General features: G+C 49.1%; 1 protein-coding gene and 2 long non-coding RNA genes across 6 annotated transcripts; 2 read left to right on the forward strand and 1 right to left on the reverse strand.

The window, feature by feature from the left end:
* The first annotated feature begins 25,117 nt into the window (after nt 1–25,117).
* Nucleotides 25,118–59,407, forward strand: LOC123002018 (uncharacterized). 2 transcript variants are annotated; one of them, XR_006411479.3, is made up of 5 exons: nt 25,197–25,267; nt 52,332–52,463; nt 53,700–53,912; nt 54,732–55,334; nt 56,523–59,407. It is a non-coding gene; the product is annotated as an uncharacterized LOC123002018 (long non-coding RNA). The 2 variants fall into 2 exon arrangements; XR_007191392.2 differs by lacking the exons at nt 53,700–53,912; nt 54,732–55,334 and having other exon boundaries at nt 25,118–25,267.
* LOC130544297 (uncharacterized) lies at nt 55,246–58,353 on the reverse strand. Its single transcript, XR_008960472.1, has 4 exons — nt 58,268–58,353; nt 57,929–58,005; nt 55,883–55,975; nt 55,246–55,318 (listed from the first exon to the last, which is right to left on the reverse strand). It is a non-coding gene; the product is annotated as an uncharacterized LOC130544297 (long non-coding RNA).
* A 6,096-nt stretch (nt 59,408–65,503) lies between the features above and the next one.
* RXRG (retinoid X receptor gamma) lies at nt 65,504–110,420 on the forward strand. 3 transcript variants are annotated; one of them, XM_026517260.4, is made up of 11 exons: nt 65,530–65,856; nt 82,637–82,884; nt 91,346–91,490; nt 93,676–93,855; nt 100,099–100,259; nt 100,377–100,506; nt 102,420–102,552; nt 103,779–103,870; nt 105,116–105,221; nt 109,930–110,123; nt 110,240–110,420. In XM_026517260.4, exons 1-10 carry the CDS (start codon nt 65,808–65,810, stop codon nt 110,075–110,077), a joined length of 1,392 nt encoding a protein of 463 aa, XP_026373045.1. In that variant the 5' UTR covers nt 65,530–65,807; the 3' UTR covers nt 110,078–110,123; nt 110,240–110,420. The 3 variants fall into 3 exon arrangements, with proteins under 3 accessions (XP_026373044.1, XP_026373045.1, XP_026373046.1); XM_026517259.4 differs by having other exon boundaries at nt 65,504–65,856; nt 109,930–110,420; XM_026517261.4 differs by lacking the exons at nt 65,530–65,856; nt 82,637–82,884 and adding an exon at nt 85,725–85,983 and having other exon boundaries at nt 109,930–110,420.
* Nucleotides 110,421–129,994: the final 19,574 nt, after the last annotated feature.

Here is a 129,994-nt window from a genome sequence, read left to right on the forward strand (position 1 = left end):
AAGAGGTATGTAGTAGGTGATGGAAGGTATAACAAAGGAAGATGGAAAAGAGGAGCCCATAGCTTGAGACTTTATCCAAAGAAACATGTGGACTCTTGGATCTAGGGCTTTACGTACAAATATACTCTTCACTCAGTAGGCAGGATGACCCTTATGAATTAGAAATTTAAGATTTTTAATCTGATTATGTCACTCTCCTGCTTAAAAGCCTTCAATGTCTACTCTAAGAATAAATGGTTAATGTGTGTTACACAGGCTTCCGAAATGTATCCTCTGTCTGTCCAGCCTTATCTACTGTACCTTCCCATTCACCCTTTCCCCCTTGACTATAATGGTCTTTTTTATTTGCCTTAAATGTGAGGATCACTCATCTGTAGGCCATGAATCATGATATTTCTTCCATCTGTTCAGAATCTTCTTTTCTGAAACTCGCTTCTCCATCTTTCTTTTTTTGGCTGAGACCTACTCATTTGTCAGTTCTTAGCGTAAAAATTACACCCTCCGAACAACCAGAGATAGGTCCAAAATTAAGATACCAAACCACAGATCCAGGAAGCTCAGAGAACACCAAGCAGGATAAATCCCAAAACACACACACGCATCTACACATATTATTCAAACTGTTAAAAGCCAAGAGATATTCTTGGAGGCAGCTAAGAAAAAAGACACAATGCATTTAGCTATAACAGCTACAGTGGACTTCTCGTTAGAAACTATACAAGTCAGATGACAGTGGAGTCGCATTCTTAAATTGCTGAAAGAAAAAAATGTCAACCCAGAATTCCATACCCAGCAAAAACACCTTTTGAAAATGAGAGAGAAATAAAATCTTATCAGACAAACAAAAACTGAAAGATTTTACTTCCAGCAGACTTAGGAGTACAAGAAATGTTAAAGGAAGTTCTTCAGGCAAATGGAAATGGTATCAGACAGACTCTTGGATCTACACAAAGAAATGAAGAGCACTGAAAATGGAATAAATGAGGATAAGTTTAAATGCATTATTTCTTAAAATATTTTTTTGCTTTGTTTTCTCCTTCTGGGATTCCAAATACATGCATATTAGCCTGTTCAATATTGTCCCACAGTTCTTGGGTGCCCTATTTTTTTTTTTTTTAACTCTTTTCTCCTTTGGGTTTCAGTTTGGGTAATTTCTATTGACCTATCTTTAAATTTACTTATTCTTTCCCTGGCTATTTCAAGTCTACTGATGTGCCCATTGCAAGCATTCTTTATCTCTGTGGTTATGGTTTTCATTTCTAACATTTCCACTTGATTCTTTCTTTACAGTTTCCCTCTCTTGATGGAAGTCACCATGTATGTTTCCTATCTTTTCCACTAGAGCCTTTTAACAGAGTAATCATATTTATTTAAAATTCCCTGTTTGAGGGGTATCTGGGTGGCTGAGTCAGTTGAGCATCTGCCTTCAACTCAGGTCATGATCTCAAGGTCCTGGGATCAAATCCCAGTTCAGGCTCTCTGCTCCTCCCTCTCACTCTCCCTCTGTGCTCTCTCTCTCTCTCTCTCAAATAAGATCTTTAAAAAAATAAAAATAAAATAAAATTCCCGGTTTGATAGTTCTAACATCTGTGTCATCTCTGAGTCTGGTTCTGTTGATTGCTTTGCCTCTTTACTGTTTTTGTTGTTCTTATTTCCTCATATAACGTGTAATTTTTTTGATGAAAGCCAGACATCTTGTATAGGGTATCAGGGATCGAGTTAAGTAGTTGTTTACACCCGGAAGTGGGCATGTCTTTCCAATTCTTAGCACTTAGTTGGGGGGACTGAATCTGTCTACTTAGGAGTTGCACCAGTGTGGGACTTGTTGTTGCTATGGTTACTTTCAATAGAACACAGTTTGAAAATTCCTCAGGTGTTCAGGGTTGTAGCTGGTTTGCTGGGTATTTCCCCCCCAATGTCTGCTCTACCCTTGGGTGTAGATTTTCCCTTTGTACTGTGCTTCCATGGGGTCTCTCACCATGCTTTTGCACCTCTCTCAGCAGTAGAGTACTGTCACTAGTTACTAGATGCTTGTTAGCCTGGTGGTGGGGAAGCATTCTCTGAGGTTCTGATTTAAGTCTCACTTGTAGTCAGGCCTTGTGTCTCTGGATCTTGGGAACAGTGCTTTCACAGTGGTTGTCCTTTATCTTTCGCTATAGGTCTGGGTCCAGAACATATTCCTGCTTCTTCCCAAGGCTGTAGAGTTTGCCCCTCCACTCCCAGCTCCTTCCCCCCCGCGCCCCCCCCCCCCAGCTGCAGTAGCTTTTTCACCAGTGCCCTAAGAGTGACAGGGTTGTTGCCATTCCACCAACATTTCAAGGCTAAATTTCATAGGGGATAAGAATCCAGGTGGAATTTCATGCATTTCCCACAGTGGCTGCTGCTTCTTTTTCCCAGGCCTACAGCACGTAGGATGCTGCCTGAAGACTCATGTCCTGTTCCCCATCTTTTTGGTGTAGACTTAATGAGGTCTGTGGAGGAAAACCAGCAAGAGGCTGTGAATTTGCCTTTGTCTATGTCCCCAGGGGTTCTATAGTCTTTTACTGGCCTAGGCTCAGCCTTTAGCAATTTGTGAATTATTCTTATCTGGGTCTGGTGACATTGGCCCCAAATAATCAAGTGCTTATATTTATCTCTCTCTCGAGGTACCTGTAGTTCCCTTGGATTTAGCATTAGCTGGTTCCTTCAGTCCCAGCTCTCTGATGGGCTCAAAGAAAGTTTTTTGAATTTGCAGATTGTCCATCTTTTTTTGGCTGTAAGGGTAGGAGTGATGTTCTTCCCAGTTTTCTACATCCTAAGTGGGAAACTAACACATCATTCTTAAAACATTTGCTTATCAATTTTTCCATTTTACAAAAATGTAGGACAGTATTGATTATAGTGTCATTTCCAGACCATCTGTATCAGAATGGTAAGCTTATTAAAAATGCTGATTCTGAAGCCAATTCCAGGCTTATAAATTTGAAAATCTAAGGGGCATTCATTTTACCAAGCTTCCCAGGTGATTCTCACACATTTTGAAAATTGAGAATTGTTGAATTCAAAGTTAGCCATGAACATTTATTGGCACTTATAATGTGCAAGGCATGCTACAAAGATTATCTTCTTTAAATCTCACAAAAAAACCTATGATATAAGTACTTTTATCATCTTTATAGACTATGCAGCTGGGAATCAAAGAGATTAATTTGCTTGTCCAAGGTAACACAGCTGGGATGTGGCAGGGGCCAGATTTGAACTCAGATGTTCTGAATCCCAAGCCCAAGATCTTTTTAAAAATTGAGATATAACTCACATCTCCATCTTTTAAAGTGTACAATCAGTGGTTTTTATTATAATCACAAGATTATACAGTCATCACCACTATCTAATTCCACATTTTATTTTCATCACCCCACCCCTGCAAAAAGAAACTTGGTACCTGCTAGCAGTCACTGCCCATTCCCCACTCCCTCCAGCTCCCTGCAACCGTAATTTACTTTCTGTCTCTATGGATTTGTCTTTGCGGGACATTTCATGTCAATGCAATCATACAATATGGGGCCTTTTGCATCTGGCTTCTTTCATTTAGTAAAGCCAGAGATCTTAACCACTATGTCAGAAAATTAGAAATGGGATTGTATCTGCTTAGACAAAAAGGACTTACACCTGTCAGCTTGCTAGTCAGGAGGAGACAGGATACCCAGGAAACACAAAGACAAGAATTCCATTCAATTTAATGAAGACTAATAAAAACCACGTGTGTGCCCCAAGGGAGCGGTTTGGCGTGGGGAGCGGGGTATCTAGGTTGTGGTCTGGGTGTCCGGTTCCGGCTGCACCCACCACCCCGCCTCCCCCCTCAGGGCCCCAGACACCGGAGCAGCAGGGTAAGCCCGCGGGGGATGAGGAGGCGACGGGCTTTTGAGTTTTGTCCCCGCAGACGTGTCTGCAGAAACCCCGAGTCCGCGACCCTGGGAAGCCCGGCAGCAGTGCGCAGCTCGGGGCTGGGATGGAGTAGCGCCCCTCCCACCCCCACCCCCACCCCCACCCCCACCCCCACGCAAAGTCAAGTTCTCAGACCCTCAAGAAATGGTGGAAGGAGCTGCAGAGATGCCTTCGTCAGGAGGTTTGGTCAAAACTCTCCCTGCTTTGCAAAAGTTTGTGGGTTTGGTTTATTAGTAAAAGTTGAAATGAAGAATTGGCATTAACATAGAAAACAATTTGAGTACCTCTGGAGAGCAAAATCTAGAACGGGATATTCGGTATTGGTGCACACCAAAGTGACCTCTAGAGTATGATACAAATAGATTTCTGGGTTTCTCTTCCAGGAAATTCTGGTTTTGGGGTCTACACAGGGCCCGTGTCCTGGATGCTAGCAGGCCTTCTCAGGTGATGGTGATGTCACTGGCCGGGGACAAGCTGGCAAGCACAGCTGGAGGGTAATCATTCTCTACTTTTAATGTGCATGTGAATCATCTGAAGATCTTGTTCAAATTCAGAATCTAATTCATTCAGCAGGTCAGGGATGGGGCCAGAGAGTCTGCATTTCTAATCACCTCCCAGGTGCTGATTTGCTATTCCGGGGACCCCCTTTTGAGTGGCAAGGCTGTAGGGGATACCTGGTTAAAGACAGAAAGCCCTGGTTCTCACTTAAGGTGCATCAACAGCAGCGAGCCCTCATATAGCTGATTTTAAGCCAAGATGAAGTGGGCTGTCCCAGTAAAGACCCAAATCCGTTACAAATGGAGACACCCCTCTCCCCCTGGGCATCGTTGCATGTTCATAATGAGACATCCAGAAAAAGAAAATGGTGTATGTGATATTTGACAAACTGTTTAGCAAGATAGGAAAGGGTCCTACATCTTGGACACCGATTTCCATCCCGAACGGTTAATATCTTCAGAAAAAATATGGCAGCTAAAGAGGTAAGCCCTAATTTTCCAGAAAGTTCACTGATGTGGAAAACTTCATTTCCTGATAATGTGGGGTAAATCTGTGTTTTGTTGGGTGCTCCATATGTTGCTGGTGCTCATGAATTGTTCAGTTTTATTATCCTCATTAACAGGGATAATGCTTGCTTTTTAACAATCATGATCGCCATCTGGAGCCTGGAAAACCATAGTTTGAGGCTCAGGTAGAAAGAGGAGACTGTCCTGATTGGAGTCCTAGCTCACTTATTTCCCCACTGCCCCAGCCCTGTTTGCATCCAAAGGCTTGGCCGCCAGGTGCCCAGGAACCACACGGACAGATTTGATGTTAGTTCTGGTTCAAGAGAAAACAGAAAGAAAGCAAAACAGAGTGAAACTCAGAGAGCGCAGGGAACGTTTGGCTTTGACTTCACTGTTCAGTTTCATTCGAATCTTAACAAGTATTCATAAGGTGGCTTTCCCCGTGTGTTCCCCTCACAGCCCTGGTGACCTCTAACTATGCGGTGACATGGTGACAAGCTGGCTGAAAGATATAGCCAGCATTGCCCTCCCTACTCGGGGGCCGAATTGGATTTGAGCACCTGAGCGTCTTTGTGCTTCAAGAGGATTGTCTTGTAAGGAGGAGGTGGCTAGACCACCAAGTCCTGGTAACCATAGCAACCAGGCACACCTGCCCTTGTGGGTTCTTGAGGATGTCTCTCCAGACCTTTCCCAGACCTAGCTTTTCAAGCTTCCCCAAACTGTTAGCAGCATTCTGAGAGCTGCTCAGCCGTAACAACAGGAGTACTGACCTGTCTTTTCCTGGTACCTTAGACAGGGCCCCACAGGGAATGGGAGGAGCTGGAAGAACTGGGGAAGTGATGAGAACAACATGAGCAAAAGCTCGCCAAGGAAATAAAGCACCTGCTTTCAATCACCAAAAACAGAAGATAAAATGCTCACGGTAGAGAAGGCACTCAACCCACTGTAAGGAATTACGCCTGAAAGTTTCCTGGAGGGGTGGCAGGTAGATAGTTGAGTCAGAGATGGTTTTCTAGAGAAGTTGAGTTTCCAGCAGGTTTCAGGGGGGAGGCAGAAAGGGACAAAACTCATGGTGGTAAAAAAAGGAGGGGATGTTAGTAGTTCTTCTCTAGGGGCTGTGTGTTGTGATAGGGGCAGAGAGGGGGACGGGTACTGTGATGCTGAGCAAATGGAACAGGGTACCGCAGGCCATATGGCTGTGGTTTGCAGGCCTGATCCATCATCCTAAACAGCCAGCTCCAGAGTGGGCAGACAGTAAAAGAAATCAGGCCTCCCCCGGTTCTGTCCTCCCTCAACTTTCCAGCCTTTCTTCCCACCGTGAAGACTCCCCCACACCCCACTCCTCCCCAGCAGCCTCTTCCTTGCATGTGGCTTCGAAAGCATCAGTGCCATCCCATCAATTGGTACCAGATTGAGAAGAGCTTGAGAACAGATGTTGACACTGCACTGAAGCTTAGAACATTACTGGGGGTCAGCCAAGCCAACTCTTTGTGGTTTCTTGACCGTTTCTCTGCTGACATGTGGACATTCACTACGAATAGTGAATGTTTACGCCAAAGAAGTGGGAGGATGTGCATGCTAGCTGACCTTCACTTCACCTCCCCTGTCATCTCCTAGAAATGAGGGTTTATCATTGGAGATGGGGCCAACGGTTATGTCTTAAGCAGGAGGAATATTTCACCGCAGGGGGGTAAATAGTGATGTTTCCCATCAAAGTTACTATAGGACGGAGGGGTAGAAGGATGCAGTCTGATGAGCGCTGTTTGTCGTTGGGGGGGATGCACACCATATTAGACCTACCTCATGTTGCGTTCGGTACTGATTGCTGAGTTCACGATCCTGTTCTCTGTAGACAGAAGGTGACTTTGATACTTTCTCATGGATCCTATGTAACTGTCCTGTAACTTATTGGGAGACCTTGAACTTGGGTTCAATTGGGTGAACTTATTGGGTAACCTGCTTTCCTCAGCTCTCAAATGAGAGGAGTGGGGATAGTTAGACTAGATGATAATTAACATCCCTTCCAGGAATGCTCTATCCCTAACCTGTGACTTGCCTGGGTGCTAGGCAGCATTCAAATTCTCATCACAGAAATGCCTGTGAGCCCTTTCCATCACAGATGTTAGCTCCATCCTCTGTGGCTCTGGGTGAAAAGTGATACATTCTTGGTAGGGACCACAGGCACATGACCGGTTGCATACCTGGAACGTGCAAGGCTATGAAGTGTCCAGAACTAAGTATGAGAGGTAGTAGCGACGTTCACTGAGAGCAAGGATGATGTATACCAGGTAAGATTAAGTGCAGCTCTATCTAAAGGAAAACCTAAAATAACTGTCTTAAAGCAGTGATTCTCAAAGTGTGGTTCCTGGGCCAGCAACACCAGCATCACGTGAGAGCTTATTAGAAATGCAAGCTCTTGGGGCGCCTGGGTGGCTTAGCCATTAAGTGTCTGCCTTCAACTCAGGTCAGCTCCCTGCTCAGAGGGAAGCCTGCTTCTTCCTCTCCCACTCGCCCTGCTTGTGTTCCCTCTCTCGCTGTCTCTCTCTGTCAAATAAATAAATAAAATCTTATATAAAAAAAAAAAGAAATGCAAACTCTCAGGCCTCATTCATACCTGAAGAATCAGAACTTGGACCCAGCCATCTATGTTCTAACAAGCCCTCCATGTGGTTCTGATGTATGTTAAAGTTTGAGAACCACCAGCCTAAACACACAAAGATGATTCTATTATGGAAAAAGAGGTCTGGGGGAAGACCACCCTGGGCTGATAGAATGTCACCAGGAACCTAAACTCATATCCACCTGTTTTACCAGACCTGGTGCTGAATGACTTTGGCTTGCCTCGAAAGAGGAATTCCATTCTCCAAGCAAGAAGACCCAGTGGCTATTATAGGCACCCAATGTAATTTGGTTCATCTATTGAAAAGAATTCCCAAATGTGAATTCTAAAAAGACTTTGAGCAATGACACTTTTGTTGCACTATGTCCTTCCTAACTTCTCACAGGGGTGTATATATAGTCTTTGGTGTATTTGTTTAAAAATTAACCTCATTATTTCATGGTCCTCTGTCTTTTTGTTTTTAAACAACTCTTTATTTTTTTTAAAGATTTTATTTATTTATTTGACAGAGGGTGGGCGAGGGAGAGAGAGAGCAGAAGGAGGGGGAACAACAGAGGGAGAGGGAGAAGCAGGCTCCCCGCTGAGCAGGGAGCCCCATGTAGGGCTCGATCCCGGGACCCTGGGATCATGACGTTGAGCCAAAGGCAGACACTTTACCCACTGAGCCACCCAGGCACCACTCATGGTCCTCTATCTTAACAATACAGTAACATAAGGCCATATCTTGTGGTCCTTCTATATCCCCCTCATAACATAGTGCTGATCACTGAGTAAGCTTTCAATAAATAATGATTGGATTGAACTGATGACTTCGTAGAGAACAAGGCAACGCAAGATAAAATCAAGAATCAAATTCTGATCTGGATAGTTAAATCTGTGTAGACAGCAATGTAAAATGTTTCCAAATCTCAAATATTTGGTTCTCAATGGTAAATCTTTTTTTTTTCTTTTTCAATATTATTTTGGGTTGTATTGATTTGAGCAGTGGACCGAGAGCTGGGACCCAAATTGAAAGCTCCGCCTTCAGAATGAGGCAAGTTACTTACTCACTTTGCATCTTCTTTCCCTTCCCTATAGGCAAGGGTTTTTACAAATACGAGGGTTGGACAAGAGCTGGTCCGTGAGTCTGTCTTCTCCTGAGGGGATATGTATGCAGGGACTCCCCGTAGAGAGAAGGGGCACATTCTCAGCGGCCCCGTGGGTGCACACCAGGTACCTAGCCTCGAGTCCATACTCCTTCAGATGTGACTACTTTCCATCGCTCTGTGTGGGTCTGTGGGTGGGAGAATCAGGGGGTGAATTTGAGGACAGAATAACACAGTTTTCTTCTCTAACCTAACGGAGAAGCCTGGGTGGTTTAGAAAATTGAAATAACTTCCTTTCATTTTCACGTAGAGCTGTGGTTCCCAGGAGAAAATATCAATGTTTTTGACCTATTCCTAATTCACAAAGACTGGACAAACCATGCCCTATTTGCTTAGCCCCTGTGCCATGGGCCAGACTAGAGAATTGCCTGTTTATGCAAGCAGAAAGCAAAGTCGCTTCTAGATCAGCCGGCCGGGCTGCTGCTGATCAGATCAAATCAACAGCATTTAATGGGCTCCTCCCAGGGCCAGTGCAGGGTATGCCAGAAGACACGGGGCTGGCTGGGCTGACACTGCACGTTGTTTACCCAGCATTCGTTCCCTCTTATTCCCGACCAACAGAACTCCTGCATCATTGAGGACAGCAAGGTGCCCAGTTAAAAAGCTACATTTTTTTTTTTTTTTTTTTTTAGCTTCCCTTTCTCCTACCTGTAGCCTTGTGACCATGTTCTGGTCCTTGAAATCCAAATGTAACCTTCCCCTGGATCTCCAGGAAGGCTCTTTAAAGACTGCTGATTCAATCAGGAAGTGTGCCCGTGTTATTTCTTCTCTTTCTCCTTCCTGCTGCCTGGGATTGAAATGTGATATCTGGAACTTCAGCAGCCATCCTGGGTCATAAATGTGGAAGCCATGCACTGAGATTGGTGGAGCAGAAAGGGAGCAGGAATCTTAGTTCCTGTTTGATTTCATGTCGATCATAGATTGCCTCCCTGAGGACCTCTTTTACGTGGCAGAGTAACTTCTTTGTGTTTAGGCCTCCCTTGTTTTGGGCTTTCCAGTATGTGCGGTCGGATCTAATCCCAGCTGATTCAGGTGGTCCCTGCTCTCAAGGAGCTTCATGCCTGTGGGTGCTGCGTAGTCCGGCACATTCAGCGCATGCACATGGTCCCCGCTATAGACTGTGCTGCTCTTCAGTCAGGGTCTCCGAGGACTGCCGCTGATTGCAAGGGGACCGACTGCAAGGGCTCAGCAGGTGTCTCAATGGTGAGGAAAGCAGGCTTCCCAAGTACCCACAAGAGGGTCACAAGATGGTAGTGGTGACCCGGTTTAGTTCCTACTTCACCACCTGCCCTTCTCCATTTGGGGCCCAAGTTCATTATCTGGTACATGTGAAATAGAGAATTCGAACAATCACCAGCGGTTTCTGGGACCTAGAAGGAAACCTTGGACCACTGAATCAACAAGTCTGCTCGAAGCATGAAGCGTAGACAAGACTACATGGGTGATGATCTCTCTGAAGTGATTTCGTATGGTCTGGATTTCAGCTGCGGAATGCAGCCTCACGAGCTAGGTTCGGGCGTAGCTCTTTGAATCTGAGTGTTCTCTTTGCAGACACACAGGACTTTTTAAGTAGATAAACCAGTCTCAACTGAAGTTGACCATGGATCCCAGCTCATAGTTCCAACGAAGCGCATATTGGGTTTAAATTTACAATGCAGTGCAGTTCTCTGTTTTGGAGTGTAAAGTTCTGTAGATTTTAACACAGGCACCAAGTCTCACAACAACCGCCGCAAACAGAACACAGAACGATTCCAACACCTCAATGAATTTCCTTATGCTACCTGGTATTCTTTTAAAAAATAACTTTATTGAGGGGTGCCTGGGGGGCTCAGTCAGTTAAGCATCTGCCTTCGGCTCAGGTCATGATCTCACAGTCCTGGGATCACATTCCACATCGGGCTTGTTGCTCACTGGGGAGCCAGCTTCTCCCTCTCCCTCTGCCTGCTGCTCCCCCTGCTTGTGCTCACGCTCTCTCTGACAAGTAAATAAATAAAATCTTAAAAAATTACTTTATTGAGTTATAATCACATGCCATATATTCTACCCACTTAAAGTGTGCAATTTAATGGCTTTTAATATATTCACAGATAATGTACAACCATCAGTAGTCAATTTTACAACATTTTCATCAATGCGGAGAGAAGCCTCTTACCCATTAGCCATCCAACGATCCTTCCATCCTCGCCCAGTCCGAAGCAACCGCTAATCTACTTTCTTTGTTTTTTCAAATACTTTATTTATTTATTTTGGGGGGAGTGAGGAGCAGAGGGAGAGGAAAAGCAGACTCTGTACTGAACGTGGGGCCCTACATGGGGCTCGATTTCAGGACCCCAAGATCATGACCTAAGCCAAAATCAAGAGTCAGATGCTCAACTGACTGAGCCACCCAGGCGCCCCTCCACTCATCTACTTTCTTTCTCTATAGATTTACGTGTTCTGGACATTTCATATAAATCGAATTATGTAGTAGGTGGTCTTTTGTCGCTTCTGTCTCTTAGCATTACCGTTTTCAAGGCTTCTCCGTGCTGTGGCATGGATCACAACTTCATTCCCTTTTATGGCCAAACTACATTCCGTTGCATGGAGATGCCACGTGTTCTTTATCAATTCCTTCATTAGTTAATAGACATTTGGATTGTTCCCACCGTTTGGTGACTGTGAACAGTGCGACTATGAACACTTGGGTATAAGGTTTTGCTTGAACAACCTGTTTTTGGTGCTTTGGTGCATGTAAGTAGGAGTGGAATTATTGGGTCATGTGGTACTTTCATGTTTAATTTTTTGAGGAATCACCAAATTGATTTCCTACATTGACTGAGCCATTTTATATTCCCACTGGCAATATATGAGGCTCCTAATTTCTCTGCATCTTTACTAGTATTTGTTTTTTTCTGTTTTTGCTTATAGCCATCATAGTGGGTGTGAAGTTACATGGTCATTTTTTGGGTGGTAATATTCTCACACTCTGGGTGAAAATGTGGAGATTTTGGTCCTGTTTTTTGCCTTCAGCTGGTTGAGACTTAGCAAGACATAGACTTTCAGAATGAGAGCTATGAAGGGGGGTTGGCAGAGAAAAAAGTGAATAAAAAGGAATTGTCTAATAAACACAATATGAGGAAGAGCAAAGTGTTATATGAAAACCATGGGTCCAGGGGGCATCTGGGTGGCTCAGTCAGTTGAGCGTCCAACTCTTGGTTTGGCCCAGGTCATGATCTCGGGGTCCTGAAATCGAGCCCCATGTAGGGCTCCACTGTGGGATGGAGCCCTGCAGTGGGGTCTATGCTCAGCATGGAAAATTCTCTCCCTCTGCCCCTCTCCCTACTCACATGCACCCACACTTGTGCTCTCTCTCTCTAAAATAAGTAAATAAATCTTTTAAAAAAGTCATGGGTCCAATGTACACTTTAGTCAGTACATGTTATTTGTTTTTACTATATGTCAGGCTCTGTGCTAGGCACTAGGGTCTTAAAACTAGTTAAACAGGAACAGAGCCTTTAAAATGTTTATTGTATGGAGGGGGCTCTTAGAAGAAGGGCCCTTCACATAATCTAGGTATCAGGAAGGCTTCCTGGAGGTGGAGAGATGAAAAGTAAAGAAATTCTCATCAGAAAATAAGGGTAGCTAGAAGTATTTGAGGGGGAGAAACCCATGCTGGAACATTTGGGAAATACCCTCTGGATGGCCTTTTTTTCTTTTCTTTTCTTTTCTTTTTTTTTTTTTTTTTTGGCCTTTAGGCCACAATCTTGATTAGAGTCTGATTTCTTTCATTTCCCAATCTGCAATGGGTGGGTATAATTCTTTCCCGAGGAAAATAAATCATAACTAAGACTTTTGTAAATATTGCTAGCTTTTGATTATTTGCGCTAATTAAAGGAGAACATATAATTCAGGATGGCAACAATGTAAACAGGGCTTATATGGACTTTGGAAGATGTTTTTTTCTGTTGGTTCCCAGATGTTGCTGTGTCAGATGTTCTCAGAACACACAGACCCACCTACAGCACGACGCTCTAGGAAATGGAGTCTATCAAGGACGACGCGTTGGCCTAAGCAGAAAGATGTTCTCTAGACAATGCCTGTGGTTCACACCTTTCCTGTGGTGAGAGTTAATTGTTTGGGTTTCAGGCTTCCTCCCTCCTGATTTTTGCTAAAGAAGAAGAAGAATTCTGAAATCTTTTGTTCTATTTTAGAGGGACAAAAATCCCCAGAGATGACCCATGCTGCCCATTCTTTCTTGGTACCATAAAACCTTTCCGCCAAATGCAAGGGACGAAAGGCAATTCTTTCGATATGATAAAATTCTTTTGATGAGTCTCTGTGGCTTTTTAAATAAGCACAAATAACTTAGTTATTCATGTCCCATGTAGCACACTAGACATTGTCATAGAATATACACAAACATACAATGGGCCAGATTTTCGATGACTTCTGAGTGGTCACCAATGGAGAACAAACTCTAATTCCAAATAAATAATATTACCAATTGGTCAAAGTAAGAAACAGATCATATATGCACAATAAAACCTGAAACCCATTTGGGCTACATGTAGAGAATTAGCATTAAGTCTTTATTAAAATTTTTTAAAAGTTTTGGAAAAGAAATCCTTGAGTATCTGGTTCAAATGAATGATAGAAAGTAATTTGTAATTAGCATATCAGTTGTATTTTTGTTATCTATTGCTACCTAGCAAATCATCCCAAAACTTAATGGCTTAACATAACCATAAATATTTATTATCTCGGGTAGTTTCTGGAAATGGATTAGCTGAGTGCTTCTGGCGCAGGGACTGTCACAAGACTGCAGGCAAGCTGTCAGCTGAGTCTGCAGTCATTTGAAGGCCAGCCTGGGGCTGGAGGACCTGATTCCAAGATGGCGCACCCACCTAGAAGACTGGTACCTCACTCCCCTTTCTAGTGAAACTTGCTATAAGGCTGTTTGAGTATCCTTACAGCATGACAGCTAGCTTCTCCCAGAATAAGACCTGAGGGGGCAAGGCAGAAACAGCAATGTTTTTCATGACCTAGCATAGGTCACACATCATCACTTATGCCATATTTTATTGACCACACCAAGAAACCCTGACACCGTGTGGGAAAGACTGCACAAGGGTGTGCATACCAGGAGATGGGGATCACTTGGTGTCGTCTTGGAGGCTGACCACCAAAAGTTATTAGTACATAAATTGGAAATGAGTCATTCACAAAAAAAATTGTATTAAATACTTTTCTTTTTTTTTAAGGCATTTTTTTAAAAGATTTTATTTATTCATTTGACAGAGAGAGAGACAGCCAGCGAGAGAGGGAACACAAGCAGGGGGAGTAGGAGAGGAAGAAGCAGGCTCCCTGCGGAAGAGCCCGACGTGGGGCTCGATCCCAGAACTCCAGGATCACGCCCTGAGCCAAAGGCAGACGCTTAATGGCTGAGCCACCAGGTGCCCCTGGATTAAATACTTCTCTACTCTGTCAATCAGCATCTGACTACTGCTGTTATATAAAAAAAAAAAAAAAATTCCAAATGAGTGAAGCCAAATTATGAATTTGAGCTCTTTTAGGATGAGAGATTTATGATCAGCGTCGAGATGGCTCATTAGCTCAGGGTTATGGGAGACCAGGTGTAATTAGCTGGATTCTGGTCTTTGCCATTGTGAGCATAGAGCCCTTAAGTGTTGGTACCCTACCTAGATTCTCTGAACTACGTAACAGGCCATCAGCTGTGACTGACGCCAGGTCTTCTGCCCTCTCCAGGATGCTGCCCCGCTTGCTCGGACCCAGTGGGGGTTTCCAGCCATTTCTCCCTGTAGTGAGGAGATGGAACTCTCTCATGGGCAACCCTCAGATTCCGTGCATTTCCCAGACCACTAGGTGTTACCCCATTTTTTCCTTTCTAATTCAAGAAACACATTAGAATATCAGTGAATGTTAGAGGGGTTATCTTAGGGATCAACTCCACCCTGTTCTAATTTATTTAAGAGAAGCACGTGTATAAATAAGAAAGACATTTGCAAACATTCGTGCATTAACTATCAGTAGTAACAAATCTCTTTCAAGACATTAGTGTCTTCAGCCTGAGATTGAGGGCCTCAGTAAGGAGAGTGGTGTGGTGTGTTCAAATCTGAAATGTGGGCTGGCCTGTTAGTACTTCTGTATTTCCTGGTAGCTCGCAAGCATCTGCCGCTGATTGTAAGGTAAGCGGAGTGAGAGGATCTGTGTGACGGCCTCCTGTCCATTTCAACAGACTTGGCTGCCCCCAGCAAATGGACTGAGAGGTATGGAAAGCAGAGCTGTGGACATCGGCTTGCTACCGCCGGGGTGTTTTCAGACTGTCTCCTGTCTTCCCACATCAACTCTTTGTTTTTGTCTTTATGTCCCTTATTCTCCAACCCTGTTTTCTTTGTACCTTGGCTTTGGTATCTACCAGCTCTCCGGGCTCCAATGGCCGGTGTAGATGTGTTTGTTGAATTCACTCTCTGGATCGGAGCAACCTTTGCTGAGCTGTGCTGAAGCGCTCCTCCCCTCTCACTAGCCCTTGGCGTGAGTCTGTCTCTGTCCCCCTACAGCCCCAGTGGCCACGGGTGGGGAGCACACACCTGTTCTTCCACGGAAATGCATCACTACCTCTGGGGGAAAAAAGTCAGTGACCATTAGTTAGGATCGTTATCATAATTATAATCCACCAAATGAATTTTCTTTTTTTTTTTTTTTTTAAGATTTTATTTATCCATTCGACAGAGACAGACAGCCAGCGAGAGAGGGAACACAAGCAGGGGGAGTGGGAGAGGAAGAAGCAGGCTCATAGTGGAGGAGCCTGATGTGGGGCTCGATCCCGTAACCCCGGGATCACGCCCCGAGCCGAAGACAGACGCCCAACCACTGTGCCACCCAGGCACCCCCACCAAATAAATTTTCACTTATTATAATTCAATTAAAATTCAGATATGTGTTCCTTAAGGCTTTTTTATTCCTGTCTTAATACATGAGAATATTTTGGGGTGAGTTTTTTTTCCTTCCATTTTGCACCTGAGAAAACCAAGATCAAAGGAAGGTAAGCCACACAGCCACTAAGTTACAGGGACAGGATTAGAATCTCAGCCTTCTGACACTCGGTCTCAGTGATTTTCATAATGCTATAAATGGTACTGAAAAATGTCAGGATGGAAAGTGTCATAGACTAAGATTAATTAGTGGATTACTTGATGGGAGTGCTTAACGATGAATCTTTTAAGAATGATCTTTTAAGGAAACTGGACTTTATTTTTTTTGAAGAAAATGTGCAATAACTTTCGCCCTTACAATGTAGTAATTGTCTTCAAGCATTAGAAAATTAAATTAGACTTAGTTAAGTTGGATAGAAGGGCAGTGGCAAGGAGCACCTGGCTGGCTCAGTCTGTAGAGCATGAGACTCTTGATCTGAGGGCTGTGAGTTCAAGCCCCATGTTGGGTGTGGAGCCTACTTAAACACACACACAACTAAAAGTTAGAAGGGCGGTGGCAAAAGTATCAGAATTATGGGGTATTTGGAAAGAAATGCAGTTGTAGTTCTTCACAAATATACTTCAGTATAGATGGCGAAGAGCCAAACTACTCAAAGTGTTTTTAATTTTCAAGTATTGATTGCAAAGCTGCTATGGATAAGGCATTGACCTTGACATGGGAGACCTGTGGGGTCTGTGGTTTGTGGAATATTATAACCCCAAGTATCCTTTGAGGGCTATTCTAATAAATGCTCTGTGAAACGTTTCCGTATTTTGCGTGGGGTGTTGGGAGGACATGGCGGGCCACCCGATGCTGTGTTCCTTCCTAAGGATGGGGAGATCTTTTGGATCTCAGCGTGTGCAAGAGCTTCTCAAACACCCCAAGTCTCAGAACCTACTGGGTTTCCTTCTTTGAGTTTGTCTTGTAGGTCGTGTTTCTGTGCACTAGCTTTGCCCCAGCTTTCTCTCAGAGAATTGCTTGGTGTTTATTTTCTCTTTGCTCTGCTCTCCTCCCCTATGCATGTGTATTCCGTTGTCCTGTATGCTCTGCAGTGATTCCGAATGTGGACATACTTCTGCATTGACTTGGAGAGAGATCACTTTCCAAACATCTGCGGAGGAAGTTTTAACAAACGGGTGAGATTCGTTTCAGTTTGGTAATACTCATGGCTCAGAAGCAATTGTTATCAACAAAGGAGTGAGTAGAGAGAGAGAAGAGAGTACAGGCTGTCCAGTCCTCTTCTGCAGGCTGCACGTCCCAGCAGTGGTCCAGAGAAGCTCTACTGAGAAGGCTGTGATTTTGCTTCTGGCATCCCCCCAAGTTTGACTTAGAACGGTGCAGTCTGAGAAATTGTCAAGGCCACCCAAATCACTGGCTGGTGGATTGATCTCATGAGATAACTTAGTATAGCTAATGCTTTCATTGAGCTTTTTTTTTTTTCCCCTCTGGATTGGAGGAGTACATGGGGATGAAGAGAGGGTTCTAGCAAGAGTTTTCTCCAGGGGCCAAAAGCATAACCAGTGGTTCTTGATGTGTGGTCCAGCATCATCACCATTACTGGAGAATGTGCTGGAAATGTAAGTCTTCAGGCCTCACGCAGAGCTACTGAATCAGAAACTCTGGGTGTGTGGCCTAGAAATCTGTATTTTCATAAGCCCTCCAGTTGATTGTTCACGCTCAGGTGTGAGAGCTGCTGGGAGATAGAAGTTAATGGGGCGCCTGGGGGGCTCAGTCGTTGAGTGTCTGCCTTCAGCTCAGGGTCCTGGGACTGAGCCCCGCATCAGGCTTCCTGCTCAGTGGGAAGCCTGCTTCTCCCCCTCCCACTCCCCCTGCTTATGTTCCCTCTCTCACTGTGTCTCTCTGTCAAATAAATAAAATCTTAAAAAAAAAAAAAAGAAGTTAAGAGCAGGAACTCTGGACTCTCACTTCCTTTGCTAGAATCCTGGCACAACCACATGTTCGCTGTGTGAGTCTGGGAAAATTGCTTGATCTCTCTGTGCTTTAGTTTTTCCATCTGTAAGTTTCTGGAGAGAATTATGGCACCACCTTCAGAAAGTTGTTAGAGGATTAAATTTGTGAATATACTTAAAGTAGTACCTGGCACATAATAAGAGCTCAATAAATGTTAGCTGGTATTCTCAGAAGACATTTTGTCATGGAAGAATGGGAGAATTTCTCTCTCTGGCCCCTCTTTCCATAAGAACCCCTGAAGTTCTCTCGTGCAGTTTTCTCTGAAGAGCAGCTAGAGGCTGGAGTTGTGGCGAGAGAGAAGAATACAGGATGTGTTCAAAGCACTGTCTACACCTAGCATGTATGTTGCCGTAGCGATAGCCCTGAATTATGAAAAACTCCATACCCCCCTCAGCATCGGTAAGATCAATTTTTGGGCTGTGGGACAGAGAAACGATTCCTTGATTGGTTTTTTGGGAGAAATCCTAAGTGTCTGAGGGAACACAAAGGTATTGCAAAATTTGCCCCAAAAATCTGAAAGTAAAATCACTTAAAATTAACTTTATTTTTATTTTTTAAAGATTTTTATGTATTTCTTTGAAAAGAGAGAGCATGAGCAGGGGGAGGGGCAGAGGGACAAGCAGGCTCCCTGCGAGCCTGACACAGGGCTCGATCCCAGGACCCTGAGATCATGACCTGAGCCACAGGTAGACGCTTAACTGATGGAGCTACCCAGGTGCCCCCTGAAATTAACTTTAAATATTTTAAAAGAAATTCTAACTTCTCCAGATTTTCTGAAACTATGCATTGGGTGGTGGGGGGGAGGGGAGAGAGTCCAGAAAGAACCAAATGGCTATTTGATGTTATTACCTCTCTCCAAAGACTGAGGATTACTGTTGCAAACGTTTAAATGAGTTATTTTCAAAAGTTGCTACGGACACACTCATCCACATGGCCTCAGGACCCACTTTCCAGTTGCGATAGGTGGCATTGTGATTCCCCTTCTCCTGAGGTTTGAAGTTTTGCCAAGATGAAGTGCAGCTTGACTGAATTAAGTTCTTGTCAATAAGATGAAAAACACCAGATCAATTGGGGTTTCTCTCTTGGCAGCCCCCACAGCCACGCTGGCTCATCTGTATGGCGGATTCACTCAATCATGCAAAAGTAGTTGCTGACATGACCAGAAAAAAGTGATCTGTTTGGGAAAAATGGTTGGAATTGGAAAGAGCTGGGATTAAACGCAGGCGCTCAGAGGTTCCGTGTTCTGCCGAAGCAGCTGAAGGGCTCAGGCAGCCTCTTTGTCGCTTTCCGGTGGCGTCACTAAGTAGGAGGAGAGGACACAGACCAGCTTGGGTCAAGGGCTTTGGATGAAGGTGCACGGGTAGTCCACAATGTGCAAACAAGCATCCTGGAGATTCTCGCACCTCTCTCTCTTTCTCCTGTTCCAGACCTGAGGACCTGTTGGAGCCAAAGGGCACGATTTCTAAAGTTCAGTCCCAGGTCCACCGAGGCATAGCCCGGTATTCTGGTAATGTGTTCTACGAGGACCAAGTGCTTCTCTTATCTCAGTACATTTTTCTCCTAGCCCATCCCTCCCACCTCACCATCTCTCCTCCTCAAACTTCCCAGTGAATGAGGCTGTTGCTTTGACAACAGCTGGGAAGGGGTGGGGGATGGTGAAGTGGAAGTCTGGAAGGTACCACATCGCTCTGTGGCAGAACCGCTGATGAGACCCAGGAAGGAGCCAGAATGAGATGTTAGCCTGAGGATTGCGAACAGCAATGGAGGATGATTTACCCCGGGCTGGAGAGGCTCCTCTGACTCCTCCTGCCCCCCGGGAAGCCTCTAGGACTCTGAAAATAATGGATTTATCTCATGGGACAGAGCTGGTGTGTTGCCAAGAGAAAAGCATACCGATAGCAAGTCGAAGCCTCACGTTGTGGCAGAATTTACGATGGGGTTTATCAGCCCGGGAGAGAGGCAGCGTGGGCAGGCCTGGGCGGTGTCTCTCCCCGCAGGAATGTTCTGCTTGATCCTTTTGCTACATGAAAAATGAAGTGTGGTGGGCTAGTGGGGAGACCTCGTAAAGCTTGGATGATCACACAGACTTAGATACAGAGGCTGGCTTCAGAGCCTAAGAAATACCCAGGCAACACCAGCTAAAGGGTGTGGGGATAAATAATGGACAACTCCCATAAAAAAGGTCGAACATCAGACTTCAAATAACATGTGTTTTTTCCTGAGCCGAGTCGCCTAGAGCTGAACGAGGGTCAGAGCTACATCCCCATCTCTCCTTAACTCAGCTCTTAACTTCCAGATTTTTCTCCCCAGGGTGTATTAAAAACAGAGCTGCCTCACGTGAAGGCGATGGTTTCCATTCGGAACCCTGTCCCGGCTTTGTCTTTTCTCTGTCATCCTGAAGGGAGAAATATCTTCCATAGCTCCAAGGTCAGTGGTGAGCTCCTCGGGTTTGGCAATGGAATGAGACCCTTGGAAAGCTCATCTCTTCACGCATACTTTGCTGATGTTAGTAAGGCTCTGGCATTCTCAGCCTGGGGTCAGGGGTCAGGGGTCAGGGGTCAGGCAGCCATAAACCTGGCCCAGGGAATTTTGTTCAGGAGGGCGGAACTACTTTCTCTTTCTTTCTTCCTCTTTTGCTATGGAAAGAAAGGATTTTTGAAAAAAACTGTTTGCTTTTGTGTTGTTTTGTGTTTGTGGCTTTTTAGAGCTAATCTTCTGGCTTGCAAAAGCAGCTGAGAATAAATGTGTCAGTGTCAATGGCCTGCCCCTCCCCACCCCGCTCCTTTATGTTTCGGACTCAGCAGCTGGAGTCCCCCACTCCCCAGACCTAGTGTTAACCCTAAGCTTTGGGTTTGATTTTATTCCTGGCTGAGGATCGTTAAGGAGACCAAGTTCAGAGGTGGGCCGAGTTGGAACCCAGTTTCTCTTGAGGCTATCTGATCACGTTCTGGCCTGTGTCTTCAGTCCCAACCTGGGCCCTGGGCCCAATGAGCTGCACCAGCCTTCCTCCCATTTGTCCTCTGTAGCACTGGTCCTCCTGGTCATCACCTATCCCTCCCTTGGTTTCCAGGCAACCATTGTCTCCTGGTTCTCTCCCAAACCCTCTTGAATCTTCGCGACCTCCTTGGCACGCTCTCCTCTGCGACCCCCCTGAAATGTTGACATTTCTTAGGGCTCTGTCATCTATCATGTTCTCTTCTGACTAATCTTATTTACACCTGTGACCTTAATCACTAAGTCTAGGCTACTGGCTCCCAACCCTCGAGACTAAGCTCCGGACATGTTTCCAGGACTTTCTGGCCACATCTACTCACAATGCCCCGTAGGAGCCAAAACTTAACACGTCCCAATCTGAACTCATTATCTTCCCCCTCAAGCAAAACTTGTTCTGGTCTTACTTTTGGTGGATGGATTACCAACCACCCAGTCCCTGGAGTAAAAAGGTCTTGGAATCATCCTTGACTTTTCTCCCGCATTCCCCATGTTCTGATGTTTTCACTTCGGACAATTTTCTCCAGTCCTGCCTCTCATTTCCATCTTCCAGGTTCGCTGCTATTCGTTTGGCCCAAACACTCATCCTCCTTCACCTGTAAAAATATAATATTATAATTCTTGAACAAGCATCAGCTCAGCAGATATTACTTGAAAGAATGGATAACCTCTCTAGACCCAGACAGACTATTGGGAGGGTTATAGGAGATCCTTTACGGAGAACATCCTTAGCACCATGATTGGCTCATAGTAGGAGCTCAGTAAACATGAGTGGTTATGTATTATATATAAGAACTGTTTGAAAGCATAGACGTTTGGCCCCAGGCTGCCTGGTTTCAAACTCCAGTTCCATCATATACATTTCTTGTGTATATGATGTCTGTGTCTCCATTTTTTTTCCTCTGTACAATGCAGATGATTATCATACAGCTGTTGAGGATTCAATGATTTAATTTATGTAAAGCTTTCGAACCGTGCCTAGCATATGGTGAGTGCCCAGTATGTGTGTTAGTGCTGTTATTATTATTTATGTTTCCTGCTTCCTGGCTTTCATGGTCAACATGTTGGGCTTTATTCGAGGAAATGTGCACTATGAATCCTTGTGTATGGCCCCCTAAACTTACATGGAGGAAGAATCGTCGCCTCATTTTCACCAAGTATTATCTGAGCCTCCTATGAACTTGATAAATCTGAATCACAGTCTTTTTGCAGCATTTTATAATAGCTCTTTAGGGTGACCAGCTGTCCTGATTTGCCCGGGTCTGAGGGGCTTTCCAAGATGGGGGAATTTTCGTGTTAAAACTAAGATAGTCCTGGGCCAACCAGGACCGTTGGACATCCTGTCCTTTATCTTGAGTATCTTGAGCTCTTCTGCTGAAGCTCAGCTTCCACACATAATTCCCCAGGCACATTTCAGAGGCAAAAAAAAAAAAAAAGGCATAAGTCAAGGTGATGGGCTTTCATAGCACTTTGGGAACATAATCTGGGAGACCTCATGTGCCATCTCCTGTTCTTATTCATCAAAATGCCCATGTTCTGGGAATTTCTGGGACAGATGAAGGCCTGTTTCTTACGGGGGGGGGGGGGGGTAAGAATGGCTTCTGATTTCTGGCTCTGTCCTTAAACATGACAGCTCTTTCCAGCCAAGTCTCTTCACTGAAGTGCAAACTGAGGTCCCCTTCCTCATTCCCCAGGCCTTCTCTCCAGATGGACCATGGGGGCCACAGGATCCTGGTGGCACCTGACCAGCTCTGAGCACAGCCATTTCATTGGAAGGCTGTTTGCAGTGGAGTGGGTGGGGGTTCTGCTTCCCACCAAATAATGAGCAGTTTTCCCCCGCTGCACTCCTGAGGCGTCTCCTCCCGGGTTTCTAAATTGCAGTCTCTATCTTCCCCTATTGGCACCAGACTTATCTTCATAGGAAAGAAATCAATTCACATCATTTCCCAGCCCAGATCTGTTGGTTCTGGAGACCCACAGCATCTGTGCCAAATCCTTGGCTTGCTCTTTGGTTCCGTCACAGTCTGGCCTCCAGCAATCTCTCCAAACCCTTCTCCTGATATGCCTTGGCTGATTTCTCCTTTCATAATCCAGAGGTCACCACCATTGCTCAAAGACCACCATGCCTTGTGGATTAGTCTGCTCAGACTGCTGGAACAAAATACCATAGACAGGGTGGCTTAAGCAACATTTATTTCTCATACTTCTGGAGGCCAGAAGTCCAAGGTCAAGGTGCCAGCCAGTTTGGTTTCAGGTGAGGGCTCTCTTCTTGGCCCATGATGGCTGCCTTCTCAAGCTATGTCCCCTCACATGGCAGAGAAAGCGAGCACTGGTGTCTATTCCTTTCTTAACAGGGCACTAATCCCATCAGGAGGGCTCCACCCACATCCAGAGCTCATCTGATCCTCATCGTCTCCCAAAGGTCCCGCCTCCAAATACTATCGCACGGTAGATACGGCTTCAACATATGAATCAGGGGGCAGCGGTGGGGAACACAACTCAGTCCTAACACCTTTTGATTAACTCAGGCTTCCAAATATGCTGTTTGCTCTGTCTTGCATACCGTTTCCCTTTGCCAGACCAATTCCTCTTCATTTCTTAAAACCCATATAAAACATCCTCTGTGAAGCCTTCCTTAGCTCCCCTCCGGGTCCCTGTAGCATTTTGTCCAGATCTCAGTTAGAGAAGTTGCCACTTTGTATGAGAACGTGTTTACATGTCCATCTCTCCCTGGAGTCTTTGAGTGTGTTGAGGGACTGGAGTTGTGGAGTGTTCTTCTCGGAAGGCCCCCCACCCCGTGTCTAGCACAGATGTGGTCCAGTCATTGAGAAAATAAAAGCAGCACCAAAGAGGCAGCCACGACAGCAGCAGTTAACCTTGACCAGGAGCACTCACGGGGTCCCGAGGTGCTCTGCTAAATGCATTGCAGGCCCCAGCTCAGTCCTTGGAGGAAGGTGGAGGCACTATCCCCACTTCACGTGAAGGTGACTGTTGATCGGGTCAGTAGCTGGAGTACATCTTTATTCCATTTAGGTAAAGAACTTCAGAGGTGTAGATATATCATCAACAGAGTGGTTTTTTTTTTTTTTTTAAAGATTTTATTTATTTATTTGACAGAGATAGAGACAGCCAGCAAGAGAGGGAGCAAAAGCAGGGGCAGTGGGAGAGGAAGAAGCAGGCTCCCAGGGGAGGAGCCTGATGTGGGGCTCGATCCCATAACGCCGGGATCATGCCCTGAGCCGAAGGCAGACGCTTAACCGCTGTGCCACCCAGGCGCCCCCAACAGAGTGTTTTTTAAAAGCTTTAAAATACTGTGTACGTTTCTCAAGTCATTCTAACATGCTGGAAGCCCTCAGGTTTTGTTTTGTTTTTTTTTAAGATTTTATTTATTTATTTGCGAGAGAGCAAGAACAGGTTAGAGGGGTGGGACAAAGGAAGAGGGAGAGAAAGGGAGAAGCAGACTCCCTGCTGAGCACAGAACCTGACGCGGAGCCGGATCCCAAGACCCTGGGATCATGACCTGAGCCAAAGGCAGACGCTTAACCAACTGAGCCACCCAGGCGCCCCAGCGCTCATGTGTTAAGAATTCATGCGCTAATCACAAGTTCAATGTAACTCCTAACACAACCTCTGAAAGACGATTATATGCCGTTTCCTTAACCCGATGTCACTTTTAATTTCTATCTGGAAGTTATAAGACTGGTTTTCTTTTAAAATATCCTTAGTGAGGATGTTTTCTAGAGCCACGTTGGCCTTGCCCTTGCTGGTAGGAATCAGGCTTCTGTGCCATTGGAGGCTGCGTCTCTCACTTGTTTTCCGGGCAATTTCCAAGTTAGCTTTAGCTGATGCCCCATCTTTGTCCCACACACCCACTTTGGTGTATAACTTGAGGTGCAAAAATCGCTCAGTGAAAAAAAAATCAAGTCAGTACACAATCATTTCTGTTAGCGGGACAGGTTTGATTACAACTGCATTATTCTAGGCACCCATAAAGGTTAATAAAAATAACTCTAATTTTTTGACTGCCTTTTGTGTTTAAGCATTCACACTGCCTCAGTCCTCACAATCGTCCTATCAAGTAAGTGGACTTTCTTCATTTTATAAAGGAAGATACCGAGGATCAGAAAGTCATATAACTTGCTCAAGGTCTCCCTCGAGAGAACAGAGGCCTTGGGAACCGGACCAAGGTTAGTCTGACACCAAACCCCACCCTTTTCACCAGTGAGCTACACAGTCGGACGGTGCCAAGACCATGGTGTCTGCAGGCACCCAACATTCCAATCTGGGGTGTGACTGTCACCAGCCTGTGTTCCCCAAATGGGACCACGTGCCCATTCCTGGCCTCAAAAGCTCTAGGTGGCATTCCACATCCTGGGTCACCTGGGTGGCCTATTCTGGAAGTAATACTTGCTCACTGATCTGTACGGTTGGAGATTCCTTTGGACATCTTCCCTGGACAGAGGACGGGTGGGGCCAGGGTAAGGATATAGTGGGTGACAGCTGGCCTCGTAGCTTGATAGCAGGGACATGGGCTGATTTGCTTAGTGAGACATGTTTAAATCTGTCCCTGACCTTTCCCCAGGCATTCTGCCTCCATCTTGTCTCTACTTCTGGTGTGAAGGATCTGGACGAATTTAATGGTGAGTAATGACAAAACCCAAGACATGTCCTTATTAAGTAGGATTTTTATCTTGAAAATGGGGAGTTCTATGGGCAAATCGAAACTCCAGGCAACTCCCAAATAAAGACCTGGGTGGCCCTCCTCATTCTTTCCCACACTGAGACAATTTTGATGGAAACTGCAATTTTATAAGCCTAGAGCAACTTGAAAATAGTTCTCCAGGCTACAAAATTCACCCCACAGAACCCAATCTCATCTCTTGAGCCAAAGATGAAAATTTCTGCCAGATGTTGTTTCTGCTTTCAGGTGGGAAAGTAATTGTTTAGAAGTTTTAATATACAGGAGCTCTGTCTCCATAGCCAAAAAGAGGGGTCAGTCAAAGCAATGAACTGGACAATTCAGTCTAGAAACCTGGAGATTTACTGGCCGGTGTCTGGACAGAACTATGTCTATCCTGATTTTAACTGTGTAGTTTACCAGTGTCCAGAAGTTTGGTTTGGTTCAGAACTTCTACTTAGCTACTTGCTTTTTGGAATCTGGCCTTGAATGAGTGCCTCCTTGGATTTTTTTTTTTTTTTTTTTTTTGGTTTGTTCTCCACAGTTGGACTCAGGGAGTAGATAGTGTGAAATGAAGTGTTGGAGAGCCACCTACCATGGGCTTCCAGGATGGCGCCCTGGCTGTGGGAGCACTGTGACCCTGGGAGGCTGACATAGACTTTGTTCTCTTGACATGACATTGGCTGGAGGAACTCCGGCTCTGGAATTTTATATTTTTCCATGCTGGTGGTTCAGCCAGCACATGGGAAATCAGACTTGGGTGGGGCCAACTGGCAACAGATCCAAATTGAAGTGGGAATCAGTCCTTGAAGGCCAACTGTGAAAATGTACATGGGGCCCCAGCCCAAATGCCTGAAGGATGCTGGGAAGGGTGGAAGTGGGACCTAGAACACTTTCAGTGGCACAGAGAAGATACCACTTATCCATCCTGGCAGTGCTTTATTTCTTTATGTGCACTGAGGTTGGGCAATGGGAAGGACCACTGAACGTCTTCTCAGACCCGTGAGAAATGGCAGAGGCAGGGCATATGGAGGAAACTATTTCAAAGATGTTGTAGATTTTTTTGCTTGGTTGATAAATACATTACTTAAAAAAAGAATGGTAGCCTCCTTATGAAGCAAAGTAGCTAGCTTTGAGTGGGTTTCTGGGATGTATCAATCATTGATTACTTACATCTTCTTATCGCTCACATACTTCTGGAAGCTAGACCTCCTCCCTCCCGGCGCGGGGCAGGGGGGGGAAGGCTGGGGCTGAAGAGGGAGGGCCAGGAACATCCATTGCCATGGTCCCACACTGGAATCCCCTGGGGATCTTATAGAAATACTGATGCCTGGGCTGCATTCTGGGCAAATCAAAGCAGAATGTCTGCCCCCCCATCATGTGTCTTAACACCCTCCCCAGGCATTCTGCTGTACAGCCAAGGCCAAGAAGCACCACACTAGTCGAATCTGACATAGGAGGAAATTAAGTGTCCAGACTCTCACTTAGCCCCTCTTCTGCCACGTTAAATAGCTTCTCTCTCTCTCTCTCTCTCTTTTTTTTTTGTAGTTTTGCCATAAATTAAAAGCACACTTCAAAATGTAGGTTTACCAAGTACCTTTAAGAAATGGATTTCCTTTTAAGGCAAACGTTGATTTAGTAACCACTGCGCCGATGCATTTCCACGTGAGCCTCTGACGGGTGTGAATTTGTGTCTGGGGCCAGCAGTGTCCAGTGTGGGCTCCTTTGCGTCTTCTCCATTGCGGGCCCGGCAGGCGGGCCCTCTGTTTCTCCTCCAGAAACCTCGCACACTCCTTTGATTCACGTTGTTGATGGAAAACACTCTCCACGAACCTCTAGCTGTTGGTACATAGATCTACCAGAGACACGTTGTTTTTTTTTTATAATGATTTTTTATTATATTATGTTAGTCACCATACAGTACATCCCCGGTTTTCGATGTAAGGCTCGATGATTCATTAGTTGTGTATAACACCCTGTGCACCATGCAATATGTGCCCTCCTTACTACCCATCACCAGTCTATCCCATTCCCCCACCCCCCTCCCCTCTGTAGCCCTCAGTTTGTTTCTCATAGTCCATAGTCTCTCATGTTTCATTCCCCCTTCTGATTACCCCCCCTTTCTTTATCCCTTTCTTCCCCTACTGATCGTTCTAGTTCTTATGTTCCATAGATGAGAGAAATCATATGATAGTTGTCTTTCTCTGCTTGACTTATTTCACTAAGCATTATCCCCTCCAGTGCCGTCCATGTTGTAGCAAATGTTGAGAACTCGTTCTTTCTGATTGCTGAGTAATATTCCATTGTATATATGGACCACAACTTCTTAATCCAGTCATCTGTTGCAGGGCATCTCGGCTCCTTCCACGATTTAGCTATTGTGGACATTGCTGCTATGAACATTGGGGTGCATATGGCCCTTCTCTTCACTACGCAGAGACACGTTTTTCACAGAACTCACTTCATCTGGGGACCACGTGTCTAGGAGAGCTGTGGTTTTTTGGTAAAGGCACATCCAGACACCTGTGCCAGCATTACCCTATGGACATCTGGTTACCAACGAAATGACAGCCGGCCGGGTAGACTTCCTGTTTTTTGTGCAGAGCACACTGTATTGGCCACATTGCACCTAAAATTCTTAGCTGGACTTACCAAAAACATCACTTACACACATTTAAACAGGATTCCATGGTGTTCTGGTCTCTGAAAAAAATCTGAATTTCTTTTTGTGTTATAAGAATGGACAAGTTGGGGCGCTTGGGTGGCTGTTGAGCGTCTGACTCTTGATTTTGGCTCAGGTCATGATCTCAGGGTCGTGAGATGGAGCCCCGCATTGGGCTCCACACTCAGCATGGAGTCTGCTTGAGATTCTTTCTCTTCCTCTCCCCCACCCCCTGCTTGTGTGCTCTCTTTCTCTAAATAAATGAATAAAATCTTAAAAAAAAAAAAAAAAGAATGGACAAATCTATGATGTAATTTTTTAGGCATTAGCCTAATGGTCTTTCACTTAAGCCACATTAGACTCACCTGGGGGATTTAAAAAAAAAATACTGTCACCTGGGCCCCACCTCAGAGATTCTGATACAATTGGTCTGGAATGGGGCAAGAGCATGAACACTTCTGAATCTCCTTACTGACTCTCGTGGGCAGCCTGGGTGGACCCTAAAACAGGGCTCCGAGCTCTGGGTTTTTCACTGTGAGCTTAGTGCTATGGCAATTTCATTCATTTTAGTTATTCAACATATTTATGTTTAAGAGGGAAAATATTTTTGAAATACTTCCCTCGGTATCTTTTCCTCCAGTCATCCATATAGTTTTTTCTTCACCTTTGCAACCTCATTATGGCTAAAGCAGAGATTTATCACCCCTGGGAAGGAGAAGGTGGGTACTGCCAAGAAAGGTAATTTGCAACCCTAGATGCCCTTTAGAACCACTTGGGAAGCTTTAAAAAATTGCTGGTGTCTGGGATCCACTCCAGACTAATTAAATCAGAATTGGGGGATGGGCCCAGGGATTATTATAACAGTACTCCACGCATAATACTTTTTTGTTATGCAGCCAAGGTGGAGAGTGATGGGTCTAGCAAGAAATGGGTAGCTTACCAACTTACAATGAGATTCTTCTTTATTAAAATCTTGCATATTCTCACCCTAACTTTGAGGGGAAATTATCTAGGTACTTGTCATTGGAAAAGATGAAAGTTAGTTATATTATTGATACGGTTTTATGATTTAATCTAATATATATTTATTGAACAACTACGATATGCAAGGAAACCGTGGTTAGAAACACCTCCTGGGGACTTTTTGCTGGTTTACTTTGGGTCAGAAAGGAGACCAGTGTGGATATATGGGTCCGGATTCCTGCAGGAACGAGATGGCACGCTGCCCACACTGGGCGCAGGATTTCATAAAGGGGTTGTTTCTCATGATTCAGGCAGCATTTAGGAAACCAACCGGGAAAGGTGCGGCTTGTAGGGACTGGCTAGTAACACGGGGAGCCGCGAGCATCCCTGGGCTGGGGGCCTGGCAGACTAGCTGTGTGTGGGGGGGCGCCTGACAGAAACCGTGAACTTCTTGAGAAGGATACAGCGTCACACGGGGACCCTTTCTGTATAAGAAAATTCCAGCTGAGTTCTGGTTGCATGCAGCCAACTGATCCTAGGGGCTGGTGTTCCAGTGCTTTAATAACCACAGCCTGGTCTCGTGGGACTCTGCTAGCAGCAGCAGAGACGATCTCAGCACGTCGTTCATTCATTTGTACATTTACTCGTTCTCTTACAATTGAGAAACACTTAAGTGAATGGCTACCACGTACCAGGCACTCTTCTAGGACACCGCATGTGGCTTCTTGCAACAGGGCCTAGAGCTGCAATGGAGAAGCAGCCATGGAGCCTGTGTTCGGGTCAGCTGGCCCCAAACAGTGGCTGTTCACACCTGTCAGAGGATCACGTAGAAAAGCATGGGTGTGGTGGTGATTAGATCACCGCTTGCCTTAAAATAAAATCCATTTCTTAAAGGTGTTTGTAAACTTATATTTTGCATTGTGTTTTTTAAAAAAATTTTTAAATTTTGAGGGGGAACAATTGGGGAGGAGGGTCAGAGAAAGAGGGAGAAGCAGACTCTCTGTTGAGCAGGGAGCTCAACGAGGGGCTCGACTCCAGGACCCTGGGACCATGGCCTGAGCCAAAGGCAGACGCTTGACCAACTGAACCACCCACGTGTCCCTGTATTCTGCTTTTAATTCGTGGTAAAACCACAATAGAGAAAAGCGACTTGGTGTGGAATAGCAGTGCTGAATGAGAAGTTGGCTTTGACGTTAACTAGCCACATAGCGTTCCACTGTTGTTTTGGAAATTGCTGTTTTCATTTTCCTAGATGTAGGGATGTGACTTGGGCCCTGGGGGTGGGAAATGCCACTAGAGAAATTTAGGAGACGAAGGAGGCCTTTCCTCATAGCTAGAGATGGTCTCCAGAATAGGGAGTGATTTTAATTCATTCACAAGCACATTTTTTTGGAGGACTATCATGTGTGGACACAGGGCCGGGTGGCAGGGATCCCCAGATCATGACAGAACCCTTGCCTTGAAGGAGCCCGTGGTTTCATGGCAATTCAAGTGGGCATAACATTGTTTACCTGCAGTTTTGTGGGGTTGTCTTTGAGGAATCTCTTGAAAATGGCTCAGTCATTTTAAAAAGAAGCATTTGACCACCTGCCAAATTCTAGCTGAGTATTTGTGACCTGCGTGCTGTGTGTGTGTGCGCACGTGCGAGCACGTGTACTTGCCTGCTCACACAATCTTCATGTAGGAAGAATTCTCTACTGGGATGAGGTGGGGAAGGAGGGAGGGAAACCCAGCACAGGCTGCAAAGGTGGGAGAATTCAGGTCTACACGATTTGTTCTCTTTTGACTCAAAACGAGGTGACATCAGCAGGATGTTGGGATTTCAGGACAAGTCCTAGGGTCCAGTAAAATGGCTCCACTTCATGATTCCTTAGAACAGGGACCTGCTTTCCTGTGAGTCCCCCAACATCTCTGGTGGGGGCGGGGTTGCGCCTTCCAACAAATGGACTTGCAGTTGAGGGTTTCCTGTTAGGTTGGCCTTGCTTTGCTAATATCTGGGACTTTTGCCAAAATCTTTGACCACCAGAAGTGAAAGCAAAGCCCAGAAGGAGGCAAGTGTCAGAACATGCGGAAGGCCATGAGGTTATTGTGCTCCTCTGTGTCCCTGTCATAACGTGCCTGCTTTTGGTCCTGACCTTGAGCAAGTGACCTTTAGGGTCTGTCACTCTTACATTTGAAGCTATGGAGATTCGTCCGGAACGGAGCAACCGTTAGAGTTTCAAGGAGCAGGCTGGTTGGCCAATGCTAGTATTGGCCAAGGGAGACAAGTACACCAGTAGGGGTATCTTATCATCGTTCAACCTCAATGAGAGCCCAAGACTGGGCTGGGTCCCAGGAGCAGCACGGGAGAGGACTGACGTGTTGCTGAGATTTATTTAGGGATGTCACAGAGGTGCCTTTTGAAGAGATAGGAAAGGAGTAAGGATGGATCCCTTTATAACCTGGGGTTTTGGCATTTTCTCAGTTCCCGAAGACACAAGGGTATCTCATTATTGTGGGTGGATGCCACTTGAGTGACACAAACTTTCTGGATGTACCCAGGGTGCCTTTGGGGTGTTAATGTGGTCCCATAGGCAAGGGGAGAGGAAGAGTGGCCACCCCCTGCAAGGTCATGCTAGTATCACCCACCCTGCTGTTGTCGAGCCTCTGACCTCATTCACTTCTGATGTGTATCCTGAACTGCAGGTGACCTATATTTAGATTATGTAAAAAGGATAGAAAGTGAATGGCCTTTTTGCGCTAAGGTCAGAGTTCAGCTGTGCTTGATAATGCCGCTTTGATCTCTAGGACCCTGTCTGTCGAGATCTATGGTGTCTGTCAACCAACTTCGCCCTGCACTTGACCTTTTGCTCGCCTGGACCTGTAGTTACTGCCAAGACTCTAATCCCTCAGCATGTCCCTTCTGGAGAAGAAAAAAAAAATCCCAAAGCCTAAGATTCAGACATTCTAGATTCTGCTCTGGCCCCTCACAAAAGCATTCAATAGAGAGGCTTTTTGAAATTAAAAAAACAAGAGGGCAAAGAAGTGGTCTTAAGAGGAAATTTCAAACAAATTATAGGATCAGTGATGCAGAACTCAGCAACAGCAGTTTGCTTGGCCAGAGTCTTCCAGAAGGCGCTCGGAATCCTAAGTGGATTCTAATAGCGCTGGCGGGGATGGAGAGAGTCTTTGCTGCAGCTCCCCGTTTGGGGGCAGGTGACCCGTCAGCGATCGAAGACAGATGCTTATCTCCTGTCCGTCCGAGGACTTCTCAGCGTGCTCTCCTTTGATTGGCTCATGTTGATATTTTATCACCCTGGCAGCTAAACAATTGTTTCCTTATGTCCAGCTGGAATCTTTGCTACTCAATTTACACATCGATTTTCCGTCCCTTGTCAATGTGGGCTATTTTTTTGTGGATCCTTTCCAGATGTGCACGTGGTTTTCGCAATGTGGTGGACCCACTCGGACGTGGTGCTCTCAGAGGTCTGATGGCTACACGGGACTCTGGAAGAGCCTAGTCCTTGACCTGGGACAGGTCGCTTTCCCTGTCCGGGCATCACATCCCTCCTCTCTGAGGGGAGGGAATCCATCACACCATCTCTAAGATTTCTTCCAGGTTTGATGAGTGTGTGATTTTGCTAAGAACGTGGTATCTGAACAGCGAATCCGTGCTTGGCATGCAATAGAGACCCAGTGAGGATTTGTCAAGCAGGGTCCCATCCTAGGGATGGCCACCGGAGGGTCCTTTCCGCACGGACTAAACCTTTCAGCCGATGCCCTTGGCCCTCCCAGGAGTGACCTGTCCCTTGTGGAAGTAGGCACGGGCGTGCGGTGGTGAGACGCCTTTGTTCACCGCGTGCAGCAAGCACCTGGCCCAGGAGCAGGCGGGACCTGCTTCTAGTCCCTTCTTGGCTGTCAAACCCAATCTATTAAAACGCCTCTGTGATTCCGCAAGGAAAACAAGTGCCCGTGAAGAAGAGGTTATAAATACATCCAATTATAAATATATCCCATTAAAAATAGATATTGACAAGCAGCTCCAGACTGTGTTGGGATTGGCAGACTTGGCCGAGGAGAAAAAAGTAGCCGAGTGTCCAGAAAGCAACACATTTGACCGTTGAATAACATGGGTTTGAACTGCGTGTGTCCACTAAATATGTGGATTTGTTTTGATAGATACAGCACAGGACTATAAATGTATTTCCACTTATGATTGTCTTAATTACGTTTTCTTTTTTCTAACTTTATTGTAAGAATACAGCGTAGAGTACATAAAAATACGAAATATGTATTAGTTGACTGTTTATGTGATTGGTAAGACTTCCAGTCACTAGTAGGCTGTTAGTGGTTGAATTTCTGGGGGATCAAAACTTCTATGTGGATTTTCAAACTGTGCGGGGCAAGGGGGTGGTCAGCTCCCCTCACCCCTACACGGAACAGGGTCCACTGTAATATTTTCGTGAATGATTCCTTGGTAATATCTTTGGGCTTGTAGATGGCTCTTAATTAGCTACTAAATCGTGCAGGGTGGTCAGAGAAGGGTTTGGTTTAGAAAGTTCAGTAAAAATAGAATTAGGACTTAATAAATATTTCTCTTCTCTATGTCACAGGACTTGCACAGAAACCCCAGTGAAGGGTTCCGGGACTTTGGAAAGAGAGAGTGGCACGCAGTCCCTGACATCCCTGGTCTTTAAAAGCTCCAGGGAGCCCCTTGTAGGCATGGCCGAGGGAACGATGCCCCCGGAATCAGAGGGCCTGGGCTTCCACCCGGGGTCCAGCGGGTCCTAGTTGCGTGACCTTAGGGAAACCCGTTCACTCCTTTAAGCCCCAGGTATATGGTAACAGTTACGTGAGGTAATAGGTAAGAAGAAACCTAGCATAGTATCTGACACGTGGGAAAACTCGAGCACTAGTTTCTCGCGGTGACCGTCTGGGGTCAGGCCTGCTGGAGGGACCACAGTGCAATGGCAGATGGACATATGCCACAGCCGAGAAGCTCCCAGGACCCCCTCAGGCCACGTGATGAGCTCCTCTCCTCACTATGGTTTGCAAGGGCTGCCATGACAGAATACCACAGACTGGGTGATTCAAACAGCAGGAATCGATTTTCTCTCGGTCCTGGAGTCTGGAGTCTAAGATCGAGGTGCTGACAGGGTTGGTTTCCTCGGAGGACTCTGCTGGGCTCGCAGATGGCTGCCCCCTTGCTGCCTCTACTTGTGGCCATCCCTCTGTGCACACCCAGGGGTCTCTCCACGTGTCCTACTCTCCTCCTCTTATAAGGACATGGGTCAGATTGGATTCTGGCCCCCCTACCACTCTCATGTCAACGTCATCATTTCTTTAAAGGCCGCATCTGCACAGTCGCATTCTGAGGTACTAGGGTTAGGACTTCAATATAGGAACTTGCAGGGAGGGAGTCAGAATTCAGGCCCCAAGGCCCAGGTACTCACTGAGCCTGTGTGTGGCACGAAGACCTCAGGGCTATGGAGGGCTTTGCAATCCAGCTCCCATCTGAAAGTCGATGCTCAGAGTCAATCCTTCCTGCCCCTCCCCCTTCCTTCCTCTTCTGAGGAAGACTCAAGCTCACACCTCCATTTTGACACATGAATACCACTCCTTTTTAAGAGATTCTTGACCTGTGGTTGCTCAGGTTTATGAACAAGGACACTGAAGTCACTGGGTTCTGGGGTAGACCCTGGGCATCTAGGCGGACTCTTATAACCACCCCATAAAATGGCTTCTGAGTCCTGAAGGCTGTGCTCTTGGCTGGCCCGTGTGAGGCCATGAGACAGAACAGACAGAACGCCAGAGCCACACCCCGAGGGGACTGAAGGGGGTTCCCATCTCCTGTGCCTTCCTCTTTTCTTCCCTCAGCACCCCTCCTACATGGTGAGTCATCCAAAACTCCATACACCCAGCCAGCTGTTTGGAACAGAAGAAACAACACAGCCAGAGGCGTCTTGGGCCCAAACTCACACCCTGTCTCCTCCTCCCTCTCTCCTCTCCCCTCTCCCCTCTCCCTCTGTCTGTCTCCATTTTATTGCTCCTTTTCCAAGTTCCTCTCCCTGCCCTCCCCCTTTCCATTCTTATCCCTTTCAAGGCTTAATTAGGTTATCTGGAGACATTGGGTCTCGGCCAGCCAATGTCTGATCTATGAAAAAATTAGTATTTCCCAAACTTACAGTTATATCAAAGCCCTTAAGCCCTGTTTCTTCCTTAAGCACAATCAGTTTTCTCATAATTCTTACATAGAGTACTAACTTCTCACGAACAGGGGCCATATTGTACCCTCCACGACCCCCAGTGCAATGCCCTCCGCACAGAAATACTCAAAAACACTATTTGAAGAAAGCAGTGGGACTTTCAAGAATAATCATACACTCCGAGAAGCTCAGGCCTGCAGTTAGCGCTAAGGAAACTCTGTAAGCCCCTCAGGGACCCAGACCTGGAGTTGCAGGGAGCTACCAGCGTGGGGTTTCCTCACGCCCGGTGACACAGCTTGAACCACGGGGCTTGGCCATCGATACCACTGGATTGTTTACTTAAAGAACAAGCAACAAATATGACTTTTGACAGTAAAATAGAAGGCAGAGAATCATTTTGTTTTCGTAGACATAAATGCCTGGATAAAATGCATCCCCTTATTAATGGAAAACAATTTTGTCACGTTTATCTGCTTAAAAAAAATTATCTTCCCCTCTTTTGGCTTCTGAGTTACAAATTCCCTCATAGGTGCTTATTCTAGTAAGATGGGGGCAGCGGCCTCTGAACCTGGTCCAATCTGATTTCCGTCCCTCACTCCGCCAGGGGTGGTAGAGGGGTTACTGAGGACATTGAATGAATGACTTTTGATCTCCCATCTCTGACCTCACCTCCACTTAGTAGAAATAAGAAACAAGGACTGGGCACAAGTGTGAAACCTCTACTTGGTCATTCATCTATTTATTCAACAATTACTTGTGCCAGATGTTCTGCCAGGTCCAGGTGCTACAGAGATGAGAAAGTCACAGTCCCTGCCTGCAAGAAGCTCACAGTCTACTGGGGAGTAGAAGTGCTACCCAATCGTTCCTGTATACCACGCTACTAGAAATAGGTATGAAACACTATGGGAGTACCGAAGAGGGGTGTTTCTCTTCGCATGAACAGAAGGAAGGTTAGGGACCTCAGAACAAGGCCCTGAAGACAAGCACAGTTTTACTAGATGGTGTGGAGTGGTAAGGACCGCCTAGTACTATGGTATCCAATATGGTAGCCACTAGCCACATGTGGCTGTTTGGATGTATATTACTTAAAATTAAACAAAATAAAAAAACTTAGTTTCTCAGTTGTGGCCACATTTCAAGTGCTCAAAAGCCACAGCTGGCGAGTGGCTATCACATTGGACTGGGAAGATACAGAACATTTCCATCACTGTAGAAAGTTCTATTGGACAGAGCTGTTCTAGACAGAGAGGAAAGCAGGCTGATTTCCCAGACACCATTAGCTTTGGTCTGTAAATGCTTCCCTGAGGCTGCTTTCTGTGCCATGAGCCTCAGAGCCTTCAGAGCTGTCCTGTGGTTAGAGAGTGGTCCACGGGGGCAAGGCCTGGAAAGTGATGACAGCACGAGGCTTGTGGGTAAGCCCTCCTCATGGGCCATCGACTCTGGGGACTGGGCCGTAGATGTCAATACTGGTTCTGAGCCTGGTCAGTCATCAGCGAGGATACGGTAGCTAGCCTCTGCATCTCCATTGGATGTCCAGTGGACAGCCAAACCTGAACCCCTCGTCCCCACACCTGCCTGCTCCCCTGTGGTCCTGCCCCTCTCCGTCAATGGCGTTTCCATTCTTCCAGGTGTTCAGGCCCAGACCCTGCGAGTTGCCTTACCTCGTCTTCTTCTCATTGCCCTATCCCTCCACCTTACGTCTCCACAAGTCCTGCTGGCTCTACCTTTCCAACATGGCTGCTGCTGACCACTTCTTACCACCTCCATTGCTGCCCCCGGTTTGAAACTCTGTTATCTCTCACCTCGATTTCTGCAGCAGCCTCCTAACTGGTCTCCCAGCTGTCTCCCTCGGCCCCTCCCATACCTTCTGTCCCCAGTAGAGCAGCCCCCGTAATGCTGCTAAAAGTTAGGTCATTTCGGTCCTCTGCTTAAGAGTCTCCAGATGCCCCATTTTACTCCGAGTAAAAGTTAGAATCCTTACAATGTCCTATCAAACCCTTTGTGACCATAGGACCTGGCCCCATTCCCTCTGTGACTTCATCTCCTACAATTCTCCCCCTCGAGTCCTCTGCTCCAGCTACGCTGGCCTCCTCCCTGTTCCCGAGGGCCTTTGCTCTGGCTGTCCCCTCTGCATGGAAAGCCTTTTCTCCAGATATCCACATGCCAACTCCCCCATTCCTTTGGATCTTTGCTTAAATGTCAACTTCTCAACAAAGCCTATGACAATCTTATTTAAAATAGTAACCTGCACGCCTCCCTGTCTTTCCCCAGCATGCTCCATCCACGTTACCCTATGATACTGTTTTCTCAAGAGCACATGGCACCTAGCCTGCCTCTTCATTTACTGATTGATGATGCTCATTTTTGCTTGTCTGTCTCCCCTCAGGTGAAGGCAGGGGACATCGTCAGTTGCATTCCGCGAGGTACCCTATGTGCCTAGAACGCACACTGGTTCGTGGGAAGTATTCCTCTGTTGTTCTCATCCTTAGCGGCTCTCTGCCGCTGGGGGGAAGGTCTCCTGCACATAGGAGCCAATCGGCAGCCTGGGTTGGCAGCCCTAGCTTCTCCTTAGGATTGCCAAGTTAGGCTCCAGGAGGGGACTGACTTACGGAAATTCTCCAGCTAAAGTTGGAGGCTCAACCCTCAGGTGAGCTGACTCCAAAGGAGCCTTCTGCTTTTCTGAGGGTCCCACGTTGAGAGAGGGCTGGAGGGCGTGATTGGAGCTGTAAGGAAGGGTTCCAGGGCAGGGTGGTGGGGTAGCGACCCCCGATTGTATGGTGGAAAGTTTAGCCCACTCGCGGGATGCGTCCAAGGCAGCTGTCTCTTTTCAAAACTGTTCCATCATGCCCTCCAGTTGTAAGAGCCTCACGTGAGCATCTCCGATGATTCAGAAGCTGAATGGGATGGGGGAGGATTTCAGGCGTCAGAGCGGAGCTTATCAATGGGTGGATGTGGACTCTTGAGCACAGAGTGAGGGGAGGGTGCTGCGGGCAGGGATTTGGGAGCTCTGGCCCCCCCCAACCCCCACCTCTAAGCCACAGATTTTTCATCTGTTCAAAGGGAACAGTAAAGCCTGCCTGTCTCCCTTTCGGCGTTCTGAGGATCAAGTGAAATAATGTATATGAAAATGTTCCAAAAAGAATAAAGAGCTTTGCCAGGATAAAAAATTGCTTTTATTCCAAATGATAAGTCAAGGGTGAGATTTCTAAGAAGTCATTTGTGTGGGCTGTTATTTCAAATCCTGTTTGTTTAAAAAAAAAATAGAAAACGAGTTCAAGCCTGCCTTACTCAAGGAAGAGCAGCAGTGTGCTAGACGGTTTCTCCAATCTGGAGTCTAGCCATTGCCCCCATGGTGGCTCATTCTTAGATGTGCATGCGCTGCTTGTCTGAGGACCCTCCAGCTGAGGGGACCCCCTCCTTGGCTTGGGATGGGGCTGTGGCCTCATGGAAAGGGGACCCACGATGCTTGGTCATGGGGATGGAAGCACCTGCTTCGAGCTTCACAAGCATCCCTCAGGGATGGAGGGGAGTAGGGTTAATAACTCGGTTTGTTCAGGACCTGAGTGGGGAGCAGTAAAGAAAGAGGAGGAACACTCGTATCTGTAGGACATCTGTGCTGCGCTGGGGCCGTCATTCCCATACACCTCACAACACACCTGCGTCTCTCTAAGGTATGATTATTCTTATTTTAAAAATGAGAAAACTGAGGCTCAGCAAGGTTAATAATCTGTCCTGGGCCACACAGCTTACTGGTAGCTGGCAGAACTGGCATTGCACTCAGGTCTGTCTGGAGGCAAAAGCCATACCCTCACCATGGTACTGTGCTCTTGGCTTCCACGGGTCAGGGGATAGGGCTCCAGTTTGGGCTCCTTCCCTCAGAAATGACAGGCAGTCATTTACACGTCTCTCACCCCTTTCCTCCGCTCTGGAAGGAAGGGCTCACTCTGTCCCTCATTGGCTGTTTGTGAGCGTCCCGTGAAATAATGTATGTGGAGCGATCTGAATATTGCAACATGTTGCATGCAAGTGAGGAATGACTATTATAATTTTGAAAGTGTTGCTTTTATCCTGTGACTGCCTTGCTCAAGAACTTTCCATGAGTCACTCTTCCCTGACCTGATGGAGTCTGGCCTCCCAAGTTCCATGCCTGTGCTCTCACGGACTGTCCTCCACCTAGCCTTCCTCTGTATTCTGGTAAATGGCACGTCTGTTACCACCTCTCTGCCAACATGGCACTCTCCCCACCTCTCAAACCTGACACACGTATGGTCTCCCTCCTCCCGGAAGCCCTCACTCACAGCCTTACTGGTCTGTGCCATGGGGCTTCCCGTGTGCTGCCTGGTGGCTGGGTGCAAGCTCTCTAGTTGTTCCACACACTTGAGTACGTCTCTGCAAGGAGGGTTCCGAGTCCTGCAGGTTGAGGTCATGGTTCTGTGCTCTTTCAATGTCCTCACCGTGCCTCACCCAGTACGCAGGACTCGTAAGTGAAACACTCAGCAATGGCAACCGATGGACTGATTCAGAGCCTTGCACCCATGTTTCCACTTTCTCATGCTGTGGCGGGTCATGGAGAGTTCTGGCAGCTTTTCCAGGCAGGCTCCTGCACCCCTCGGTCTCTTCCGGAAGAGGCAGCTTCCTGCCTGAGCTCACACGGCGCCTGGCTTGAGCCTGCCCCCTCCTGTCTGCCTGGCCAGACCACTCTGTCCGGGTGGAGCCAGCTCACAGCAGAGCTCCCTGTGTAAGAACTCTGACCCGAGCCCTCTCCCTACTCTGCGCTCCTTGCACGTGCCATGCCTGGCCTGGGGCGATGCCCTGGCTTGTCTTCCAAGAACCTCGAGAAAAGAGAGCACATGGTAGGTGCTCCGCACTCACACTGCACCAGGACTGGACCTCGATCGCGATGAGGCTCAGGGAAAATCTGCAGACCCAGACTCCAAAGCTGACCAGGGGCTTCGTATGATTGGGAATGAAGGTATGTGTACCCCAAGGGAGGGGACAGAACAGAGAAAGTGTGGCTTTGGTGTCCGTCACATTGGTTTGCGCCCTGCTACTGGGCATGTGACTCTGTCTCTCAGGGCCTCAGCGTCCTGGTGTGGAAATTGTGGATGACAGCGACACAGCCATCACAGTGTTGTTGCGAGCGTGGCTTTACACTGCATCTCGGATTCTGCGTGCAAGCCCCGTGTTCAGGGCTCAGCTTAGGTGTCACCTTCTAAGAGAGACATCCCCCCACCCTAAGGAAGTCCCTGGCGTTGTCATGAATGTAGCGCCCTGTTAATCCTTCCCAACGCTTCTTACAATCGGTAGTTATTATATTCGTGTCCATGCGTGTTGTTTCCCTGCTAGAATGTAAGCCCTGTGACGGCAGGGAACACGTCAGTCTTACGGTTGTATCTCTGACTTCTTTTTTTTTTTTTTTTAAAGATTTTATTTATTCATTCGACAGAGAGAGAGACAGCCAGTGAGAGAGGGAACACAAGCAGGGGGAGTGGGAGAGGAAGAAGCAGGCTCCCAGCGGAGGAGCCTGATGTGGGGCTCGATCCCATAACGCCGGGATCACGCCCTGAGCCGAAGGCAGACGCTTAACCGCTGTGCCACCAGGCGCCCGTATCTCTGACTTCTAGAATAATGCCTGGCACTCAGTAGGTGCTCAGTATATTTTGGTTCCCTTTCCTTCCCTTCCGCAGTAAATGGCGTGTGGTCAGTCTCAGTATCAGGAAGACCAGGTTTACCAGCAGCTTCTAGACCGGCTCCTGCAAGGACAGCAAAGGTCCAAGCATGCGCACATCGAAGAGACTCCAGGAGGAGACGGACCAGTGGAGGACAGGGAGGGACAGGTGCTGGGGACCTCTTAATCTGAAGCAGCAGAGTGGATGCCCCATGTCTATCTAATGAACTGGTTGGGGGGTGTCCTCGGCCTCAGCAGCCAGACCCCCAGAATCCTCCAGGCCACGGGAATCATGTAGGCCTCTCCCACCTGACCACCTGGAGAGCTGCAGGGCCAAGGGCATTTCTGGGGACGGCACCCACCCTACCTCCCAGTGCTTCACGAGCACCGGACATTTCCCGCATGTGGCGGTACACTGCCCCAGGGCCGCTGAGGACACTATGGAAGCTGTGACCTTTCTCACTTCACAAGTGCGCCGGGAAGGTGGCCATGAGTGTGTGTAGCGGGAGGGGGTGTGTTCGCTTAAACTTCTTTTGAGAGAAGAGAAATGAAAGAACACAAGGGACAGGGAAAAGCAGTGGGGAGGAGGGAGGGAAGGTGAAGAGGGTAGAGAGAGAAATGTTGGAACAAAGGACTTTTTTCTTTAATCTTAGAAAGGTTTGAATTGGCGGGAAGGAGCCAGTTGACAGGGAGAGTTTGAAAATGCAGGAACGCGGGCTGAGGAAGGGCTAATCACTGGACAGAGTCTAGGGTGCCCATCTCCCCGGTTTGCCCCGGACTAAGGGGCTTCCCAGGAGGTGGGAAGAGGGACGCAGGGAATTCTCCATGGATGTCCAGTGGGACGCCCTGGCCCAGCCGAGCTGGCCAGGCATGGGCACCGGTGTGACTTTGGCGGAGAGGGAGGACAGGTGACAGGGTACACGGTTATATGCCTTCTGAGGCCTTCCGGGGATCGACCTCACCTCACCTCCACCCCCACAAAAGCACGTTCCCTGGGCAGCCACGTGACGCTGGAAGCCCACCTAATCTTACCAGGCCTCATATTCCTCAGACGTAAAAGAAGAGAGGGTTGGATGACGTCTGAGGTACTTTCCAGCCGCTGTGGAGCTGTGGCGAGTCAACAGTCGAGGTTGTTCGTGATGGGTTTAGTGGCCCTGGCGGATCGCAGCAGACAGCGTCAGAGGTCTCCAGGGGGACCATCGTCATGCAGCGATGCTTCTGGCTCCCCTGGAAGCCTCTCGCCAATCCCGCTTCAGAGGCATGGCTTTGGGACCGTGGGGAGGCATGCGAGTGGGTGCGTACAGGCTTGTCCACCCTCGGGAAACCCTGCTGCCTGAGTTGGGTCTGGGGGAGCGGGGCACTGCACGGTGACATCAGTCTGCGAGGGGAGACATGATTTCAGCAACACATGTGGGATGTGTAGAAGTGACAACAGCAGGAAATTGGCGGGGTGGGGAGGGGTTGCTGGTGAGCTGATCGGGTTTCTCAAATATTTCTTTACACGAACCGGTTTGGGCTGAGCCAGCACCTGGGGCTCTCTGGTTTTGCAGGGAGGAGGTCCCAGGAGAGATGCTACTGGCCGCCCTTCAGTTTGGTCCGGGGGTCCGGGTGCTAGTGATGAACACACATATAAAAAACAGGACGATTTTCCAAGCCGGTGGAGCAGGTCATGCCGATTATATTTGAAAAGAAGCAAAGCAAACAACAAAAATATACTACGTCCGGGTCCGTAATAGTGTTCATGTGTGTTGTATGTTGGGGGGAGGGGGCTGAAATCCCAAATCAATAAGGTCATCGAGTTATCTCCGTCGAGTGTTTAAGGCTATTACTTTAAGTGAACACAGGGCAGTTGGCTGTGTTTGCTGTAATCAGCTTTGGGCTCATTGGGCATATTGATCTCTTCCAGCGCTAGCTGGTGTTCTGGAAACATCAGCGAGGTCTCACCCCCACCCCTCCTCCTCCTTCCTCCTCTTCTTCCCGAGGCTTCTGAAAAGCAAAAACACAATTCTCTCTGCTGGCTGGGCTGCAAGTTTTCCACTTCACATCATCATCATTCGTTCTAAAAGCAAAATGCAATTTTCTGCGACTCTTTACACTTCTCTGTGTGTGTGTGTGTGTGTGCGCGCACACACACAGCCTCTGTGCTCAACAATGTGCTTTTTAATATAGGGAAGGAGCAAAGACAACAGGTCCACTATAGTCCTGCAATATCCCAGGGCAGGGAAGCCATTCCCAGTCCAGCAAGAAACATTGTGCCCATTGAGGCTGCTCTCGAGCTCTGGGCGGCTCACAATCCCAACCTTTGTGACCACCAAAGAATCATGGCCTGTACCCGTCCCCTCGGACTCCACCCTGCTGGCCCCCAAAGGTCACTGACAGTGATGTCACGGAAAAGCATGTGGTCACAGAGCCTGTCCTCAGAAGAAGCACTGGAAACCGTCGGTGGATCCCTGCACGCTGGCGGAGTTCCCCGCTCCCTGCCATCTAAACCCCAGCCCCGAGCCCTGGAGAATCTCTTAGGTTCCCCCAGCTTCCAGGTAGCACAGCAGGGGAAGGACTCCACCCCGGCCTGAGTGCTTTGAGTGAGACTGTGAGCCAAGAAGGTGTGGCAGCCTGCCATGTCCACCCTCCATGGCACCCATCGCAGTCAGTGAGGACTGAGCCTTAGACCTCCTGCTGCTTATCTGCTTTAACCCCATTCTTGCTGCGTTTGGTTCCATGCCTTGCGTTCATTTGCCTTTTCGATCTCTCTGTCTCCCCCTTTACCCTCTGCAGACCTGACAGACACAGATGTACCTGTATACACACGCACACACACGCACACACACCCCACTGTCCCCGTTAATCCGCTCTGAGAGAGTCAGCCTCATCCGACTCAGGCCAGAGAACCCAGGGAAGCCCCGCTGGAGAGGGAGAAGGGCCGTTAGCTGGAGCCTGCACGCACCTGCCCACGCGTGGGGACACAGAGCTCCTGGATGCTGTGGGGCAATAGGGAGAGAATCACATAGAAAACAGCAACGTTTACAGTAAAACTGCGTTGACTGAGCACTTGTCCACGTGTCCGAAGTGTTCCACATTCATCATTTCCCATGCTCTCTTGGAAGGAAGTGTCTCTGTTGCATTTTAGCGCTAAACAAGGTGAGTCTCCACGGCGAGGGCAAACAGGTGGTAGACTTGAAACCAGCTCTGACTCCAATCTGAGACCCTCTCTACTCCCCTGAGGCTTAGAAATGACAACAGGTGGCTAGGATTATTTGCACTCTAGAAGGGAAGACGTGTGCTGATACATGTGTATGCATGGGGGCTGGGGTGGTCGGTTTAAGGAATTTGGAGCCCTGGTAAGGGGGTAAGATGATGCCATGCTGTACTTTCCTTAGTGTCATCCTCCCTGATACTTGTCTCCTCTTTTCTTGGGTTCAGGGCCTTTCAACTTAACTCTGCCCAAGACCTCCCCCGTGACCCACCACCCAGCAACCCACCGCCGCCTGGAGAGTCCCGGCTCCCATTCTGATAGCTCTTCTCTGCTCCCCTCCCCCCTCAGGCCACTCTGCCTCACTTGCTGTGCCTCAGACCTCCCTGTACTTCTGACCACCAGCCTCTGCGTTGGCTGTGCCTTTTCTGAACACGTCTTCATCTCCTCACTCTTTTTGGTGACCTCCTACGATCTTCCGAGTCCCAACTCGTGCCATTGCACCTAATCCTCATCCCCACTGGCTTCCCCTAACACCGCACACCTGACCTTGTACTCCAAGTATGATCGGAGCTGTATTCTAGAAAGATCACTGTATCGGTGGTGTAGACATTGGCCGGATGAGATGCTAAGGGCCAGGAGAACATGTGGAGTCCGTTGCGATCATTCTGGGGGAAGGGAACCAGGGCAGGGGATGGAAAGAAGGGTTCTTGGCTGGGGGTGGGGGCAGGTGCTGAGGCTGAGACTCCCAGACATGGGACTGAGTTTGACCCTCAGGGTCAGACTAAAGGAGGCTAACACCTGTCCAAGATGGGTTTCGGGAAAGTTTTGCCTCTCGGCAGGGGACTTCCTGAGAAGACCTTTGGAAGACCCTTTCAACCCTTTAACTGATTCTGTTATAACTGTGGCATCCTCCGGGTTGCTCAGAAGGCAGGAGCTCTAAAAATAGAAAGCCTTATTATTACCGATTAAATTTCTTTCCACCTACGGAATTTTCTGAAAGTAATAAGAAGAGGAAGCCTGAGTCTGTGCTGAAGTGTTCAGGGAGCAGAGATGTATTGAGAGGTGATGAGAGAGAGAGAGGGCACAGAGAACATGAGGCCAGGCAGGTAAGAAGGGGTTAGGGGAAAAACCACTGATCAAACACACTGATGGGTAAAGGGACCTTCCAGAAGGTGTGGAGCCTCCAAGGGCAGTGCATGTGAATATTAAAACCATAGAGTTCCCACTGAGACGAATGCCTGAGCCGAGGGAGGACAGCGGCCTCCGGGTGAACCCCCTCCCCCCGTCTCTGCCTCAGGGTGATGCATGAATGCTCCCCATCACTGTGATAGGTACGCAGCTCACTCCCCCACTCTCCTGCCTCCTGATGCATTTCATGCTCATGAAGACCCACCTGCAAAGCCCACTACAGCCTTGCAGTTTCTGAGGACAGCATCCACGGCAGCTAAGGATCTGTAAAGCCATAGGAAGAGATGAATCTGGAGAAGAGAAGAAATGGAAAATACTCTATTTTTATATATTTTATATATTTATATATTTAAAAAAAGTGATCCCCCAAAGTGAATCAGTGTCAGGTATTACAAACCTGGATTCACCCTATAGCTCTGCCTTAGAATAATTTAGAATGATTGGAAGGCCTCTTCCTTATGACATGAGTAAGTCCAAGTCACTTTCCATTGTCTCCTGTATGTTCTCCTCTCGCATATGGCTTAGATCCTTGGTTTGGGTGCTGTCCCCGGCGTTCCTGCTGGAGTGGTCTTATCGCTGTGGACTATATTGGGATTTTGCAGTCAGGCATGAAACCTCGCTCTTCTAAAAACTGGCTTGGGCTCTTAAATGGAATTATTCCGAATTGCCATTTGTTCATAAGTTAAAGGTGATTGGATAACAGCATTGTCACATGGCTTGACATAGTAATTCCTCCAAGTTTCCTTTTCTGCCAAATGGAGATCAGAAAGGTGTTGTAGTTTAATGGGTAGAGAGTTTCAGTTTTGCAAGATGAAAAGAGTTCTTGGAGATTGGTTGCACGGCAATGTGAATGTACAATGTGAAAATTTAACTGAGTGGATTTTAAAGATCTTGGTTTTTTAGTGATGGATGAATCAGGCGTCACCCAATCCAGCAGCTAGGAAGGCACTATGAAATGAAAGACTTTTGTAGTTGGAAGTGACCAGGAACAAGGAGTTACACTAGGTGATTAGAAGGTTACTTTCCCTTTAGGGGATGGCAGGGGTTTTGTAAGGCAGATCACCGATCCAATGCTGGTCAGGAGATTCCTGATTGGCTGGTTTACAGTTCCATCTCTGGTAGAGCACAAACTGTATTGAGTTGACTGAGTTTGGTGACGTGGGGTTTAGCATACGCAACTCCATTTTGAGCCTGTCATCTTGTTTTTAACAGTACTCAACACTACTGGACTCTGCACTTAAAAACAAATAGTTAATGTGCTAAGTTTTGTTATGTTTTACCACCATTAAAAAAACAGAGATAATAGGGATGTTTGGGGGGCTCAGTCAGTTAAGTGTCTGCCTTTGGCTCAGGTCATAATCCCAGGATCCTGGGATCAAGTCCTGCATGGGGCTCCTTGCTTGGTGGGGACCTGCTTCTCCTTCTGCCTGCCGCTTCCCCTGCGTGTGTGTGCGCGCTCTCTCTCTCTGACAAATACATAAATCTTAAAAAAAAAAAAAATAGACATAATAAAGTCTGTCTCACCTCATGGTGAAGATGGGCTAAGAAGTGTGTAACTTTGCACAGTTGCCGGCTCATGGTAAACACGCAGCTCAATAAATGTTAACTTATTTCTTTTTTAAAAGTAGGCTCCTGGCATTGAGCCCAACACGGCACTTGAACTCACAACCCTGAGATCAAGACCTGAGCTGAAACCAAGAGTTTGACATTTAACCCACTGAGCCACCCAGGGACCACCAGATAAACATTAACTTTTATCAGTAGCATTAGTCTTGATAGTTTCTTGTTCCCCAAATTGGCATTCTATTTCCCAAGGCTAAAATCAAGTTACTTCTCCAGGGCCGGGAAAAGCTATAGGGGATCATCACCTAGAGGAATCCCCAAAACACTCATCGTGGACATTAGGTTCTCCCTGAGGCTAGAATCTGCATGGCTTTATAACAACAACAGCAAACGCTCATCTGAAAGCAAACGAGCTCACTTAAGCCCCGCAAAACCCCAGGGAATGGGTCTAATTATTTTCATCGCTTGTCTTAAGTCACATAGCTAGTAAGTGACAGTCCAGATAAGGCCATTTCTTCCAGAGCCTACTATGTTGACCGCTATGTCATGGCTTCCACCCAGCCCACCATTGCTTTAGAATCTCTAGCTTACGGCCACTTTCAGCAATGGATCTCTCTTCAGCTGTGGCCAATGGAACTGCTTAGGCCTTATTCTCCTGTAATGCCAGCCATCATTTGCAGGACATGTGTATTTCAGATGTAAGGAGGGCACAGCTGGGGCGTGCTCACGTCAGGAGAACTCTGGAATGGCTCTAGAGGTCACTGGTTACTCGTAAGACTGCTCGGTTCCAACATGTCTCCCCTCGGAGCTCTGCGGTGGACTCCCTTCACCCAGAAGTTCTGTTTATTAGCTTTGCATGTTCTTTAATCACTAATTAATTAAAGTTATGTTCTTTACTCACTAATTAATGAAAGTAATATAGGCACAGAATAAGAAATCCTCGAGCAATAAAGGACAACAAAAAATGAAAAGTAGAGATGTCCCTTCTCTTCCCTCCCCTGTGCCTAGCCTCTAGTTCTCCTGGAGGTGATTTCCAGACTTGAACCATCTAAATGCTTTATGCCTTTCTCTTGGTTTTTCAATTTTAAATAGTATTTATTGATTTCTCACCGTAAGAGAGGAAGGATATAACTCATTTGCAGTAACTGCAACCCTCCTTCTAATTTTGCTTTTTTTAAAAAAGATTTTTTTATTTATTTATTTGACAGACAGCCAGCGAGAGAGGGAACACAAGCAGAGGGAGTGGGAGAGGAAGAAGCAGGCTCCCATCAGCAGGAGCCTGATGTGGGGCTTGATCCCAAGATCCCGGGATCATGCCCTGAGTCGAAGGCAGATGCTTAACGACTGAGCCACCCAGGTGCCCCTAATTTTGCTTTTTTTGTCATTCTTCACCTGCGTAATTTTAAATAATATATTTAAATTTATATTTTCAAAAGATTATCTTTCTTGATATCTCAACTTCAGACAGTACTTTCTGATTTTGCACTGCAAAGTGAGGAATTCACCTCCCTCCATGTTCAGATGTCGATCAGCTGTTCTCTTACTTTTCCATCGCTCGTTTGAAATATTTACACTCTGTTTCATAACTATCATTAGGTCCTCTGTGTTTGGTGTAGATGCTGATTTTATAGATTAAAAATCAATGAGTATTTATGTTATGATTATTTAATTATTATCCTCCTCAAAACCAAGCAGTGTGATTAGACCAATAGAAAGATGTAATTCTCTCTTTTTTTAAAGATTTTATTTTTATTTGTTTATTTGAGAGAGAGAGAGAGCACGAATGGGTTGAGGGGCAGAGGGAGAAGCAGACTCCCCACTGAGCAGGGAGCCTGATGCAGGGCTCAATCCCAGGACCTGAGATCATGACCTGAGCTGAAGGCAGATGCTTAACTGATCAAGCCACCCAGACGCCCCAATACTATTCTTTTTAGATTATCCAGCTTCTCATTCCAATTTCTTGTTACAAGAAATTTCCTTGATTAAAAAAAAAATTTTAATTTTTTTCAGCACTGGACCGGAGCCAAAACATAACCGAACATGAAAGTTATGAACACCCCTAACCTAGGTGAAGACATCCAGGAAGCCAGCCAAAGTTGTTCCAGGTTTCCCAAATCCTAGAACCATGAAATTCCACGTGGCCTCTTGGAGAAGGAACTGGATCTGGGCTTCATGTTCTTTTTTTTTTTTTTTTTAAAGATTTTATTTATTTATTTGACAGAGATAGAGACAGCCAGCGAGAGAGGGAACACAAGCAGAGGGAGTGGGAGAGGAAGAAGCAGGCTCATAGCGTAGGAGCCTAATGTGGGGCTCGATCCCATAACGCTGGGATCACGCCCTGAGCCGAAGGCAGACGCTTAACCGCTGTGCCACCCAGGCGCCCCTGGGCTTCATGTTCTTATTTGCACACAGCGCTTAGTTTCTCTGCACCTCAGGATCGGCCTCCATAGATCAATGATGGCTATCGATTAATCGAGCGTGTATGAAGTGCTAAGACAGCATTCTAAGCACTGGATATACACTGTACATACTTGGTCCATCTCCAAGATACTCCACGAACTAGGGCCAATCATCATTGCAATTTCAGACACAAGGGGCTGAGATTTAGCAAGACTAAGCAATTTCTCAAGGTGGTGAGTCTCAGAGGCAAGGCTTGAACCCAGGTGGCCTGCCTCCAAAATCCACACTCTCCTCAGCTGTGTTCTGTTGTTTCTGTGAAAGAATTTCTCCGCTCCCTTTCCACAACCAACACATGCCAATGATCCTGTGAGCATTTATTCCATTAAGTATCGAGAGCAACCACCTTCAGAGCCATGAATTCTGAAGGAGGACCCTTGATTCTTGAAGATATTCTTCTCGAAGGGCTCTGTCCTCCTTTCCTAACATGCTTGCTTATTTTCTAGGTCCCCTAGAGAACTGTCACAATAGGATTTCAATGCATTTCACTTCCGTGTTACTTTTACTCTTTCTAAGCCCCATGTTCTCCTCTCTCAGATTTCTCTTTGTTTGGCTGGAGTATACTTTCAAATGATCATTATAAAAAGGTTGCAGTGGATGTCAAATTTCTGACCTTTAGCATATAGTCTGATACACATTGCTTTATAGATAACCACCTTTATTTTTTCTAGATGTTTAGGTTTTTATGTATCTTTGGCATTTCTAAGCTCTTACTGGGATATATTTGAGTGGTGGGCCTAATCTGTGTTTTTTGTAAGCTCCAGGCATTTATCCTCCTTTCTTTGTTTTATCATTGTCTCTGTTTTCACCTGCTCGAATACTCATTAGACAGGTGGCCCACTTACTGGGTTGATCCTCTAAGTCTCTTAACTTTTTGTCTGAAATTTTCCATCTCTTCGTCTTTACGGTCTATACGGTCTGGAGGTGTTTTTCCATTTGCCTTCCAGTTGCTCTATCAACCTTTTCTCTTTAGCCACTGTGTCTGTCATTTCCAATCTCTTGCTCTCTGAATGTTTTATTTCTATAGCAACTCTTTTTGTTTTATGAATGTACTATCTCCCTGAATCTTTCTGAGCACGGAAATTAGAATCATTTAAAAGCTCTCTTCTGTTTTGTTTTCTCAGGGGTGAGTGTTTTATTTGTTCATCTAGATTCTTCTCTGATGCTGATTTTTCTCAAATACCTACTAGTCCTTGGAATGCCACTTCTGTTTTTTTGAAAGAAGGAGAAAGTTTCTTAATCTCTGAAGCTAGCGTGAGTTTCCTTTGTGGATGTAGAGGCCTGTTTGTTTACCAGGTCTCTTTCCTCAGTGGAAGATGATTAAGGTCATAGACAAAATGTCTACACTCATGCTAGTTAAAGTCTTAGAGACGCAAACATCATATATATTATGGGATCGATAAATGTAAAATTTTGATAAGATTTGGCGAGAAATAGCAGGGCTTATGAAGGAGCGTAGTGAGGAGATCTCCAATTTAGATTGGAGTTTTAGGAAGGGCTTTGCTGAGGAGGTGGCATTTATACTGGGCCCTGGAAAATGGGTTGGAGTTGTATGCTAGCGTTGGTGTAAGAGCCTTCCAAAAAGCAAGGTTAACATGTTTAAAGGCCCTGGGGCAGGAAAGGGTGTGGCATGTTGTCGGCACTGAAAGGACAACTGGGCATCTATGACGCATTGATGGAGGGCAAGAGTATACGAGTTTAGGGTAAAGAAGTAGCCAGGGGCCAGGTCATGGGGATTGTAAAGATCAAGTTATGGTAAAGGAGGTTACTTTTCAGTTCAACTATAAATCATTAAAGGATTTCAAGCATAGGACTAATATGAGCAAGTCCACATTTTTTTTAAAAATTGGCTATTGTGTGGTTAATGGAATGGAGAGGGTAACAGTGGAAGTGGGGGGAAAAGGAGGTTTTTGTAGTAATCCAGGCAGAAGAAGATGGAGACCAAGCTGGGTACATTAACGATGAAGAGAAGAACTGACAAAATTGGTGGATGGTGGATGAAATAAAAGGAGCGAGGGGGAAAGTGGTTTCATGGATGACCTATATTTCTGGCTGGAGCAACATGGTGGCTAGAGATGTCATCTGGGGGTGGAAGACCCTGGATGAAAAGCAGATTTAGAGGGGATCCTGAGTTTAGTTAGGTTATGGCAGGTGTGAGATGGTTCAGAGACATCCAAGTATAGATGTCTAGAGGGCCTGTGAATACTTGGATCTGGAGAGGATTGTGCCAAGGAGGCCAAAGGATCATGCTTCAAGAAGGGAAGAGAGCAGTCAGTAGTGTTGAATGCTGTCCCATTGTCAAATAAACAGTAGCTAAAACGTAATAATTCAAATCTGAAGCAAAGAGGTTTTTGATGGCCTTGGAAAGAGTGGTCTTATTAGACTGGTGGCCATGGAGGCCAGACTGTGTGGACTGAGAAGCAAGTGGAAGGTGGGTGGGGGTGGGGATGTGGCAGGTGCTCAGACAACACTTTCAGGAAGGGGAGGAGAGAGCAGCAGCTAAAGGGAAGTGTAGCATAATACGATTTCCACATCAAAATTATTCACTAGATTATGAACTTGAGAAGGGCAGGAGACATTTCCTATACTTCATTCTGTCCCCTAGGCCAGCACAGTGTCTGGAATATGGGAGATGATCAAACCACGTTTACAGAATCTCCTGGAATATACAAAGCCTTGGAAAGAGAACTGTTCTAATGTTCCATGGCAGGTAGAGCTGGCTCAACACCTGGCCTGCAGTGCTGTTGCTGAGTTCCATCACAGGTCCAGATAATCACAGACTGTCTGGCAACAGTTGTGACTTGTGTGACTTGCCATTGTCAGCCTGACCTCTTGGGGTTAAGCCACTGAAGGTTCTACTTGAGAAGGAGCAAAAGCTCCAGTGGGCCTGCTGGTAAACCCCAGGCGCTGGTTGGAGAATTGAACAGTCCTCTTGAGGTCAAAACAGATGTTCTCTTACAATTAGTGAGTACCTACTAGAAACCCTGTGTTTTCACATGTTTTCTCATCTTTTCACAAATTTCTCATATTCCCAACTGTCATTCACATTTCACAAATGAGAGCATGAACGCACAGAGAAGGTAAGTGTATTTCCTAATGTGCTATACATAGAGTCAGGATTTGAACCCAGGTCTTCTGATTTCACAGGACACACACATTACTCCAGAAAGGCATATGGAGAATCAGCAGGATAGAAGAGGAGCAAGATGGGCTCTCACGGTCTAAGAATCTTGATAGCTCATTTTTTCAGTGACTTTCGAGGGACGTGAAAAGCAGATGGTAATTAAATGATCATGGGTGGGAGGACGTGGAGGAGAGGGGAGGGGAAGGATAGCTGAAGAGATTGATTCATTAATGGGATGAGATTCAGGTGGGTGGGCCCCTGAGCGACTGCGCCAAGGGGATGCTCGTAAAACCTTTGTTTTTGGCTCTAACCTATGGCTTTTTCAGGGAGGTGAGGATTCCAGGCTTTTTTGTTTGCTTGATTTGCTGTTCCTCAACTCTGTGCCTTATGAAATAAAATGTATGAAGGGAAGGGGCTGTGATGGCTGATGCACCAACGGCAGAAAACAAAGACGTTCAGAGGAATAGAGAATATTTTGTTTAAAAAATATTTTCATTATTTTTCTCAATGTAAACATAATTGGTAATAGGAAAAGGTAATAGGGAACTCATAAAATATTGAGAGTTTTGCAGAAGAAAATTCCATGACCTAGAGTCAATCGCTGTTTGAATTTTGCCGTATTCTGGTCTAAAGAATATTTTTGAAAAAATCCAAAGCTCCTTTGAATTCACATAAAATATTTAAAGGAATAAGAGACAGTCCCTCCTTTTTCCTGCAGGCAATCATGTTGATCTTACATGAACAGAGGAAGAGAAGAGTCTAGTTTTCCTTAAAAATCCCCAGAAAAGGAATATTCTTAGCCATTCATGCTATGACATTCCAGTGGACCCCACATCCTGGTAGCAGGGAAATCTCTCCGTTCCAAATATAAATCCTCCTCTTCGTTCGACCCACCTCTTCTAGTCCTGGCAATGGTAGAAACATCTATGAAGTCAATAAACACAAAAACAGCCACTCAATTTGCCCTGGAGGCAACTACTATTTTATAGAAGGAGACCAAGCCAAACGATGAGCTAAAGCCCAGAAGGAAACAGGCACTCTTCACCATGATGATTGTCTCAGGACCTCACTTATAACTGATGAACTAGCAGGAGGGAAGAAAAAGGAAACAAGGGTTACGGAGGAGACACTTAGGGACCACTGGAAGCGGAAGCTCTTCTAATAACAGAACCATAAAAATGTCTGTGAACAGATGTTCTTGTCTTTAAAAAAAAGCCAAAGATCTCACAGCTGGCTGGGGTCAGCTGGGCCCAGAACCCAAGATAGTAAGACTCCCTGGCAGAAGGTAATGTGGATGAAGCACCCGATCCAGCATCTGGGGCACGCAAGGACTCATCAGGCATGAGTCCCCTTCTTTGCTCCATCTAATGAGTTTTTCCTTGCCCTGGCAGCCTCCTGGGCTGTGCGGCGTGTCCTCGGATGGACAGACGATATTTTAAGAGAGTCATGAAGTTTGATGGTATGGAAATCAGCATTGGCATTGACCTTCCAGTCACGGCATACAGACCCTGGTTCTCCACATCGGTAGGACTCCTGGAGAACATCGTCAAGCCAGAGGCCACGCCAAACCGAGTTGCGAAAGTACTCCCTGAAGTCGTTCATCAGTGAGTGCAAATAAAACCCGTGTTTCTAGTTTTTTGGTAGATTCACAAGCTGCTTTTACCCACATTTTTGCACCTGCTTTTATCTTTAAAAAAACACCGGGGGCTACCAGGTGAAGTACCCAGGGGGATCCTCAATTGCAGTAGCAGCAGAAAATCTGGAGGTGCTCAAGATACAAGCCAGCTAGCAGGGCGCAGACGGGAGAGGCTACCCGGAGCGGCCAGCACCCCCAATACTGTTTGTTCGTTCCCTTCGGCTACCCGGAGCGGCCAGCACCCCCAATACTGTTTGTTCGTTCCCTTCGGTGCTTACTCTGCATCTATCCGTGTTTGCATTTCCTCCACCCCCATCCCGTGTGCATCCCCACCCCCCTTTTCCCATCTGCAGGCTCCCTATTCTTATCAAAAGCTGCTCTTCTCCAGATCATGTAATGCCCGTTACCATGGCACCCGGTGCTTCACGTTATTAAGACAATCTCTTTATTAGTAAGCCCGCTCCTCCCAGGATGCCAGGCGCCTCGGAGCCCATTTGACAAGATGATGAACCTGTGTCTTGGGAAGCTTAGGGACTGTCAGGGGTCAGGACAGACAGGCTCAGGGAGCGTGGACCTCACGCCCCACTCGTGGATCGTGCCTCACTGCTTAGAGGGTGACTGGGACTCACAGCCCTGTCTCCTTTCGTTGTCTTTTCTTTTCATCACGCACTCGTAATAATTATACACGTTATTACACTTCACGTTTTACAAAAGGCTTTCAAATACGTCCCTGCTTTCAATCCTCACCGTGTCCCTGTGAACTAAGAATTTTGTGCTCATTTTAAAGGCTGAAGAAACTGGAAGCTGACGTTCAGGGAATCTGACCTTTCAAGGTCATACAGACACTCAGTACCAATGGCAGAGCTGGGACTCAAACCAGCCCCTCTGCGGTCTCTACAGCCACCCTTCTTATTATCGACAGACAGATGGACGGGCGCACAGAGAGACAGACAAAACATTCTATGCCTTTTGGGGGCTCAATAATCATTTGTTGATTTATTGGACTAAATGTGTCTGCTTCTGAATCAATGCGATGTTACTGACTCACCGTCACTGGCTTTGGACTACTTTCCCAGGAGAGGATTAGATTCAACAACTTCTTTTTGTTTGTTTCTTTTCTTTTCTTTTGAGCACCTGCTCGGAACAAGGCACGATGGAAGTGCTGGGGAGTACAAAGAGTGTCCTCTATCCCCTGCATTCTTCGACGGCGAAGGATGGGGAAAACACGCACTGTGCACACAAAGCTATCTTCCAGCACAGAGTGTGATAAAAGCCAGTCCTCCATTCACCAACGAGTCATTGCCTACCAGCCGTGTCCCAGGATTCATTGATGAATAAAGGAGAAATGGGCCTTGCTCTCATGGAACTTTCTGCCTGTGGAAGGAGACAGGTGTTAAAGAGTTATACAACTGTGTAATTGTACTTGGGGCGTGTGCTGGCAAGGGAGAGTGGATGTACAACCAGACATAGAAGCAAAGGTCCCGACCTTTGCTGGGGGGCGGGGATGGGGGACGTGGCACGGAAAGCTTCCTAAGGAAAAGACTTCGATCCACAGAGGTGGGGTGATGTGTCTCACTGACCCCCCCCCAGTCCCCAAGGAAACTGAGGTCCCTGCCTCATCACAATTAGGCCAAGCCTTCAGTGGACATTGAGAAAAGAGCATGAATTTCAAAGGGCATGAAGGATGGGTTATAGTAGCAGCAAGTTCAATGATATTAGTCTGTGGATATGCTTCACGTTGAGAAATCCCAAAGGTCACAAGGCTAAGCTAGTTGTGGATCACAACAGGGAGGTACTCAATGCTGGGAGGCGGGGGTGGGAGTTTCAAGAGCAGGGAGAGACAAGGAGATACAGACAGCCACACAGAGAAGAGGGAGAGGGGGAGACGAGAGAGAGAGAGAGAGAGAGAGAGAGAGAGAGAGAGAGAGAGAAACCTACCTGGGAGGATCAGGAAGAGGTGACATGTAGGTGCCCAGAGAAGGACCAGCTGGGATTCAGCTAATGGGGATGAATAGTGGGGCAGACGATGTTCTGGAAGGATAAAGCAGCTTGAGTGAAAGCAGAGAACAAAGGAGAAGGAGTGTGCTAGGTGTGTTTGGGGAAGAGCACGCCGTGCACTTTTCTGGACTAGCGTGTGCTCAGCCAAGGAGAGGGGTGAAGGTTTGGAGAAGTGGAAGGGGACCCAGTGTAGATAACCTCTGTGGGCAGAGGGGGGGCCATGAAGAGTGTCTGCTCCCATCAGAGCTATGCATTAGGAGGATTAATCTGTCGGGAGTGCACAGGATGGATGCGGAGGGAGGGGCCCTTCCACCTCACTCTCACTGTCCTCCTGGCCTATCAGGGGCAAACTGATCAATAAATGGAAGTTTTAACACAGTCCTCTGCCTACTTTCCAATGGAAAAGGGGTGATGAATTTTTAGCCCTAATCATCGTTGCTTTTTTTCAATTGCCTGGCATGACTGGTCCTTCCCTGAAGGATAGAAAGGGTGTAGCCCTGCCCTGCAAACAGGTGGGGAAGTAATGGATGTTCAGGAACTATGGAGAGGATTAACCAACTTTTCTCCCTTCCTGCTTTAGTTTTTGGTGGCCTGAAGTCACTTGGGAGCTGTTTTCATCTGCCAGGATGTCAAGGGGAAGTCCTCTCTGCTGCCCCTGCCTTCTCCACCTTTGACTTCAGAGCCCTCCCAGTCTTGGCTGGCTGCAGCCCACGAAGGATCTGGACCAGCCGCATCTGTGCAGGACCGAGGTGGGAGGGGGCGGCATCAGTCTCAGACATAGGCTTTGATGAGGAGGCACAAAGGCTCCAGTCCTTAAATATCTGTGCCCAGCCTGCTGATGTGTCTGAAATTCCCCCTTAAGAGTCAGTGATGTTTGGGCAATTCCAGAAATAACGCTTCACACTAACAGCTGCCCAAGGTGACGTCACAGGCAGCCAGAAAAGCCTTCCTCTCCCCGTGGCCTTTGCACCCGGGAACCGCTTCTAGATCCGCCCCTCCCCCGCCGTCCTCCAGCTCCTGTAGCCCCGGCTCGGCTCTAACTGGGCATCCTCTGGGGCTCCTTTTGCCAGACCGTTCCTCTTCAGCCAGCCCTCTGTATCCCGAATGCTTCGAACTATTTCTCGTCTCTTGGGCCTACTTTCTCCCGGCTAAGTCTTCCCAAAACTTGTAGCTGCAGGCAGACACCACCTCACTCCTCCCTCACTCCTCCCTCACCCCCGACCTCAGCCCATTTTTCCAGAACCTTCATCTGACCAGAGCCTCAGCCTCCTGCTTGCCAGGGACAGAGGTTTGGACAGTTCAAGGATTGCACCTTCAAGGTGAAGGGTGGTAGAGAGAACACGTTATTTAGAGTCGAAAGAATTTCCCGAGCTTGACTCCACTACTTGTAATAACCATGACTTTAGGAGCTCAGGCTGTGAAAAGACATTAACGTTGGCTTTACAGAGTAACCAGGAGGCGCCAATGAGTAATCTCTAACACGCAACGTGGCCTGCATTCCCGGTTAAGGTTTGGCTTTCTCTAGATACCATTCCGTAAAGCTGTGATTCTTAAATTCTGCTGCCTATGGGAATCACCTGTGGGGCTTGTTAAAGACCCCCCACGCCCAGGCCCTCTCTAGCCCCAAAGATTCTAATTCAGAGGGTCCAGGCAGAGCCCAGAAGTCTCTGGGTTTGACAGGCCTCCCAGATGAGTCTCGTGCAGGTGGTCTATGGACCCTTTGAGCAACCCTACTGCAGGGGCAAATGTCTCAGGTCCCGACTTCCTCCGCTCATTCTCTTTGGTGTCCCATGGTTGGTACCAGCTAAATTGGGCTGAGCATCTCTTCCGAGGCTCCTCTAATACACCGAGTACCGAGATTTCTCAAACTCGCTCTGATGTTGCTAAACATCGACTTTAAGAGCTTCCACGTGCCACACCCCTGCCCTGATCAACTATCCCCCTGCCTTTACCTACTTCTGTTCGTGTTTGCTATTCGGCACTCACCTGAATGCTGGTGGTTAATGCAGCTCTCGCTCCATGCCTTCTGGAACAATGCTTTCTGGCCTTTCGGGATTAGCTGCCTGGAAATAGAGTTAGTTATACAGTGTTCAGCTTTTGGCAGTAAGAGAACTATGTCTTGGCTGAACACTAACTCAAAGGCCTTCCCCGTTACAGAGAAAATCATTACAGCAAGATAAATTCTCATGTCCTAACATCCAACATCCTTTCGGACTGCAGCCCCCTTGGATTGACTTTTAATAATATTTCATACCTGCTTATAAATAAGCTATAAAAGCATGCTGTAGACGATCGGGTATTATGCACAGGGGGAAATTTCATTACCATTGCTTATGTAATTGCAAGACCTCCCTCTGATGTGGATGCCTGAGAACAGAACAAGGTCAGTTTTGCCTACGTCCTCCTTTGTGGCATCTACACGCTCAGTGGCTCTTCCGACGGGACAAAATAGCGGTTTGGTTGCCATACAGAGCCCATGGCCAGGCGCTTATACATGGAAACCCCATCAAATATAACAGACACTTGCCCTTATGTAAATTTAGCTCTACAAGTGGTGGGGCCTTTGCGCTGTGCTGAGGGTAATGGTGAGGCTCCTGACGTCCCTGTCAGCCCCACCCTGCTCAGCTGCCAGCAATGATAATCTGCCTCCTGCAGTCACTGGAGGGTATATTTAGAGCCTCTTCCCCAAGAGTGAGCTGGATCTGAAAATAGATCGCTTGGCCTGTGTGCGATTGGGTTGCAGCCTCGAAATCTACACCTGAATATATGTAGCCAGTCGCCAGCCCGGTGCACGTCTGTTCAACCGAATATAAGCGCCAGCGGCCTGGTCTTGGGGGCTGGGCTCTACTCCAGGATTTCTTCTTCCCTCTCGGGATGTGAGCAGGCCTTCCTGAGGTCTGGTGCTGACATTCACCTCTTTGGCTGTGACTCCTTGGATCTGGACCCAGCCTGGATTAGAGTGTCCCATATTTGAACTGCTGGCCTCTCTCTAGAAGGGACCAGATGTTTCCCTCTGGTCGCAGCTCAGTGTGATCACAGTTGTTCTGTATCCCGAGAGCCCCCATGTGCTTTGCAGCTGTGGTCGAGTTGTTTATGACCGGGAGGGTTTTATGACCATCGCTTGACTGGGAACCAAGAAATGGAGGCATCTCTGTAACTGTTCTTTCCACCTTGAAAACGTTATAGCAACGTTATTTAGTTTGGAGTTAAGGGCGGTTGAAAGTTACCCTTCAACTTGTAGCTTATAGCGCCATGAGAGCAGGGGTAGAGTCCGTCTGGTTGATAGCTGTCATCTTTGCGTCCATGCAATAAGCATTTATTAAGCACTCACTGTGTACAAAGCAAAATGCTAGATTCTTTGATATTATAAAGATGAATAAGAAGTTGTCCCTGTATTCAAGAAGACGGTCCTAGTGTAACAAGTAATTATGATACGAAGGGAAATTAAACTGGTGCCGTAATAAATATTGAAGCAAGTGTTTTGGAGAACAGTGGGAGTACTAACCCTATGTAAGGGAAGACTGACGGAGGAGACAGCCTTTAGGGAGTGCCTTTAATGAACAAGATTCTGATGGGAGACGGGCTGCGATGTGACTGTGTCACACACAGTCCCAGCACACCTCAAGTCAGTATACACTAAGTCCACACAGCAGATGGCCTCAGCCACCATGCCTCCTGCTAAGCAAGAGTTTCTTGGGTTCATAAGTTCCAACCTCATGTCCTAGCAAATGGGCAAAGTGGATCTTCCTGGATCCTTGGAATTATCCCTGAAAGTGATTACTCATTTTTTGCTGATGGCTCCTTCTTAGCTTCCTGTTAAAGGAAGCTTCTCTTTCTTTAAATCAGTAGTTCCCAAACTCATCTAGCTGTGCCATAATCACTCGGGGTTCTTTCCGCAGTTCCCAAACCCAGAACACAACCCCAAACCAATTACATAATCTCTAGAGGTGGATAAAGGCTTCTGCAAAATTTTTAAGCTTCCCAGCTAATTGTAATGCCAAGTTTGGGAACCACTCCCTTAGGGGAAGTTTGACATGGCTTGTTTCACTAGCGACTGGAGCCATTGGCTACGATAAATATAGGACTGGTTCCTAAGCCATGGATGACACTTTGCAGATGAAGCATGTGTCTTTGAACACCTTTTAGGCCTTATGGAAATGGCCCAGTTTTTGGTGACAGCTGAGACAGTGTCCACTTAAAGCTAATCAGTGCTCTTTCTGAGTCAGGCACCTCATATCTGTCCTCAGAGGCTCTCAGTCACCAAGACGGACTCATGCCAGTATCAAGCCTGTCCACACGGGAGTGTATGGTTCCATGAGAAGGAGCCCATGAAAATAAAATTTGGGTTGTAAAAACTGTTGGAGCCTAGGAACACTCACCTCCTCGTGTCTAGTTCCCTGGGGCTGACCTCAGGAGCAGTTAACATAGTCAACAAAAGTTCGTTCATTCATTCATCGTGCATTATTGGATTTCTATTATGTGTTAGACACCATCATAAAGGCTGTTGGGGCCAAAAAAATGACTCAGACCCAGTTTCTAGTTACTTAGGGTTTCCTGCCTAGTTAGAGGGCTTTTCAGATGCGTTCGAGATAATCATACAAGAAGGAAGGTGATGAGTGACACAGGAATGGTCCCAACCACAGGCTGTGGGAATCCAGGAGAGAGTGGTTCCAACAGAGGGCCATCGAAAAGCACCCATGAGAACGGCCTTGGGGAATGGCGGTATTTGGACAGAGAACAGAAAGAGGGGAAGGCTCTTGTGAGCGGAGGGGCAGAAGGAACACACACACAAAGACGGATTAGTGGGGTGGCAGCCCTGGAAAACAGTGAGTTATCTGAATCTGACCAGCCTGTGAAGGGGAGACAAAGCCAGGAAGGGAGGGTTCCAGCAGTACACAGCTGACACGGCACGTCGAACACAGAATCAGGGGCGAGACAGTGCACCCGTGGAACTCTTGGAAGCCAGGTCATCTGAAGGGGAGACCCGAACATTGTACTCTCCAGCTTCTCGAATACACTGAGCTCATTCTCTCCTTGGGGCTGTTAGACTGACTGTTCCATCTGCCTGGTCCATCCTCCCCTCTCCTCTTCCTTTTCCCCCAACTGAATCTTCTTCTTTCTTTAAATCTGAGTATTACTGTCATTTCCTCAAAGAAGTCTCCCTGACCTTTCAATTTAAATTAGATTTCCCTGCTATAGTCTCTCATCTCATCCAATTATTTTCCTTCATAGCACTTATCATGGCTTCTAATGATATATTTATGTCTGTGACTATTTGTTCTCCAGCTCTTCCATCAGACTACATAAGCTCCATGAGGTCAGGGACTTGATCTTATTGTCTCTTAGTGCATCCCCAGTGACTGACAGGCCAAAAGCTCTCAGTAAGTGTTGGCTGAGTGATAAGCGAATGAATGCGTGACAGCGAAGAGAAAAAAAGCAATATGTAAGAATCTCCCGCCGCATAACACGCATAATAGAAAGACATCATGAATAAGAGAAGGGTCAAGGTCTGGTGAAGGATTGTTGACTGGGAGCCGGAGTTGGGGGCCTGGTTTTATATCCATTTCTGTCACTTCCAAGTTGTGAGACCACATCTGAAATCTGACTGGTTGGAGTGGCTCTCTTTCCTTCTCTGACTTCACAACCTTGGACTCAAATTCTTCATTTATAAAATAGGGTAATATGGTATGGTCTAATTCTAATATTTGGGAAAACACATCGGAACTTTATATACTATTAGGCAGGTGAAGTACTACACAAATATAAAAATATGAATCGATGTCATCAGTGTAGAGGTATTTGCCTCTACATTTTATACCTAATAAATGACTTCGGTTTTTTATTCGTGTTTACTGCAAAATATTATCTTCAATTGCCGTTGTTCAAAAGCGTGTGTGTGTGCGCACGCACACACACACACACACACAAACAGACCAGTGGTAAAGCTATATCCTTTTATTACCAGGGTGAACATAAGATATGCCGAGTCTGTGTCAAACATACTAGTGAAAACAGATGCCCTTTTCATTTACTCAAAGGCACTAATGGCTTTAATAAAAGCAGAACATATCACTTAAGAGGAATAGATAATTAGCCTTGACAAGAAGTGAGCTCAGAATTCTTATGAATGAATTAGCTAATTCCCACTATGGACACGAGCACTTGGTTTTTCATTTGACGTCCTAATGAGAATCCAGTAACAGCTGGAAGCAGTGGAGTGACTGAAGTCAGTGGGGTTGTCAGGCCAATGTCGTTGTATCAATAATGGTCTTAGACAAGACACCGTGGTACCAGCCAAAAATGTGGATCAGAGAGAAAAGCCACGTTTGTATTTCTTGTACCTACGACAAAGTTTATGGCTTGTTATGGGATGTTAAATCATATGGAAGGTATCACAAGGAAAGAACGCTAAGATATTTTGGTATAAGCATATCAAGCATTTTTTTAATGCAAAAATATGTATTGAGCACCTACTGTGTTCTAGCATTTACGTAGGAAAACAATTTATGTGGGGAAGCAGGTCGGGGAAGGTAAATGAACATGAACAATGAACCATAAGTTGGGGTGAACGTACTATGTTCCCACAGTGAGCAAAATGGCCAGACCAGAAGGGACCACTGGAGAAAGGGAAGAAAACAAACAGACAAACAAGGAGATATCACTGCCTTGTATTTGTATAGAACTTTGGTGTGTAAAACAAACAAAACCCCAAAACCAAACCAAAACACATGCGCTCCTCTCATCCCATTTGATTATGAAAAAAAAACAAAACCCAGAAACCTTAGTGAGGTGAGTGGTGTGAGTGTCCCCTCCCCCCCAGAGTAAATGAGCTTACTCAAGGTCACACGGCTGGAGAGCAGTGGGGCTGGAGGCACAGGGCCTTATGATTTCTATCCCAGAGCATTTTCCTCCCGATAGAGCTTAAAACGTAGGTTGAGACAAGACGGTGGGGCCTTTCCATGCCAGGCTAAGGCTTTTGGTCTTTACTCGGTGAGCAAACGTGGTCAAGGTACAGCTAAATTAAAGAAAGGGGGAGAGAGTAGAGTCTACCACAAAGTGCTGACAGATCATCTTGACATTGACCTTGAATAAGGCTCTAAGGAGAGCTTTTTAAGGATGGTTTTTGAGTACGTGGAAGAACCCTGGCCAGCACCGGTTCACCAAAAAGCCAGTTGTGCTGGAATAACTCATTTCTTTCTCGGATAGGTGTACCAAATGGTCGTTTATGCTTCTAGATACTTGCTTCAGACACTTCTGTGGAGGAAATGGGCAGTTATGGAATTGGGGGGTGGATCCATTTGCATTTAATTTTTAAGCTGCAGGGGATTTGGGAACTCATTTAGCCCTGTCCCACCATTTTACCAATGAGTAAAAAGAAACAAGGGGTGAAGGGACTCGCTCCAGTCACATCACCGTCATCATCAAAAGAGCTTGTACAGATTGAGCATTAGTATCTGGGATCTTTCAAGTGATTAACAAGTGCAGACTCGATCCTCATCACAAGCCTGCGTGGTCACGGAGGCCCAGGGAGAGTCAGTACCTTGCCGATATCGTGAGGCTGTAAGCAGTGGAACTGGGATTTGTACCCAGCAAGGCTGGCTTCTGACTTGCTTTCTCTGCAGACACGGACTCTTCCGGCCACACAAGGAATGTTGTATGAGTCACGTGTCCATGGTCTTCGTAAACCGATGGTACGCTGGTCTGCTGTAAGCCGTCCTTGCTATGTCTTTTTCAGTATTTTTGTCCCTAAGTTAGCTAAAATATGGGGAGCAGTGCGTCAGATCTTCGGAAGTCAAGAATTTGGGGAGAGGAATAACATACACTGGATGAAAGAAGCAGGAACCCCAGAAGATCTGGCGTGATGCGTGAACCCAAACGTTGCATTTCAGAGGCCTATAGGGTGATATTGCACGCTGTCCCCAAAGCCAATCGCCCAAGAAGAGGATGAAAAACGCGTATAATAGAGAATACAGCTGGGTGGGTGGGTCATTTGTCAAGTTAGTTTTACGCGAATCCACACGTGGGGCTGCCCAGGAGCCCACGCAGGGAGGCAAACAGTCCCCCTGTATTCTGCACGGCCCGCATCTGTGCCAGTTCTCAACCAAGCCTCTGAGGCCAGCCCCCCCGCCAAGGAAGTCTCGGCCATGCCACGCGTCCCCAGTGACAGCCTGCATCTTTCCTCCTCCTTCCTGGTCATCACCTTTGGCTCTGATCCCCATCTGGCCTCCTCCTCCCTCATCGTCTGGACTCTGTTCCTGTCCCTGGGCCTTTATTCTTAGTTTTTGTTCTGGGTTCTCTTAGCACTTGAGTCTTGAGTCTCCGTCCGTGTGCCATCCCGCATCAAGGGCAACCTCTCATCCTGTCTCAGCCTCTCAGGGCTCAGTCCATGACCCTGGTGCGTATGCTGACAGCACCTCCTCGCCCTGCCAACCCAAACACCAGGGGGAGGAGATCCGCATCATAGCTGAAGTACTGTATTCAGGTCCGGCCAACCCCCTTCCCCTCCCTGAGGGTCTCCAGAAATTGAAGTATATTCCTAGAAAAAGAATAGGTTGTATATAAACTCGAATGCTTGGTGATACATGGGATGGCTGAATGAGGCAAGAATGCCTGGAGAAGTAGATTATGGGCATGGGGTATTTATCTGTGAATTTGCAGAAGATCCCCACAAGCTCCTCTTGTGTGGCCACAGGGAGTACCCTAGAGCCTGTTGGCAGAAGCTACAGAGAAGAGGTAGATGTCAGTTTAATTAAAAACTTTCTTATGGTAAGAGCTACCCGGAAATGGAATGGGATAGTAGTGAGCCTCCCATTATTGGAGGTGTCCAAGTATAGGCCCAGCAGTGGCTTGTCAGGAAAGCTGTATGACAGATCCCGACATCAAAGGGATACGTAGACTTTGATTTGTGGCTGGGTTCCACCCAACAGAGTCTCTGGTTCAGCGAAGACTCAGTGGTGCCTTTTGAACAGCGGCTGGACCACAGCGGTCTCCAGGGTGAATGCTTCCCTCCGGTGAATGGCCACCACCACCTGGAGCCAACGCGGCCTCCCTGCTCACACGTTTTCCCTGTGAATGAGCTCTGGCTCCCACCTGCACCTGTCAGGCTTCTGTTAGAGGGCAGACAAGCACTTCTGGTCAGCAGAGCAGGGGAGGCCCACCCTGCACCCAAGGGAAGCTTTAGCTTAGTTTTCCATGGCTGGGGATGGAATCTCACACTTCTCCAAACCTGCGCTTACGAAGGGGCTCTCTTCTCTCCTGGCCCTCACCCCTGCCCCCTGCCACAGATCAAACACCAAGTGCATTAGACGGACGGGAGCCCAAGTGCGAAAATGCATTTTACTAAAACCCCACGGGCGTCTGTGGGTGCACGTCAAGGAGGAGGCCCCTCCGGAGTCTCAGGGCCCCTGCCACCTCCCCCCCTCCTCCGCCCTCGGCTCCTGACCTACGGGGGTGGGGGGGGAGGCGGCCACGCAGAGATCTGGGCTCGCCGACGCTGGGCCCGTGGCCGGCAGCGCCCCGGGGAGGCGCGGAGCCGGCGGAGCGCACGCGGCGGCCCAGCCCCGAGTGAATCAAAGCAGCAACAGGAGCCCGTGCGCGGCGGGGCGCGGCGGCGGCGGCGCTGTGCGTGGTTACTGACAGGCACCAGCTGCCGCGCCGCCCGGACGCGCTATGTGGCCGCTCCGAGCGAGGGGCAGATTCCAGACTAATCCCGGAGGGCTGGCCCAGCCGGAGCTGCCCGGGCTGCGAGGAAGCGATGACCACTCCTGTTAGCCCAAGTTGAAGGCAGCCCGGCTGCGCTCGGGAGCCCGGGAGGCCGTGCTCTCCGGAAGACGCGCGCGAGAGGAACATGAACTGAAGAGTAAACATGTATGGGAATTATTCTCACTTCATGAAGTTTCCCACAGGCTTTGGCGGTGAGTCCGGCGCTGGGGCTGCCCCGGGGGACCTGTCTGGAGGGGCCAGAGGGGATCGGGAAATGGGGACAGCCGGATGCCCGTGAATTAGGAAGAGGGCATGTATGTTTATATGCACTCGGAGTGTGTTTCTGCGGGAGTGTGTCTGTGCGTGCAGGAGAGAGGGAGGGAGAGGGGATGGTCGGAGGTGAGGATCTGTGCATATCAGCATGAGTGAGCAGAAGAGAGGGCATGCAAATATTCCAAGGAGCGTTCAAACCCACCTGCCTGAGACTGTATCTGAGACCCAGACAGAACAAGAGCATTGTTAGAACCCTGTGTGTTTGTGTGGGTGTGCAAAGTGGAAGAGTCAAAGGGAATCACTAAGACGTACCTATTATCCAACTTGTAATGAGAAAAATGTGATGAAAAAGGTTTTGCCTCTCTATGAAGAGTCCCTGAGATACTCGGTAACAAGGGCATGCTTGTTTTATTTAAAAGCAGATCTCCCTATAATTGGATTTTTAAAAAGAAACGGAGCACTTGAATTTGCCACCGTGTTTTCCTGCCTCTGTTGTCTTCCCTTTTGATTTGCTAATAGCCTCGCGCCCCCTCCCTGCTGATTTCCATCGCCAGGGTCTCCGTCAGCAGTTCTACTCTGAGGGTGGAGGGTCGGATCTGGGGGCGGAAGTCTGCGCTCCGAGAACCCGGGGCTGAAGGTCCAAGTCACCAAGCCAGGGAGGGCAGCCCCGGCTCACTTCCCAGGGGCTGCCTTACGTGCGTCCCGAGGCTCCCTCGATTCAGTGGCAGAAGCAGATCAGCCGTCCAGCTTTGAATAAATGGAACCAACAGCTGACCGACTGGCCGATCACTTGTCAGCTGGTGGCATGTAGCTCGTGTTCTTGGGAGCCAAAGAGGAGCTTTTGCCCTGTGGATGTTGGCAGACAGGACAAAGCGGAAATTCTTGCTAGGTCTTGAGAACTGAAAAGTCCCTGCTCTCCCGACCTCCTGAGTGGACAGATAGGCAATTCATCCGAGGGCTAGTGGGGTACAGCTTGCCCGCTTTGCCGGGCAGAGCCCTCTGTGAGGTGTGGAGGGACATTGCAAGGTGGATGAGGTCCCTGCCCGGGAAGTGTTGAGCCAGGGGGCTTGCTCGTTCATTCAGGGTGCCTGGGGGAGTTTCTGTGAGCCAAGCATGGTGTTAGGTTCTGGGAAGACAGATGTGAATGAGACACGGTCTCTGCCACTTGGACAGAGTCGGCTTATCACACAGACACATTGTAATATTTCGTGCTGTGTGCTCTTTGGGATGTGGGAGGAAGCTGTTTGTTGGGACACAAGAGTTGGGGGGCCACGGATGTGTTCCTGAAAGAGGGGATGTTGAAGTTATTGGGGCCAGTCTCATGATATGACCCAGTAAGAGTGGTGGCCAAAGCTGTGACCGGGACATCTGATCTCGTTTATAGTTGGGTCCTGGGTGTGAAAAGCCTTCTCAGCTCCCATCTTGGTCCCATTCAGAGCCGACACACATTTTCCTTTTCCCTCTGAATTCAGTTGTCTGAGATCTGAGGAAAGTGCTTGTCCTCGAGATTCTTGGGGCCCCCAAGGTCTGGGAGATCATGGCTTCATGAATGCCATGGAGACCCTCTGAGACATTTGGGGAGTGAATAACTGGGTTGAAGGTGGAAGGATCTAGGGAGAGAGCTAAGAGAAAGGCTGGATAAAGAAGGTCTAGCCCCAAATTCAACTGGGGCTGCCTGCTGGATTCTCGGAATATTAGTCTCCTCAGGGACCTCAAAGAGCATCTTAGACCTCTCATTTTATAAGTGGAAACGGAGACCTCAACGAGGTAGGGACCAATCTAAGGTTATGTGGGGTTGAATGGGAGAGACCTTCCAGAAAAGCCCCTGACTCAAACTTACAACAGTACTCCTTCAATCTGATACAGTGAAGGGAGCATGAAAGAGAGAGAGATCTTGCGAGAGAACTGAGTTGGGTTCACGTACTAGCTGTGTGACTTTAGGCAAGGTATTGAACCTCTCTGAACCTCAGTGCCTTCATCTCTAAAATGGAGTTGATAATCCCATCCTCACAGTATTGTTTTGAGAATTAAATGTGTGAACATTTGAAAAAGCAGCTATTTTACTGTTGTCCATGTATTTGGTACTTAATAAAAGTAAGTATTTTCATCCCTTCCATTTTGCTCAAACATTAACAGGCAGATTAATTTAAAATCAAACATCACTGGAGAATAATGAATTAGGAATCTGGGGGAAAAGTGAAATCTACAAGAGCGCACACACTTTGCTGGTTTAGAGTCTCACAATTGTGGGGGTCCCGGTATTTGGTGGGATTAGGTTTCAAATACAAGATGACGCACGAGGGCAGCCATGGTAAATACGATGATGTAACGTGGGCAGCGGGAGGGAAAAGGGCCATCAGGTTGTTTAAATGTCTCCCTCTGATGCGACTTTTCCTTGTTCCCTAGGGAGGAGGACAATTATTTTGTTTAGCTCTGTTGATGTTTTCCATTTTGTTTGCGTGCGCCAGTTAAGAGGCTGCTAAAACACTGAGCCAGAGGACATGCCTCCCCCCCCCCCACTTGCAGGGAGGTCTGTCTGAGAACTTGGAAGTGAGGGAGGACCCCCCCACCCCAGGCACAGAGAACATCTGAGGACTGGAGTGGCTGTCACCTGCAGCCTGGGCACAGAGTGGAACCACATTTATGCGATGATGTGGGGCATGCCCCCCCCGGCCTTTTTATATAGCAGCAAATGGAACCACAGGAGGCTCCTGGGATATGCTGTGAGGACCTCTAGGGACACAAAGTCACCCTTGGGAAATAACCCCTGGGGATGTGTCTGGGGCTGTGCTTCCCAGATGTGAGATCATCGTCCCATCAGTGAACGAGGGACGGGCTAGACTGGCCAAGGGGTGCTCACTACCTGGGTTGCAGGGGTCTCGCAGAGGTGCCCCGTCTCCCAGCTCCCGGCCCCGCTTGTGATGAGCAGAGAACCCTTCTCTCCTTCTCCGCCAAGTCCTGGCTTTGCCAGCTGCTCGGTGAGAGATTTCTTTGCCTGGAGGAGACAGTGGCTGCCTGTAAGAAGATGGCAAGACGAAGCCTGTAACTCCCACATCCAATTGTGCGGTAATCCTCAGGGTGAGGAGAGATCAGGAGAGGGGGCTCGCATTTCAGCTAACCAGGCTCGACCGCACTGACTCGGGGTCCGCTCCCCTGTGAGCACTTGGCACTGTGCGCTCGTGCCAGCCCTCCGAGGGGGCGCCAGGCCGATCCTGCTGCCTTTAGGGACGAGGAAGCTGAGGCACGCGCGGGCAAGGAACGTGCTGAAGGTCTCATGGCTCGAAGGTGGCGCTGGCCGGGATTTGAACCCGGGCAGTCTGGTTCCAGAATCCCCGCTCGGCTGAGCTGCTTCTCAGGACTTCGCGGGCCAGGCGCTTGCTCGGGGAGCAGCACACCCCTGGCTGGGGCGAGGAGCCCTAATCCCACCAGGCGCGGCCCAGGGGTTGCAGACACGTGGCCTGGCCACTGAGGAGTAGAACACGGGAGAGCTCAGCAGTCACTCTGCTAAGGGGCTCTGAAGCCTTAATTGGTGCTTCTCCTGGAGGCCTGACTCGCAAGAGTCCTGCCCGGCTGACCCTGACATTTGTGTGGGACACTCTGCTTTTCACTGAAGAGCAGCCTTCGAGGAGGGGTGGGTTAGAGGTACGTGTGCACACCCGCGTGTGCGTATGTGGGGGGGCAATATGAGGATGTGTGTGGATGTGGGAGCAGGGTGTGTGTGTGTGTGTGTGTGTGTGTGTGTCCGTGTGTGTGTGTATGTGTCAGTGTGCGTGTCTGTGTGTGTGTGTCTGTGTGTGTGTCTCTGTGTGTGTGTCTGTGTGTGTGTCTGTGTGTGCCTCTGTGTGTCTGTGTGTGTCTGTGTATGCCTATGTGTGTGTGTATGAATGTGTGTCTGTGTGTGTGTCTGTGTGTGCCTGTGTGTGTGCCTCTGTGTGTCTGTGTGTGTCTATGACTGTGTGTCTGTGTGTCTGTGTGTGTGTGTCTGTGTGTGCCTCTGTGTGTGTCTGTGTATGCCTGTGTGTGTGCCTCTGTGTGTCTGTGTGTGTCTGTGTATGCCTGTGTGTGTGTGTATGACTGTGTGTGTGTGTGTCTGTGTGTGTCTATGTGTGTCTGTGTATGCCTGTGTGTGTGTGTATGACTGTGTGTCTGTGTGTCTGTGTGTGTGTGTCTGTGTGTGTCTATGTGTGTCTGTGTATGCCTGTGTGTCTGTGTGTGTCTGTGTGTGTCTGTGTATGCCTGTGTGTGTCTGTGTGTGTGTCTGTGTGTCTGTGTGTGTCTGTGTGTGTGTCTGTGTGTCTGTGTGTGTCTGTGTGTGTCTCTGTGTGTCTGTTTGTGTCTGTGTATGCCTGTGTGTCTGTGTGTGTATGTCTGTGTGTGTGTCTGTGTGTGTATGTGTGTGTGTCTGTGTATGCCTGTGTGTCTATGTGTGTCTGTGTGTATCTATGTATGTCTATGTGTGTCTGTGTATGCCTGTGTGTCTATGTGTGTCTGTGTGTGTGTCTGTGTGTGTGTCTGTGTGTGTGTCTGTGTGTGTCTGTGTGTCTGTGTGTTTGTGTACACAGATGCGTGCGCCAGAACATATTTTCCCCTCCGCAAATGTGTGGGTGGCTAATTGGGACCTACCATGGACGTAAGTGGTTAGGGTTTATGTAGGAAGGAGTAACTGTTTATGAGATTTAGGAAGGAACATATTTAGTGTAAACTATTTTCTGAAACATTTACAATCTTACCAGGAGACAGGGAGCTGAATAGGAACTGGGGGAAGAAATTGTGCAAAGACTAATCTAAATTCCCCACCTCTTCCTTCCCCTCATTATGTTGCTTCTGTGTCTGCAGAGAACGTCGCCACCAGACTTGGGTGCCTGGGATGCCAGGGGCTCCCAGAGGAAGCTGCGATTTTCTCTTATTTGAAAGTGGAAGACCCAGAGGCCCAGGGAATGTAAACGTTTATTTTCTAGAATGCCTGGCTTTGGGTGGCTCTCCTGGGGTTGATCCGAGTTCTGGCTCAGCCATCGTCATGAAAGAGTGAAAATAGTAGCTCCTGGGTATTAGGCACCTACTGTGTGCCACACCCTCTTCCACGGGCATTGCAAGCCCCATCTCATTTAATATTCTCAAGGGCCGCTGGAAGGAAGGAAGGCAGGCGCTACGATTGTCACGATCCCCATTTTACGGATGGGAACGTAGAGCCACGGGGAGGGTCAGTAACCTGCGCAAAAGCACCCAGCTGGTAGAGAGCAGACCCAGGATCCAAATCCAGGCGGCTGCCAGGGCGGCTGTGTCGAAGCCCTTTGCTGCCCCTGCCTCGGGCTGGGGGGTAGAGTAGAGGGGGGGGGGGGGTGCAGGGGGTGGAGTCCCAGATCTGCCACAAGTGGCTGAATTACGTGTAAGAACAACAGCTAACATAGTCTCCGGGCTCGTCACCACTTTCTTAGGGATCATACTGCATTTTTTGGACATGTGTAATCGCAGCAAATGAATAGAGGGACTGGGGGTGGGGCAGGGCACCGGGCCCGTGAAGGTACTGAGAAAACAAAAATAAAAAAATTCTCCAGATGGACCCCACTTTAGTTTAATACACAGAGCCCGATTTTACGTTCTAGGGTGGGAATTGGCAAACTTCTCCTCTGAAGAACCAGAGAGTAAACCTTGGAGTCTTTGCTGGTTCTAGGGTTTCCCATTGCAACTGCTCGAGTCCGAATCCTATCATGGGGTGAGAGAAGCCGTAACGAAAGTAGCAGAAACTAAGGCCCAGGGACGCGCTGCGTGTCCCCCCATGCCTCCCCCCCCCCCCGCCGTGTATGTTTGCGGACCCCTAGGGGGTCATTCTGGAGAAGTTTCTAGGTGTTCTCCAGTTTGCTGTGGTTCCTGTCCCTAGCTCTGAACAGCCTCTTCCCCAGCTTCCCTGGCACAGAGCTGAGTGTTTGGCACTAGACTGAGGGGCTGCGGGTCATGGGGGTGACCCCTTCGTTACAGGTGAGGACATGTGGGGAAGCAGGTATGGCTCACCCAGGACCTGCAACGGCTTGTGGTCTTCAGACTGGGTTCCCCCGATGCCCCCTGAGGGGCCACCTGGGGTGGCAGGAGGGAAAGATTGAGGGGGGCGGGGAGGCCTCAGAGAGCCCTCTCCCCAACCTATGGTAAAATAACTCAGTACTACACACCACACAGGGTCAGTGTTAACCTTCTCCAGGGTAGGGATTAAATAAAATCAATCCTGCACCATTGTAAACACACGGTCAAAGATCTCCTTTCCCATTTCAGAAAATTTGGAGACTATAGTTCTAAATTCAGCTAGAACTTTGTGCCTAGATTTTTCTTAGGGGAGGTATGACTGTTCTTAAAGCATCAGACGGCACACCAGGAGGTGCTGACAAAGCAGAGTGAGCCGGGGATTCTGGGCCTATTACAGGAAGTTCTGTTTTAACACATCATTCTAGAGCAGGCACTCCTGAGATCTGGCAGAAAGAGAGCTGGGACCTGGGACCTCCAACCCCTCCAATCTTCAGGAGACCCTGGCTCCCCGGGGTGGGGCGGCGGGGGGCAGGAACTTTGATGAGTCACTGAACAACCTGGAGCCCCCTGCTGCCTTTATTAAATACTGTGATGGAGAAAGGGGGAGCGGGACAGGAAGTTTCTAGGTTCGAAATCAAGCTCAAATTCCTGATGGGATTTCAGGATCCAACATCTGAACTTAAAAAATGGAAAAGCTTGTGATCTTTAATTCAGAAAGCATTTACAAGAAGTCAGAGGAGCGGCCAAGAAAGTGCTTAACACATGTGTTGGGATGTTTCTTCTAGGCCGGTTTTCAAGGCTGTGACTCAGCATCTCCTTCGACTCCTTTGCTGGTCACTATTGTCATGGGGAAGCATCTCTTGGAGAGCTGGGGGCTCATGGTCCCTGTGATTCCTCAGCTCCAGCGATGAAGGGAGCAGAGCAAAGGTTAGAGATCATCAGCAGGGAGAGAATATTCTAGACCGTTCTGGGAATGCCAGTCGGTTGTTCAGCACACCTCGGCTAAGTATCTGGCTTGTGCACGAGTTGTGCAGGAGACCTAGGACCCATCCCCTGTCCTGAAGGAGTGATAGACTCGTTATAAGCTCTGCAGTCTGCATCTGCATAACATTTGAAGATGAGTTATTTCTAGAAATGTTTCTCGGGACTGGGGTTAAGTAAATGGGTCCTAGGAATCTAGGTATTTAGAACCCGAGAACAAAGGATCCTGTGTGCATTACCTCATGCTAACATTGCACTGGGGATGTTGTTCTCTGTATTAAGATGATTGCAGTCTTCAGAAGACTGTCCATGTTTAGAGGTCAGGGAGAGCATATCTGGACAAGAAGTCTAGAGAGATAGAAAAAGAGATCGAGGTCATGGGTTCAAGAGCTGGCTGTGGACAAAATGGATGTTCAAGGACTTTAGGAACAAGGGGTGAGTTGGGGGCACCCTCAGCCAATGCCTGAAGCACTCATCGGCATTGTGTTGGTGGACCAACGGGTACATGGTCTGCCAGTATACGGAGCTGGCTTGAAGGGACAGACCGCGTTCCTTGTTGGAGGAGCCCCTGCTCGAGGATCCTGGCGTACCTCTTATGAGTTAGACACAGCATGACATCCACCTGTACCATTAATTTGGTCCTGGGTAGGAAAGATGGTATGCGAGCAGAATGCCATTAATTGCGTGCCGAAAGGTTACCAGAAATTGTGCTAGACTCAACTCAGATTCTAGGTCTATAATAGTTCACAGCAAGTGCTTAAAAAGGTCACTTTATCATTCTGAACCTGTTTTTCTAAATTGATCTGATGGGGATAATTTCTGAGTCAGTTTGAAGCTTCCAGGAATGAGGCACTGGCAGGTGGGACCGCTCTGTCCGTAGTGCCTAGCCTGGGGTCTGGCACATAGTAGCCACTCAACAAATATCTTTTGACTGATTGAACCAATAACTGAAATGGAAATAAATACCATAGCGTTATGAAGAGTTTTGTGAGTGTGAGACAGCGTGTAGACCGTGGAATGACCTTGAACCTGGGAGCCAGAAGACCCAGCGTTTTTGTCCTGACCGCGTAGCCTTCAGCAAGGCATGCATACTCTCTGGGATTATTTTCTTTTCTCTAAAACGAGGTAATTCTTCAAGTCCTGAAAGTCCGGTTTCTAACCCCAAGCAATATGGCCTTATTAATTTATGACCTAAGTGATTTGAAAAGGTGATTAAATTGGTCATGGTATGAACTAGTTTGTATTTGCTCCTTCACAAAAAAAAAAAAAAAAAAAAAAAAAAGACCGAAAAAGGGTTTGTCAAGCAAATAAGATTGTAGAAGTGTTGCCCTATTTAAGTTACATCTGTTTTGAAGCAATTTAAAAAGCCTAGTAGGAGCATCATTAGCATATTAACGGGGTGTTAATTACAAAAGAGTCTTTTAAAGCAGATTTTATAAAATCTCCACTTAATAACCATTAGCTTGTGGTACTCGGAATACAAACTCTTCACGTGTGTTACTTAGAAGTAATAAAATTGTAATTTAAAAGTAATCTGCCAACTTGTCACGAATTTAGACTGATTTTTTCTCTCAATTGATCGAAATGAGTAAGGTTTTGCTATAATTACATATAATGCTGGTAATAATGAGGCTGATTATCAATCTTTGCCTGCTTTTCACTACCTCCATCATTGCAGATTTTAGGGGAAGTGGGGTGGAAGGGGCTGGGGGGATGGGAGCAGGGAGGGGCGGGGAGGGGGAAGGAAGAAGGGATGCCACTGTGCTCTCCCCCTCCCCCAAGCACCGGGAGTAGCAACCCCATCCCCCACCCTGAACAGCCCCGAGCCCTCCTTGGGGGGGCCTGCAGGAAGCCGGAGAGCTGCCCTGTGAGGCTCTGAAAGGCTGGCCAGCTGCAAGCCCCCGGTCAGCTGCTAATCTTTGTGAACTCCCTTGCTGCCGAGGGGCCGTGGGCGCTGAGCCCCTTCTCCCACACTCTCCACTTCTGTCACGTTCCTTTATTCTCCCCATTGAGAATGCCAGAAAACGCTTTGGGAGCAGAGAAGTCTTATCAAAAAAGGTGGCTTCTACTTCTGCTCCTCGCTCCCCGGGAGTTCGGCGCCATCCACCCCGGGGTTGGCACCTGTTCGACCATGGAGCTCGGTGCCTGTGGGACACCCTGCTGTCCACGGCAGGGAGCCGTGGAGCGCTGAGGCTTCTGTGCAGGTGCTTTTGAACATGCCGATCGTGACTCAAATACAAGAAACGTGGACTAGCAGACCCCTGGTATCCGAGTGCCCCTTCTGCCAGAGAAGGGAGAGGGAAAGGTCAGGCTGAGCTAGGACTCCGGTGAATGGAGCCCCAGCCAGCTTGGAACTGGGAGGGGCCAGAGTCAGGATGGGGAGTGTCCTAGTCAGAAAGTGCCAGGGTCAGGGGCATCTGGCTGGCTCAGGCCCTAGAGTGTGGGACTCCTGATCTTGGGGTTGTGAGTTCGAGTCCTACGCTGGGTGCAGAGGTTACTTAAAAAAACAAAATCTTTAAAAACAAAAACAAAAACAAGGAAAGTGCCCAGGTCAAAGTCCAGAGGGAGGCTGCAGGTTGGATTGAGGAAGGCAGGGCGAGCTATCCTGGGCAGCTGCTGGGAGGGGTCAAAGAGCAGTGTAGCTCTTGGTGAGGCTCGGGTTAAAACCCAGATCCGCTGCCTGCCTCCCTCCATTCAGACGCCACTTGTGTAATTTACTAGTCATGCTCCCTTGGGCAATGTATTTAATTTCTCCATCCCCCAGCTTCTGCATTTGTACAGTAGAGATAAGTGTACCAACCTTAACGGGGCTTTTAGGTATGAAATATGTCAATATATGTAAAGTGTTGAGAACCATGTCTGCCTCATGGCAATTGCCCAATAAATGTTATCTTTTTTTGTTGTTGTTGTCAGTCATCGAAGGAGGTGACGATTAGTGTCAGTTAAAGTGCCTTCCTCTGCCTACCTCGCTCTGCGGCTTGCCTGTGTGTTCTGAGCCAAGCAGCCAAGGAGGGGGAAAGGATGGGTGACTAAGTTTGCCTTAGACTAGGAAGAACAAGCCAGGGGCGCCTGGGTGGCTCAGTTGGTTAAGTGACCAACTCTTGATTTTGGCTCAGGTCATGATCTCAGGGTCCTGGGATAGGGCTCCGTGCTCAGCAGGGAGTCCGCTGGAAATTCTCTCCCTCTGCCTCTGCCCCTCCCCCCATGCTGTCTCTCTCAAATAATAAATAATAAAAAATAAATCTTTTTTTTTTTTTTTTTAAGGAAGAACAAGCCAGGTGTCCGACTACTCTATGATTCTGGGGCTCATGCACCACGTCCCCCCACTGGAGATAAGGAGACAGGCTTGGGTGTGCAGTTGTGCCCCAGTGGGAGAGAGTTGAATGGGACTGGGCCGTGTGCTGCTCCCAACTCAGGAATAGCACGTCTTTACCTCTGTCCCCTTCCCTGCGGGTGCGTGTTAGCCAGTATCAAGATCCATTACAAGTTTCCACTCTGCAGGAGAGGCGTGGTAGCGGGCCAGCAAATACCCTGGCCCAGCAGCAAAGGGGTGGAAACACCAAGCCATTTGCTCCCTTGTCTGGCCAGTCAGAAAGACTCATGCTTGACATTTTCCTTTCATTGGCTGAGGACGAGGTTGCTAGGCAACTTCCTCACTTTGGTAAGAATTCTGGAGTTCTGAGTACCCTGGCTTCTCTTTCTCAACAAGGCCCCCCCTCCACACACACACACACACACACACACACACATGCAATTCGTTACTCAGAGATTTTCGTTTTGGTAAACACCAGGGACAGAGATCTCTGATGTGAGTAATTTCTACTGAGAACTCTATAATTATACACATTAATTAACAAAAAATGATCCCATCATTGCTCCTGTCCCACTGTCAAGCATCTTTCTGAGCAATCTGCTATGTTCCAGGCTCAGTGCTGGGTACCATAATGGGAATCGTTAACAGCGAGGGATAGAAATTAAAAGTATGTGACAACCAGTAGGACAGCAGACCGTCAGACTGGAAGTCACATGGAGGACCTCTTTGTGCCAGGCTGGATTATGGGGAGATCTGGGCGATCCTAGGGGAAGGGTGGAGTGGTCTACCAGTCGATTCAGAAAATTCAATATTATGAACAACTGGCTGTCCGTGCCAGTGTGTGGCAATGATGATCCTTTTTAGCGCATTTACCACGGGCCGGCTTGGGCTTAGCCCTTGATGTCCATGATCTTCCACAATGGCGTTCAACCCAGACGCAGTTCCTCCCTCACAGCATTTACAGGATAGTACATTAGTGCACCTGCTACCGCAGGGCCCATGCTCTCAGGCGCTCTAAGCAGCCCACGAGGTAAGAGTGTGTGTCTCCGCTTTGGGTGGGGAACTGCCGAGGTAAGAGTGTGTGTCTCCGCTTTGGGTGGGGAACTGCCGTTCAGAGAGGTCAAGTTGATCGCTCAAGTTTATGTGACTGGAAGGAGGCGGAGCCTCGAATCCAACCTAAGCCGTCGTGGCTTCGGCGTCTCGTCTTCCGCTGGGACGCGCAGCGCCACGACGCACACGCAGGCTTTGGGAATCACGGCGGCATGTGAGTGCTGCGGGTTCCCGAGCAGCTGTGGTTGCTGGTGACACTCAGCCTCGCAAACTGCACTTTGGAATCCCAAAGAGCCCGAAGGTCTACCCTGGCCCAGTTGCCGATGACAGGGGCCCCTCGGAAAGTGGTCCAGACTCAGACCGTGCCAGACACTGCGACCCACGCTGCCGCTTTCAGGTGCCGCTGGGCCGTATCCTACTCCGTGTTCATGGAGCCGCAGTGCGAGGGGTCTTGGAGACCCCCGGGCGGAATGAGGCCCAGAAATAGGAAAGACTTTCCTTAAGTATGTTGCCAGGAGAGAAGAGAAGAAGCTCCTGAGAAAGCCCACTAGCCCTTTCCCATCAGATGAGTTAGTTTTTATTTAAACAAATCGTTTTCCGAGCAAAGAGAATCAGCTCCGCGGAGTAGAGGGTTGTGTGTTTCCCGGGCGTCTGGCAGCGGGCACAGCCCGCCTAAAGAGGATTAGAGGGTGTAGGGTCAGGGAGAGAGCAAGGCGGCTGGGCTGCGGGGGCCAGGGAGGATGGGGCCGAAGGGACAAGAGGGAAGCATTAGTGAAACCTTCCCTTTGGATCTGGGCTAGAAATTGGTTTTCTGGAAAAACGAGTGGTGCCTTTTGAACCTGGCTGTGGCTCCCATGTGGCTTGAGAGGGGAGAGAGGGAGGGAGGCCGATCGAAGTGCCGTGGACAGCTACGCCGTGCTGTCTGTGGGGACGGGTTAATTTCCCTTTGAGAAACACGACTGTCCTTAGAAACACTGCTCCCCACCTTTTCTAAAAGCAAAGCATTCATGTCTAAGCACCCGTGGGTCATGGGAGAGGCGCTGAACCAACCTGCAATCGTGTAAGATATATCTGTCTTTTTGAATTTTCTTATTTTTAAAATGTGGTTATAAAGTAGCCCACCTCTTCTGGATCACTGACTCAGCAGAAGCAAACCACATTTTAAGGCCATTGCCACCCAAGCTTTAACGGGGCTTCAGTCTGTCTCAGCCATGCCGTGCTCCTCCCTGAGCAGGCGGGGCATGGCCTGATTATCCTCATTATTATTATTATTATTATTAATAATAAAAACAATGTATTTTTCATTTCAGTCACCCTCACATCACCTTATTTTATTCTTGGAACAACTCGTGAGTTCCCCAAAGCCCACGTTCCTATGTTTCTGTGCAGGTCAGTGTTTCTCCTCCGTGTCATCCCCTTACACACTATTCCCATGTGTTCTGCATATGGAGTAGCCTTGTACTTAGGCTTTGTCCTAGGTCACTTTGCTCTTTTTTTTTTTTTTAAGATTTATTTACTTATTTATTTTAGAGAGAGAGTGAGAGTGTGAGCAGGGGGAGGGGCAGAGGGAGAGAGAGAATCTCAAGCAGATGCCCCTAGCATGGAACCCAACACAGGGCTCGATCTCATGACCCGGAGATCATGACCTGAGCCGAAACCAAGAGTCAGACGCTCAATTGACTAAGCCACCCAGGCGCCCCTACTCTCTTTTGAAAACTTAAATAGCTATTTTTAGAAAGGTAATCTTATGTAAAAATAGAAGCCCAGTCACTTACTATAAATAGAAGGAAACAGTAAAAATAATTACAGAACTATTAATATTATTTTAAGAGTTTGCCACTTAAAATACCACCTCAGATGTCCCTTACCACTGGGTTACAGGCTCCACACCTTGGGAACTCGGGGGTTGGTGAACGTGTGAAGTGACGTCCCTGTCTGTCCCACAGCTCTGGGCCTGCTGTCGGGGTACGCAAGTGAAAGGCATATGGGCTCTCGGAGATCCACGTAACTCAGAATAAAAAGGAGAGTAGCAGGGTTTGTTTCTGGAAAGCTGAACCCCGAAGGGAACAGCGATTTCCTTCAGGTGGCCAGGCGTGGGGGCAGGACGGCTGCCGTCCCAGCGGAGAGAGCACGGCTCCCAGCTCACCTGTCACATGTTATCTTAGGAACAGACTCAAGATATACACTGGACTCTTTAAATGTCACAGCCTTCCAGGGCCTCAGAAGAGTCTAAAATTGTTCTTTCCAATCAGTGGCCATCTGGGGAGATTTTTGGTTTTTCTGGCTCGAGTTCCTGGAAGCTGCCCTTTTCTCTCTCCTTCAGATAAACTTTCAGCTTGAGATCCCTTCATAATTGAGTCATCTTGTATTTTGTGAGGTGATGGCTCTCCAAATCATCCTTGTCAAGGACAGCACACACAGGGGAGAGCGTGGGCTTCACATTGACAGTTGGAATCTAAGCCCTGTCACTGAACACCCGGGCAGCACCAGGGACCCGCAGGGGGTGGGGAAGCAAAAATGGACACTTATCTCCCTCTCCCAGTTTAATGGAAAAGACAGGGAAATAAATAAATAAATATGGTGACAGAGTATAATAAGTGCTAAGATATGAGTAAGCACAGGGTGTTATTAGAAAACGGAACAAGGGCATCAAACCAGACCAGGAACACCAGGGAAGGCTTCCTGGAGGAGGAGACACTCGAGTTAGACCTTGAAGGATGAATGTGAACTTGCTAGAAATGGAGGGGAGCATAAATCATCCTGGAACAGGGAGTCGCATGGGGGTGAGGCTGAGCCTAAGTTTTCTCATCTGTAAAAAGCTAAAATGATTCTCACAGCTATTGTCAGGATGAAATGAGTTAATGTACAGAATTTGCCTAATGGTCTTCAGGGTATGTGATAAGCTGTTCATTTGAGCCCCTTGGGGACGCCTCTGTGGACCCACAGAATGTGGTTCCTCCTCAGTTGTGCTACTTAGAACAGGTGATTGGAATTTATCTGTTTATAAGACAATTGTCCCTGATAGATGAAAACTCCCTGGGTAGAGTGATGGAGGGTCAGAGTTTCCTTGACTGTGGCAGTGACTGTTCTCTCCACAGCGAGACCTTAACCACGTTAGCAAAGCTCGAGAGAAACTCCAGGTTGACATTTTTCCAGTGGAATATTTATGTTTAACGGTAGTTGCACAGTGAGGGCTGCCTGGGTGGCTGAGTCGGTTAAGCATCCGACTCTTGATTTTGCTCAGGTCATGATCTCAGGGTCGTGAGATCGAGCCCCACGTTGGGCTCCACACTCAGCAGGGAGTCTGCTTAGATTCTCTCTCTCCCTCTGCCCCTCCCCTTGCTATGCTCTCTCTCTCTCAAGTTTACTTCAGAGAGAGAGAATGAGCAAGAGAGAGAGAGAGAGGGCGAGAGAGAGCCTGAGAGGGGGGAGGGGCAGAGGGAGAAGCAGACTCCCCGCTGAGCAGGGAGCCTGATGTGGGACTTAATCCCAGGACCCCCGGATCATGACCTGAGCCGAAAGCAGTTGCTTCATAGACTGAACCACCTAGGCGCCCCATAAATAAATCTTTTAAAAAAGAGTAGTTGCATAGAGAAAATACTAACTCGAAAAAATATCTGCACCCCCATGTTCACTGTGGTGTTATTTACAATAGCCATGCTGTGCAAGCAGCTAAGTGTCCATCAGTGGATGGATAACAGATATTTTGAGATGGAATGCTATTCTGCCATAAGAAAGAATGAAATCTTGTCATTTGTGACCACGTGGATGGGCCCCGGGGATTGTGCTAAGTGAACTAAGTCAGACGGGAAAGACAAATAAGTGATCTCACTTACATGGAATCTAATAATAATAATAATAATACCTTGAGCTCATAGATCCAGAGAACAGATTGGGGGTTGCCAGAGGCAGGGATCAGGGTGGGAGAGATGTGTGAAGGGAGTCAAAAGTTACAAACCTTAGTCATAAAGTAAATAAGTAAATCAGGGAATGTAATTACAGCATGGTGACTGTAGTTAATAACACTGTCTTGTGTTTGCTGGGAGTAGATCTTAAAAGTTCTCATCGCAAGAAAAGACATTTCTAACTGCGTGGTGACGGGTGTTAACTGGTCCTGTTTGTGGTGATCGTTTTGCAATATGTACAAATAGTGAATCAGTATGTCGCACACTTAAAACTTAATATAATGTTGGGTGTCCATTATTATCTCAGTAATAAAAAGAGAATAGCTCCACAGTTATACTTCCGATGGGCTGTGCCCCTCCCAGCATTCAGTGGGAACACATCCCTCCCTGTATCCTGCTCCTAGCGCCGCACTTAGTGACCCCTGGGGTCTCCCAAGGGTTCGGACAGCACCCAGCACGGAACTGCTCCTGGAATGAACAGGGAACCACGCGGGGAAGCAGCGCTGGGATTCAGGGTGGGCTGCCCTGTTGCTTTTCCAGTCTCTGCTTTGCTGCCCCAGCTCCTGAGGGTTATGGCTTCTCTCTTCTGGAGCGAATGTTCCATGCTGGGCTCCTGACGGGACAGTGGGGCACCCTCCTCTGTCGTCTTGAGCTGCGGCTTAGCATGAGGGAACTTGGAGTCCGCTTACCTGGGCGAAATGGTACCAGACGATCATGTGCCCAGAGCCCGTTCTGTGGACACTTGTGACCACAGCTCCCTGTGTCTGGAGGTAGGAACGGCCTGGGCAGGCCTGTCTGTGCTTGCCTCCTGGCCGTCTGTGGCCAGTAAGCCAGGCCCAGCCACCCTGAGTCTTCTTCCCTGAGTGCTGATAAAACCGCACGCCGTGGAGACAGGCAGGGCAAAGACCTTAATGGGCACAAAGGTGCAACAGGTATGGGCAGCCATGGGTAGGACAGCAGCCTCTGCCCGCACTCTCCCTCTCGTCATGGCGGAACGTGACCCCTGACAGCAGGAACTGTGTTCTCTTGGGCTCCGAAGCCCCAGCACCTGGAGTCGTACCTGCGTCTTAGGAAGTGTTCGTTGCTTGCGAGTGAAAGGAACCCAGGCAGCTGCTCACTTCACCTGCACATGTGGGTTTGGACTCGACTCCCCTCCCCGGCTGGCTGGCCCGGGCCACAGTCCCCTAGGCCCGGGGGCTCATGGGCTGTGCCCCTCGTGGCCCTGGCTGTTGACGTGACCCAGCGCCGGCACACAGCTGAAACATCGGTGCGTGTTCTGTCCGAGGGCACGCCCTCTCCCTGTCTGTTCTGCACTTGCCTTTACTCGGCCAGCTCGGTGTGGGGCGTGAGCACCAAGGGAGGGGTGCAGGACACAAGCGGGGGGGCCTCTGTCCTCACAGAGGCCATCTCCGTGCCCCCCCCAGTCTCCCCTCATCTATGCTCTTCTCTTTACAGGCTCCCCCGGCCACTCCGGCTCCACGTCCATGAGCCCATCGGCAGCCTTGTCCACAGGGAAGCCAATGGACAGCCACCCCAGCTACACGGACACCCCAGTGAGTGCCCCCCGGACCCTGAGTGCGGTGGGGCCCCCCCTCAATGCCCTGGGTTCTCCATACCGAGTCATCACGTCTGCCATGGGCCCACCCTCGGGAGCGCTGGCTGCGCCTCCAGGACTCAATCTGGTCGCCCCGCCCAGCTCCCAGGTAGGTGCCCTTCCTGTCGCGCGGCTTCCTGGCCACCTCGCAGGTTCTCCCAGGCTGCTCCTGGGGCCGAGCCAGCACCCGCAGGGGCTTCACATGTTCTCGCTGACGGCACGCGCCTCCTGCAGGGCCTAAATGACGTGTGTCCGCGGCCCGGCAGCCCCAGAGGACTGACCACGCCTCGTGGGCCAGGGCACGGGGGCCCAGAGGCCACCCCTGCGGTTCGGCCCTGGCAGTGAGCGCAGTGCTTCTCGGGCTGTTTGTCATCCTGGGGACAGACCCCCTCTGTTCCTCTCAGTTCAACAATCGGGGGTATTAAGTCAGTGACGTGCCTGCTGCTCCACCGCGAGCTGAGGGCGAGACGGACGCGATCGGAACGATCAGAACTCGGTCTCCGCCCTGCGGGAGCTTATGGCTGAGAGCGGAAATGCGCAGGGATGGCGCATTGATAGATCTAGAACATGGCCCATTGTCTCTGAGATAGAGGGCGAGACTGGAAACTCAGGAAGGAAACCTCAAACCTTCCCTAATTCCTAGTGCTTCTGCTGCAGCAGAGGGGAGGAGGTGTGTGTGCGGGGGGGGGGGGGGGGTGCACACTGCGCTGCTGCTCCGGGGGACCCTAGGGGGCCGCTTGCCACTTCCTTCAAGCAACGCTGCAGTGAGGCCGTCCGCCTTCCTTTCCCGTGGTGGCCAGCCCTTGCTGTCGGGATGCTGCGTAACAGTTGTCATGGTTTACAAAAACACACCTTTTCCCCCCTCACTCAAAAATTTCTGTTGGCTGGGATGGCTCTGCTTCAGATGGCAGGGGAGCTGGGCGAGGCTGCAGGCGGGGTGCAGGTCCGCTCCTTGGGTCCCACACTGAAGGAGCCACAGCTGCTCAGGGCAGCTTTCTCGGGGTGTCTCACAGGAGAGCAAAATCAAAACCAACTCAGTTGGGTACGGTGGAGGCCCCGCTCACGGCATGCCCACCAGTATCCCATTGGCCTAAGCGAGCTGCGTGGCTCACCCCAGCACTGGCAGGGCAGGGATTGGCGGGGCCCGTTTTAGCGGGAAGCACTGCGGAGACCCAGGGCAGAGCATGTGAGGAATTAGGAACAAGAACCCCATCTACCACGTTCTCCTCTCTCACGGGCGCCTCACTTTTGGGCCGGCGCCATCCTGCCCCAACCACCAGCACATCTGGAGGCGGAATGAGTAGGTTCTGAAGCTTCCTGGGAATTTACAGTTTTAGAGAAGAGCCAGGACTCCCATTGTGCCAATATTTCTTCCTACTACAGGGAGAACTTCTGAGACCATCCCTAGACCATCCCTTTCAAGAGGCTTCACGCGCACAGGTTCTGAAAGCAAAGCCGTGTGGAGTCACAGAACTTTAGAGCCAGTAAGGGATTCAGAAATCTATGGGTCGAGGGATCGGAGAATCTGGAGACGACCTTGGCAGGGGGGTCATCAAGTGTGGGATGGAGGGAGCTGGGACCAGGCGGGCAGCAGAGATGGGGGAGTGAGGCGGACATATACCAGCAGTGCTGGTGGGGAGCAAGGAGCTGCCCCCTTCCCTTGAAGCCATTCAGATGTAAAGATTTGGGGCACGCGCAGGCCAAGCACACGGGTCACATTTGGCCGGCCCTGTTAACCCCAGTTTGTAGTCTGATGGTTTCACCCGTAGGATCTTCTCCAGAGCATACATTTCTCCCCCACCCTTGTGTTGGCCCTTGTGGAGCTGGTCAAAGCCCACTGGAGAACCACTAGTTCTGTCCACATCGTTCTCATCCCACGGATGAAGTAGCAGGGCTCAGTGAGCTCAGGTGACGTGTCCCACCGCGCACAGCCAGTCGCTGCAGGGCCAGGGTCTGAGCCCAGGCGTCCTGACCCCCACCCTGTTGGTGATGCCGCCGTGGTGCATGCTGACTCGGTCCGTGACCCCAAGCTCTCCCGCTGGCTGCCAAGGATTAAAACATGACTAGTCAGTGCTCCTCGGGAGTCTGGCGGGGGCCTTGGCATGTCGTGCAGGTCAATGGCAAGGCCGCGGGTGGGGGCTGGGTGGGCACGAGGGCAGAACCGAAGGGAGCAGAGAACAGGGACCTCTGAGCGTCCCACCTGCGTGTTCCGCGAGAGTGTGTGACCGCTCAGAGCGGTGGGGACCAGACGGCCGTGGGGACGGCCACGTGTTTATGCCACTCTCACCTACTGTAATCAGCATGGCTGGTGACATGTACCCCTCAGAGTGTGAGACCCTGGAGAGGTTTTTGTTTTTCCACGTTCTTTCGTGTGAACGGACTCCAGGAAGGCCGGTCATAGCCAGCGGGCTAGGGACAGAAGGAAACGTCGACGTTCTGGGCTGAAAGTAAACTCTTGCAGGGCGCTCCCGTTCCCTCATATAACTGTTTAGGAGGACCTACTATGTAATGGGGGTACTTGCTGCTGTCCGAGGTTCTGGGGATACGCACTGAATAAGGTGGCTGAAGTCTTTCATGGCAGCGACACTGTCGCAGGCAAGACGGACGAACAGCAAAGGAGGGGACAAGATGGTTTGGAACAGCAATCATTCTATCTGTGAGGCAATAAGACGGGGTGAGGTGAGAGACAGTGACAGGGCTTGTGGGTGGGGAGTGGGCAAGGCACCATCCTTCAAGGCTGCTTTTAGCAACCATGCTCCGGTCTGATCGAGCCAAACCTAGCCAATAAATTCAGTTTCCTAGCTGTGCGAGTGGCAGGGCCGCTATTCCTGGACCATATGTCTGTACAGAGGGATTGGGGTTGAAAGGTCAGCTGAAAGCCCTGGTCCTGGCCAACTGGGCTGTGTGCAGAGGCCGAGGCCAAGTTTCACTCTGGGAGCTATATTAAGCTTGCCAAGCTCTGGGGAAGCTCAGCAGCCCCGGACACGGAGCAGTGTTGTGGGCTCGGGCTCTGGAAACACCCGGCAGAAACATTTTGCCCGATTAACCGGATGACACAGGGCATCTAGTACCCTGGGTGTTAGCTGCGGTGAGCTGGTCTCTAACCCGTCTGGATACGAGGTCTCTGTGCATCCTGTCTTCCTCACCCGGGATGGGTCCGAAGGGCACTCGCGCGGGACACAGGCGCCTCCTGTGAGCCGGGTCTAGGGTAAGTACAGTTTCAGGGTGGGGGGAAGGGGGGGGAGCTGTGGCAGCAGCAGGCTGTGACTCCCATTCCCTGCTCTGTCGTGCTGGTGTTGGAGCGTGTCTCTTTTTTGCTCTTGTTGGATTTTCATTCTCGAGGAGTAAAGAGAACTGAGCCCAATACTATGGAGGCGGGGACTGTGTAACCTTTTGCAAACCACTGAGGTTTCTGCGTATCTCAGTTCCCTGTTCTCTATTTTGGGGTAATATGCATTTCCCTGGTTACCCTACAGTGATATTTATGAATCTTAAAGGAGCTCTGGATTTGAAAAATCACTTCTTAAGCACTCCACGGCAGTAAGGCAGTGATATTATTATTATTATACCTGAGTGATATTACACACGTCGTTGATTTATACCCTACCCCAATGCGATTGTTGATTCTGGGGCACTCTTGCTGAGAGGTTTGAGAGAAGTTCATTTCAATAAGCGTTCATTGAACCAGGCACTAGAGATTAAAAAAAAAAAAAAAAAGTATAAGAATCAGTCTCTGCTCTGGGGAGTATCTCAGTGGAGGGAGCAATTTCCAGAAACACCAAATATATAATTGGGAAGATATTTATGGGGCTTTCAGACAAAAGGATCAAGGCCCCATTTTCCTGACTGTGTGTGTGTGTGTGTGTGTGTGTGTGTGTGTGTGTGAGATGCCTGTTGTCTGGACTTCTGGAAGCAAGCCCTGCATGTCCTTGGACTGCCCCCACCTCTCTCTCCCCTCCTGAACCCAGCTGCCCGACCTGGGTTCTGTCCCTGATAATTCCTGCTCAGCTAGTAACAGATAACCGAATTACTATCCTTACAGATTTTTATAGAGAATACTTAAGTAATAAAAATTATGAGTGTTAGAGCTGGAACAGACCTTAAAGATCCTCTTGTTTAGTGACTTAAAAAGCTTAAGCCATAAAGTCTTTCCTCCCAGAGCAAGCATGTTTGGAAGGCTGATGTGTGTGGCAGATACAAACAAGTCTGGGTGAACTTGGGGCAGGAGATCCGAAGGCTTCTTGCTCGCCCTCCCCGCTGCCCAGCCACACGCACACTCTGAGTTGGGAAAACCACTGATCAAGTCGGTAGACGAGGAAGCGGGGTCTCTAATACAGTGACCTGGTCAAGATCCCACGGTGAGGAAGCGGCAGGTGTCCACCAGAACCCGGGGCTTCTCTCCTCCCTGGTTGGGAGGTCCAGGCTCCTTACTCCTCACAACAAGGACGCTCACTGGATTAAAGGAGCGCCACTCCACAGAGCCTACTCCCTGGAAGAGGAGTGCCTGCCTGTGGCCTGGCAGGCTGGCCACATATCTGCGTTTAGTGGAATGATTTTGGCAGAAAGCAGCTCAGAAATGCGGGACCTGATGTTCCATGATGGCTCCAGGGCATCCAAGAAGCATTTGGTCCCTGGCTGAGAGGCTGCAAATGGAAGCCAGGCCGGTCAAGTGTGTTTTCACCCTGTTCTCAGGGAGTGGCCAGCCGCCTGGTGAATCCCCGCTCTGCAAGTGCTCACTTCTGCAGAGCTGCTGCTAATGGAACAAGACAGCCCGCGGGGGGGACTCCGGGCCACGCAGCTAATGGGTTTGCGCTCTGGTGGCTGCCTCCTATCCCATCTACCTTTGTAGGGAGCCCACGCAAACCCCAAGCCAGCCAAGAGGCCAACGGAGAAGGGAGTACCAACCGTTCTGCCCCAGCCCCTCCGTCCTGCTGCTGCCCCTGACCCACGAGGAGAAGGGGTGGAGGGGGGCTGCTGGCTCCCACCTGGGAGACAGCGGGCTCCTCACCACGGAGGTGGGCCAGGAAGCTGCTAGGGCAGGGGGTCTCAGAGTCTCCTGCCAAGTAAGACAGGACTTGGGGTAAAGGGGGGATGAGCTGGGAGCCCAGTGTTCTAGCCCCAGCCTGTTAGCCTGGGAGGGCACCTAACCTGGCACTGGGCACATGGACAGCCTCCAGGTCTCCTTCCTCCAGGCTTTCCTCGAGCTGCTGCCTCTTCTCCTTCCCTGAGGCAGAGTTTCAGGGGCTGTAGTCCTCAGCTCCAAACCTCCAGTGGCTGCTCTTAATTGCTTCTCGAGATTCAATCCACTCTCCTTAGCCAGGCAATCAAGCCTTGGGCTCAGTCACAGCCCACCCCCCAGCCTGGCCTCCCACCCATCCACACCCCACACGAGGCCCTTCTCCTTCCGGGCTTCCCTCAGGGCCCTTTGCTCTCAGAGCCTTTAGCGCGTCACCAGCCCTTCCGGCCCTTCTGAGTCTTACCCACTTTTGAAGGCTGTGAGGTCCTCCCTCAGATGCCACCTCCTTCAGGAAGTCTTCCCTAATGTCAGTTGTTTGGGGCCTTTCCTTCCTCAACCATCCCGGCTGGCTTTTAATCTCATCGATGGCCAGTCCCTTTGAGGCAATAGCTGCCCTCTTCCTCCTTTCTGCGTCTGCATGTATTTCTGAATCCACACACGAATAAACCGCTCGAGGGCGCAGTTTCCTCATCTGGAAACTGGAATGACTTCATAGGGCTGTTGGGAGCGCCAAGCAAGCGTTCTGTCGAGGGAAGTGCTAACAGTAGCGTTAACAGTCCTTGCCATCCAGGTGGCCTCTTGAGCCTCAGGTGGTGGTGGCCTCCTTATTCCCGTACCCTTTCTTGTCCATCTGAGGATTTGGGGACAGAGCCAGATTTGGTCAGCCAGAGGGTTCTTTCTCTGGGGTCATCTGACCTAAAATGTTTCCATTTCATGGGTGGATCTAAGTGGGACATCTGTTTCACTGAGGCACGCGAGAAAGGTTTCCACCCAGAATTTACACCGACAGAAACCCCCTCAACCTATTTCTTAAAAATCAGTACATGTCTAAATATGTCCCACATCTGGAGTAATGATGACCTAGTATTATGACAACGTTAGTTTTCTGACCCCCCCCCCAAGAGATGGAATCTTATTTAACCCCTTTGGTGAACGTGGGCTCATTTACTGCAGAATTCCTAGCACAGAGTAGAATGTTGGCTGATAAGAAACACTCAGAATTCTTGTCTTGATTAGCCAGATTTTATTGGAATGGTAAGAGCCGGAATTTATGGAACCCCTCCTGTGTGCGGGGCACTGTGATGGGGATTTTCCAGCATGATGTCATCTAATCCTCCCAGTGACTCTGTAAACTAGGTCTTACTGGGCTCATTTTACAGATAAAGAAACTGAGGGTGGATGAAGACAAGTAACTTCTTTGAAGTCATGCCTCTGGTGAGGGCAGACGGGGAGTCGGTCCCAACTCCAAAGCGATGTTTTTCCTGCCAAACCGGTGAATCTTAGCCCTGGCTGCATGTTAGCGTTCCCTGGTAAACCTAGAGAAATAGCAGGACCAATGGCCCTCAGACCCATTGACTCAAAATTTCTGGGTGTGAAGCCCTGGCATCTGTTTTTTGTTTGTTTGTTTTTTCTCCAAAGTTCCCAGATGTACATCCAGGGCTGAGAACCATGCTGTGACCCCAAAACAAAACAAAATACTGGGTACAAGTTCTAGATGTCTTGTCTTAGCCTTGTATAAAAAGTGGGGGAGAAGAAGAGAGAGAGAGTTCTCCCATCCCATGTGCGTTTTTATCCTTCATACAAATTAATTTTTAAAAATTCCTGGTGACCTTGACTTCAAAGCAAGGAGCTGCAGACTGTCTTGTCTTTTCTGCAACCCTTATTGCCCTTGACCCGAGCCTCTGCCCACCTCCTGTGCTCAATACACATTTGCTTAGTGAATGGAAAAGCTGGTAAATTTAGAAGGAACCTAACTCAGGCTGTGTTGTGTTTTATGTTTTATTGATCATTGCTTCTGTCCCAAAGGGCTTGAATAGAGAAACAAATCCTACCTTTGGTTTAGGTTGAGAATTGCAGTCACCTTGGGGAGACAGTATGATTGAAAATTCGCACAGACCATACAGAAGGCCGTGGAACGTCTCGTAAGCCCCCAGAGTTACCAGGTGCCTCTGCTGGACACTTAAACTCACGCGTGCTCTGTACCACCTGTGAGTTTCCTTGTCAGTGTTCTTTTTTTTTTTTTTTTAAGATTTTATTTATTTATTTGACAGAGATAGAGACAGCCAGCGAGAGAGGGAACACAAGCAGGGGGAGTGGGAGAGGAAGAAGCAGGCTCCCAGCGGAGGAGCCTGATGTGGGGCTCGATCCCAGAACGCCGGGATCACGCCCTGAGCCGAAGGCAGACGCTTAACCGCTGTGCCACCCAGGCGCCCCCCTTGTCAGTGTTCTTAATGTTTGTGCACGTCCCCACTCTTCAATGAGAGTGTGAATTTTTGAGGAAGGAGAGATCATCTAGGTTTCCTGTCTCCCTTCGCAGTGCCTAGAAGGTGGAGCTGTGCCCTTGGGCACTCACAATTTCTGCTAATTGGATGACTTAGTCATATGTCGCGACGATTTCTTTGATGAATACAGAGCACTCAGCAGTGACTCTCGGTAATCTCCCCAAGCACTGGGAGACCTGGAGGTGGTGGCGGTGAGAAGCCAACGTGAACTTGTGACAGAGCTGAGGACAGGAATGTACGCGTTGATTTCTTTAGCCATTCGGGCACACCAACTCCCCACAGCGTGCTGGGACCACGTCGGACGCGGGGAAGACAAAGCAGACCGTCCCTGGCTGTACGGACTTTCCAGCTTCACAGGAAGATGGCCTATTCCTTACAGTCAAGTTCAAAACCATGATCTGGGGTTTCTGCCCCACTTTGGTGCTACTGCAATGATTTGGGCATCTGGTTTAGCACCCTCTGGGGGCTCGTTGAGACGACCATGACACATACCGTCTCTTCCATTTTGCTGTGAACTCCTTAAGAATGTGCATTTTTAGACCTCACGTTCGTCCCCCAGAGCCTGGTACAGTGCCTGCGGGGTGAGCACTCAGTGAGTGTTGATTGACTCGATGAATGGATTTGCATCTTTTTGCTTGGTTCTCTTGTAGGCTAAGTCTTTTGCCTAAGAGCCGTAGCTCTTCTGCTGAAGAGACAATCAGTCATTATTACAAAATCTAAAAACACACAGCTAACTTGTCCCAAGTGGGTCTTAAGCGTGTCCGGGGTGGATTTCCAGCTCTAATGAAACACATGAGTAAATAATAATTCTGGTATTGTGTTGTGGTGCTCAGTTTAGGCTTTGATGTCTAGAAATGATTTCGTTCCTCTCTGCTACTTTTTTTTCGTCCCTTAAATTCATATCCCCCCAACAGGCAGTTTTGGGTACTCTGTACTTAGAAACTACTTGAAATAGAACTTGGTTTTTTCTACGAGGATACCCTTATTGCTTTCCGTCTCAGCTGTTGGGTCTACTCTGGGTCCATGTTTGATTGTATTTTTTTCCCTTGCAGCTAAATGTGGTCAACAGTGTCAGCATTTCAGAGGACATCAAGCCCTTACCAGGGCTTCCTGGGATTGGAAACATGAACTATCCATCAACCAGCCCCAGTTCGCTGGTGAAACACATCTGTGCCATCTGTGGGGACAGGTCCTCCGGTACGTGTAGAAGCAGAGGCTACTCTCGGGGGTCCCGTCCAGGGAGGGTCCCAGAGGTGGTGCCTGTTCCATCGCTCACCTGGCCGCTTGTACCCAGTGGAAGAGAAAGGGCCTTTTAGGACGGTCCAGCATGGGGCCCAGGTTGTAAATTTCTGTCACTGGATTCATAGTCTGAAATCTGGGTGAATTTAAAGTACGAGTTCATTTTTAAGGATTAGATTTATAGGAAGCATTTCAAAAACACCTTTTTGGAGTTACTGTGTTGCACACGGTGTATGTGGGATAGTGAAGCTGTCGTAATTAGCAAGGATCTCTTTAATTTTTTTAAAAAAGAATTTTTTTATAATTCTAAAAATACTGTCCCAGTGTAGGAAATGTCCCATTGTAGGAACAACTAGAAAAGCATAAAAGAAAACTAAAAACATTATCTTTAATGTTCCCGACAAAGGTAAAGACTTTACTATTTTAGTATATTTCTTTCTACAGCATTCTAGGTTTTTAACGTGTTTTCATGGATAGAAATAAATGTGTTTTCCCAGATTTCATCTCCTCTGATCCTCTTCCATTTTTGCCCAGATGATTTCTTTTCTGACTTGCCCTTCCTCTCCCCCACCCCTGATCCCACCAGTTTTGAGGGCATGAGAATCTCTGTTTGGATGAATGAGAAGACATGGGAAAGGTTCTTTTCTGTGGCTGTCCATGGTGGTGTACAGAGGATTCCTCATCTTCCTGTTGTCACCAAAGCCACTGCAAAATTCACTCCATCGAAAGTTCCTGGTGCCTGGAACTGACTTTGCTATGTGGCCGATGTTTGCTTGCTCTCACAAAGTGGTTGCCAAATCGTGCGGACTTGGCCATTGCCATAGCAACAGAAGGCCATCCACACCCCGGCAGAGTTTCCTCTGCTATGACTCGTTTGACAGTCTGGGAGTTTCACTCAAATATGGGAGAGTCATGGGAATGACACAGAAGTACCATGTTTCTCAAAGACAAATACATCAGAGCCGAGAGCATTAGGATTTTTCAGCCCGAGGTAAAATCCCGTATTTATTATTGCTCTGCCTTCAGTGGATTGGTGTGGTCAACCGATTAAGCCCAGACTGGCTTCGTCAGGCAGGCTACCTCGAGTCCTCATTTTATGTCGGGGCGGCTTCCTCTGACGTGTCAGCTCCTGGGATGCAAATAGGCATGTTGACTAGTTCGCAAGGACTTCTTCACATTCACTTTTATATCAGCCTAAATATAACCGAAGTAGAAAGTAACGTCAGGTCTACAGCTAAGCGACATCACGTGTGACACTGCAAGTTAGAGGTAGATATACTTTAGGTGATCTGCCTCCTTCTATTTTCCAAGTCCCACATTCGAATCCGTTGAGCACAGCTGCCTGGTGCGTAGATTCGAGAAGGGCTGCTCAGAAGGAAGTTGTGATTGATTCTTGGTGCCCGTGTTGGGTGAGTGTGGTGGCTCTCCTGACATAAACTAGCCATCCCTGGCTGGGGTCATTGGAAACCGTGTGGAACACATAATAAAGGCAATGAAACATGTAACAGAATATTCTAGATCAAGCAAAACCACCTTCCATCAGATCTTTATGTCCTAAGACTGCACGTCCTTTTATGCTCTAAAGATCATATGCCAGCTTATTTCTCCAACAGGCAAGAGCATCTAGAAAATCCGTAATTCAGGTTCCTGTTCCTAGTCTGTGGTGAAAGAGAATACTTTTGAGTGGGGCTCCCATGTCCTTGGGCCTCAATTATGGGGCAATATTAGTGAAGCTGAGGGTTTTTTTTTTCCCCTGCTAGATACTACATAACAAGCATAAATATTTTTATTTATTATGTATACTAATGTCTTGAATGGAGACAGAACATTCTGCTTAACTAAACACAAGAGTTGCCTTAATAAAATAAATGTAAACAAAATCTTGGGTCAGGACCTTTCTAGTAATGCTCTCTGGAACTGGTGCTCCCAGAGGGGAGACACGAGGAAGGGCATATTTACTCTGCCTTTGTTTGGTTCCTGTGATCAAGCCTGCCTTCTCCGCTGCTTGCTCTTTGCTGCCCATCCCGGTGCCCGGGTGTTGTGCCGGGGTCCCTGGGGGAGAGCCAAGGGGCTCTTGTGAATGAAAGATCCGAATAAACCCGAGGACGGTCTCTGCAGTGTTAACTTTTCTTCTTGTGAACAGGAAAGCACTACGGTGTATACAGTTGTGAAGGCTGCAAAGGGTTCTTCAAGAGAACCATAAGGAAAGACCTCATGTACACGTGTCGCGATAATAAGGACTGCCTCATTGACAAGCGCCAGAGGAACCGCTGTCAGTACTGCCGTTACCAGAAGTGCCTGGTGATGGGCATGAAGAGGGAAGGTGAGGCCCCGCCCCCTCGGGGGAGACTGCTAGAAATCATGGTAGAAATCCTCAGGATCTCTCGAGGACTGTAGTTGAGTGCCCTGGCCCCAGGCAGCGGGTACCCCAGAGCGAAGCGAGCAGGAGCGCCTTCCTCCTCCCCGCTCCCCCATCCTCTCCTGGAGCTCGGGTCATGCTCCGCACAGTGGACCCTCTCCCTCGCTCTTCCGAGAGCCAGGCAGCAAGTCTCAGAGCTGGTGGCGGGGCCCTGGGGTACCACCCCACAAAGGGATCGTGCGGATCATTCGACTGCCTCTCTGGGCGGAGCAGACCCCTCGCCTCTAGTCCTCACTGGGGAGCCTGCTGGTTTGAGTCATCTCTCTGGACTTCTGTCACCTGGGGCTGCTACCCCTCTTCTGAGATTGGTGTGTCCTGTGGTCTTTGGGGTGGGGGGCGAGGAAAATTATTGGCTTTACCAGTCATCAGACGTGGCCTTCTCATTCAGAGAGACCATCACTGTACATTTTTAAAACGTTACGTCTTTTAGTTTACTGTGGGGCTTCGATGGCTTGTTGTAGAGCGAAAACAGAATCTGAACGTGCTTTCTGTTCATTTAGAAAATCGAAAAGTCTTTCTGTTAAATACCACAAAGAAATCGAATCGGGCAGTTAATTAACTCGGGAACTCAAGCAAGGACAGAGCGTAAATCGCGCGTCTTACTAGATCTCAGAGTGAGGAAGTCCCGCCTCTCTCCAGGAAATCGAGGCGTGTAGTCGGCCCCAGGGGACTCCTCATTCTCAAGATTTCCTTTTCTCTGAGGAGAGTGGAGGCTGACTAAAAGGATCAATGAAAAAAAGGTTCTTGGAGCCCCTCCTAGGAGGGGATGCTACCAGGAAGGAAAACATGGACATTCTTAGCATGTCTGAGGTAGATGGAGGTGGCCCTTCAGAATAATTTAATAGCACTCCTTGTTCTACAGCGGAGGAAACCTGTGTGGATTGGTGAGGTGAGTTTCCCAGGTAGGTGGTGAGCCGAGAGTGGGTCTTCTTCCTTCCAGATCAGAGCCCATCTGGAGCCTCCCCTCCTGCCAGGGTGCGGAGGCGCTCTGGAACAAGGATGGCCCTCCCTCTGTTATCTGACAGGAATCTCAAGTTGGCGGATCCAAACCCGGGCTCCTGATGATTCGCCCTCCGAGCTGTTCATCACGTGGTCTTCCCGTCTTCCCCATTTTAGGAAATAGCCACTTTTTTCGGTCGCTCAGATGAAAAACCACTGGGCTCCTCTTTCTTTCATATACACCATCCAGTGGGTGAGGAAATCCTCTCTCTCCCTCAGAGTATGTCCAGAATTCTTCCATGTCTCATGACTTTCATGCTACCAGCATAAGCCACTGCTACCTTCTGTATAGTCCACACAGGCTCCCAAGAACTCCCCCTGCTTCCATGTTTGTCTTCCTACACTCTCCAGAGCAATCAGGGAGGCTTTGAACAAGTGGGTCAGGTCGAGCCCTTCCTGCACCAGAATGCTCCAGCGCCTTCCCGTCTTAGAGAAAAGGCAAAACCCTGGTTATGACTTCAGGGTTGCACATGGTCTGACTGTCCCACGTCTCTGGTCCAGCCTTGCCTATCTCTGCTGGGCCACCAGGGGTGGTCCTTCCCAGGAGTTTTGCACTTCCTGTCTCTGTGCTTGGAGTGCCCTCTTCCCAGGTGCCTGCATGCCTCCTTTCTTCTCTTCCTTCGGACCTTTACTCAGTTGTCAACTTCTAGGTAAAGCCTTGCTTGTCTACACCATCTAGGATTGCATCAGCCACCCCGGGTACTTCCTAGTCTCTTTTCCACAAGGTGTATCACTATAGCTAACATACTTACTGATTTTGTTTACTATTGGTCTCCACCAAGGCAAGGATTTTTTCTGCTTTCCCCCTTATATCACCAGTGACTAGCACAGAGTAGACATTTAATACATAATTGCTGAGTGAATGGGTGAGTGGTTTAGACTGAATATTGAAATCAAAAGCTTTAGTCACACAGGAGCTCCTAGAAGGACTCATTCCCTCATGCAGCAGGTAGTAACGGAGTGCCTGCTTCGTGCTCATGTCATTCTCGCTGTCAAGGAATCAATGACCAGAACACGTAATGTGAAAAATCAGCTGGTGGGGACTGTCTTCTCTTCTCCAAGATAGAGCTGGTACTCCGTAGAGCTTCTGCCACCATGATGGTCAAACGTAAAATTAAAGACCCCAAAGAATGTCTCCCATCAGCAAGAGCATGATGGCTGTAGGGGTCATCTTTGTGTCTCAGGACAGATGAGATAAGTTTCAGGATGACATGGAAAAATAATCATTTTCCTTCTGCAGGTGAGATTGAACTAAAGGCAGGTGAAAGGCTTCTGTCAGAGAAGCGGCCATGTTTGCTGCTCACGATCTGTCTCTCGAAACTCAGGCCCAGCAGCCCTCAGCTCTGTTACAGTCCGAGTGGTCGGTGTATAGTGAAAGGCAGGGAAGTGTGGCTCTTTTGTGAAAGAAAAAGACAGAGGCATGTGAATTCTAAGGGCCTGGGCAGTCCTTCCTTGAAAGTTGGCATTGTTCTGATTCTTTTTTTTTTTTTTTGAAGATTTTATGTATTTATTTGAGAGAGAGTGAGAGCTTGAGAGAGAGAGAGCACGAGCAGGGGGAGAGGGAGAGAGAAGCAGGGGAAGCAGCAGAGGGAGAGAGAGAAGCAGACTCCCCGTTGAGCAGGGAGCCCGATGCAGGGCTCGATCCCAGGACCCCGGGGTCAGGACCTGAGCCGAAGGCAGACGCTTAACCAACTGAGCCACCCAGGCGCCCCTGTTCTGATTCTTTGATGGAGAAGTGTCTAGTTTTGGCTTCTGCCTTTTTGAAAAGAATGTGGAGAAATGGGAGTGATGAAAATTTGAGTAGTAAAAATTCAGAAGGGAAAGGGCCTCTTAGAGAAATTTTGAAAGGAATTGGTACTATCTACCCTGACGAAGAGAAGGCAAAGGGACAAATAGGGCCCCGGTCTCACTATAGGAAGGGCCACTTTTAGAAGGCTGCTCGGCAGCCTTTCCTTCACTGCTCTCATTTCTGACCTCGATTTACAGAATCGGGAGCTCAGGTTGGACACTGCCTTGAGGACAAGAATAACAAAATTTGGGAACAGTTAACTGAGAGAAACTATTCAATTGACATTTCTGGAAGAGTTGAACAGATAGAGAAGGGGGGACGTGGGGATGGGCTCAGAATGTATCTGCCGGGAGCCAGGGGCCAGGACCCTTCATAGTGGTGAAGCTGGAATGGACATTTGCTGTTCTCTGATGTGACACATTCGTTTCCTAAACGAAGGAACAAAGGTCCTGAGAGCCTAGGGACTTGACTAAGCTTACCTAGCAAGCTAAGGGCAGAGCTCATATAGGACCGAGACCTTCTGGCTTCCAGGCTACCAAATAACCCTCTGGGGTCTTGGGGAAGTCTATTTCCATGATTTCTAGGTTTGGGTATTTAGATACTGGACTATTTTTGAGGTAATTCACGGGCAGTGTTTGACATCCCTCTTGAGCCCTGTGTGGCCTTTATTAGCACGACCAGCCCAGAACCTGGAAGGCGGTCCAGAGGGCTGAGGGGTGAGTTTAGAAGACTGTCAGCCTGGGTCTACATGCTGGCTCCATTTTTTCTTAGCTCTGTGACCTCTGGCAGGTTATGTAACTACTCTGTGGCTCATAGTACTTGAGAGGGTTATTGTGGGGAATCAACGAAGTATAATCTATGTAAAGTGTTGAGTATAATTCCTGACACAGAGGAAAAACACTCCATAAATTTTGGCTATTATAGTGCACGTGCAATAAATGTATGTTGGGATAATGGATAAAATCCTGTTAGAAGGCAGGAGTTTGGTATGATTTTATTTATTTATTTATTTATTTATTTATTTATTTATTTAAGAGAGAGAGCACAGGAGAGGAAGAAGCAGACTCCCCGCTGAGCAGGGAGTCCAACACGGGGCTTGATCCCAGGACCCAGAGATCATGACCCAAGCCCAGGACCCAGAGATCATGACTCGAGCCGAAGGCAGACACTTAACTGAGCCACCCAGGGGCCCCGAGTTTGGTACTAATTTAGATCAGCCAGGGTCCCCTGGATAATGTCTGCCACAAAGAAGATTTCTCCCAGCAACAGATATATGACACCTCTTCTATGGCAATAAGATTTATGGCACAAAAAGGAGAGGAGAATAGCAAAGGATCACTCGATTAATGGCAAGATTGGAATTAGAAACTAACTCCCGGAAGCCAAGGTTATTTTCTTTGAAGCTTGAAGGTTATTCTCCCTCCATGTTACAAATCTGTAGAAGAAATCGATTGAGGACCATAAAGGAAACTTAACTTAGTTTGCTTTTTCCCATCTTTTAAAATCAAGACAAATAGAAGCCTATTAACCTACGTTAAAACAATTAATACAAGAAGCGCTCAACTTTAACCAGTCAATCCAGCTGATAATAAAAATACATATGGCAGTGTCTGTATGCTGTCAGGGGGTGAAGACTAACAGTGTGGACAGGAAGGAAGGATGAGGGAAGAAGAGAAACAAGGAGAGGGAGGAAGAGGTCCAAAGGGGGGATGGAGAGAGGACCAGGCAGAAGTCCAGGAGCACAGAGACAAAGGGAAGGGAAAACTACCTTTTGGGAACTTTTCATAATTATTTCACTTACTCCTCCCCAAACAACCTCACTCGAGCGTGGTAATCCCCACTTCACATTAGGGAAACTGAGGCTGAGCGGGCTGAGTCATATGTCCGATGTCCTTTAGCTAGGAAGTGGTAGAGCCCATTTTGAAAAAGACTTCTTGGACTGCAAAGTGCATGACTTTTGCTCTCCTCTTCCCTAATTCCTCTATTCTCTCTCCCTTCTGTTTCTTCTTTGTGTCACTGCCCTGCTTTATTCTCTTTATTCCCCGTCTCCTTCTACTCCTTCCTTCCTACCCTCTCTCCCTCCGTCCCAACCACTGAGTATCATTCTCATCTTGAGGTGTCTTCGGATGTCTCTGCTGGAGACCTTGGCATGTGAGTCGTGTTTTTGCAGGCATACCCTTCTCTGACCTACCTTGACAGGTCACTGACATCACCTGTGTGACAAACTGGATGCCCAGCCTCTGGTTCCAGTTCATTCGGCAGCCTTTGTGCCTCGTTATCCCCTCAAGTTCCAGATTTGCCACTTGCTTTAGAGGATCATTTTCTTGATTCTTGGGATTAATATATATATATATTATATATTATGTATATTATATATTATGTATATTATATATTATATTATATATTATATTATATATTATATACTATGTATATTATATATATAAAGGAGGCATATATATTATATATATAAAATATATTAAAAATATTATATATATATATATACACCAATATTGAATTTTGCTCCTCAATGCTGGGAATGAGAAGATGGAAACCACAGCTTTCTAGATGATGGAAACTAACCCAACAGAGAATGTTTGTCAACAGAGAGGACAGAATTGGGAAGGGGGTCTGCCTGACATCCTCGTGCACAGACCCTTAGGGTTCTGAGGGTTAGAATGAACTTTGGTGAAAACTGTACGTGTGGGGAGGCAACGATCATGCCAGCCCACACCTCTGCCTGGGTACCCTTCCCCACCCCCAAAATCAGCCGCTGACTCTGAAATGTCATCTAGGTGACATTCCTCCACCTCTTCACTTACTAAATACCCTCATGGCTCCCTGAAGATCTTCCCTGACAAGTCGGATCAGGTGATGTTGTGTTCAGGCTGGTGCACTCGGGGCAGACCTAATGGGACGTGAATGCCAAGCGTGATGCATAGGATCTGACAGAGGGAGTTCTCGAAGTAAAGCGCTTGCTGTTAACCATCGCGTGCCCACAGTCCATTAGAGGGAGAAGCTAGAGGTAAAGCGCAGGACAGCCCCCTGGAGAGACCAAGGAGAAAGTGCTCATTAAAAGAGAGGGCAGGATCGGAGGTTATCAAAATTTGAAGTGAAACCTCTTAGACTGGTCACCACAATGAACGGGGAAGGATGCGGACTAAAGAACCCACAGTTGTACGCATGCGTACCCAAATCACTTTGCTCGCTTTGTTTCATCGGTCAACATCACGACATCTCTGATCCAGGACCGTGAGGATGCCCATTTTACAGATGAAGTGTCACAAGCTCCGGTAGGTAACTCGCTTTCCCACAGTTGTCCTGGGCATGTGGTGACATCCGCTCGTCTTCCTGTGTACCAGCTGTGCAGGAAGAAAGGCAGAGGAGCCGGGAGCGGGCCGAGAGCGAGGCAGAATGCGCCAGTAGCGGCCATGAAGATATGCCTGTGGAGCGGATTCTAGAAGCTGAACTTGCTGTTGAACCAAAGACAGAATCCTATGGTGATATGAACATGGAGAACTCGGTATGTGGTCTTAGACCTCCATCCACCTCCCACTTCTTGGCGGGGCTGAAGATGGGAAAGGGGCATACTAGAGTCCTGGAATCTGCCGCTCACAGTGCTTTGGTTCCTTTTTTTTAGACGAATGACCCTGTCACCAACATATGCCATGCTGCTGACAAGCAGCTTTTCACTCTTGTTGAATGGGCCAAGCGCATCCCCCACTTCTCTGACCTCACCTTGGAGGACCAGGTCATTCTCCTCCGGGCAGGTAAAGGACATCGGGGTTTGTTTTTTCTTGGGACAATCGCTTGGGCTGCCATTTTGAAATTACCCTTGGGAGCCTAAGTCAAGTCAGCCAAGTGTGACCCATCTAAGCTGTGTGCCACGGTGATGACAGGATACCCCTATTCAGGGTTATTCTTTTTACATTAATTACAGGCTCTTTCATTTGGGTGGTCCTCTCCCACTTTTTTTTTTATTTTTTTATTTTTTTAAATTTTTTATTTTTTATTTATTCGACAGAGATGGAGACAGCCAGCGAGAGAGGGAACACAGGCAGGGGGAGTGGGAGAGGAAGAAGCAGGCTCCCAGCGGAGGAGCCTGATGTGGGGCTCGATCCCAGAACGCTGGGATCACGCCCTGAGCCGAAGGCAGACGCCCAACCGCTCTGCCACCCAGGCGCCCCCTCCCACAACTTTTATTCCCAAATGAAACATTGTGATTGGAGGGCAAGACTCTTTTTCCATGCAAATTTTACCATGGTTTTATAATTTGTGTTTAATTTTCAAAGACAGGTCAATTTGATGGAGGACAGTCTAAAGCAATGCCTCCTAATTATTAGGCTATTGGGAAATAGGGGGATTCCCATTTCACAGATGAGATAAGAGAAGCCAAAGATTGTTTTGTTTTGTTTTGTTTTTTTTTAAGATTTTATTTATTTGACAGAGATAGAGACAGCCAGCGAGAGAGGGGACACAAGCAGGGGGAGTGGGAGAGGAAGAAGCAGGCTCCCAGCGGAGGAGCCTGATGTGGGGCTCGATCCCAGAACGCTGGGATCACGCCCTGAGCCGAAGGCAGACGCCCAACCGCTCTGCCACCCAGGCGCCCCCTCCCACAACTTTTATTCCCAAATGAAACATTGTGATTGGAGGGCAAGACTCTTTTTCCATGCAAATTTTACCATGGTTTTATAATTTGTGTTTAATTTTCAAAGACAGGTCAATTTGATGGAGGACAGTCTAAAGCAATGCCTCCTTATTATTAGGCTATTGGGAAATAGGGGGATGCCCATTTCACAGATGAGATAAGAGAAGCCAAAGATTGTTTTGTTTTTTTTTAAGATTTTATTTATTTGACAGAGATAGAGACAGCCAGCGAGAGAGGGGACACAAGCAGGGGGAGTGGGAGAAGAAGAAGCAGGCTCATAGCAGAGGAGTCTGATGTGGGGCTCGATCCCATAACGCCGGGATCACGCCCTGAGCCGAAGGCAGGCGCTTAACCACTGTGCCACCCAGGCGCCTCCAAAGATTGTTTGCTCAGGTTCATTTCAGGGTCCCTTCCTACGCTAGGGTTCTGTGTGCTGTATTCTGTCTTGGCTTCCATTTCTGGGACATTGTGCAGGTGACATGTGCCACAGCCCCTCTCAGTCACCGGACCAGCAGGGAGATTTCGTGAAGACTGGCTAAGCGTTGGGAGCCAGACCCTCATTTCATCCCCACTAGATAGTGAGCAGTCCCTGAGTGTTGACTGAAAGCCCTGCGCTGCGCTGGGGGCTGCCAGACAACACCAAAGAGATAAAGCTGGGTTGTCAGGTCCTGGGGGCGGAGGCTGCAAGGTATACTCCTTCCCTTTATCCACCATGGCAGCTAACATGTTGACTGTGACCTGTCACATGTTCAGTCCATAGGTGTCGACTGGAGGGAAAGAGTCCTTATCTTCAAGCTGCCATTCTGAGCTGTACTAGGGAGACGGTGGGGGATGTGCAGGGCCATGAGTCAGGGGACCCCTGTCTTACCCTGTTTCTTCACTAATCAGCTGTGTTGTCGGGAGATGGTTTTTAAACTCCCTGCATTTCTGATTCTGCTTTTGTTCCTTGTGGGTCACAATACATGCCTTGGATGACCATCAGTGAAGCAAGAATGCGGTCAGTTTTCCCTCACGGCCTCCTCCTTCTCCCTGCAGGGTGGAATGAGCTGCTGATTGCCTCCTTCTCCCACCGCTCCGTCTCCGTGCAGGATGGCATTCTCCTGGCCACGGGCTTACACGTCCACCGGAGCAGTGCCCACAGTGCCGGGGTCGGCTCCATCTTCGACAGGTGGCTCTATTCTGCTTCCGGTGCTCGTGTGTGTGTGTGTGTGTGTGTGTGTGTGCGCGCGCGCATGTGAGTGTGGAGCCTGGGGGTAGTGCTGGGATGCAAGATGGACCACCCAAACAGCCGCATAGGGCAAGAAGCAGAGACCATGACACACACAAGAACAGATCCCTGGGGAATGACAGGTGGATTACAAGAACGTTTGAAACGACGCGATGGAGCCCATCAGGGACCAGCAGAGCTGCTGGGCAGAAGGGAGAACCTGTTATCTCTCAAGGTCTCCAAAGGAGACACTGGATCACGCACATTACCTAGGAGGTTCGGGGTGGGGAGGTTGAACTGCTTATCCTGGGGGGCCTCGATGGAGACAAGCAGCCGGGATCTGACTTTAGCAGGCAGGAGAGATGAGCTGAGGTTTTTGCTGGACTCTGTAGCAGGAGCTCTGGGGAAGGTCTGCAGCAGCAGCAGACCCACCTGGGTCAGACAACAGCAGCATCTGTCTGTCATTCTCTGCCTTAAGTGGTGTGAAGGGAAAATGAAGGCATGTGATTAAAAGAGATGAATGAAAAGAGTAGGGGTGAATGACTTGGGACGAAGGGATGGAGAGCTGGTAAAGAGGAGGCTAGGGCTGAAAATAGCCTCTCTGTCTAGCGCCAGGGCCCCATGGCCCCTTTCCACTTCCATGAAAAATGATCTTCCAGGCCACGTGCATGTCCACGCAAGATGTCTCTACTCCCTCTCTGCCCTTTCCCGCTGCACATTCCACACAGAGACCAATGTGGTTTTGGCTGACTCAGCCCTCTTCCTGGTCCCTGGAGATTTCCGCCCTGTCTCTGGAGTCTGCCCTCTGCCGTCTTCCTCCAGACACGCCGCACGCTTGCCCTGCTTTGCCTATTGCATTTCTAAGTCCTCTAGGCTGCCTTCCCAGCCTTCCCCGGCAGAGTGTCTGGTGCTTCCCCTACTTCCCCCTGGGTGTTCCCTTGGTCTTGGCCCCTGGCAGTTGTCGGCTTTATGTTGCTACCTATTGTTTCCGTGTCTGTTTCTTCTCTGAAACTGTGAGCTCCTGGAGATCAGGGACTGCAGCCTTTTGATCTCTGTGCCCCTAGTACCTGACGCATCGTCTGAGAAGTGGGGTGGGTACGTAAGAAGTCTTGGTTGCATTCATTGTTTCAGTCCTTGGCCTGGGACTCATGGTTTTCTCATCGCCTCTTGTTGTTTCCTGTGAACAGGGTCCTGACTGAGCTGGTCTCCAAAATGAAAGACATGCAGATGGACAAGTCGGAGCTGGGGTGCCTGCGAGCCATCGTGCTGTTTAACCCAGGTGACTGTGCAGTGCTTCCCTCTCCTCTGTGCTCGGTCTCCAGGCTCGCACGTTCCCCGGTCCTTTGGCTCAGCTGAGACAGACAAGGCAGGGCTGAGGATCCTGACCTTGGCGAGGGTGGGGAGCCGATTCTTTGTGATTTCTACTCCTAGTGCCATCTTGAAAGCGTCTCGAATGGGCGTGGAATGTGCATGTTTGGGGGCGGGTGGGGGAGACGAGAGAGGAGAGAAGCACCCACGGTCATGGTGAAGGAGATGGTAAAAAGCGGTCAGATTCTGCATATAGGTTGAGGCAAAGGCAGTGGGGTTTGCTGATGGATTAGAGATAGTGTGTGAAAGAGAAGTATTAAGTGTAATTCGCAGGGTGTTTTGTGCCGTTTTCCTGAGTAATTGGAAAGACGGAGTTTTATTTGCTGAGATGGGGGTCCTAAGACTTAGGACTTTGTCTTGTGCATTCCCATCTCAGGTGGATAGTAGACATCCAAGAGTAGCTGGCCTGGAAGGTCTTGTTTATGAGTCTGGGGTTCAGAGGAGAAGTCAGGACCGGAGACGTGTGTTTGAGAGCTGTCAGCCTCTACCTGGCACTCGGGCGCTCTGAGCAGGTGTGAGCTCACATGGGGGTCAGTACAGGTTGGGCAGAGAAGGGGGCTGGGGGCTGGGCACTGGGGCGTGCCCTCACGTAGGGGTTGGGGAGCAAAGGAAGAGCCATCAGGGGAGCCTGAGACAGGGCAGGGAGAGGCAGGGAGAGAAGCAGAAGAGGGTGTCCTGGAGGCCCAGGGAAGAAATGTTTTTCGAGAAGGTGGAAGTGATCAGCTTCGTCCGATACTGCTGTGGGTCAAGAAAGGTGACTGCTCAGAATGACATGGTGATTCATGCCCATGCCTCCACTCGTGAACTAGGCGGGTAGTGATTTGAGGCGACACGTGAGTGGAACTGGTTTTTGTACCCCATCTCGTCATTCAGTCCGTGCTTAGCACATAGTAGGCACTCAGTAAATGTGCGAATGTTATATTTCTAGAATGACCGGATAAAATAAAACTCCTCCTTGGAGTCAGTAGTGGGTGCCTTTGGCTATAAACGGGATTTTAAACCTTTGTTCCAAGAGTCTATTGGGTAGACTTCCTTTCTTTCTTTCACTGTTGTTCCCCGTCCAGTGTGTCTGTAGTAACTCTTGGGGCAGAGGCCTGAGTGGATGGGGGTCCACCCGACCTGTGTCACCTGAGGCTAAATCAGTCATCTTTTCCAGATGCCAAGGGGCTGTCCAACCCCTCGGAGGTAGAGACTCTGCGAGAGAAGGTTTATGCTACCCTTGAGGCCTACACGAAGCAGAAGTATCCGGAACAACCTGGCAGGTGAGGGAGTGCTGCAACGGTTATGGCAGCAGCGATGGTTCTTTCTTGCCCTGGATACACGGAGACGCGCAGCGGGCACTGTCTAGACTTTTCACGTGTTACGTAATCTTTATGACAAGCTGAAAGCTGCTAAAACATTGGCTCCATGAAACCAGAGGTCTCCTCTTGTTCGCCGTTCCCCACTCCGGGATCAGAGCCTAAAGCCATCCCTGGTCCGTAGTAGACAGCTTTATTTATTTGTTTGTTTGTTTTAAAGATTTTATTTGTTTATTTGAGAGAGAGCGATAGTAACAGCACAAGCAGGGAGGAGAGGGAGAAGTAGGCTCCCTGGTGAGCAGGGAGCCAGACGCGGGCTTGATCCCAGGACCCTGAGACCATGACCTGAGCTGAAGCCCAACCAACTGAGCCACCCAGGCGCCCCAGTATACAGCTTTAAAGGCTGAGTGAACTAGCAAATGAACAAATGAATGTGGGTGTCATTATCTCTAGTCTCTAACGAGGCACCGAGGCTCAGAAAGGGTAAGGCCCTTGCCGAGATCACGGGGCTGGTGGGCAGTGGGGCTGGGATGTGAACTCACGTCTGTCCGATTTCAAAGAGCTTGGGCTTTCCAGGTTGACTGCCTTGCTTTCTGCTCTGCCCTCTGGAAGCCCCTGTGTGAGAAGGTCCAGAGAGACCGTGGCAGCCAGGACACAGGACCACTGTACCCCAGGGCCATCTGTGTGGCATCTGGCAAGGTGGTGCTCCGGCTCTGGGCTCCTTGTCTAAAGAGCATTGGTCAGAGGGTCTCCGAGGTCATCTCCCCATTTAGATGTTCCTGAGTCGTTAAAAAAAAAAAAGCTTTTCTCAAATGTTTCCCCAAAGCACAGCTGAACAAAGGTTTCCTCCCCTGCTAACTCTAGGTAAGTAGAGAGAATGCAATCCTCAAATCTCACAGAAACCGGAAAAAGAAACTGACAAAGCTGCCTTAAAGACATTAGTTTTGTTTTTAGGATTAATATTACATGCTCTGAATTCTCACTCATCATTTTCATTCCTCTGTGAAGTCTAATTTCCGTTTAAGCGGTTTTTTCTGGATCCTAAGCCGGTATGTATCAATTGTCCAGAAGAAGTCGAGCTCCAGTTCTTATTGGAGTTTTTTATTTAACTCCAAGTGGGTGGGTTTGAGGCCTTTGTACCATGTATAGGCAGACCTTGAAGGGTCGGGAGCCGAAGCTGGGGTAACAGACCTCCCAAATGTCAGTAGTTGAACACGATAGAAATGTATGTTTTGCTCCCATGTCAGTCCTGGGCGGGGGGGCAGTCCGTTCGGAGAGCTGGCTCTCTTCTGCATCACGACTCAGGGATCTCCTCTTTCCTTCTTGGGGCTCCACCGTGTCCCCGAGCCACATCCCGCTCTGCAACCAGATGATGGAAGGGGAGAGAGGGGGAGAGACACAGAGGTGAGGCTATCTGAGCAGACCTGGCCTTGGAAAGGCCCCATCTCTTCACTCTCTGCCATTGGCTGAAACTCAGTTGCATGGCCCAGCAAGTCACCAAGGGGTCTGGAGAATGGATGCAGCTGTATGCCAGCGAAGAAGGGGAGAGTGGATTTGGGTGGACACCTGGCCGTCTCCCCTATACTTGTAAGATGTGAGGTTACAGACCTCTACCCAACAGACAGGGCTGGCTGCCAGCCGTAGCCCAGCCCTGGCCGTTGGGAGAGACCTGAAAACCCGGTATTGGATGATTTCTACTGAATCTCCTGGCTTGAAGGTAGTACTAAGCATGTTTTTTTTGAGCACATATTGCACGCAGGGCATTAGGAATAAGAAGGCTCATACTCATCCTTTTCTTCAAATTGGCTCTAGGTCCTATTATTTATCTCTTAAAAAAAAAAAAACCTAGGGACACCTGGGTGGCTCAGTCGGTAAAGCATCTGCCTTCGGCTCAGGTCGTGATCTCGGAGTCCTGGGATCAAGCCCCACATCAGTCTCCTTGCTCTGTGGGGAGTCTCCTTCTCCCTCTGCCTGCTGCTCCCCCTACTTGTGCACACACTCTCTCTCTCTCTGACAAATAAATAAATAAAATCTTTAAAAAAAAAACCAAAAAACCTAAACCAATCTTTTTCCTTATTATAAAAGCAGAGCATGCTTTTGTAGGAATAAGGGAAGTGTTTAAGAAATAAAGTAGGTAATAAATGAATCATAAATTTTGGGGGGTACATTTTTTCCAGTATCCGTGTATATCAATGCATGTGTACCTAGAAGTGTGTATTTACAGAGAGGAAATCATACAGCTTGGTGTATTGTTTTCCTCTCTTAGCTGTTTTAGGTACTTTATCAGATACTGAAAATTACCCTTTTCTGTGATTTTGTCAGTATTTCACTGAGTGGTTGTATCCTCGTGTATTTGGCTGTTGTCCTGTGGAACATTAAGGTTGTTTCTACCAAATATTACTGTCAAAACTTTGGAACTTTCCCGTTCTCCTAGGAACGGGCCAGCCAGGAGCCTGGCCTACCTGCTGGTTGGCTGGACGATGGCAGAACCTGGGGGTGCGGGGAGGGGGTGGAGAGGCTGGGCCCGCTGCATGTTCCTTGGGCGCACCCAGTGCAAGCTGGACAGACGGTGCTCACCCCGAGGCTGAGCAGGTGGGTCGGGGGTGTCATGTGGCTCAGCCACGTAGGTGAGTGTGCAGACAGCTGGTCACCTCCACTTTGCAGAACGCGGTGGAAGGGGAGCCTGGCACCGGGTCCTGGAGAGTGCTCAGTGGTGGAGTGCTGCCACTCCATGGAGACTCTTCCGAAGTACACTTTGTGGGGCTACACTTTTGTAGCCTGAAAGCAGAGATCAAACTGGAGGAGGAGGAGGAGGACGGGGAGCCTGGGTGCACATTGTCTCGCACTGGGGCGGGGGAGCTCTGGCCGCCAGCGTGCACGCGGAACGCGGCACCCTCCCTGGGCTGTGGCTCTTCATGGGTGTCCTTATTTCCACGGTTCTGGTCTCGATTCCTAAATCAAGGGCCGTCAGCAAAGACAGCAGTATCCTCGTGTATTTAGCATCTTACGTATTCTAAAACTTTGGCATTTTTAGAGGAAATAAAATACATTTTCAGAGTTACAGCTCAGCCTAACTTTGGACTTTGCAGACAAGCCATTCCCTTCCCCTAATCCCATGAAACTCTTTCGTGGCCGAGGCAGGACCAGGAGCTCAGCGTTTCTATCTGCCTGCCTCTTCCTGCTCGGCGACGTCCTGCAAATGCGCTCAGAGGCTTATCATGGACACTCTCTGAAGGGTTGTGCGGGCCTTGGTGTAGACCGTTCATTTTTCCATGTGAAGAAGTAATGCCTCCTTTTTTAGATGGTGCCATTTTATCTTATATTGTCCCGGTCCCTTAAGCCTTCATGGGGTGCGAATATAGAAATATACACATTTTCAAGAAGTCTTAAAATTCCAACTTGAAATGCACTCATGGAATAATGTTGTGATGCCCAGCAAGGAGCCATCCTGACCAGAGTCTCTGATTTAAGGCCAGCGTGGTGAACGTGCTTTTGGTCCTTGTCCTTTGATTGGAAGTTATGACTTACTGACTTCCAGTTGTTAATAACATTAAAAAATAAGCTTCCTTGGCAAAAAGGATTTTGAGAGACGAAGGACCCCTGAAGCAGGATGGAAAACATGGCCGATGGAGGGGTCTCCTGAGCAGATGTGAGATGAATTCTTCACACGCTGGCCTCCCTCCCCATGGTGAACCTCACAGCCAAGGTCCCTAACTACGCAGGAGTGTGGAGGGGTGCGGGCGAGCCATGTGTGAGTGTGCACACGTGCATGTGTGAGAGTGTGCACACGCATAAGGGTGCTGAGAGCACAGGAGAATGTGTGAGTGTATATAGGTGTGTACGTGTGTGCACAAGCGATGTATGTGAGGGTGTGTAAGAGTATGTGTGCACCCATGAGAATGTGAGTGTGTGTGACTGTGCCCATGTGCATGTGTGACATGCGTGAGGCAGGTGTGTATGGGTGTGTATAAGGGTGTGCATGTGAGACTGTGAGTGCACATGTGTGTTTCTGTGAGTCTGTGGGTGTGTATGTATGACACGTGTGAGGCAGGTGTGTATGTATGTGTGACACGTGTGAGGCAGGTGTGTGTGTATGTGTGACAGTGGTGGGGCTGTGTGTGCGCGTGTACACACACCCGTGTGAGAATGTGTGTGGGTGTGTACGTGTGACTGTACACGTGTGCGTATGTGTTGACGAGTGTCAGGCACGTGTGGGTGTGCATATGGGCGTGTGTGTGTGAGAGAGACAGTGGTGGGTTCTGTCGCATGCACACACATGTGGAAGTATGTGAGTGTGCGTGCACACGTGTGTGTGTATTGTCTCCCACCCAGACCAGGCCCCTCAGGGGCAGAGATGCCCATATCGGATCGCCCCCTCCTCCGACGGAAAGCCCGAGAAGCCGAGCCCGCATGGCGGTAACAGCTAGTGCAGTGGGTCACGGCGCTGGTGACTGAGGCGCCCGTGGCCGGGGCGGGAGGTGTGGCATGAGGCCTGCACAGTCCGCCGGGAAGGGGAGAGCTGAAGCTTCCTAGGATTGGAGCTCGTCCCGCGTGCTCCGTGCTCTTCCAGGCCCCCTGTCCTACCCCAGGCTGGAGAGCGAACGAGCTGCCGGGGGGACAGCTGCCCGGGAGCCGCCGGTCCGGCCCCTGACGCCCGCTCGCCTCCCCGCAGGTTCGCCAAGCTGCTGCTGCGCCTCCCAGCCCTGCGCTCCATCGGCCTGAAGTGCCTGGAGCACCTGTTCTTCTTCAAGCTCATCGGGGACACGCCCATCGACACCTTCCTCATGGAGATGCTGGAGACCCCGCTGCAGATCACCTGAATGCCCCCAGCGCAGCCGCCCCCCCCCCCGGACCGCCCCTGGGCAGGTGTGTGTGGACCCCCACCCTGCACACGTCCCTCTGCCTCCCACCCCGACCCCTTCCTGTTCCAAAAATGTGATGCTTACAATAAAGAAACCTTTCTACATGTGCGATTTTTATAGGTGGAGTTTTGTGCAGATGTTAAAGGAAGCCCTTCTTTGCCATCTGAGGGGCTGGGGATCTTTCTGGAAGTTCTTGGAAATACGAACCAAGCCTCTGTACATATAATTGGTTTAAATTATTTTTTCACTTGCCATGGAACCCAAACGAGCGAATAATAAAATAATATATATGATGTTGGCACTGCTTGGAGCATGGGGTGTGTTATTGTGCTGTGGGGAAGTGTTCTCAGCCGGGCGAGGAAAGCTGTTGGGTGGGGAATGGGGCTGGGGTCCTGAAATAGTAAAGCCCAGGGTCAGGCACCCTGAGTCTACTGGGCACAGCCTGCTTTGCCTCAGGGCACCCCCCCCCCACCCCACCCTGAGATTGGGAAGAAACATTGTCTTTCAGAGTCTGCTTGGTTTTTTGTTTTTGTTTTCTTCCTCCTAAGAATAATGAGTACAAACAGCCTTGTCCTGATGGGGAGCCATTGAGCCTAAGGCCAAGGGAAGATGCTCTCTTGGTGGAAGAAGATTCTTGGATCCTGGGAGTTGATAGGAAGTAGTAACAAAAGAAGGGAATTTTCTGATATTAACCAGCAACATTAGCAAGAAGACCAGAGTGCCCCTGATTTGTTTTCCATCATTATCTGACCCTACATAGCCTGTTCTTAAAACAGAAAGAGAAAACCTCTCCCAGCTTCTAGCCTACGATTTCCTGGTGGTCCTAGACCCCTACTGTCTACTGGACAGTGAGCCCCTTGAGGGCAGAGACTATGTCTGATACCACAGTTAGACTAAATATAGAGCCCATCTTCTTTGAGTCACCATCCTGCCATCTGCAGGAATAGGACTTCATGGATCCACAAATCTATACTATGATTTACATGACGCCCCCTAGGGTTGTCAGTGTACAACGTGAACAACTGCCCATGGCAGTCCTCTTTACCTTTTCTGTACCATCAGAACCTGATCTAGGGCCTAGCACAAAGCAGATGCATAGTAAACGTGTGTTGTTGAATTGGGGTCCATGTAACTGGAATTAATTTCTTAAAGGGCACTGTGGATGGCAGTTACCTCATTCCCCATCGATAACTTGTCCTTTCATAAGACCCTAGGGCTAACTTTTCAGTCCAAATAAATCCATCCGTGGTCATACGATTTTGGAGAAATAAAAATTGTTTTATTCCTGCAGAAAGTTTAGGGATCCCTTAGCCTTGGACATTAAGCAGTGGAATTACAATCTTAATTATGTTGTTTTTTTTTCCCCCTTCTTATCTACATTTACCGTGAACCATGATGAAAACGACTGGAGTCGGGGGAGACTAAGACTTAATCGTAGGCTCCCTGACCTCCCCTTTCTGCCAGTATAGCTCACTGGACACATTCGGCTGCCTCACAGGTAGCTTGTGGCTTCCAGGGGAACTCACCATGGCCCACCATTCACAGGAGCCAGAGTCCTGTTCTGATCCTTGATCCCTGGAGCAGAGTTGATGAAGGCCCAGCAGGGTGTCTGCCCATCCATCAGGCCGTGTCCCCCAGAACTGTTGTCATGGAACCCCACTGAGCTTGGCCGGAGAGGAGTAGAAATCTCTTCCCAGGCTGGGTCCATGACATTCGGGGCCCCAAAGGCCACCTCCTTCCTGACCCCATCCCCCTCCACCCCCAGATGCGCCCCTGAGTAGCTGTTCAATCTTCCTTAAGGCTCTGCTCCACAGCAGCTACAAGAAGCTTCCCCAGAGAGAAACCCTCCTCATTCCGCTCACCTCCCCAACAAGAGGCGTCAGCCGTGGAGAGAACACACGGTCCCATCAATGCTGACTCGTGTTTCCTGACAGCCACCACCCAGGCTGACGACACAGGTAACAAAACCAAGGGACTCAGCCTTGCATTCCCCGGGGTTTTCGTAGAGCCAGGACCAAGGCTCCGGGTGAACAGAGGCTGGGTTCTGGACACAGCCAGCCAGAGTCTGCTCCTGGGCCTACCGCTGGTAGTCCTGTGTTGGGGGGAAGCCGCTTAACCTCGGTGGCTCTTATTTCTTATTTGTAAATGTCAATAATAATACACACCTTCTAGGGTCACCGGGGTGGCTCAGTCGGTAAAGCGTCTGCCTCTGGCTCAGGTCATGATCTCAGGGTCCTGGGGTCGAGCCCTACATCAGGCTCCCTGCTCAGCGGGGAGTCTGCTTCTCCCTCTGCCTCTGCCCTCTCCCCCACTTGTGCTTTCTCACTCCTCAGCCCTCCAGCCCCCCCCAGTGGCCCCCCACCCTCCAGGCTTATACTGCATCAGTGGCACGGTCCCCTGCCTTCCTCAGTGTGGAAATCAGTGAGACAATCTCATGACAGCCCTTTGTACCCTTGCAGGGATGACTGAAAAGGTGGCATTTGTACGGTAGACATTTCTTGGCCTTGACCAGTCCTGTTCATCCCATGCAGTGAAACCAACCAAATGGCATTTGATTATGATTTTATTTCACTTCCTGGCTCCAAAACTATTAAGCAGTGGGGGTCACCAGGGGACCATTTTGCTCTGCCTCTGCCTGACCCCAGGGGAGGTTGGGTGATGTCTGAAGAGGTCGTCACAACTGGGGCGCTCTAGTGGGTAGAGGCCAGAGCTGTTGCCAAACCCTGACGGACAGGGCACAGGCCAGCCCCCCGCCCCCCAACAAAGAGGCCTCTGGCCCAAGGGTCAACCGTGCTAAGACTGAGGAACTTCGCTGTAAAGCATCACTAATGGAACAGAAAATCAAATGGGAATCCCTGTTGTTTTAGAATTTTGGCTAAAGCCCCAAGGCGAGGCCAGCAGGCCCCTCACGTTCTGGAGGAACTATGGGATGTCCCCACAAGAACTTACTAAGATAGAATTCATTCTGTAACGCCTACCTTCTATTTCTTCTTGAGCCTGTAGTCATAGGAGATTGAAATTCAAGAAGGAAGTTCCTAAGAATAAGGGGTAGTTGGGGGGCAGTGCTGTGGCTTTACCCCTCTCCTCCAGGAGGAGGGAAGGACCCCTATGCCCAAGCCAAACGAGGACCACAGGAGAAGCACTCACTGCAACTGGACCTCTAAGGAGGGGGTACTTGTAGGAAGGGAGGCTGGTGCCTCCTTCCTGGCTCGATGCTTGCTCAGCCGCGGAAACAGCAAGTCACCCTAAAGGGAGTGAGGGAGTGCTTGGAAGGGCTCGGGGATACCTGGGAGTGTAGAGACCGATGCCTTCCTCTTGACTAGAGAACTCTGAGCACAGGAATCCGTCTTGAGGGTCAGTGGGACCCTCAAGGGTCAGCGAGGGAGGGGACAGCAATGTGTGCTCTCCGTCTCCCCTGCACTTGGTCTGGTCAGGATGTGACATTTTCTGTGAGCCGAATTAATACTCTGGAAGGTAGTTGTGCTTGGAATTTCCCAAAGGTACTGAGCACCTGGGTGGCTCAGTCGGCTGGGCATCCAGCTCTTGGTTTTGGCTCGGGTTATGATCTCAGGGTCATGGGATGGAGCCCCACGTTGGGCTCCAAGCGCAGCCAAGAGTCTGCTTGAGATTCTCCCTCTCCCTTTGCCCCCCCCCACGTGCATGTGCTCCTCTCTTAAATAAATGGATAAATCTTAAAAAAGAAAAAGAAAAAAGAATATCCCAAAGGTACCAAGCTCAAGAGATTGGCCTATGAAGGCCAAGGCAAGGGGGCCCCAGCAATAACAGGCCATGGGTTGAGCTATTGTGGGCAGTGACTAAGGGTCGAGCGGGAAAGGTATCGTATTGGACACCAGTCAGCAGAGCAAGGACAGCCATCAGGTGGGTCCTTGCCACGTGGAATGCATCGACAGCACTACCTCCCTAAGAACATTTCCCTGCTTCCCATCTTTCCTTCAAGGCCCCAATTCCCTGGTGGAGAGAGGGAGGGAAGACCCAAAAGAGGGGGGAAGAAGGTGGAGGAAGAGGGAAAGCGTTGTCCCTGGATCAGGAGTCCGGCCCGACAGGCCGAAGCTTGGAATTCCACGTGAGGTTGATGTTTGGATTGGACTGCGTCTCGTAACTACCAGAATGAGATGTTCTGAGCTTTGCAGGCAAAGCAGTGGAGAGCCCACGGAGCAGGCCTGGAGGCTGGGGCTGGAAGAATGGAAAGCCTTTTCCTCTGTGCATCCCGCTGACTTCCAGTGCTTCCCAGCACCAGTGCACACGTCCAAACGGGGGCCGCGGGCAGGCACCACCCTGGCTCTGCCATCTTTGGACCCCCCCCGGCCCTCAGCCCCGGCTGCCCTCCTCCCCCCACCCCATGGTGCAGCAGCTACAGTGATTTCGTTTCCCCCGGGACACAAGCCCCGGCTTCCTAGCAGGGCGATCGAGGCTCTCCGTGGCTGGGCCCTGGAGAAAAAGTTGCCAGCTTGCTCTTTCTTCCACATCCCACAGCACACCCGCCTCCGGCCGGCTCAGTCCTCCACCAGCACCTGCTGTCTGTCCTTGCTCAAGCCCGGCACCACGGCTGCGCTGGCCGTACCCACTCCAGTCCGACTGGACCTGCAAGCCCAGCTCAGGCACCACATCCCGATGGCGCGTTTCCCCATCTCTCCGTCCTTGTATTGTCACCATTATTTTGTGTGTGCGTTTCGCACACGTCCACACTGCGCTTTCCATTACGGAGTAGTGTAGCTACCACCAACTTTACTTGGAAACGCCTCGGGAACAGACATCCTGTCTGATTTGACTGTGTCTCCACCACAGCTCAGAACAGGGTGCCCAGCCCGAAGTTGGCATTCAGTAAACGTTCCGTGGGATTGGTCCCTTTGGTTTCACCCCCCAAAGACGGCAGCCTGTTGCGAGTAGTACCGCCCTGCAGTGAGCCCGGGAGCCTCCCCATGGAGCCACGAGCCGGCAAGCCAGCCTCGCTCGGGTAGACCATTAGCAGAAGGGGTAAGGTCTCCACTGTCTGTCGAGTCACTTTCATGGGCACAGTGGGCTGCGACCAAAGACGCTGAGGCATGTTCTTTGCCTTCAGGGAACTTACAGCTGAAAACAGTACAAGGCACGAGGATCAAGCGATGCGAAGCAATGATGTTTTGTAGCACCTCAGAGTTCACAAACATCCGTGTGATTGTAAGGTGGCCCGGGAGAAGTGCACAAGAGAACTTTTATTATCTTTCTTTATGTATTTTTATTTTTTAAGGATTTTATTTACTTGAGAGAGTGAGGGAGAGCACGAGTGGGGAAGTAGGGCAGAGGGAGAAGCAGACTCCTCACTGAGCAGGGAGCCCGATGTGGGGCTCGATCCCAGGACCCGGAGATCACGACCTGAGTTGAAGGCAGATGCTTAACTGATGAACAACCCAGGTGCCCATCGTTATCTTCGTTTTAAAGACAGAGAAAGTAAGATGCTAGAAACTCAGAGACTTGTGCCAGGACACACATGGTGGGCAGTAGATGGGACTCAGCCCCTGTCACTCCCCATACACAGCCAGTGTCCCCTGACCCCAGGACCTTTGCACCTATACTCTCAGCCAGCTGTATATTCTATGCCCTAGAAACATCTGTCCACTGAGGGATTGGCATAAACAATGAGCAAATTTAAAATAAGAAGGAGGGTGTTTTTTGAATAAACAAACTTGGGCAAACGCATCACATTTAGCCTTGAAACCTTCTTTAAGACTTTTGCTGCAATGATATTTTCTTTGGAAAGTTCTCTTTTCCATTCGTCTTCAGAGCTGCTTTAGAGGCCACCTAAGAAAAATGATCTCATGGTTCTATATTCAAATCTCATCAAATAACAACAAGGACAATAACTACCCACGTGACCCAGATTCACACGCCACTCCCATCTACCCAGAACCTACTCTATACTGGGCCCTGGGCTCCGTACTCTCATACCAGCTTTATTTCCTCTGTTTAATAGATTCAGCTCTGGATGACTTTTGGCCGTTTCCAAAAATCAAATCTACTCTCTCCAGTAGTGATAATTTGCCACCACTCGTGTAATTCAAAAGACTGGGGCTCAGGCTCTAAAGGATCCTTCCCCCAAGTGATCTCAAGGCTTCAGGCCATAAACCAATAATGTCTTTCCCCCAGGGAGGAAGATTGGGGCCCCTGAAGTGGGATGGATTTAGGGCATTCCTGGGAGGCACTGAGAGGGGAGTGGAGTGGAAAGAACCCCCCCTTTTCCCCTAAGGCAGGCAGGGATGAGGGCCTGGGAAAGAAGCCTCTGCTAACTTGAAGTAGGGGACTGGGGAGCCAAACGGTTTCCCAGCCAGGGAAGAGCAGCCTTCACCCCGTTCCATGGAAAACTCCATGGAAATGTCTCCCATGACAGTGTTGGAGCACACAGCCATCTCCGACCACACTGAACTGGCCGGGGTCCAGGTTCCCAGGGGGAGCTCCTCGCGGTCGGTGCAGCTGCGGGGATGCCTGCGACCCGCCCAGCCCCGGCGGGACACTTGGTGCCAAGATCGTTAGGCACGGGCGCCCTCTGCTGCCATCTTGGGGCATCACACCCACCTTCCTAGGAAAGCGGCTTCCAGGAGGTCGGGGAGGGACAGAATTTTGAAAATGGAAAACAAAAAGAAGAGTTTGAAAAACAAGCCTCAGAGAGACTCAGAAGGTCAAATATGCCCCTGGCCAGATGCTCACTCAGTGGAGTTTTAGTTTCTGGGGAAATGGGCTCCAAAGAGGCATCTCAAGAGGGAAGAATGGAGAATCTCATAGGGAATGCTTAGAAGCAGGAGCCGGTCTCAGCTGGGAAGGACCACCTCCTAAGCGGCCAGCCCCTCACCAGCTAAACGCTAGCTAGACGCAGACCTGCGATGGCCACGTCACCATCATCACACGTGAAGTCGAAGGGTAACGCAGCAGCAGGGCTGGCTCAGAGCCCGTTACCGCTACGTGGGACAGCATGCTCCCAAGGCCTGCCCATCGATTGCTTTCTCCGAGGCAGAAGGGGGCCCTGGGACAGTGCTGCGTGTGTGCTTCCAACGAGACCGTGTTTTAGGGAAACGTTCTGTTGTTCTTTGCTGGTAACGGCTGTGAGCCGATTATTCTGCAACGCGTAAACGGGCTGCGTCAGCCCTTCCCAAATTTGCAGAGCCAGAGGCGCGTTCACAGCAAGTGAGGTCACCTGCGTGTTTCACCAGGTTACCTGGTGGAAAGAGAAGCGGACTCGGAGTCAGGGGCCTGGGGCGTGCAGCAGCTCCCCGTCGGACCCTGGTAAGATCGCGGGACCCCCCGGGCTTCAGATCCCTCCGCAGCGAAGTCAAAGTTTCTGACAGATGATTTCCGAGTTCCTTCCACCTCACGGAGCCAGTCATGTCTTTTAGAACTTGATTGATTCGCTCTTCCACGGCCTTCCATGGAAGCATGGGAACACCCCAAGCTCTCAGTACTGAGTCCAGAGAAAACCCTGAAAGGTCTTGTTCCTCAGAAAGCTCTGAATCTGAAGGATGAGACAGGCTGGTGACTGTTAAATTACTACTTGAGCGCTTGCGATGGGTTTAAATGCTAGAGGCAGAAAGGTGGTTCCTGGCGCCAGGGAAACAGAATTAGTTTACCTTTCTCAGCTGATGGCCAAGCCGACCATCCAAAGCACCTCTATTGCTTATTTTTCCCCCTTTATCTTCTCTCTCAGATCGAAATCCTCCCAAAGGTAACTATTTCTCACGGATTTCTAGTAGGTCCTTCAAAATCCACTTTCCATTTGTTATTTCTCCACACGACACTTATGCGAATGACATAGTACTATTTTACGTGTTTCAAAAATGTACGGGAGTAATTGTTTTGCTATCAGTCTCGCCTTGACTCGTCCCTCTTTGTTTTACTCTGTGCTGTGCTCTGAGATCTCTCAGCGATGCTCTAGGTAACTCCAGCTAATTCCTCCTGACTGCTGCACAGTATTCCAGCACATTCCTCAGTGGCCTCCAGTTCTCTGCCAGGATAGGCCGGCCTGCTTGAGTCTCCTTGCTTACCTGTGTGGGAGTTTCTCTGGGGCACATCCCAGGAATAGGACTTGGCCTAGATTGTAGTCACGTGCCCACGTCCCTAACACGTCCACACTGCTCTCTGAGAGCTGGCAACAGTATATCCCACCAGTGCCTGAGGGTCCCATGTCTACACGACCTCCCCGGTGTTTGGTAGGATTTAAGTGATTGTGTGGGCTACGCATCAAGGGAGACCTTTCTCTGATTAGCAGAAAAATTGGGCTTCTCTCCATGTCTTTAGTAGCCTTTCAGATTTCCTATTCTGTGAGTTACCTGTTTAGAGTATTCTAAGGGACTCGACCAAATTCTTAGTGACCCGAAGCCCCCCCCCCCGCCAACATTCCCCCAATTTATTGATTTTTTTCTTTTTTATAAAAGGAAAGCGATGGGCTCAGGACATTGTTCCCGTTCTCTCTTCACTCAAATAAATCACAACAAGATTTATATGCAACGTCCTCGGAAAGATACATTTCGCATCTTGGCAACAGCTAGAATACATAATGCGTGCACACATCCTATGAGAAATTTTGGGTCAGAACTTGGAGCGGCGTGCTGGTTAGCACAGCTGCTGGAAAGCAGAGAGGAGCCTGCCTCTAATGACCAGTGGGGTTTCGACGGGTTGTTATCACTGTCAGTCATGTCTGCCCTAACGGGGGTGTGGGGATAACCATCTCTCACATCCAGAAGCAGAGCGCCCTGCAAACTGTTTGGGGAAGGGTCCGGTTTTGCTTGGGTCTAGGGAAGCAGAAATCTCAAGAAGAATACTGACACGCATATGGCAAGGCCGAAAGCTGTATGACAGCGTGTTGGAGGGAATAAACAGGGGGCTGAATGACAATTTGGAAGTATCCTGAAGTTTCTGCTTGGCTGCTTATCCTCATTTGAAAATTAGGCTTGGCCTCCAGGGGTTGTTGCCTTTTTTAAGGCAAATGCCTAATATATCATTCCTTCTTTGTCCTTCTTTCTATTGTATTTCTTGACTCCTTATAACTGAATGGCAGGAGTTTTTTTTAAGTTTTTTTTAAGTTGGTTTTTTTTTTTTTTTTTTTTTTTTTTTGAGAGAGAGCGAGTGGGGGAGAGAGAAAGAGAGCATGTGCGGGGCGAGGAGCAGAAGGAAAAGCAGACTCTCCCGCTGAGTAGGGAGCCCGTCGTCATGGGGCTCCATCCCAGGACCCTGGGATTATGACCAGAACCAAAGGCAGATGCTTAACCGACTGAGCCACCTAGACGCCCCAGGGAGCAGTTTTTAAAATATTCTCTATATTATACCTTTGAAAGCTATAGATGTTACAAGTGGCTTCTCCCAAACTAATACTACTTATTAACTTGAACAGAATTTTACTTTGATGGAGTAGTCCAATCCATTCCCCTACTTTAAAGCTTGTAATGCTGGAGTCTTCTAGGAGAACCCTCCCTCACCCCAGGGTTTCAGAAACACTTTCTCGTTTTGAAGTATGGACAGAATTAACCTAATGAGAGATTCAAGGAGCAAAGCACGTGCTCTGTAAGTGATAGGTTTGGACTGGAGAACACCACCGGCCTCTCTTCCCACATTAAAGCTGTCCAGATCCACAGTGCCGGTGGGGAAGCCGGAGGATGGACACGGCTGGTGGTGAGAGCACCGCTGCTCGGGTCCGTCCGGTGGACCCCGGGGACACATGGCTCCCTGCACTTGAACATGCCCAGGTCCGGGCAGCCAGTCAGGCCTTCACTGATCCACCTTTTGGACCCGCCCCCATTGAGGGGGAAATGGGGCTGAATGGCTGCTCTCCCCATTCTCACCAGATTAGTCAACTTCCTTTCCATGAGGAGGAGCCAGTGACAGGGAGGAAAGGGAAGCCGAATGGTCTCTCCCAGTATTTCTATTTCCAGTAAAGTCGCAGAAGTCTTTCATCTTTAGGTGGAGATGGAAATATGAGATTTGGCAGAGAGCAAAATAATGCCTTTCCCTGGGCAATCTGAAGAGTTTCCTGTGACCGTTGAAGAGAACGTGGCTCAGAGAGGGTGAGTAACTCACCCATGGTCACACAGCAAGTAGCAGAGCCAGAATTCAGAACCAGTCCTAGAGTCCACCTGACTATGGAGACAAGCTCTTCGTTTCTCCTCTGTTACCCCAGACTGAAGGAGGGACTCTGAGCCCCTCTGTGCTCCGCTCTTTCAAAGTGCAGATGCCCGGGACATTGGAACTTCAGTGTCCTCTCACTGTTGCCCGTTGTATTGCTGGAAACCTCACTGCTGAGAACTCAGTGAGCGGCAGGGCTTGTCCGGAGCCACCAGCGAACTGGGGCAGAGAGCAGGCCTCTAGCTGAGTTCTGCCTCACGCTGGATGCTTTCAGCCTCGAGCTTCTGCTCCAAAAACAACCAATGTCAATAGCAGAAGAGCCAACAGCAACCCACCTGAGCAGAAAGGGGATGGATCGTCCCACAAACAAGAGAGGTCTGAAGGCAGGGCCCCGGGCACCCACAGGGTGCCTTCTTTTTTTTTTTTTTTTTAAGATTTATTTATTTATTTATTAGACAGACAGCCAGCGAGAGAGGGAACACAAGCAGGGGGAGTGGGAGAGGAAGAAGCAGGCTCCCAGTGGAGAAGCCTGATGTGGGGCTCGATCCCGGAACGCCGGGATCACGCCCTGAGCCGAAGGCAGACGCTTAACGACTGAGCCACCCAGGCGCCCCCACACGGTGCCTTCTGAACCCCTCATGCCACTTCCAGGGCCGGCCTTCTCCTTGTTAGGGCCAGTCTTGGCAAGGGTGACCGACGGTGACTACCGGGGGCTCTACGTGGGAATTCCTGGCGGCCGGTGCTCGCAGCGGAAAGAGAAGGGTTTCTCTCCCCGCTGGATTCCAGGGGAACCCTGGTGCTCACTGCCTCTAGTCTGCGGGACCGAGTTCTGGATACAGCTGCGGGGCTGATGCCAGCCGCAGCGACCCCTGAATCGCACGGGCTGAGACGGTGAGGCGCTAGTTGCCCAAAACAAAATGCAAACTGAGGCATGGTCCCCCGAAGAGGTGCGGGGAGGTGTCAACACAGCTGGCAAACTCAATGCGAGGTCACTCGCGCGTGTTTCTCTGTGGCTAGCCCGCTCCGCTCTCAGGCCGCCCGAATGGGGTGCCGGACACGGGGCCAAGGGGCTTGTGTTCATCACCTCACTTCGTCCTCGGTGCGCTTCTGTGATGTGGGGACCACCATGATCCCCGTTTTCATGCTGAGGCTCTCAAAGCCCAGGGAAGTTCTCTAACAATTCAAGGTCACATGGATCGTAAGGGACAGAACCCAAACCCAGACTCAGGAACGCCTTGACTTAATTCACAGACCATTCACCACTGCCTCTAGAGCTCAGAAAGCAGCTAATCCCAGGGAAAGAGGACTCCCGGCATCCTGCACATAAAAGAACAGAAATCTCCCTCCCACCTCCACCCACCACACTGTAGAACTGAGAGCACAATCCATACTTTCACTGCCTAGGATTTCTCGGTAGAAATTCTGGATTTCCGCTCCACTCACAGACACTTCCTCCCTTGGAAAAGGCTGACCACCCACACAAGAGGGCTGATGTTGTAAGGGGACAGCTGTTTTGAGGCTGTCCACAGCCAGAGAGGCATTTTATTTGTTTTTCAGCTGAAAAGAAGGATATTCTCCCCCCAAGTCGCCCGGTTCCAAGCTGGCTAAACCCCTTTTGTTCAGATTTCCCGAGCAATTTCATCCCCGGGGTGGAAACAGAGCATGGAATGATTTGGAGCAAAAGGACCATTTTTGGACAATTATGAGTGAGTGAAAACAGGAGGTTATAATGGATGTTGTCTCTCAACCCTTAACTCCGGCATTTGTAACCAAGAATTCTGTCCCTCAGGTCTTGGTGGTAGGAACGTAGTGCTGAGCGGTTGTCTGGAACTACTTCTACATGTTCGGTAATTAGAAACAGTGACGCTGACTCAGGAGCCCATCGGTTGGGTTGCAGAGCCCCAGTTCACATAAGAAAAAGAGGGGAAAATGTTGGAAATATGTAAAGATAAACATCGAGCGAAAATTAACGAAAAGTTCATATACAGAGTGACTTGTATTTCTCCTTTCAAAGCTGCAATGGCAAACGTCTAGTATAAATAAGTCCTATAAGAGAAATGAGATGGAACCAATGATGAAAATTTTTCGGTAATGACGAGAAGGCAAAATCTCTTACTGGGGGGCATGCAGTCAATGGAAGGAGACAGTGTGGTTTAGGAGGGAGTCAGGTGACACAGCTAGGAAGTTAATTTGTCTGCAAAAATGTATTTTTGAAATTTGGTCCAGGATGGGATCAGACATGTTCCAATTTCCTCAAATAGCTTTAAAAGCTGGAAAACACCCAGCTATTGTCCATGCCTTAGACATAGGGCTTCCTGGAGGCAGAGAAATGCTTTTTGGAGTGTCCCTTCCAACTCAGCGACTTCTCAGGGCCTTTGCGTCTTACATCGGGTGTGGTAACAAGGATCTGAAGAGTAAGGGGCCTCCTGCTTCTCCAGGGAGTATTGGTGGAAGGAGTGCTGGAGCCAGGGACACAAAGACTGTCTATGCATTGAACTCCGGGGGTCCTGGGGAGGGGCCCCCCAAACCTCCCCCATGTGGCTGACAAACAGTGCCTTGTTCACACCTCTTCTTTGTCCCCTGGGGCGGCAGGGGGAGGGGGGCTCGCCTAAGCACGCCTAAGCACGCCTGGAAGAACCAGGGGCCAACCTTGGACCTGGCTCTGATGTTCAGCATTAGGTGGGCCTTCCGAGAAGTTTGCTCATCCGACGTGCACTGCATTTAGAGCAGACATTTACTCTATGTGAAATTCTATACCAAGCAACAATATACAAAAAGTACTTTTCCATTTATGCAAAAATAACTGTATATGGGTTTATACGGTGTCTATAAATGCATAGAAGAAGGACAGACAGGACCCGCTGAGGTGCGGGGGGCTCCTTCTGGGAGCAGAGTGGGGTTGGAGGCTAAGTGAGCTTTTACTTTTTACTCCGGTTCTCTATTTCTTTTCACAACGAGCATTCGTCGGCATTCATACATCACTTCCAAGATTCTTCAAAACACTAGCCCTTTCTTTCACTAAATCAATATAAGTGCATATGAATTTGTTTATTTTCTGTCTCTCGTGAGGACAAGGACTCTCGGGGGGATGTAATGGACAAAGGTGTCTATTTTTTTGACTGTTGCCTCCGCAAAACAGTGTCTGGCAAACACCAAGTGTTCAGTACGTATTTATTGACTCAGTGAAAGAACTATTGACAAAACAAAAAAAAATTGCAAAAATGTATCTGCTCCAAACACAGGGCTTAAGCCTCTGGAACAGAGCCCGGCTTATGCTAAGTACTTACTATGTGAATTAATTAAATACTTCGGTATGTAAATCTTGGTGCCTGCTCTTAGAGATTTTAAAATCCAGATGCCCACACTTATAACCATGTCACAAAACAGATGATGAAGAGGGCTAAGCAAAGAGTAAAGGGGGTCAGTAAAGTTTCTTTCAGAGGTAATCAGAGAGGACTTCACGGAGGAGGTGAGGTCTGAGAGTTTGAAAGGTGATATAAGAGTTTCCTGGGGCTGCCATAACATGTCACCACAACCTTGGGGCTAGAAGTCCCAAATCAAGATGCGGGCAGGGCTGCACGTCCTCCAGAGGCTCCAGAGGACGATCTGGTCCTTGTCTCTTCTAGCTTCTCGTAGCTGCCTGGCAATCCCTGGCGTTCTGGCTCGCGGCTCCATCTCTCCGGCCTCTGCCTTCACATCACCTTCTCTGTGTGTGTTGGGCTCATCTACCTCGGCCTCTCTCTTATAAGGATACCTGAAATTGCTTTCGGGGTCCGCCCAGAAAATCCAAGATAAGATGCTTTTCTCAAGATTCTCAATCACTTCCTTTTGCCATTGAAGGTAATATTCACAGGTTTGGGGGATTTGTAGGTGTGTTTTCTGCCCAGCAGAGATGGAGAGAACTGTAAGAAGTGGAGGAGAAAAGAAAGGTGCTCCTCGCTTCCTTACAGGTCTGTTTCTCGAAAGCAGTCCCCAGGCGACCTTCTGCGTGCGGTTCTCCCATTTAAGTCTGTTCCCAGAGGACTCGACCTACAATAGAAACAACTGGGAACTTTGTTTTGTTTTTAAGGATTTTATTTATTTATTTTAGAGATGGAGAGAGAGAGCACGAGTAGGGGGAGCAGCAGAAGGAGAGGGACAAGCAGACTCACCACTGGGCTCAGAGCCTGGCATGGGGCTCGATCTCATGACCCCGAGATCACGATCTGAGCCGAAATCAAGAGTCAGCTGCTTAACTGACAGTGCCACGCAGGTGCCCCTGTTTTGTTTTTAAATGTAAGGGTGGCAGGTACGAGGTGTGACATGGGGAGATTTTCTTGGCAGAACCTCGTCTGATTCATCGGAGGAGAGAACAGACACAGGAAAACACTTTGGGGTCCCATCAGAGGAAGCAAGGACCTGAAGTAGGACACTTGTGCGGAGAAGGAGAGAACAGGCAAGAGAATCAGAGGCAGGTCGGCCAGCGAGGCACTTCACTGGGGAGAGGCTGTGAGGCGGTGTTGAGGCTCTGAGCTGGGGCCACTGGCAGTGGTGGTCTTGACAGATGGGGGCATGCAGGGCAGGGCGAGGATGGGGATGAGAGGACAGTGAGCTAGGGATGCTGGTGGGGCCTCCTCGTACACAGGCAGTGGAAAGAGAGGCCCCCACAGTGGGACGGCTCCCTGAGATGAGAGGGGAGGCTCTGGAGAGCACTTCGGGCAGAAGTAAGCAGTGAAGGAGGAGAAGAAAGAGCAGGTGCAGCGGAGAAGCCCAGGGCGGGGAGCAGCAGATGCTGTGGTGGGGACCCCGGAGAGCACGCGTGTGTTTCCGTATTGCCGGTCCGACAGCAGGTCTTCGCAAGTAGGACAGAGATGGCCTGTCCCCGGCTGGAGTAGAGCCTGGCTCCTCAACTCTGACCCCTCAACCACACTCTCCTATCCTCTGCCAGCCCACACCCCTGCTCCCCGGGAGGGTTTGCAATTGGAAACCCAGATTCCCAGCCTTGGTCAGACCCTGTAGGAGCCATTCCAGGCCCCATAGAAGCCATATGTATATATTCATAGTGAGAAAAATCCAGCCCAATCACTACAAACTATAATCCTAGAATGTATTACTTTATTTTATTTTTTTAAGATTTATTTATTTATTTGAGAGAGAGAGCACCAGAGGGAGACAGAGAAGCAGACTCCCCGCTGAGCAGGGAGCCGACGTGAGGCTCGATCCCAGGACCCTGCGATCATGACCTGGGCCGAAGGCAGATGCTTCACCCACTGAGCCATCCAGGTGCCCCCAGAATGTATTACTCTAGTTTCCCACAGAAATATCACCATAAAATGATAATTTATTGTTCTTTCTAGACCGGGGAATTTTGGTGAAATGACTCTTGGAGATACTATTTTCTTGTTCACTGATATTTATATAAAGATCTCTAAAATAAAATGTTCTTCTCCTTTCCCAGCTGAAAAATGTTGGCCTTTCCTCACCATCTGACGCATTTTCTCTTGCAGACAACGAGGGCTTTGTGATGTAACCTCGTTCTTGTTTTTATGTCATCTCTCAGGACGCTCAGGGCCAAGTTTTGCAGCAGATTTCAGGGACACCTTGTGTTTGGTTTTCTGGTACGATCTTTCTTCCTATTGCTCACCCTCATTCATCCTAGCCTTCCTCCATACTGGCCCCTTGGCCTCCTTCCTTTCTCTTAATAGTTTGATGGGTAACACTGCCATTTATGATAAGGCTTTTCAAAACCTTTCTGGAAGCTGGCGAGATGGAGAAACCAGAGCAGTGGGATGAAGGCAGACTTTGGTGCTATGATCTGCGGATGGTTGAGTTGTCTGGGGCCCTGGGCCTCCACTCCACCCTCCTCATATCACAGCACAGAGGCCAGGCCAAGGTAGAGGTGTGGCTTGTGGCACCAGGATTGTGCGCCAAATCTGAGGCTCCCTGGCGTTGTGCAGCACGGGGCAGGTGAAGGCGGCATGAGTCTGTCTGTCTCTCCTGCTCTCTCTCTGGAAGAAATAGAATCTAAAAAAAAAAAAAAAAAAAAAAGTACCTGGGTGCTCAGGCAGTTGAGCATCTGCCTTTGGCTCGGGTCATGATCCTGGGGTCCTGGGAGGGAGAAGGTGGCGTGAGGCTGCGATGCCAGGAAGAGAAGCAGGGCGAGCCAATGGCTACGCTAAGTCTCTTCAGGCAAGAGAGACGAGCCTTGTAGAGAAAGACCACACACAGCTCCCTCTCCGGATGTTCCTTACGTGGCTCAGGATCTGCAGAGAGGGGTGGAGCCAGATGAGGCTTTCTCTCTACTCTATTAAGCAGCCTCCCCTGCGCTGACGATGAGGCGGGAGTGAGCCTTTGGTTGCCTTCATGGCCTGGCTACTTTGCAGCGCGAGTCCACGGACTCCTGGGACCCAGAATGTGCTCAGCGCCCCCAACGGCCACAGGCCTTGCCCTCGGCTGTGGAGCCCAGCGCTAGGGCCAGGCAAGTCCCCAGCAGCCTGGCCATAGCACGCCAGGCCACAGGCCACCCTGAGTCCTGCCAAGAGCTGCGGGGAAGCTGGAGGTCTCTGCTGGCTCGCGGGCACTGCTGTAGTCACCCCTCCAATCCCGCCGTGCTAACACCGCTGGGGTCAGGAGGACAAAGGGAAGGGAGGACCTGGAGCAGGGCTTTCCCAAGAGCCAGACCCGAGGTAGCTTTGAGGGTTAGCTACCTCTTTCTGTGTGGCCAGAATGGCACCGCCTGGTGTAGGGGCTTCCGAGGGAGAGCAGTGTCCAGGGCTGAGCACAGGACCCTCTTCAGGGTGAGGCCTCTCGGGCTGGAGGCTCCACCTTTCCGGCAGGGTTAGATGCCACCTCCAGGAAGCCTTCTGCTTACTATCTTCCCAGCCCCACCAGCTCTTTGTACCCAGAAGAGGAGCCATCCCTTAAGAAGTGGGTTTGGAACCCAACTTCTGGAAATGCTGGGCGTTGAGTGACTGCTAGAATTGCGGTGGGGCCTCAGACACATTTCTCCCAGAGGTCTGAGGGGAACCGTGGATGTGGCTCAAACACCCATGACAAAAAGGACACTCATTGGGTGGCCGCTGAAAGGTGTCCTGGAATGATCTAGACCAGGGACACCCAAATCTGCCCGTGCGTCAAAGTCCTTATAAAATTATCAAGGCCTCTGACAACCACAGAGGCCTGAGCGCTGGCCTTGCTCTGGGGCATCACAGTGTCTGCGGGCGGCTGGAGGGTTGTCTGTTTAAAGCCCCGAGGTGATACTCATGTGCAGGCAAGGTCAAATCCCAGATGCTGACTCCACATCTGGGCAGCGGGCCCAGAAGAGTGACTCACCGGGGCTGGGGGAGCAGAGCCTGGGACCCGCAGCTTCTAGCGCCCGTCCAGGCTTGCGTCATCCCGGGACGGTCATGCCCATCCCAGCGGAGGCCTGCACACCCCACCCCATGCGCCCTCGGGCTTCCTGACCTCACTGGGCCACACAGTGCTGCTCGCCACCCAGTCGTGCTCTGCCTGCCCTTTAATCTGCTTTTTAGGAAAAAAAAATTTCCTTGTCTCAACAAATCAAACCCTGAGTTATGGTCTGGAGCAAGGACTGCGGGCCCCGCAAGCCTCGGAGAGTCATAAACGTGGGGTCTCTTCCAGGGTAGGACGCATCAGAGCCCCGTGGAGAGGCAATCAGGCCAATCGGCTTTGGAATCCGTTTTTGAACCTGAGCTTTGAATCCCAGCCTTGCTGGGCTTCGGTTTCCTGAAGTGTAACACGAGGCTCAAAGGAGGACGTGTGATCACACGAGGCAACGTGTGTCCATGAGAGCACCTGCCGTATTAGGTGTATGATGTCAGGGTGGGCTAGGTTTGCTGCTGTCACAGCCCTCCGCATCTCCATGCGCAGAATGAGGCTGTGTTTCTCCCGCACACCACAGGCTCGGGGGAGGGGTGGTGCAAGGCGGGACTGACTCCGTGGATAGCGGAGCGACCCAAGCTGACAGTCTCCCCATCAGGCTTCGGGGCTCAAATGGAGGATCATATGTTCTCCAGAAGTAAGTGCATCATTCCATCGACATTCCGTTGGCCAAAGTGAGTTGCAAGAATGCATCTAACTCTGAGGGACCTGCGCTCAGAAAGGGAAGGGAATCGGAAGCCTTGGAGAGCACTAGTCACGCCCACTGCCCCGTGGAAGGTCGGGTGCACATCCAGGTGGCAGCAAGAGCCGTCACCCACTAAGACGAGGGCCCAGCTTCCTGGGCTCCCCTTTAAGGCTGGATCTCATGCCCCGAATCACACAGCTGCCAATGGACTGTTCGCTGTTGCATGAACTCTTCTCCCGTCTGACTCATGCGCCCCTCCTCTAGTTGAAGACTGAAAAGAAACATTTCCAACGGTTACAAAAACGTCGCAGCAAACAGAACGAGATTCCCCTGCCAAGCCTCCCAGCTCAGGGATGGCTCCTTCTGCCAGGGCTCATAATTCCCGTCGTATTTCTAAGTGCCTTATGCTTGTCAGCAATCCTACTTCCTCGGTAAACAATGGAATTTGAGGTATGACTTAGAAAAGATACATCATCCTTCGATACGTGCTTTTGACGTGGGGGCGTCAGTTTACGTTATGGGTCCCCGAGCAGGCGTGCGCAGGGACATCCTCTGTCAACTAACCTCTTCTAGAAGAATCCTTACCATTCTCACTGGCGGAGGCCTGGCTTTGGGGGCTATGCCAGCTCGGCAAAGCTGCTCGGCTGCAGGTCCACTGAAACCCTGATCCATTCACGTAAAATCAGAACACTCGGGGGATAGAAGGGAGAGATTGAGCCAGGGGCCTCTCCCAGCTCCCGCAAAGCTCTTCCCTAGAATCACAAGTGGGAGTTCTTTTAGTGACCGATTATATGTGTGTATTACATTCAGCTCCTGCCCCAATCCGGTTTCGTTCTGGGTTTCAGGACTCAGCGGTGAGTCAACCCACCCCCTGCTCTCCTGGAGTTGATGTTCCGGGGGAAGGAATAGAAAGACAAACAAGGAAGCCCAGAGGTAAGGAAATCTATCTCAGGCGGAGCACATGGGAAGGAAAAGTGTCGGGACGAGGGGACTGCCTGTGTTGGGGAGGAGAAGCCTGTTTTAGAGGGCCTCGGGAAGACTTTTCTGAAGAGGAGGCAACGAATCAGAGAGGTGTAGGAAGAGAAAGTGCTGGTAATGCTACGATAAGGCTGAGTGTCCGTTGAGAGGGGGTGTGTGTTTGTGTGTGTGTATGTGTGTGTGCACACGCACGTGTGTGTGCGAGTAGCAATGTCCAGAAGCAGGGCAGGTTAGAGGCCATCGTGTTTTGTGCAGGTGCGGGCATACATGGGACATGAGGTTCAGTGTGTGGTAGAGAGGGAGGTAAGAGCAAGTGTCAAGGCCCTGAGGCAGGTATAGTTTGGCTGGCAGAAAGGGGCTCAGTGCCATAATTACTGTACCTGGGGGGATGCTGGCCATCACAGGCTCCGGGATCCAGGCTCCGTGATGACCCTCACTGTGTCCCGAGGGAGTCTGGCATCACTCAGCAGCAGTCCTGGGGAGCAGATAGAGCTTCCTTTCTACCCCACTTGCTTCTACTCACCCCACTCCACCACCCATCCTTACAATGCTCAGGGTTGTGACTCTTTTTTCAAGGGCTCTTATGGAGCCCAGCTAAGAACCTGAGGGGTCTGATGGAAAGACAGGAACCCCTCCCTCTTTGGAAGGGACTGTTCCACCCCGGAACTCCGTGAGTGGGGTGCTCTGGGAACATCCAGCAGAAGGTCCTGCTCGTCAGCGCTGAGGTG

Source organism: Ursus arctos, unplaced genomic scaffold (genome assembly GCF_023065955.2).
Source record: "Ursus arctos isolate Adak ecotype North America unplaced genomic scaffold, UrsArc2.0 scaffold_2, whole genome shotgun sequence".
Taxonomy (NCBI): Eukaryota; Metazoa; Chordata; class Mammalia; order Carnivora; family Ursidae; genus Ursus; species Ursus arctos.

Coding starts and splice junctions, on each gene's coding strand:
- RXRG (XM_026517259.4), top strand. CDS start 65,808: ATGTATGGGAATTATTCTCACTTCATGAAGTTTCCCACAGGCTTTGGC. Junction 100,507..102,419: donor GGTCATTCTCCTCCGGGCAG/GTAAAGGACATC, acceptor TTCTCCCTGCAG/GGTGGAATGAGCTGCTGATT. Junction 105,222..109,929: donor TATCCGGAACAACCTGGCAG/GTGAGGGAGTGC, acceptor GCCTCCCCGCAG/GTTCGCCAAGCTGCTGCTGC.